Source organism: Salvelinus namaycush, chromosome 39 (assembly GCF_016432855.1).
Source record: "Salvelinus namaycush isolate Seneca chromosome 39, SaNama_1.0, whole genome shotgun sequence".
Taxonomy (NCBI): Eukaryota; Metazoa; Chordata; class Actinopteri; order Salmoniformes; family Salmonidae; genus Salvelinus; species Salvelinus namaycush.
This window is the reverse complement of record NC_052345.1, coordinates 12767448-12911626: the sequence shown is the minus strand read 5'-3', so window position 1 is coordinate 12911626 and position 144179 is coordinate 12767448. Positions and strand designations below refer to the sequence as shown.

General features: G+C 45.5%; 1 protein-coding gene across 6 annotated transcripts; it reads right to left on the bottom strand.

Moving 5' to 3' along the window:
• Positions 1 to 41414: 41414 nt before the first annotated feature.
• LOC120032600 (septin-9-like) lies at positions 41415 to 103079 on the bottom strand. Of its 6 annotated transcripts, none has more exons than XM_038978759.1 (11): positions 102976 to 103079; positions 86971 to 87624; positions 57525 to 57701; positions 54872 to 55000; positions 54686 to 54767; positions 54443 to 54580; positions 47781 to 47898; positions 45355 to 45450; positions 45021 to 45117; positions 43229 to 43280; positions 41415 to 43105 (listed from the first exon to the last, which is right to left on the bottom strand). In XM_038978759.1, exons 1-11 carry the CDS (start codon positions 102995 to 102997, stop codon positions 42928 to 42930), a joined length of 1743 nt encoding a protein of 580 aa, XP_038834687.1. In that variant the 5' UTR covers positions 102998 to 103079; the 3' UTR covers positions 41415 to 42927. The 6 variants fall into 6 exon arrangements, with proteins under 6 accessions (XP_038834687.1, XP_038834686.1, XP_038834690.1 ...); XM_038978758.1 differs by lacking the exon at positions 102976 to 103079 and adding an exon at positions 96363 to 96578; XM_038978762.1 differs by lacking the exons at positions 86971 to 87624; positions 102976 to 103079 and adding an exon at positions 78620 to 78921.
• Between the last annotated feature and the right edge of the window lie 41100 nt (positions 103080 to 144179).

Sequence of the window (144179 nt, the reverse complement as noted above, 5' to 3'; positions counted from 1 at the left end):
AAAAGCGATATCCTTGTGCCTGTGGGTTGGTCTTGCAGTTAAAGCAGTCTACGTCGCATGTAGCCTACAATCCCCTGCCTGTGTGGGATCAAATTCCTTCTGCAGTGGTACCCCTCTATCCGTCTCCCCCTCATTCAACCAATCACTGTCAGTAAAACACTTTTAAAAAAAGAGAACCATCCCCATACTTTACAATGAACCAAGCCCTTTAACCATTGTCTTGTCAGTGGACATCATGTATTGAATGGGAAGAAAACTAGGTATTAGACAGACTGGCACACCCACTCTCACATAGCCCTGTGAGATCCCCTTAGGATCACCATATAAATTGAACAGAGCCCTTGACATATATGACAACACCCACTTCTCTCCTCCTCCACAGCCCCCCCCCTCTCTCTCCTCCCCCCTCCCTCTGCCACAGCCCCCCCTCCCTCCCCATCCCTCGCTCCGCCACAATCATCCCCATCCCTCCCTCGCTCCGCCATAGCCCACCTCCTCCCATCCTCCACCTCCCTCCCTCCATCCCTCGCTCCGCCACAGCCCCCCCCCCCTCGCTCCGCCACAGCCCCCCCTTCTTTCCCTCCCTCTTCCCCCTCCCTCACTCCGCCATAGCCCCCCCTCCCTCGCTCCGCCACAGCCCCCCTCCCTCCCTCTGCCACAGCTCCCCCTCCCTTACTCCCTCCCTCCGCCACAGCTCCCCCTCCCTCCCTCCTCCCCCTCCCTCGCTCCGCCACAGCTCCCCTTCCCTCCCCCACCCCCTCCCTCGCTCCACCACAGCCCCCCCTCCCTCCCTCCTCCCCCTCCCTCGCTCCGCCACAGCTCCCCTTCCCTCCCCCACCCCCTCCCTTGCTCCACCACAGCCCCCCCTCCCTCCCTCCTCCCCCGACCACAGCCCCCCCTCCTTCCCTCCTCCCCCTCACTCCGCCACAGCCCCCCCTCCCTCCCTCGCTCTGCCACAGCTCCCCCTCCCTCCCTCCCCCACCCCCTCCCTCGCTCCGCCACAGCCCCCCCTCCCTCCCTTCTCCCCCGCTCCGGCACAGCCCCCCCCCTCCCCCACCCCCTCCCTCGCTCCGCCACAGCCCCCCCTCCCTCCCTCGCTCTGCCACAGGGCAGTAGAGTAATAGGATCCCTGGGTGAACTGACCCCCACATATCTAAAGGGCTGACACACACACACACAGTTACAAAGGAAATGGAATGGAGGCGAAGACGGAAGAGAGAAAAAAAAGAGGGACAGAGCGGAGGAGTGTGATGGGAGAAGAGAGGGAAAAAAACAAGCGGCCAGCCTTGTGTGAAAGACATAATTGAAAATGTCAAAAGATGTAAGGAATGACAGCAATGAACTGGCTGAGCACGGCGATGCAGTCTGTCAGAGCAGAGAGAGGCTGCAACCCCGAATGGATTTGTTCAATCTCTCTCTCACACACACACACACACACACACACACACACACACACACACACACACACACACACACACACACACACACACACACACACACACACACACACACACACACACACACACACACACACACACACACACACACACACACACACTTTGTCTATTTCCTCCCATTGTAATCTTGTGTCTCTATGCTACCTAACTCACAGTATTAACAGGCCTTATTGGCACATACTGTATATCTGCCCTCGTGATAATGGGTTTGTCGGTGTGTAAGCAGGTACATGTAGACACTAATACGTGCATGTAAGTATAACACAGAGGGGTCGTCTCAACAGGTGGTGAGGAGAGACACAGGGTCTGGTCCCACGTGAACCACATCTCCGGCCCTTGAAATAGACACAAGGCCTACTCCCCCTCTTCTTCTCTCCCTCCATCCATCGCTACTTCTTCAAAGATGTGACGCTCCACCCCGTGTGTGCATACATAACAGATCATTCATGTTAATGATATTCATTCGAGGAATAACCACGTGCGGCATCAGATCCTGAACATGTCTCACGGGTACAGGGCAGCTCTCTGAGAAACATTGAACTGGGAAACATTGAACTGAGAAACATTGAACTGTGGGTAGCCCAGAGGTGTTGGGCCAGTAATCGAGAGATCGCTGGTTCGAATCTCCGACCCGGCAATGTGGAACAATCTGCCATTGAGCAAGGCAGTTAACCCCCAACAACAACTGCTGCCTGGGTGCCGATGACGTGGACGTTGATTAAGGCAGCCTCCCACACCTCTCTGATTCAGAGTGGAAGAACCGCAGAATGAAGACCCATTTCAGTTGAATGCATTCAGTTGTGCAACTGACTAGGTATCCTCCTTTCCCATCCTTTAATGGAGACTCTTCTTCATATAAGCCCTTCTAAGTTCCATGTCGCACCACTCCTCTGCACACTCCATTGGCTTCCAGGCGAAGCGCGCATCATCTTCAAGACCATGGTGCTTGCCTACGGAGCAGCAAGGGGAACTGCCCCTCCCTACATTCAGGCTATGCTCAAACCCTACACCCCAAACCGAGCACTCCGTTCTGCCACATCTGGTATCTTGGCCCTCCCACCCCTATGGAAGGGCAGCTCCTGCTCAGCCCAGTCCAAGCTCTTCTCTGTCCTGGAACAAGCTTCCCACTAATGTCCTGAAAAGTTAAGTCCCTGCCCATCTTTGGAAAACTTCAGAAACCCTTCCTCTTTGAAGAGCATCTTAAATAACTCACGGTGCCCCGACACTCTCTTTCCCCACTAGTACTGACTTTTCTAATAAATACTTTGTTCAGGGAAAATGTACATGATACAATTGTGACGTGTTGCTGCCTCACCTAGCTATCTTAAGAGGAATGCACTAATTGTAATTTGCTCTGGGTAAGAGCGGCTGCTAAATGACTGAAATGTAGAAAACCTCAGGGGGAACTTGGAATCAAAACAAATGAAAACAGCATTATGATCAAAAAAATCTGCCAACTCCTTGGCAGATGTGTTTTATAGCTGGGGAAAGGTAACAAAAATTACTGTTGTCTGTTAATATTCTTCGCCACAATGCATATTTGAAGACAATTAGCTACCATTTTCCCTTGAGAGAGAGCGCTGAGCGAGCGGGAGAGCACTCTGAGAAGGAGAGAGAGAGAAGGAAAGATCATAATGTAGCGTCTCCTGGTTACAATGATCTCTCTATATGGAAATAGCAAAGGAGCAACATATAATTATAATTATTTTATTTCGATCTCAGTTCGTCTAATTTGGCAGAGCGATCAGTTGTCTCTGTCTTTATAATAGGCAATCAATTCCCTAACATGAACTTGTGGCATTTTTGTTCAGTCCATCAATGACGTGAACGACAGAAAGACCTAAAGCTTGTGCAATTTCCCAAAAATATATAACGTTTGTCCATCTGTTCAGAAACATGGTGTGTTGATACGTCTCTCTATGGACAAACTGCCTAAAGCTATTGAGTGTACAGTAAATCAAGCTATTGAGTGTACAGTAAATCAAGCTATTGAGTGTACAGTAAATCAAGCTATTGAGTGTACAGTAAATCAAGCTATTGAGTGTACAGTAAATCAAGCTATTGAGTGTACAATAAATCAAGCTATTGAGTGTACAGTAAATCAAGCTATTGAGTGTACAGTAAATCAAGCTATTGAGTGTACAGTAAATCAAGCTATTGAGTGTACAGTAAATCAAGCTATTGAGTGTACAGTAAATCAAGCTATTGAGCGATGCTCATCCACCACCAAAAGGTCAGATAACCCCAAGGCCTACAGGGGTTTTCACAGTGCACTTTATTAGCCTCGGACTATCTGTAAGTTAACTCGGGGTTAAAACTGGCCCCAGGGCTAGCTTAACCCTTCTCAGCCTAGCAGGTTAAGCAGAACAAATGACTATATCACAAGCTGAGCTATGCTACAGTAACCCTGCTCTGGACTAAACAGGGTCAGCGAAGTCCTGGGCTCAGGATCAAAACGAAGGTGTGAAATGTTCCTTAGACCTGGGCTATGAGAAAGCCTAAAATGGTCCAGTCACACGCCCTTATGTGAAAGCTGTGGTGAATCTCCTCATGCCTAACAGTAGTAGGAATGATCCAGTTGGTATACTGTCGGCCTATCAGCAACAACAATTCGATTCGGTAAAAAAGTGACATCAATGTTTCTTACCAAAAACCAAAGTGTAGCCTCCGGCCAGGAGGACAGACAAAGGAAAGAGAAAAGCCATGAACACACACAATACAAAGGCTGTTCCTCCTCACCGCCTGTAGGTATCAGTTCTATTTACATTGTACCCTCCCAGAAGAGAGAGGGAGAGAGAGGGATGAGAGGGAGAGGGTAGGTAGGCAGGAATGGCTGCAGGAAGCGCCAGGGAGGGAGTTTATTTGAGATTTGAATTACACAGCTAGAGCAGAGTCGCCAACCTTAATTACACCCTTAATGGCCATATTAACACCCCTCCAAATACACAGTGGCTGGATGGTTGATGGTGTGTGTGTGTGTGTGTGTGTGTGTGTGTGTGTGACAATGCATGCATGTGTGTATGTTTAAGGGTGGCAGGAGAGAGTGGCGAGATAGTTTGATAAGATACGTGTTGATTTTGATAAGACGTGTTTAAATAATGTACCCCCTTGATCAGACTTCAACATTCCTCGGGGCAAAAACTTCAGGACAATCAGATTTGTCAATGACAAGTCATTTTATGTAATTACTTGAGCTTCAATATGGACTACTGTATAGTTATTATCCAATATTCATTCATGCATATGAACAAATTCCTAAAACACAATAAAAAAGGTAAACCATTGAAGATGTTTGTGTCCATTCAGTGATCAATTTTTATTTTAATGACACGTGTGTGTGTGTGTGTGTGTCACGTGTGTACGTGTGTAGGTGCGAATTTGCATATGTGTTTGTGTGTATGTGTCACATGTGTGTGCATTCACATTGTGGGAAAGCTGAGCGTGAGAAAGAGTGCAGACACAGCAGACAATGCAGAGGCGAGGGACACCCCGGTAATGGGATAAGTGGTGGGTTGCAAACGTGTCAACTAGACTGTGACCACTGTGTTAAGTATGCAAATGAGACGCCAGCCAGAGCCCCGGCATGGGCCATCTAGTCTACCACTGTGACACTGTGTGTGTGAGTGTGAGAGAGAGAGACAGTGTGTGTGAGAGAGGGTGAGGGTGTGTGTGTGTGTGTGTGTCACAGTAAGGGTTAACATACAGTAGCATACTATACGGGAGAGAGAGGTTTGACCTTGATTGTCTGTGGTTGTGCCAGGAAAGGTCAAAGGTCAATTCCATTTCAATTCAGTTCAGTTAAGAGATTAATTGAAAATGTATCTTCAATGAGGTTATTTTCCATGTTTCAAATGAAATTTCAATTCACCTCCTGTATAGTGAAATTGAAATGGAATTGACCCCAACCTAACCCTGGTATCCAGTCAAAGATTATAATGGAAATACATTCAACCAACAATAACCTCGTTCCATAGAAATTGAGTTTTATGAATAACGTATGTCTGACTGTCTGGATACTGCTGCAGCTGTCCAGGTTCTCCTGACTTCACAAGGAGATGCACTATTCACTAGTGAGTATTGTACAGAAGCTCACCATCGCCACATCTCCATGCTATCCAAAACCAAACCGTTCCCACAGTGTATCGTAGCATTCAGTCACACGCTTGTGATATTTCACAGACAAACCCAGGATATTCAAATCTTACGCCTTTGAGGATTCTCCTCTGGAAGTACAATGCAGCTCCGATTGTAGGCTAAAATGGCTGAATAGGAGAGGCAATTCAAGGCTGATATTTTTTACGATGCCATCCACATACTCCCTCTTACATCCCTCCTAAATCACATGCAATCTTGGCAGTGGTTTGTGTTTTGTTCTGTGTTTGCATAATCAAAAACCTTGGCCCAATGACATCGTTGTGGCGGTTCTGCATTGTGTCGATATGTTGTGTTGTTGTGTGAAGCCTGGTATCACAGTGCAACATTACTCGGTGAGCCAATTTGCACACTGTCTTTTTGATCTGCCAACCTTACAGCAGGGGAGTTTGTTTGTCCCTTTGTCCATAAACAAAAAAGACAAAAAGGGGAAATTTATGGCGAGTGACTGAAAAAGAAAAGTCAAAAAGAAAGGAACGGCTTCCTGATGAAATGGCCACGACTCTTTTGAAGAAAAGTCAGGAGCCCTTAGGATTCAGAAGGAAAAACCTCCAACACATTTTTCTTTGTCCTTTCAGCCCTCTCCACCCCCTCCTCCATCCTTCCCCTCTCCTCCTCCTACTCCCCCTTTCTAATTTTCCCGAGGACGGAGGAGCCTGGCACATGACATTGATTTCCATCAGGCTTGGAAATAACCTCCGCCTGCCGTCCGCCTTTACCTTTTTGCGTTTTTGCATATTGCTGCAAGTTTTCCATCAGCGGGAGGCTGAGGCCGGGACTCATAAAGCAAATCGTCAGGATGACAAATGCGCTCAGGTGGGGCGGCGATGTGATGGCAGGGCTGGGGGGAGAAGGGGGCAAAGAGAGAAATAGAAACAGATGGGCATACCAAACAGGAGCAGGGGCGCCACTGCAGCTTTCTATTCTGTTATAAGCTGTGTGTGTGTGTCTGTGTGTGTGTGTGTGTGTGTGTGTGTGTGTGTGTGTGTGTGTGTGTGTGTGTGTGTGTGTGTGTGTGTGTGTGTGTGTGTGTGTGTGTGTGTGTGTGTGTGTGTGTGTGTGTGTGTGTGTGTGTGTGTGTGACTGATGGCCTTCCATCTGATTCCGGGGCCGAGAGGGAGTAATAATAAAACACTAGAGCTCACCAGAGCGAGAGAGAGACAGTGCGCGAAAGAGAGAGACAGCGTGCGAAAGAGAAAGACAGCGCGCGAAAGAGAGAGACAGCGCGCGAAAGAGAGAGACAGCGCGCGAAAGAGAGAGACAGCGCGCGAAAGAGAGAGACAGCGCGCGAGAGAGAGAAAGACAGCGCGAGAGAGACAGCGCGCGAGAGAGAGAAAGACAGCGCAAGAGACAGCGCACGCGAAAGAGAGAGAGAGACAGCGCGAGAGAGACAGACAGCGTGCGAGAGAGAGAGAGCGAGAGAGAAAGACAGCGCGCGCGCACGAGAGAGAGAAAGACACAGCGCACGAGAGAGAGAAAGACACAGCGCACGAGAGAGAGAAAGACACAGCGCACGAGAGAGAGAAAGACAGCGCACGAGAGAGAGAGAAAGACAGCGAGCGAGAGAGAGAGAGAGAAAGACAGCGTGCGCGCGAGAGAGAGAAAGACAGCGTGCCCGAGGGAGAGACAGCGCAAGATAAAGAGACAGCGTGCACGCGAGAGAGAGACAGCAAGAGAGTGAGACAACGCGTGAGAGAGAGACAGCACACGAGAGAGAGACGGACAGCGCACGAGAGAGACAGTGCACGAGAGAGAGACAGCGCGTGAGACAGAGACAGCGTGCGCGATAGCGAGAGAGACAGCACGCGAGAGAGAGACAGCAAGAGAGTGAGACAACGCGTGAGAGAGAGACAGCACACGAGAGAGAGATGGACAGCACAAGAGAAAGAGAGACAGCAAGCACCAGAGAGACAGGGCGTGCCCGAGAGAGACAGCGCAAGAGAGAGAGAGAGAGACAGCAAGCACCAGAGAGACAGGGCGTGCCCGAGAGAGACAGCGCAAGAGAGAGAGAGACAGCGCAAGAGAGAGAGACAGCACAAAAGAGAGTGTGAGAGAGAGGAGAAAGTGCAAAAGAGAGAGCGCTAGAGAGAGAGGAGAGAGAGAGAGAGGAGAGAGTGCGAGAGAGAGAGAGACATAGAGAGTGCGAGAGAGAGAGACAGCGAGAGAGATAGAGAGTGCGAGAGAGAGAGTGAGACAGACAGCGCGCGATAGAGAGAGACAGCGCATGAGAAAAAGACAGACAGCGCATGAGAGAAAGACAGACAGCGCATGAGAGAGAGACAGCGAGCACCAGAGAGACAGGGAGCGCGTGAGAGAGACAGCGCAAGAGCGAGAGAGACAGCGCAAGAGAGAGAGAGACAGCGCAAGAGAGAGAGAGACAGCGCAAGAGAGAGAGACAGCACAAAAGAGAGTGTGAGAGAGAGGAGAGAGTGCGAAAGATAGAGTGCGAGAGAGATAGAGAGTGCGAGAGAGATAGAGAGCTATAGAGAGAGAGAGAGAGCTAGAGAGAGAGAGAGCTATAGAGAGAGAGCGAGAGAGATAGAGAGTGCGAGAGAGATAGAGAGATAGAGAGTGCGAGAGAGAGAGAGAGCGAGAGAGAGAGAGAGAGAGAGAGAGAGAACAGGATTTGTGATGGGATTAAAACAAGGGAGCCTATACCGCTTCACGTCATCCCAACACTAACACATCACCACATCTCATGTTACACCTCACACGAGCGTCTCTTCAACTCTCTGGGGATTGAGTACACAATGTTCCTCCACTCTCTGGGGATTCAGTACACGATGTTCCTCGTCTGAGGGATAGCCTGCAGTAGCACTGGCTGTTGTTTTGTGTGTTTGTGGTGCCCAGGTCATCTGCAGTGACGAGTGACCTTTGAGTCTACTCTGGGGGTTGATTACATTCGTCTACTGTTGTTGGTCATGTCATACATTGGTCCAGCGTGGAGGGTGGGTTGTGGTGGCAGAAGGGTACGTGTGTGTGTGACAGGGACACAGAGTGTGGGGGGGGGGGGCATAATGGGGTCAGTGAGCCAGCGGAGTGTCAGCCAGGAGGGCTAGTGGTGGTTCACTCGAAACATCCTGAGAAATCCCTTGACTTCTTCACCTTGTATCAACACCCCAGTCAAAGTGCAGCCAGGGAGAAAATTAATTTCTTATTACCTGATTATATTATTGGGTTTGGCTTGGAGTGTCTGTTAAATATTCCACATCAGCGTTTCATCAGTGGCAGGGCAGGGCAGGCAGACCAGGGCGGCATGGGATAGGGCTGAGGCTGGGAGGGGAGGGCTGTAATCACCTGAGCCGTCCCCATGAATATAAAGACTGGCGTTGGCAATATGCTGGCAGAAAGTAATTTTCTACAGTGCTATTCCCTCTAGTCTACACTCGGCAGGCGCACGCACACACACACACACACACACACCCAAATCAATGCCCATTCTTTCACAATGGGTCCGGGGAGTTCCGCTCGAGCATCGAGGTGCACACACCCACACCCATACGGACACACACCCACACGGACACACACCCACACGGACACACACACAAACCCACATGAGCCGTGGCCTTTCTTTCAAATAAACTTGAGCTGACTGGATTCATCAAGCCAGCCCTTAGACCTCTTTTCGTTCTTCCATTTCCCCCACTCCTCTCCTACAAACAGCAAGGGTTAAAGACATGTGCCTCTGAGCGCCCCCCCCCCCCCCCCCCCCCACCAAGATTCTTGCCAACATTCCACAAACACACCACCCTCATGATGGAATTTAGAGGCCATTAGAGAGGAGAGAAAATGAAAAATGATATTTTGAAGACCGCCCCTGGCAGCAACAACCAAACAAAATAAATAAATATACACAGCACAAGAAAGATGGACATTTCTAGCGCTAAATCAAATCTTAGGTTATGTACCCATGACTCAAAATAGACTGATAAGAGCTTTAAGGGGGGTAGGGTAAACAAAATGTATCATTACCAAATTCATGAGGTCCAGAAATCCCAAACGTGGGTCTGCATCTTCCTACGGGGCAATATTATTATTTTTCTCTACCCGGGAACAAATCTGTGTGCTCAGTGACCAAGTCTCGGAAAAGGGCACATTTGCATAGTCCATAAGGAAGCGAAAATCTGATCATATAAATGTAAATAAGGTGAGCTTAACTTATATTTTCCTTGAAAAAACAGTGATAAGATGAGTGAGAGAGGGGTGTATGGAGTGGAGAGGGCTCAGAGCGGGCTGATGAATCAGAATATGCATTATTGTCAGAAATAAATTAGCTTCAGCCCCCCATGGTGAGGGTAAACAGGCAGGAGGGTGTAGTACTACCGACATACAGCAGGGGGCAGTGTAGAAACACTATCAGCTGAGCAATAGCCTATACACATTGGTACTGGAAAGCATGAGCACGGTCAATAAATGAAACCCTACCAAAACATAGGCTGTGAACTCTTAAAATGAATAACAACCTGTCCATTTCCCCCCCAAATAAACTACATTCACTGATTTTGCTCCAAAATAAATATTGCCGCAGCAATTTGCCTTAGGTTCACAAAAAGAATACAGAGTTGTACCGTGCCTTCCTGCACTACAGTATGTGATGTGAAAAACATCAACCTACTCAGAAAATGAAAGGACACAGCCTGAAGCACCGCTGCCCATCTTAGACGGCAAGAAACAAAAATACAATACGTGTGGATGCTAACCTAGTCCATCCGTATAACTGCCTATTTCATTGACATGACTTTCACGGCACCATTTCCTCTGGTTTTTGTCCTTGGTCTATGTGGCCACCCTTGGCTTGCACCTGCCCACCCCTTACCAACCCCCTACTCCCTTGTCTCTCTACTTTCATTGTTTGTGATTTATTATGCATCACCATCCCCCAATCCCGAATACATTCCACTGGAGCTGGCTGCATGCCAACAGTCCCACCCTCCTATTCTCACCCACCCCTATGGCCTTACAGTGTGCACACCCACCCATACATCGCCCACGCCCCCTTAGGGGACCCATACACCACCACCTTAGCCCTCAGGGACGGCAAAGAGGACAAACTGAGGAAGACAATACTCTATATATAGCTCTCCTTAACTTGGCTCAAGGACGGTGAAGAGAAAGTTACACATTTCACCTGCCAGTGTAACCAAACCTGAGACTTTGCAAAGCGTCTGTGACGTCACAGAACCACTGCATTCTAGCGTCCGTCTGTGTGATTTCACTCTCAGTTTGTCTTGCTATCGTCAACACATTACTACAGTGTTAGCTTCACCCTCCAATCAATGAGCCAGTGTGGTCCATTACCCCCCAAAGCAGGCCCTGGGCAGCTCTTCTGTTCCACTCTTTCAGCTCCCTGTTTCCATCTGAAAACAGCAAACACTCACAACATTCACTTAGCTAAACAACCCTCCACCTCCCTGGAGACGCAGCATGCCTCATCCGTGCTTCCTGTGTGTGTGGTGCCAAGTTTAATCAAATATGCAGCTGTCTTTTAATCAAAACTAGGGTAATTTGTATACCGGCAGGGCGGGGGCGGCAGCCCCTCCTCTCCGAGGGCCGTCTGAGGGCTGGCTATTAGCCAGGAGATGGAAACCAAGGGTGTGTCCTGACGTGGTTATGAATGCCGGTAATGAGGTGTGTGTGTGCATGTCGAAGGGTGATAACATGGCTGGAAACAAGCAAAATCAGAATTAAGCAAACGAACAGATGGACGATGGGGCATTAACATAGATTAACAACAAACAGGGGTACGGAACGCTCTTCCGTTCGCGGAGCGGGGCTCTCAAGGGTAAAGTGGGCAGAATAAGGGGGCGACTGGGTGTCTGGGGGGGGGGGGGGGGGGTCCCGCTGCCACCAGACGAACCGGGGGCCGAAAACCACCCAAAACACAGATTTTCAAGCGGCTTATTAACAAACGGCGAGGGACAGAAAAACAAAACATTCATGCATGCTTTAAATGCGATGCCATTAACAATCCCTCAATTAATTAGCGACAAATTACCTTGTGTTGATTATTTGCGTCGGGCGGGGGAGAGGAGCGGGCGGAGCTGGCGATCTTTTGTTTTGGTGGCGATCGTTTGTTTTGGCTCTAATGGGCTGTTTTCCACAGACGACGAGGATGGGGAGTAGTGACGACAGACTGACTAGACTGACTTCTCCTGTGCTGCGTGTCTGAGCCTCTGGAAGAGAGACTGAGGATGAGACTCACTGAGGAGGACGTGGTATAGTTAAACATGGGAGAAAAGAGAAGGAAATTTCCTCTGGTGCAATATTACCAATACAGACCGTGTGTCAGCCTATGAACTCTGCCTAGCAACGACATAGCGAGCAATCAGTACATGCAGAGTGATTGTAGAGGCACCAGACAGTCAGCACTGTGACTGTACGTACGCCACCTTCCCTCTCTACTACCCAAACAACGCTTCCTCTATACGACGACACGTCTGTGTATATACGATGGCGGGTTTCAGAAGCGAACCTTCTCGGTGCCAAATGACCATGGCACAATGCCACGTTAAAGCAATACGTTGTGAATACGGTATGGCTGGCAGTCTGGCACGCATTGATGCGGTATATGAGTCCCTATAGACCGAACCCGCTGTTATACTTGGCATGAGTACCAACGTTAACTCAGCACTGGTGGGAAAAGGTCTGGTTTGGTCAGTTCCCCTTCCTGAACGCCACCCTCAGCTCAACATTGGTGCTCAAGATGCCATCCCTCACTTTCCCATTGCATAGTTTCTCATGACAGACTGACTGTTGACATAAACGTTAACAAAATCAAGATTTAGTTCTGGGTCACCCAAGACTACCCATTGCATTTATGTTGTAACATAAGTATCAATTTCAATGCTTTATTTATGAGCAACAATACTGAATTATCCGACTAACTCCCATCCACTACAAAAGGCACAGATAGTCAACCACAGACCACACACCCTGTCAAAAAGTAACTGAAACCCTATTGAAACCCTGCCAAATGTGCATGTCGACGTCTGCTGCCCCCAGCCTCCAGCGTATGTACATTAGGCTGTGTGATTGTCTCATTAATGCAGACCACCCAGTGTTTCTCAGTGTACCACAGCATGTTGACTCCCCTGGTGCCGTGTAACAAACAACACTGGTACTGCAGCAACATGGGGGCATCGCCCTGACACACACAGCACCGTGCACACACACACAGCGCCGGAGAGAACTGTCTGGGAGAAAAGACTAGGGCTCCCTTGAGCGCTATATGCTCAATGGGGTTTCTCGCGCTGTCTGACAAGGGTCGCAGATACATGGTGGAAAAACAAACCAATCTACAGCTGTTTGATTACTAACTAACAAGAATGGCGCTACACTGCCCAGCCTCTCGCGAAGCACAAACACACACAAACACTCCATCGGGTCGCCGCGCCTTAAAAGTTTCACTGAATGGCAAATTAATTTAATTACACAGCGACACAAAAGCGGTGCTTTGGCAAATAAAAAGGTAGGGGAAGAGGGAGTGTGTGTGTTCGGGAACTGAGTGAACACTCTGTTGCTATGGATCTGAGGGCAGCACATGTCTCTCTCCCTCTCCGTCTCTAAGGGATACGCCGGTGGCACTGTGCTGGAAAGAGTGTGAGATAATGAGCTGCTCTTTACCTGGCAGTAGTAGACAGAGCAAAATCCAAAACGTACTAGCCAGAGGAAAGGGCGTGAGGGAGGGAGCGAGAGCGCCCACCCGGCTGGATGGTTCAGGGAAAAAGGTGAGAGAAAGAGCCAAGGCGGGCGCCATTTTGAGTGCTGCCGACCCCGACGTCTCGCCATTTTACAAGAGAAGAGAAGAGAGGGGGAATGAAAAGTCCCTGACCCACACACACTTCTAAACAAAAGCATTTGCATACCAACACAATACGCTTCGCTCTTCACTGCCAAGAGGACCCCGTTAATTAGCCAACAGACGACTTGCGTTGAGTACAGACCGTTTTCAAGGCGTCCTTTAACGATGGTTGTGGAGTGGTTGAGATAACTACTAAGTTATTCTGCGTTCATAACAAGTGGGGAACTAAATGTAGACTAGGAGAAACGAGTTGTGTGCGTTCACGTGCTTCGAACTCGTTGAGAATGCCGTTTGGCTAATGGCAAACAAGCTCCGTCAACTATAAACGAAAAGTACAGCTTTCGTGCTCGTAAACAATTTACAGTGTTTACATACACTATAAATAGATTGTCATTTATTTCATAAATAAATGTTTTGTTGTTCCATTTAACTGCTGAAAATGCTGTGATCAAGGTCATTTCCTTGGTAGGTGACGTCAGAGCTCAGCATGTGGGAAAAGTTGGAGCTCAGAGAGGAGACGAGTTCCCCACTAGTAATTACGAGTTGGAGGGGCATATGCTCATATCTGTGAATTTACGAGATGTTTTAAATACAGTATTAGGTACCAATCTGGTATATGTACAAATATATCTACAATATGGCAGGTGTCATTCATATATACAACATTTACACAGCCAGCACACCTTATTAACTTGAACACAGTTGTGTATAACCCATCACCCACCTCTTTTCCCTAGTAGTAGCATCTGCATCAATGTCAGCAGAGTAGATGATTAGGCTTATTCAGTTTTCAGGCAGGTCTTTCTAGCCTGGGAGGAGGCAGGGAAAGGCAGAGAGCGAGTGTGAGATAGACTGACCAGCTAGTTAAACATGCCAACATGGATTTAGGAACTGATGGTACTTGGCAGCTGAGAAAAGATGACAGGAGAGGTATGAATGAGTGTACCCAGCGTTGCGTGAACAAGGTGTGCCTCGTGAAGCTCCGGTTTGAAGCGTTGTAACCCCGCAGGACATGGCCTGTCGTGAGCTAGTTGCTATTTTCCCACTCTACAGTACCTGTCTGGCGTTGACAACTGAAGAGTTGTCAGAACTGCAATTGTATAGTCTGTGAAATGAATAAATCCGTTCTAGAAAACAAAAAGTAGCCTAGTGTCTTCTTCTGTTGTAGCCTTTAGCCAGACCTACACTTGTTTGCCTTGGAACATTTTGGAATAACATTGTAGCTTCTCTATTGTAGTTTATTATCCAACATTGTTTATTAGGCCTATGAAGACAGTTAAATACAATGACCACCTTCCAATACTAGAATGTTTCCATTAATTATATTCGCCAAAGATGTGACTGATGTTTACTTGCAACGGTACACCTACATCATCACCAAACTGAAAATATTTAGAAGTTGTTTACTTTTTCATTGCAATTTGGGAGGCATATTTTACCCCATCAGACCACTTCCAGTATCATATTGTTTGATTGTTTTCGAAATACCTTGAAATACCTCATTACGACTTTGAAAAAAATACTTCGTTATGACAATAAAACCCAAACTTCAATGGTAAAGCTTTGGCAAAAAGCCTTTGTGCTAGTTTTTCGAAATGAACACGTGAACTTGTTTCGCGGGGTTTCAGACGTGCCAAATTGCGTATGAGGAAAGGGGCTTTTGTGATTGGTTGAGTCAGGTCAATAATTGGCCATCAATACTGAATAAGTGTAAACAATAAAAGTCTTTATTTCTTTGAGATAGGTTAAGATGTATCTTTGATATGCTATCATACCATAAATTACACAGCAATAAACATTGTATTAACTTTTGTCATTTATGTTATGCGAGCTACATTGCTGAATGAATAGTACTCTCGGTTTTGACCTCTGTCTATGCGTTTTTAGCTGAGTGATGAATTGTGTTTGGCTGAAGGGCACATTTATTACTTTTTGGAATGAATGTTTAGTAGGGAAGATATAGGTCGACTACACCGGGAATGCAAAACTGTCAGGGGAACTAAATATTATTTCAAGCTGTGTATATAGGTAACATATTCAACCTACCTGTAGTCCTATTCTGTATCATGTCCAAAAAGACAGAATATACATCTAGATTCATACAATTCCCTATAAATAAAGGGGACAAAAAGTATGAGGGCAAGGAGATACTGCTAAATACAACCAAAGAGGGTCTACATTGGTTTTCTTTGCCTGGCTACCCAACCTCAAAGGCTACGCCGACGGACGTTAGTTTCTTCTCCGTAGCGAACGACAGAGCAGGAGAACGTCAGGAGAACAAGGGGTGTGTTTAGAAGCTGGTAGCCTATGAGCGTCATCTAACTCAAAAGGGTACATAAGAAACAGAAGAGAAAACACATAGGGAGAAAACAGGTGTGTTCCCTACACCCAAATCTAGCTAAAAACAACGCAATAATATTATAATAACAACAACACAACAGTAAATGTCACAAATATGACATTGGCATATTGGTATAGACGGGATCATTTGGCAAGAGGTCTTACTGCTCCACACTGCATTGCTGTTTTACTGTGCAGAGCACAGAGAACCTAAACCCTACCTCCCGATATCTAGACAACACTATACAGCACAACACAGATGTAGACCAGGTCATTTCGACCAGGTCTTTCTAGTTTAACTAAATGTTGATCTGCTATACTTAGATAGCTGGTCTGTACACATCTGTATGCTATAATACTGTGGCATCCCATCTCCCTAGGGGACATCTTGTACTGTTTACCCAACAGCTCTGACCTACAACTACCTACACTAGAACTTCCAGCTAACAGAAACTCTTTTGGCAGTTGATCATGTAAAAATGGTTATACACTTGATATTTGTATGTACAGTCCTTTATGTCACGTCAGCCAGTGATGATGGGGAGATGTCGGAGGAGGCTCAGTGTGAGTGGATGTGTGTGTGTGTGTGTGTGTGTGTGTGTGTGTGTGTGTGTGTGTGTGTGTGTGTGTGTGTGTGTGTGTGTGTGTGTGTGTGTGTGTCACGTGGTGTTTGCATGTTTGGGTGTGTGTGTGTGTGTGTCACATTAGTTGCCAGCCATTAAAGAGTTGGGTTGTTCCACAAAATGAGTCTCTTTTGCATCCCTTTGATATTTAAAGTTGAAATTGTGCACCAATTAAAAAAGCCTGTTTAAATGAATGAAATAAAATTAGATTTTTTATATGAATAAGACTTGACAAAGTGCCAAAATTCTGCATTTTGACATGTCTCTCTGTCCATCCTCTGTGATTTCTAGGAAGATTTTAACCCCAACATTTTTCAAGTTTTCACTATCGTTGTAAAGGCCTAGTTATTTTTTGTTGCTTTGACAAAGTCATTTCTAAAGAGTATTATTTATTTCATGTGATTCGTGATTCATTTTAAGGGAGAAAAATAATAATAAAGAAAACCCTGTTCCTCGTTTTGAGGTCAACCCTGTTACGTAAACTGAACTCTCATTTTAATGATGAAACTATTCATTTTTTTTAAATTCAATAGAAACATTGAACATGAAAAAACTGAGCAGGTCGAGCATAACACGTTAACCCTTTTAACCACATATAGACAGGCAAGAAATGTTCTAATAAAAAAATGTTGTGAAGCTTGCATTGAATTGCCCCTCCCTGTTGCACACAACCTTCCATTCCCCTGTTACAAAGGGATTTATGGCTGATTTCAGATTAAATAGTCAACCCTGTTATGGCTTTTAATAGGCACTTACTATAGTCATTTTTTATTTAACCATTTGAGATAGGGAATACATGCTTTTTAAATGAAGTTGAACATGTGCTCTTTATGACAGAATGTTAAAAATAGGTAAAATGAAACTCTTCACCAAGTCACACTACCCAAAAGGGTCTCATTTTGTGGAACAAGCCATATGTGCGTGTGTGTGTTTCTGGGGTGGTTAGACGTCTACATCTCATGGGTCAGAACTTGGTGCTGTGCTGCCACCCCGTTGGCCTGCTGTGGGTTGACCAGTGTGTTGGGTGGCTGGCCATTGGTGCTGTGCTGCCGCCCCGTTGGCCTGCTGTGGGTTGACCAGTGTGTTGGGTGGCTGGCCATTGGTGCTGTGCTGCCGCCCCGTTGGCCTGCTGTGGGTTGACCAGTGTGTTGGGGGGCTGGCCATTGGTGCTGTGCTGCCACCCCGTTGGCCTGCTGTGGGTTGACCAGTGTGTTGGGTGGCTGGCCATTGGTGCTGTGCTGCCGCCCCGTTGGCCTGCTGTGGGTTGACCAGTGTGTTGGGTGGCTGGCCATTGGTGCTGTGCTGCCGCCCCGTTGGCCTGCTGTGGGTTGACCAGTGTGTTGGGTGGCTGGCCATTGGTGCTGTGCTGCCGCCCCGTTGGCCTGCTGTGGGTTGACCAGTGTGTTGGGTGGCTGGCCATTGGTGCTGTGCTGCCGCCCCGTTGGCCTGCTGTGGGTTGACCAGTGTGTTGGGTGGCTGGCCATTGGGCTGGGCGTTGGTCTCGTTCAGCCTGCGGACGCGGTACACCTCGTAGTGGATGCTACTGGTGATGTCCTTGATGTTCTGCATGTGGGTCCTGACAGAGAGGAAACACAGATGAAGATTTAGTGAGAAATGTAACCCAGAGAAACATCAACCCACTGGGCACACTGGTTGAATTAACGATGTTTCAACGTCATTTGTCAACCTATTGTAACGTGGAATCTACGTGGATAATACCTTTGTATTTGCAAAAAGTCCGATTAATTTCAACCAGTGTTGTAAAAATTGAAATACAATTGCTTCACCTGACTAACAGGTTGTTGCATAAATATGTCAACATAGTCATCAAACTATGTATACGTTGAAATTAACGTTAAATTCCAGATAGAAAAGTAAAACGTATTTTTCATGCATTATTCAATATATTTTGGGTGGTTGAAATTATGTTGAATTTCATAATTTGATTTGAAAGTTGATTTGACCTTGTTTCAATGTTGATAGTAAAATGGTATGGTATGTTCGAATCAACATCATAGTTTCAAGGTCACGCCATCAACCTAAATAGAGGTGCAGCATATTGAAATAAAATGTGAAGCCACAGTTCAACGATTCCTGCCTGAACAGTGACTCCTACTGGTATATGAGGGGTAATGCACTTCAGTGAGAACGAGTCTACCATCCAGATGCCTGCCTCTATGTACCTTGCTTAAACTTTGGAAACAAGCTGTGTTGGTTTTAGCTGAGCTATCATGTCATAACATTTAGACATTGATCAGCTTCCATACTCATTTGCGTAGACTACCTAAATAACATTGAATAGTTGAAAGTAGCCTAACTAACTTTTCTTACACAAGTTGTACGTGAAAATACATTTGGAGTGAGATTGGGGTTATGTAGGCTATTGACATCTGATTTGCCCAAAGGTATACTATCATTCATCCATGGTTGATTGGAACTTTGGAAGTTATCATTAGCCCTATGAATAGGATGCCATATTCATTATCTTAAAACTAGAATCCGCCGTTGAAACCACAACAAAGCCGAAACCCCGCCTCTGTTCTGATTAAAAGCTGAGTGATGGGCCTCCAGAAATGTAATCATTTTTAAATTCATAGACCGAGCTATGGCTTGCAAGGACGGGCCATCCATTATATCAAAATTATAGTTTTAACCATGTTTTGAGGCTATACAGTGCTTGCTTAAATATACGTTGTATACAAATATTGGAGTAAAACCATTTTAGATTTAGGGTTCTGATGGGGTACAACAGTTGAACTAAGCTCATGAGGCATTTATAAGTTATATTCTCGAAGAATCAACATGGTATATACAATTTATTTATGAGTACAAAAAGGAATTAAGCAACTGCAGATTAACCCTTTAATATTACACTTTTACCTTTAGATAATACTTTCTGAATGCACATAAAATACTAACACCCCAACTTTTTCCTATGATTGAGGTGCAGACGTGCCCAGCAGCTCTCTTCCTCTCACTCACTCCCTCCCGTCATAATATTCTACAGACCGAAGTTGGCACAGTCAGTACAGACTTCAGACGAGTCCCGTGAAGCTAGTGGGGGTCGTGAAGCTAGTGGGGGTCATGAAGCAAAAAATGCCCAAACTCTTTGGACTCTGCAGACGTTTTAGTGAGAAAAATAGATTTTCGAGGATGTCTCCTGGTCTGACAAACACTGCTGTAACTCTGACACCTTCCAGCGCAGATACAGAAGGACGATTGAGAAGCAGACGTCTAGCTTGAATAGAAAGATTTGTATTGTTATGCTAATCAGATTGAATACCTAGGATAGGATAGGATAAAGTAATCCTTCTAACCCCCCCCCCCCCCCCTTAAAAGATTTAGATGCACTATTGTAAAGTGGCTGTTCCACTGGATATCATAAGGTGAATGCACCAATTTGTAAGTCGCTCTGGATAAGAGCGTCTGCTAAATGACTTAAATGTAAATGTAATTGAAGCACAGGCAGAGGAGACCTTGACAGTTCCAGAACAGGAACTAAGTACCAGAACACTAGAAAGCTATGTATGCTAAGCTCTGGTTGGTTGGTTCTTTGAACAGACCTAACAGGAATAGAGGTCCAGAATAATATAGTTGTTCTATACAAGTGTGGAGTGATGAAAGGAGCATTCACCAAGGGCCAAGAGGGGCCCTGAAGGGGCCAGGTGCAATCTGGGAAGGAAACAATCAGCCCTCCAGTGAACAGGTGCTTTGACATTCCTCTCATTCCCCTCCTCTCTCTTTTCAGACCTCCTCCTCCTGTTTGTTCATCATCCCCGCCCCCCTATTCCCCCCCCAGCAGTGAGTCAAGGACGCTCACTTGGTACGACCCCGAACTTGGCAGTAAGAATGCTCAGCGCAGTCCAAAAAAGTAAACACTGTGATAGTTTGTGTGTGCGTGAGTGCACGCATGCTCTCAACTACAGTATACTACACCCGTGTCTGTCATAGACATTCAAACCAATAGATGTTGATAGCGCTGACATCATCCATGTATTCCTATGGAAAACTCCCGATGGCGCATGAGGCCGGAAATATCCGATTTGAAGCGCGCCATGTTGCTGAATGGGACTGAACGGCACCAAAACAAAATTAGCTAAGGATCACGGTGAAAGTGACCGTAACTAGCAAAGGAACATGGTCGATGTAGTCGTTTTCATCCTGCCTGAGAGAGTCAACGTAATGTCGGCATGGGGGTGCAAGCCTCCTCGTAGACTGCCGGCCCGTCATTGGTCTGTGTCAGCACCTGGTCCTGTGTGGACAAATGTAGTAGTCAGAATGGATCACTACATAAAATATATATCTCGATTTGTAGCAAACTTTAAAACAATTCACAGTGAGGATTGAACTTGATCATAATAAACACATATTAGAGCCCAAAACGACGTTGACATTTTTTGGGGGGGGGGTCGTCCTGGCAGTTGTAATTTACAAAGGCTTTCTACGGCAAACCAGGGCTTTTGGCACCGCTAGGTTGCTATGCAGTAGCCAACCAGCAGAGCTCATGACATCACACTCCAGACCGGACACTGGAGGCCTGGTGTCTGTGCACAATTTCCCCCAATGTTCCCCGGATTCAGACGGTTTGGTAAATCGTCCTCGCGTCTATTACTCCTAAATCTGTTTAGTCAAAGACAGACCAGAGACACGTGAATGAGTTAGACGACAGATGTTGAAATCAGTTGGCTAGGATTTAAACATGTACTGGCAGGAGTAACATGCGCGATTGATCCGCTGTACTGTGCAGTCCAGTCAGGCAATGGCAAATCTGCTTCAACCCATTTGACATGATTAGTTTGACAGGGATAGTAATGGTTGTGTGTGTGTTGAATGTGTGTTGAATGACCTTCTATGGTTCCCCACTTTGTTTTTCTGCCCAGAAGCCTCTTTCCATTGACCTGGTACTCCTGGTCGCTCCCCACCACAGCAAATGGGATCATCTCCTGACGACAAACAACACATGGTTTATAATGAATCCATGCGTCGGTCGGTTGGTTGTGTGTGTGTGTGTGTGTGTGTGTGTGTGTGTGTGTGTGTGTGTGTGTGTGTGTGTGTGTGTGTGTGTGTGTGTGTGTGTGTGTGTGTGTGTGTGTGTGTGTGTGTGTGTGTGTATACACAACACTGTAAACTCACCTTGATTTTCTCACTGATCCATTCGGTCATCAGAATCCTCGTCAAACTCTTCCTGAGGGTAGACGTCGATCGCGTTGGCTCGCAGTCCTTCCCGGATCTGCACAAACATAAAACAGAAACACGTCACAATCTGACACCATGTTGCAGTGTTACACCAATGTACTGTAGAACAGCAGTCAGGGCAAAACAATGGCCGCTTCCACCTCATGTCATCTACCAAGTCATCCTGGTAGTCCTGGAGGTGGAGGAGTGTGTGTCCTGCCCAGTACATCACACACCAAAGCCTTTCACTCACCACCAGGGGAAAGCCCGGGGGAAGGGAAGCTGAGACTTGTATCACGTCAGAATCCACCGACAGTAAATAAGCCTACTCATTCTTCCAACTAAACTTTCACTAGCTAACTGCCAACAATAAAAACAGAGGGAGGCTTTGTGACATCATAAAAATTCTTCATGTAGATCTCCAGATACCCTGATTGTTTGGACCAGTGTAAGGTCACCCTTACTGAAACGATAAATATACAAGTATTTAATCTCAGAGAATATGAAATGATTGACTACATTTCGACCGTACTGTAGCTCACTCAGATTCCACCATAAATACTCTATCATGCTGTTAAGGCTGGTGATGACCTTAAACAACGTAATGTGGAGGTTAACAACCATTAAACAAATATAAAGCCAGACACAAAATGGCCGCCTTTTGTATAATGACAAACACAGACAGGCTTCTTCTGCCAGCGGTGATGGCCTTTAAATGAACGAACGTTCCGCTCACAGTTTACACTTGGCCGATGATCAAACAGATTTTCTACATTTCTCTGTTTATACTTTCTGAAAAGTTTAAACTTGTAACTTTTTAAACTTTCTCAGCCTTAGGCCTACATTATAGGATGAAATGTAAACTGACTACATTTTTTAAAAGCTACAACAGAGCATGCACCCACACACTGTTGGACACAGATGGCAAAACCATAATAAAAAGCTCTCTTTTTTAAGAAAAAAACGTCAAAAAAACGTTAAGATCACAATCCCAGGGTCGTACATTGCCCAGCCCATGCAGCCAACCAAAACAAGCTGGTTACAAGCCCCAGAGCTTCCACCTTGCTCGGCCTTGTTCTCATTGGCTGTTGTCGTGGGAACGGTAGCCAAGTCGCCCAATGTGTATCCTCCTTCAGAATTAATAAAGCTGTCGCAGGATGCCAGCGAGGGGAGACTAGCGTCCCTCTAGAGAGTGTGTGCGTGTACATGTGCATGTTCCTTTTCTTCTATGTGTGTGTGTGTGTGTGTGTGTGTGTGTGTGTGTGTGTGTGTGTGTGTGTGTGTGTGTGTGTGTGTGTGTGTGTGTGTGTGTGTGTGTGTGTATGTGTGTGTGTGTGTGTGTGTGTGTGTGTGCGTGCGTGTACATGTGCCTTTTCTTCTGTGTGTGTGTGTGTGTGTGTGTGTGTGTGTGTGTACATGTTCATTTTCTTCTCCCAGGCTGACCACTGGCCAACAGAAACAGAGGAAGAGAAGGGGGTGCAGAGGCCTCTTTAGACTGAGCTAAGCAGGTAGTTTAGGCCTGTGTATCCTGGTATGGTGTAGAGTAAAAGTGACAACAGGAAGAGAAAGCAGCATTTGAGAATTCCATTGAATTCCAAATAATATAAACTTCCATTTAAATCGGCAGAGGGCCTCTAGTCTCTATACCATAAGCATGACTCAGTCATCAACAGAAAGGGTTATGCTTTCTATCATGGAGGAGTAGCTACTAGACAGTCTACCACTAGACAGCCTCCACCAAGTAGCTAGTATACAGTCTACCACTAGACAGCCTCCACCACTAGACAGCCTCTACCATTAGACAGCCTCTACCACTAGACATCCTCCACCAAGTAGCTACTAGACAGCCTCTACCACTAGACAGCCTCCACCAAGTAGCTACTAGACAGCCTCCACCACTAGACAGCCTCTACAACTAGACAGCTTCTACCACTAGACATCCTCCACCAAGTAGCTACTAGACAGCCTCTACCACTAGACAGCCTCCACCAAGTAGCTACTAGACAGCCTCCACCACTAGACAGCCTCCACCACTAGACAGCCTCTACCACTAGACAGCCTCTACCACTAGACATCCTCCACCAAGTAGCTACTAGACAGCCTCCACCACTAGACAGCCTCTACCACTAGACAGCCTCTACCACTAGACAGCCTCTACCACTAGACATCCTCCACCAAGTAGCTACTAGACAGCCTCCACCACTAGACAGCCTCTACCACTAGACAGCCTCTACCACTAGACAGCCTCCACCACTAGACATCCTCTACCAAATAGCTACCAGACAGCCTCTACCGAGTGCTGCATAAACCTTACTCTAAACTCTGGAGGGGAACTCCTCATCTGAGGTCCTGTGTGGTCTCTCCATCTCCTGTACCCATTAGCTTATTGCTAATAAGAGACTAGCCTGCTACAGTAAACTGGCATCTGTGCAGACATCAGCTGCCTCGGAGGTTTACAGAAAGCTGCAATACTGTAAATAAATCCCTTCTTAAAATGCTCCTTTCTGTCTAAAAACATCCGTTAAGTTTTCCAGGGTTTCATACCGCTACTCCCCAGACTGGGCAGAGTACAGTAGTTTATCCAGATGGCTGCTGTTTGTAATGCCTGGCATGGCTTCATACCGGCCTGTGTGTGATCTTACCCTCTCGTTACCCTGTGTGTGTGTGTGTGTGTGTGTGTGTGTGTGTGTGTGTGTGTGTGTGTGTGTGTGTGTGTGTGTGTGTGTGTGTGTGTGTGTGTGTGTGTGTGTGTGTGTGTGTGTGTGTGTATGTGTGTGTGTGTGGCGTGGTGGTGTGATCTTACCCTCTCGTTACCCTGTTTGTGTGTGTGTGTGATCTTACCCTCTCGTTACCCTGTGTGTGTGTGTGTGATCTTACCCTCTCGTTACCCTGTGTGTGTGTGTGTGTGTGTGTGTGTGTGTGTGTGTGTGTGTGTGTGTGTGTGTGTGTGTGTGTGTGTGTGTGTGTGTGTGTGTGTGTGTGTACGGCGTGGTGTGATCTTACCCTCTCGTTACCCTGTTTTTACCCTGCTGTAAAGGCCCAGGTCAGGTTGTTGTAGTGCAAAAGGGACTAGTTTAAAAGCAAATCTACAGATCAACGTCATAGGTTTTTTGTGTACACACACGTGCATGTATACACATCACACACACACACACACACATGCGTGCACACAACTTACCGTCTGTTTGAAGAAGTCCCTCTCCTCCAGGGTGAGTGTCTCCCTTAGCGATGACAGGGACTATGTTGACCACTTTACTCAGACGACTCATAAACTCCACATCCAGGGGCCTCAGACTGGAGAGAGACAACATGGAGGGAGAGAGAGAGAGGGGAGGGGGGAGAAGGAGAGAGAAAGATGTTAATAAGATAACTTCCAGAGAAAATTAGATATTTTCTGATTGGTAGGTTATATTGTAATGCAGCACGGTGGTATAATTGAAAACATGTCCAAAACGTTTATTCAACCACAAAGGACATTTCTTTTGAGACGTATGATAGAGCAGTTGTGGGGCAATGAATGTCACATCCACTGAAGACTTTTCAGTCATGGATGTTATGAGACAGATATACCACTAGGGGGCAACGATGGTCCATTGTCTATTATTTTCTGATCGATGACAATGTGATTGTGCAGCAGTGTGCCAGTAAAATCCTAATTCTTAAATTTAAAAGACGAATCACAACCTCTTTAAAAGGTTAAACACAAAATGCACAAAATGGTTAAGAACTAAAACTGATATAAGCCTGGAAACAGATAATGGTCCTCAAGATTTTCGTCATGGATGGCAGTTTTAGGAGGTGAAATGTGGGGATAATGCAACTGAATACATATCTATATCGAGCATCATGTGATGAGAGTGTCATCCTGAATGTGTAATCCTAAAGGTGGGATGCGATTGGTTAATGACCTATAAATGTTAATCTCTATGTATAAAATGGGTCGTACCAGAGAGCCAACTCTGGAAATGTGATGTGTATGAAGACTATAGTGTTCCACACAATAGGTCTAAAATTAAGGGATAAAAGCTACATCAAAAACGGTAGTGGAGATATTCATATTCATAGTTTTAATGTTGAATAAATTAATGTGAAAATGTTTATTTCAGAATCTGAACATACTCCATGTTAGAGCACACTATAAGTTGTATAAATGACTCCAAGATGCCTGTATCATGTACTGTTCACAGATCATTGGTCTCACAGGAGGCATGTATAGGTCTAAACATGGCCTAAAATGGCCACTTTCATCATGTGATTTGAATGTAAAAAGCATTTCAAACACCCATTTGGGATGCAACCATAGTCATGTGTATTTATCTCAAACCGCTCCAGCTAGTAAAAGGAAACCTTGAAGCAAATTGCTGACACTAAACCAAGGCCTAATCAATTCAGGTTGCAGTCAAGAAGCTTGACACTCAAAACACAAAGCTACAACCATTGGGCTATAAAAAAAATGTCTCTGCTATTATTTGGTGATACGGGATATCAGTATTACTGAATATTCAGCGTAGTGTCTACCATCAAATGTTTTTTTTCTGCTGTGATTTCTGTATTATGGACATAATGGCACTAAAGCATGGAGCTGTCCTAGACACATGGGTTCATTCCCAAATGGCATCCTATTCCCTATGCCTTGCAAAAGTATTCATCACCCTTGGCGTTTTTCCTATTTTGTTGAATTACAACCTGGAATTAAAATGGATTTTTGGGGGGTTTGTAACATTGTGATTAACACAACATGCCTACCACTTTGAAAACGCAAAATATTTTTTTATTGTGAAACAAACAAATAAGACAACAAAACTGAACTTGAGCATGCATAACTATTCACCCTCCCAAAGTCAATACTTTGTAGAGCCACCTTTTGCAGCAATCACAGCTGCAAGTCTCTTGGGAAATGTCTCTATAAGCTTGGCACATCTAACCACTGGGATTTTTGCCCATTCTTCAAGGCAAAACTGCTCCAGCTCCTTCAAGTTGGATGGGTTCCGCTGGTTTACAGCAATCTTTAAGTCATACCACAGATTCTCAATTGGATTGAGTTCTGGGCTTTGACTAGGCCATTCCAAGACATTTAAATGTTTCCCCTTAAACCACTCGAGTGTTGTTTAGCAGTATGCTTAGGGTCATTGTCCTGCTGGAAGGTGAACCTTCGTCCTGTTATCAAATCTCTGGAAGACTGAAACAGGTTTCCCTCAAGAATATTCCTGTATTTACCGCCATCCATAATTCCCTCAATTCTGACCAGTTTCCCAGTCCCTGTCAATGGAAAAACACCATGCTTCACATGCTTCACTGTGGGGATGGTATTCTCGGGGTGATGACAGATGTTGGGATGGCGCCAGACATAGCGTTTTCCTTGATGGTCAAAAACTACTTTTAACCAGAGACATAGGGGCCCTGCTCAAAAGCAGTGCACTACAGGGAAAAGGGTGACATTTGGAATGCACATATGGCTTTGGCATCGTGTCTATGTAATTGATTACAGGCCCTTGTTTCAAACCTCAACCGACTGCTGGTAATCCATTTGTGAAAGCAATGAATAATGAGGGAAGAAAAAGGGAGAAAAAAAAATGGGGAGTATTTGGGTTTTGGGGAGACATTTTTAAATAGTTCCAGAGCTTCTCAAGTCTAGATCATGAACCAGGTTCCACCCACAGTAAGATGTATATTGCTTATAGAACACCAGAACACCAGAATTCAGAGTTATACCCTCATATTGCCCTAAAGAGCAGCATTGGCTACTCAACACATTATTTTAGTGTCTCTCCCCTCATCGCCTGTCATGCCATCTGTTTTTGCTGAGTGACTAAGTGTGTGTGTTGTGTTGTTTCTATTCATGTGTGTGCCTGCCTCAACGCCAGGAAGGCCCAACCACCACTCACCCCAGTCCACAGTGCACCAAAATATGTGGCTTCCGGCTCAACCTCTACAGCCATCTGAAGACCCACAAATACTAGACCCTACGGGCACGTGTGAGACTAACCAGGGTGCACACAAAGACACTTTCTTCCCTGTTAAATGAATCTAACAAACTGCAGACGTGATTAATGGGAACATTTGCTAAATCACTAGCAGAGCGGAGTGTGTGTCTATGCAAACGTTATGAAAAATTAACAAATAGCCACCACCCGGGTGTTTAATCTGATTATATTTGCTGCTAGTTGCTCACTAAATTAACTGTGATGATTCACATGCATGCTGATGTTTTAAGGTTTAATTATCCATTCCTGAAATCACAAGAAACAGCACATTTTAAACATTTAAATGGTTGTGACCCCATTCCTAGTCATTGTTAGGCACCTCACACAGTATTCCCACCTGAACATATACAAACGTATTCTAAATGTATTGTCATATACATTGTCTCAGTCTCCCCGTCACTCCCTGCCTAATGGTTTCTAGACTGGGTACTATAGTCTACAAAAGTATCTGCAGTCAAAGGAGTCTTTGTGAAACTTGATTCCTAAAGCGATACCTCAGTGTCTCTGTGGACAGAATGAGTTCCACATGTGGTCGAAAGAGAGAGGAAGGGGGAGAGGATAGTGTAGGAGTGAAGAGGGAGGGGAGGAGAAGGAGAGAGGGTAGGAGAGGAGAGGGAGGGGGGCAGTTTAAAGGAAGTGGTGAGGAGCATCTAATTTGTAAACATTTGTACGGTATTAAAGTTATAACTTTTTTCAGTTCCACAGGAAATTAAGTTATTCTCTTTCTTGTGATGCAAGTGTCGAGACGATGCGTTAAAACAGTATGTTTGACATGTCATTACGAAGTTATAGCGTTAACGTGAAAAACTACAGGCACAAGCAAGAGTATGAAAGAGTCGCAGTAGTAAAATTGAAGCAATCAATCCATCAAGATTTAAGTGACAATTGGATTTTGCACCCCTCAAACACAGGAAATAAATGGCTGAAACATACAGATCCTCAGGTGGGCGGGGAATGTGCATTAAGTATAAGATTTATGCCATATTTCATTGTAGCCTACAGTATGTATATCTGTATAAACATTTGAGAATACTGTTCAAAATTACCTGATCTGTGACTTGGAGGTGGGGAGAGGGTAATCGTGGCAAGGGTGCCCTCTACCCAACTCTATGGTCACGTGAGTACGGAGGGCACTCGTGGCAGGTGTGCCCTCTATATCACTCAGGAATTTATACGGGCAGCCATTGAGGGTGCCTCCTTTTCAATCCGGGTGTTTTGCCCAGAGAGAGTTGAGCAGTTGAACATGCCAAACAACTCCTTCACAAGAAACATAATGTTCTTTGCATAACCTAAGACATCTCAGTGGGATTCACCAGAATCTAAGTAGCTCGAAGGACCAATCATACACATCTGTCGGAGACAGACAGGTCAAGTGGTGAATGAGGGAGCCCCTCCCTTCATACTAAAGAGCAACTCGCCTGCCCTCTGATCATTCTTGAGCGTGCCGAACTTCCTCACACTCGGGCGAGTAGGGGAATGTGGCGAGATGTCTCTCATAATATCAGACAACCGGGGTTACGCAAGTAACCCTAATTTCTCTTTAAATTATTTGTTTTGACATCTGGGCTTCGGCCAACTCCCATATCACACATGCTCTCTGGAGCCAGGGAGTCTCCATTCCCTTTGATGGGAATTCCCTCTGGACAATACATCTGCTCCTATGTTCAGTATGCCCGGAACATGAGTCGGGCATAGGGACAGTAGGTGTGACCTGCGCCACAGAATAATCCTAATGGATAGTCTAAGCGCTGGGAGTGAGTGCCACCCAGGCGCATAATGTACTCCACTACAGTCGTGTTGTCCGTTCTAATCAAAACATGCTAATTCTGTAGGGAGGGTAAAAAATGTTTCAGTGAAAGAAGCACCATCAGCAATTCAAGGTCATTTATGTGAGTAATGCGGATTACTGGGGTCCATACTCTGTTTATTACGTTTCCCTTGTGAACTGCACCCAAGTCCGTGAGTGACGCATATGTCGTCACCACTTTCCTCGTTGCCACTACCCCTAGGGGAGAGCCAGAAAACGAAGATCAAGGGGATCTTCCAGTGACTGGGAGCCAAGAGACATGAGGATGTCACCTCTATCTGGCGATTGACAGAACAGGCAAAACCCTCCGTAGGCCGAGTGGTACTACTGAGATGGTGGACGTCATCAAACCCAGCACTCGTCTCGAACACGTCTCGAACATGACCGAGCGCCCCTGTGTAATAGGGAGAGGCACTGTAGGAACGAGGCGATGCAGTCTTCCGAGTGTTGCCCGATAAGAGAGAGTACCCAGCATTATGCCAAGGTATTCTATTTTCTGTGTTGGCACCAAACGGTTCTTTTTCTGATTGATCTTGAACCCTAGCTCGGAGAGTTGGGTTAAGCTTACTGTATACTTCTCAGTCGAAACAGTTCGCACATATGACAATTTGACGTTTTTGTTCGTTTTGGTGTTTGGCATGTTCGAGCACACAACCATTTCTCTTGAGGCAAGCTGAAGTTCGGTAGCCGAAGTCTACGCCCCTACGTTGGTGATTGGTCAACAGTAGGGATTCTTCAATGAAGTGCTTGTCATTCAACGACAGACGACTAGTTTTCATGCAAATTTTGTCACTTGCACCAACCATCTTAAAACCTCCTCTGCAAAAACTTCAAAATGAATGATATTTCTTGACTTATCTTTGATTAATTATAACTATTTTGAGGAAGTGTTGCTGTATGTTGTTTTGTACGGCGTCTCAAGAGGGACTAACAGTAATATTGCTTTTTTTTAAATTTTCTTAAATCGAATGTCTATCTAAACTCAGCAAAAAAAGAAACGTCCTCTCACTGTCAACTGCGTTTATTTTCAGCAAACTTAACATATGTAAAAATGTGTATGAACATAACAAGACTCAACAACTGAGGCATAAACTGAACAAGTTCCACAGACATGTGACTAACAGAAATGGAATAATGTGTCCCTGAACAAAGGGGGGGGGTCAAAATCAAAAGTAACACTCAGTATCTGGTGTGGCCACCAGCTGCATTAAGTACTGCAGTGCATCTCCTCCGCATGGACTGCACCAGATTTGCCAGTTCTTGCTGTGAGATGTTACCCCACTCTTCCACCAAGGCACCTGCAAGTTCCTGGACATTTCTGGGGAGAATGGCCCGAGCCCTCACCCTCTGATCCAACAGGTCCCAGATGTTCTCAATCGGATTGAGATCCGGGCTCTTCGCTGGCCATGGCAGAACACTGACATTCCTGTCTTGCAGGAATCACGCACAGAACGAGCAGTATGGCTGGTGGCATTGTCATGCTGGAGGGTCATGTCAGGATGAGCCTGCAGGAAGGGTACCACATGAGGGAGCAGAATGTCTTCCCTGTAATGCACAGCGTTGAGATTGCCTGCAATGACAACAAGCTCACTCCAATGATGCTGTGACACACTGCCCCAGACCATGACGGACCCTCCACCTCCAAATCGATCCCGCTCCAGAGTACAGGCCTCGGTGTAACGTTCATTCCTTCGACGATAAACGCGAATCCGACCATCACCCCTGGTGAGACAAAACTGTGACTCGTCAGTGTAGAGCACTTTTTGCCAGTCCTGTCTGGTCCAGCGACGGTGGGTTTGTGCCCATAGGCGACGTTGTTGCCGGTGATGTCTGGTGAGGACCTGCCTTACAACAGGCCTACAAGCCCTCAGTCCAGCCTCTCTCAGCCTATTGCGGACAGTCTGAACACTGATGGAGAGATTATGCGATCCTGGTGTAACTCGGGCAGTTGTTGTTGCTATCCTGTACCTGTCCCGCAGGTGTGATGTTCGGATGTATCGATCCTGTGCAGGTGTTGTTACATGTTGTCTGCCAGCTGTCCATCCTGTCTCCCTGTAGCACTGTCTTAGGCGTCTCATAGTACGGACATTGCAATTTATTGCCCTGGCCACATCTGCAGTCCTCATGCCTCTTGGCAGCATGCCTAAGGCATGTTCACGCAGATGAGCAGGGACCCTGGGCAGGGATCCTGAGTCAGTAGAAAGGCTTCTTGTGTCCTAGGTTTTCATAACTGTGACCTTAATTGCCTACCGTCTGTAAGCTGTTAGTGTCTTAACGACCGTTCCACAGGTGTATGTTCATTAATTGTTCATTAAACAAGCATGAGAAACAGTGTTTAAACCCTTTACAATGAAGATCTGTGAAGTTCTTTGGATTTTTACGAATTATCTTTGGAAGACAGGGTCCTGAAAAAGGGACGAGTTTATTTAAGGGAGTGTGCGAGGCACAAATCGAATCTCCTTTTACAGTTTTTTTCAATTGTTTAAGCACAATTTTGAAAACAGGGCCCGGTTTGTCAAAACACTACACACAATTAGCACAACCCTACACCAAAGTAGCCCAACACGTCAGATCATTTGCAAAATGGAACACTTTTGTCAAAACTATACACGACTTCATAAAAAGAATATTTTGTTACCATACGAAACACACACATTTCATATGACTTCAATCTTTTTGAACCAGTTACACACTGCTGTTGCTAACCTAAAACACTTTTAGCAAGTCTAATTGTCAGTGATTAGAGTAGTGTAAATGAAGTACACAGAGAAAGTGCAACTATACAAACACTACACAAGACCAACGCTGCAGACTGAGGAAAATATCATTTATTTCTCTCCATATACCCAAATCAGTCAACATGTCAACATGGAGAATCACAACAAAACATGTCCCAGTTTTCATGCTACTACAGTAGTGTGCATAACACTGTTAGCTCAGCAAACAGACAAACGTAAAATACTGTATCCAGTACAGGTTACAATTACAGTAAATAACAAAAAAACGGACAATATTGTACAGAAAATACTACAGTAAACATACTATACATTATCTCTTCGCCTAGTTGGATCTGGCCAGAGAATTTCATCAACATCACAAGCAACATTGTCATTAGCCAGACAACGCGGGAAGAACCGTCTTGAATGTCGAATCCATCCTTGCACAGCTGCGGCGTCGACTTGGTCACAGGCGTCCTCCATGGCCTGAATGAGGGGTACCTGAGCCTGGGGCTGGAGATCGTAAACCTTCCACCGCCATGCAGAGAAAAACTCTTCGATAGGGTTTAGAAACGGAGAGTATGGTGGAAGGTATAGTACTGTCAACTGTGGATGGTGTTGAAACCAGTTCTGGACCAAAGCAGAGCGGTGGAATGACACATTGTCCCAGATGACCGTGTATTGCATCTGGTGCATTTCATTTCCTGCTGTGACGATGTGGTGCAATCGGTCCAAAAATGTGAGAATATGAGGTGTGTTGTAAGGGCCCATTTTGGCATGACGGAGGACAACCCCATGCTGTGAAATGGCAGCGCAAAGGGTGATGTTACCCCCGTTCCCGACCCTCAATCCTATGTAGAGAATAATACATGTAACTTACTGGACAATGTCACAGGAAGGGGTATCACAAGTGCTGATATGGTGCATACAATAAGCGGCTGATTACTGTAACTGTAGACAGATCTTCTTTTACCTGTTTTCCTGTCGAAAAGTCCTTATGACAGATGCCACTGTATATCTGCTAAGATTTGGCTGAACTCTCAGTCCAGCCTCCCTCAGCGTCAATCCGTGGTTCACAACATGGTCCACTAGTGTTGCACAAATGTCATTTGATAAGTTTGGTCCTCTTCTTCTTTGTGCACGTTCTCCTCCTGCCTCAGGTCTTCCTCGACCTCTGGCTCGGGCTCTGCCTCTTCCTCTATCTCCTTCTCCTCCTCTGTGTACTCCTCCTATCACCCTCACTCTTCTTCTGACTCCTTCCATTTTGGTTGAACCTACCTGCTGCATTTTTATAGTGCTTAAACCTGATTGGTGTGTCTACAATTTAGCAATCATGTGTTTGTGCAACTGATGGCTGTGTTTAACAGATTGGCTCATAGGTGTGGTAATTTGACAGTCAGTGCTTTGGAATTGCAAGGAAGTGACATCATGATATACTTCTGTGTCTGATGTATACAAGTGTGTTTAGTTTTTTGCAAATCACTGTGTGTAATGTTTTGCAAATAGTGTGAAGCTGACAATGTGCTTAGAGTTGTGCAAATCTAGCCTTGTGTTTTGCTCCTTGAGTGTAAGGTTTTGCTAATTGTGGGAAAAGTTAAATTTTAGTGTGTAAGGAATCGTAAAAAACTGTAATTGTATTTTCAACCTGTGTCTGTCTTGATACAGCAGAGGCTTTTTTAGTGAGAAAAAAACAAGTGAATGCATCTAAATGGGTGGCTGCACAAAGGGAAGGGTTTTAGGAACACAGATGTGCCCCTCCCCCCATAGTGGGGTGAACTGTTGGTTGTCCCTCTCTGCCGTGTACCCCTAGGTTGGGCACCCATTCCCCTCGGGGAATCAAATGAGCGGGACCTCGATGTGGCTGCAGGGAAGGAACAATTTCCTCACTGTCAGCCCCTGTTAGGGGATCCGAACTGTGGGGTCGAAGACCGCTGTGTCGCTGGGGGCTTCTCGTAGAAAGCTCTGGTGCCAGCAAATTTCCCTCTCTCTGGCACGAAGCCTTGGCTTCTGGAGGGGGTTGGCCGGGTAACCACGATTCCCAGATCTACAGAAGTTAAATGCTTCGCCTGCTTCCTTTGGAAGTTTGCACTTCTGCCGAATGATGGCGACAGGTGGTACAAACAGTCCTTTCATCTCGACAGCGTTAAGGAAATGTGCTTTCTCCTTATCTGTTAGCCACAGTGCTCTCTTCCTTACCAATGCAAGGCTCATGGCACAACCACAGGCTTGAATGGCACCCCTGGAGGCTCGGAGGTTGAGGTTTGTGACGACACATCTCTTCCCAAAGGTTTGGGTTAAGCTTGCCAATCGATTGGAGATTATGCATCTCCAGCATCAAATTGGCCTGGTAAGCCAGTAGTAGGGACGTAATGTTCAACGCCCGTAAATAATGTGCAGCAGACACTTACACATTTTGCTAGATAGATGGGGAGAAGCTGTTCGTCTTAACAGGGAGAGAAGTGTCCATCTTTGATGAGGTACTGGGGTTGAAGTGGTTGGCCAGTGACCGCTCAACCGCTCAACCGCTTGTCCTTGACATTCATTTTGGCAAAAAGTCTGGTTTGGACATTGACAGTCAAAGGTTTTCAAAATTGCGTTTGGCTTCAGCCATGCAGGCTGAGAGGAGTTGTTTTCCTGGGACGGTGCTAGAGGAGAGTTTACTCCTGTCATACCAGTCCCTCTCTGATGCCACCCCCCATGGGTTCAGACCACTCAATATGCTGCCCGTTTGCTGACATCATTGAGCGAATATCTCATCCGCCATCGATGCCCAGCTAAGCTAGCAGGTTCTATGGCTCCAAAAAACATCTAAAAAAGTGAAACGTAACTAGCGTTCACCACTTGGGCTAGTAGCCTAGCTAGTTAAGACAGTGCTGGCCGGAAAAGCTAATCCTTTTACAATGTCAACGTAGCTAGCGTTTGCCATGAGGGTTAGTAGCCTAGCTAGTTAGCGCTAGCTTCCTTTGGCTAACTTTGTGCTATGTTGGTCTTGCAACGTACAAAAGCGTGGCTCTCGACCGATAAGCAGTGATGCTAGGATGGTCGGTCTAGTCAATGCCGATGAAGGGTCGAACTAAACGAGAGAGCAAACTAGTAATTCTACCCTTCCAAGTAGAAAAGCTAGCCGTAGGATAGCTAGCCTTGCAGCGAGCTAGCCAGGTTAGCTAAGCCTTGCAGCTAAGCTAGCCATGTCTCCGCAGTTAGCCGTGTGATGCTAGCTACAAAAGGAGAAAGGAATAAAGGCACTGAAGCTAATTCTTACCCAAAAATGTCACTCAACACAAAAGACATGAGCTGATAAGGTTACACGCCACCGAGTGCAGGGTTAATGGCACATGTGAACAGTGCCGAAAAAGTATCAAGTCGCGCTGAGGAGAGCCAAGTAGAACTCTTCTGTGAGGAAGAGAGGTGAGAATGAGAAGAGGGCAGGTGAGTTGCTCTTTGGTATGAGGGGGAAGGGCTCCCTCATTCGCCACTTGACCGGTCTGATTAGTCCTTCAAGCTACTCATGTAGATTAAGTCTAAACAAATAATTGAAAGTGAACCAGTGTGCGTCTTTGACATTTAAGTACCTGCCCTTTTATCATGTAGAAGAGGATAAGAAGAGAACTCCCTCACCATTGTTGTTCATAGGCCAAAGAGCTACAGTATATTTTCCTCTCATCCAACAAATGTAAACAGAGTTTTCATGGAGTTAAACTGGAATTTTCAAAACATTGGCATTGAGTAGAACAGGTGCTTTAGTCAGATGACATGAAAATAGAGCTATTTGGCCATGCACAACAGTGGTGGGTTTGGCATCGAAATGAGAATGCATGAGCAGAAATTAATCCCATACCTACTTTAAAATATAGTGGTGAATTTTATTGAACCTGTATTTTATCAGGGAGTCATACTGAGACCAAGGCTTCTTTTACAGATGAGCCCTGAATTACATAAATAACAGAAAATAAACATCAATATAAATACAAAATGCAAGAAGGAAACCAGGTCATAAAAAACAAACACATGATTCAGTAATACTGTCCGCAATCAGCTTCCTGACTTGCCCTAGAGGCACCACAACATCACATTTAAGAACATGTTGAAGATTGTTCCAGAAATAAGGTGCAAGAAAACTAAAAGCTGATTTACCTAACTCAGTAGAGAGCAAAGGAATTTCCAGAGTCATCCATCCCTGAGACTGGGTGTTGTAACTCGTATGTCTAAAGTTTAGTAATGATGTTAGGTACAGTGGGACTTTTTGTAAAAGGCTTTATAAATGAAAACATCGCAATGCATCAACCTACATGTTTGGGCCATTATGCTTCCACTGGTCCTGGGGCCCTTGTTAAGGTCAACAGCATAGTGAACTTTACCCAGTACCGGGACATTTTAACCAAAAAGCTGGTTGCCTCTGCCAGGAGGCTGAAACTTGGCCACAACTGGCTCGTCCTGCTTGACTATGACCCCAAGCACACATCAAAATCCACAAAGAAATGGTTAATTGGCCACACATCAACATTTTGAAATGGCCATCTCAGTCTCTGGACTTGAAACCTATTGAAAACCTGTGGTTTGAATAAAGAGGGCAGTCCATTGGCACAGACGAAGGATATCAAGGATCTGTAAGGAGGAATGGTATAAGATCACTCCCAATGTGTTCTCCAACTCATAAAATGTTTTAGAAAAAAGCTCAGTGCCATTATTTATCGCAAGGTAAGGTATTGACAAGGTATTGAAAACAGGGGTGCCAATCACTTTGATCCCTACGTTTTTGAAGAAAAAAATGTATTACTTGTTAAACAAAATTTCTTTCTCTGAGCCATTGTACTAGTATAAAACAATATCATTTCCACATTATTTGAACATACAATATAGCTCAGTATTAGAATTATTTATTTTATAACGTAAATGTTTGCTCGTCTTTATCAAGGGTGTCAGTATTTTTGGGCACCACCGTATGTGTGTGTTACCGTGACTGATGGACTTGATCTCGATGGTCTTGGGGATCCTCTCCTCGGGGGTGATCACCAAACCCAGGGGTTAGTTAGCTATAGTTTTGGACGGACGGACGGACGGACACGCACGCACGCACGCACGCACGCACGCACGCACGCACGCACGCACGCACGCACGCACGCACGCACGCACGCACGCACGCACGCACGCACACACACACACACACACACACACACACACACACACACACACACACACACACACACACACACACACACACACACACACAATCTTCCTAGTTCAGACATGACGGCAATGAGAGAAAGTAATACTTTTTGACCTTGCCCAGATAGGTCTTCATTGACCTGGTGGCATGAGATGCCACCCTTATTTTAAACAACATTCCCCAATCACTGTTTGTAATGGTTTAGGATCTCCTCAGAACCACTATGACATCTAGTATGTATACAAAACACACTCCCGCAGGGCTCCTATACAAGCACACTATATGTGTGTGTGTGCGTGCATGTGTGCACATTCTCTCTTCTCTACCAGCATCACCACACAAACATAAATACATGGCTAACGGTACCGGTGCATCAAGTCTGACACCAACAGGCTCCTAAACAGCTACTACCCCAAGCTATAGCTAACAGAATAAATTGGCCCTTGTATTTAATTTCTTTTTTCACTGACTCTACACACTCACACTCCATCACACACAACATGCACACACATTTATACCAACTCCACACACCTGACATTAAAACTTGAACCTTAAAACACAGTGATATCTAAGCTGGGAAGAAAGACTCAAGGTCTTTCAACACGCTCTTTGTAGCTTCAATCACTTCTCAGTGTGTTCTCATCCTCCAAGACCCATCTGCTGGCTCAGGCTCTGCTCTGCACACTCTTGGGTTGCATCCTACCTGGCAGGTCGCTCCTACCAGGTGACGTGGAGAGGATCTGTGGCTGCACCACACGTGCTCACTACCGGTGTCCCCCAGGGCTCAGTTCTAGACCCTCTCCTCTAAACACCAAATCACTCAGCTCCATCATATCCTCACAGTTGCACCTATCAACTTTTCTCCTTCGCACCCCTTCTGACACACAGGTGGCGACATGCATCTCTGAGTGCCTGGCAGACATCTCAGCTTGGAAGTTGGTCCACCACCTCAAGCTCAACAAGAAGGAGCTTCTCTTCCTCCGGCGGGGAAGGCCTGCCCGCTCCAAGACTTCTCCATCACAGTTGACGCCATGGGGTTTCCCTCCCAGACTTCAAAGAACCTTGGCGTGACCATGGACAACAATCTGTCATTCCCTGCAAACATCAAAGCAGGGACTCGTTCCTGCAGGTTCATGCTCTACAACATCCATAGAGTACGATCTTACCTCACACAGGAAGCGGCGCAGGTCCTAATCCAGGCACTTGTCATTTTCTATCTGGACTACTGAAACTCTGTTGGCTGGGCTCTCCGCTTGTGCCATAAAACCCCTGCAACTTAACGCCAGAACGCCGTAGCCCACCTTGTGTTCAACCTTCCCAAGTTCTCCATTGTCACCCTGCTCCTCCACACACTCCACTGGTTTCCAGTCGAAGCTTGCATCCACTGGTAATTGCCTACGGAACAGCAAGGGGAACTGCCCCTCCCTACTTTCAGGCTATGCTCAAACCCTACACCCCAAACGGAGGACTCCGTTCTGCCACCTCTGGTCTCTTGGCCCTCCCACCTCTAGAGGGCACCTCCCGCTCAGCCCAGTCCAAGATCTTCTCTGTCCTGGCACCCCAATGGTGTAACAAGCTTCAACCTAACATCAGGAAAGCAGAGTCCCTGCCCATCTTCCGAAAACGTTTGAAACCCTACTTCTTCAAATTGGATATGTCACGTGCTCTGAATACAACAGTGTAGACTTTACCGTGAAATGCTTACTTATGACCCCCTTCTCAACGACGCAGAGTTAAAAAGAAAAATTAACTAAATACAAAATTAAATAGTAACAACAAAATAGCAATAACAAATAGCTACTCAGATGTATAGCCGATCCCTAGCCGTTCCCTAGCCGTTCCCTAGCCGTTCCCTAGTCGTTCCCTAGCCGTTCCATAGCCGTTCCCTAGCCGTTCCCTAGTCGTTCCCTAGCCGTTCCCTAGTCGTTCCCTAGCCGTTCCCTATCCATTCCCTAGCCGTTCCCTAGCCGTTCCCTAGCCTGGGGCTCTCCACTGGGACACACTTAACTCATACTACAACCAGGTAGCCCCAACTGGGGGATTTTATTTGGCCTCCCAAGTTTGTTATTGGACATAAGACTAAAAACACCAGCAAATCAGCTCCAAGTGATTTTAATTCAGGAAATGTGTTACGAAGTATTCCCACGCATAATAAAATAGATATATGCAATCGTATACAAATGTAAGCAAGGTTTGAAATGATGTTTTAGTCAAATATTATATCCGTTTGGGCTTTTTGGAGTCAATTTGCAGTCTACAAATGATTTGTAATAATGTTCCAGCCCCCTGACCATCCACTCAAAAAAAGTATAATTGGCCCGCGGCTGAATCCAGTTGATGATCCTGGTCATACACATACGCAGGCGCCCACACACCCACACAAGAAGTGCATGCAACATTTTAAAAAGGCGATGTTCTAAGAGCCCTTATCATGTGTGTGTGAAGGGCACAGATTTGGTGGTGGCTTTTAATTGGCCCTTTTGAGCTGTTGATGTTCTCTTAACGAGAGTCTGCTAGAGCTTGTTACAGTATGGGCATCATTACTCCACCATATCTCTGCCTGACAGCTTTCTTTCATCTACTGAAGGATGCACGCCACAATGTGTAGTGTGTACCAATCTCAGGAGCACTCGGGGTAAGGGTTCCATGCTAGTACTCAAAGAACAAACTGGAGTGTGTGTGTGTGTCTACGTGCATATTAAATGCCACTCACCCACAACCATGTCTAACAAGAGTCCAACTGTAGCCACAGGACTAAACACTCATACTCCAACACAAAACATTGAATGAAATGACTCAGACCCCCCCCCCCCCCCCTTTAACCTGTTAAAATGGAAGATTCCAGATCCCCGAGGGATCAAACAGAGCCAACAACCTGCAGAGAACAGTAAATCACACAGAGCAGCTTACAAAACACATCCGCTCCCTAGCGTCGCATAAATCTGAAGATATATATTCAACTCGTCACGCCTTACAATAGCCATTCATTTTGTTTGGATTCAGACTGTTCTTCCCCAGAAGAACATTTGGTGAACAATGATGGGAAGCTGTAAAGTGGAGTGTGTGTATGTGTAACTGACTACAATGTGTGTTGTGAGTGTGCGTGCACACACCTGACTCTGTGTGTGGCACTAGGAGGTGGAGCAAGGTCCCCTACTGCAGGGGTTCTCAAACCTCTCCTCGGGGACCCCCAGACGTTTCACCATTTTGTTGTAGCCCTGAACTAACTCACCGGACTCACCTACAAGTCAAGGGCTTGATGAACAGTCAACAAGTTGAATCAGGAGTTCTAGCTTTGGAATAGTTCAAATACATGGAACGGCTGGGGGTCCCCGGGGAGAGGTTTGAGAACCCCTGCCCTACTGTGCAGGCAGCCTCGCTGAAAACTGAGAGACAGGATACAAATAGGCACTAATGATGATATTAAAGTTCAATCTATAGCCCCGGATACCACGACAGCGCCAGTCAGCTCCCCCTGTGCCATCTGCTGGGTTATGTGACATCTGTGTTCTCCAAGAACACACTTCACACATGCACACAATACTGTATTCCCAGCCCTGAACATTCAACTGTCTATGGCAACATTTCCCAAACTCGGTCCTGGGGACTCCAAGGGGTACACGTTTTGGTTTATGCCCCAGCACAACACAGCTGATTAAAATAATCAAAGTTTGACGACGAATTCATTATTTGAATCAGCTGTGTAGTGCTAGGGCAAAAAAACAAAAAGTTCACCCATATGGGGTCCCAAGGACCAAGTTTCGGAAACGCTGGTCTATGGGCCCTTGGCCATGAGCTTGTAGACATGGAAAACATTGGCATTTAAAAGATCCAATCACCTGATTAAAACGGACCCGTGAAAATATGACTACAACACATTCTAAACTTAGCTCACGCTAATGACCCTAATTTGATGTAAAAAACTAACTCCAATACACATTGTGTTTACCTCAATTCACCCACAGATTGTTAAAAATAACTTGTAGCTTGGTCTTCCCCATTATGACTTTGCAAAGACACTTTGTTACGACACTAAAACCCAAACTTTGATGGCAAACTACATAAAGGGGTACCCTTCTTTTTCGCACGGTTTCAGACTTGCCAAATTGCACTTGCGCAAAGGGGCTTTTGTGATTGGTTAAGAGAGGAGTCACCTCCACAGGTGAAATTAATTGGCAATCAAGACAATTGTAAACAATAAAAATATCAATCTTTATTTCTTTGACAGCATATCAAAGATAAACCATACTCTCATCATACTATAACAAATTACACAATAACTATACAGCAATAAACATTGTATTTACTTTTGTCATTTATGTTATGCGAGCTACATTGCTGAATGAAGAGTACTCTCGGTTTTGACCTCTGTCTATGAGTTTTTAGCTGAGTGATGAATAGTAGGGAAGATAAGGGAGTTATAGATTGACGACACCCGGAATGCAAAACTGTCAGGGGAACTAAATATTATTTCAAGCTGTGTATATAGGTAACGTTTTCAACCTACCTGTAGTCCTATTCTGTATCATGTCCAAAAAGACAGAATATAAATCTAGATTCATACAATTCCCTATAAATAAAGGGGAGACAATGCATGATGGCAAGGAGATACAACCAAAGAGGATCTCTGTAGATTGTCCATCCTCTCTGATACAACTACTCTCTGAGAACAACGGGAGTGTGTAGGCCGACTGGGAGTAAGCTATATGAATATCAAACTCAATTAAAAAGTGAATACATAACAAGCTTAAATACCTATTTATAAATCAATTCTATATATTTGCTTCTCTTTAAAACAGAAAGGACATTTATTTGGTTTAGAGAAAGGTCTGAGAGAGCATAGGGATGGATGTCTGTTCCCTGCATCCCCGCCATCCAGACAATAAACAATAGAATAATGTTATAACACAACAGTAAATGTAAAATGCACTTGATGCATTAACATGATACGTTTAACAACATATGACATCGGCATATTGGTATAGACAGGATGGTTTGGCAAGAGGTCTTAAACATATGAAAACACATTGGAAAAAGACAAAGGGATTTCAAAGCTGCTCCACACTGCATTGCTGCTTTTCGGGGCAGTGCAGATGTGTCCAAAAATATACAAAGAACCTAAACCCTACCTCCTAATATCTCCAATATCTAGACAACACTATACAGCACAACCCAAACGTAGACCAGGCCATTTCGGCCAGTTATTTCTAGTTTAGCTAATTGATCTGCTACACTTAGATAGCTGGTCTGTACACTTCTGTATGTTAGAATGCTGTGGCATCCCATCTCCCTAGGGGACATCTTGTACTGTTTATCCAACAGCTCTGACCTACAACTACCTACACTAGAACTTCCAGCTAACAGAAAGTCTGTTTTGGCAGTTGATCATGTAAAAATGGTTATACACTTGATATTGGAATCCTCTTTGGAGTGTGTACAGTCCGTATCAGCCAGTTAGGATGGGTGGGTGTGTGTGTGTGTGTGTCAAATGTGTGTCACGTGGTGTGTTTGCATGTGGTGTGTCACAGTTGCCAGCCACTAAATATATATATGTGTGTGTGTGTGTGTGTGTGTGTGTGTGTGTGTGCGTGCGTGCGTGCGTGCGTGCGTGCGTGCGTGCGTGCGTGCGTGCGTGCGTGCGTGCGTGCGTATGTATGTATGTATGTATGTATGTGTGTGTGTGTGTGTGCAGATGGTCAGACGTCTACATCTCATGGGTCAGAACTTGGTGCTGTGCTGCCACCCCGTTGGCCTGCTGTGGGTTGACCAGTGTGTTGGGTGGCTGGCCATTGGGCTGGGCGTTGGTCTCGTTCAGCCTGCGGACGCGGTACACCTCGTAGTGGATGCTACTGGTGATGTCCTTGATGTTCTGCATGTGGGTCCTGACAGAGAGGAAACAAAGATGAAGATTTAGTGAGAAATGTAACCCAGAGAAACATCAAGCGTCATCAAAAACACTGGTCAAACACAGTATCACCATCACTTAAAACCCAGTTAATATTCACCTGATGAGAAGGTCTCGCAGGTAGGCAAACTCACAGTGCGCAATATTCTCAACTGCAAAAAGAGAGTAAAGAAAATGAAATGGCATTCAATGGGATAAACAGCAAGTGTTTTCTGTTTACAGTTACTCAAATAATATTCAATACAATAGCCACGTAGCATATATTTTGTGTATCAGGGTGTGCGTAACAAGTTAAATGCCATGTGCTATTCTACACTCTGCCACAAGATGGGAGTGTTGTGCCAAAGACCGGTCAAGGAAGCCCATTTCACGTTACATCTGCAGCAATTATCTTAAATCAAGATTACACTTTCCACTAGAAGTAATTTAATACATCTCAGCACCCCTTGGCAAGTCAGACAGTTTAACAAACTCTCTATGTTTGAATGATCGGTTATGTCAAGCCCACAAAATGAAAAAGGAGCGCTATTTATGTGAAATCGCAGCACAGGAAATTAAATTCCATTTCATCCCTCTTAGGGAGGGGCGGGGGAGAGGAGGGGGGAGAAGAGGGTGCTGCTGTGTAACCACCACAGTCTGTGGGTGGGGTGTACTGATTAACGTGGTTGTGGGTCTCCCTTAATTTAAAACCAGGCTGGTTTTAAATGTTTCTCTGGGTAACACTTTCCTCCACCCATTGCAAACAGGGGATTAACACCAGAACACACAGAGACAGACACGTTGGATATGTAGCTGTATTGGCACCAGCCCTCTCTGACTTATGGAACGAGAAGGAGGGGGAGGAAGAACGGTCGATAATGAGAAAGAGAGAATGAGATTGGGGCAGTGGTAGAGGAAAAAGAGAACGTAAGAGACGACAGAAAGAAAGAGGAGAGAGGGAGAAAAAGTGAGAATGAGTAAGAGAATCAGCGAGAGAGAGAAAGAAAGAAAGGAGGAGAGAGGAGGAGAACGAGGAGAAAGAGGAGGAGAACGAGGAGAAAGAGGAGGAGAACGAGATCCTGGCTATGAGAATCCTGGGCCCACAGGCCTCCCTCCTCTTGTGGCCTAATTTATGATATCGGTGCAGACGTGCCCAGCAGCTTCCTCTCCGATTGCTCCCTCCCTCTTCATCCTTTCCTCCCTTACTCCCTCCTTCCCTCCCTCCCTCCTTCCTTCCGCCTGAGCACACTGACTGCCTGGTTGGGTTAGAGTCATTGTTCCCTCAGCCAGAGGACAACCACATTACTCACTCTTATCACACCCGTGCTCCTAAACACACCTTTGTCTTAGAGTTCAATTACAGTCCATGGGTGTTTAAAGAAGACCTTGACAGTTCCAGAACAGGAACTAAGTACCAGAACACTAGAAAGCTATGGATGCTAAGCTCTGGTTGGTTGGTTCTTTGAACAGACCTAACAGGAATAGAGGTCCAGAATAATATAGTTGTTCTATACAAGTGTGGAGTGATGAAAGGAGCATTCACCAAGGGCCAAGAGGGGCCCTGGAGGGGCCAGGTGCAATCTGGGAAGGAAACAGTCGGTCCGCCAGTGAAAAAAGGAGCTGTGACTCTCTCTCTCTCTCCTTTTCCCCCACTGTGTTATGGATAAAGATGGCTCAGTAAATCCTCCTTGGGTCTGTGACTCAGAAATGTCTTTAGTCACAGACCAGAGAAACGTGGATATGAGACACTCGCTCATAGTCACAAAAGACTCAATCATTTGGCTGGGATTTAAACATGTACTGGCAGCAGTAACATACGTATTCATGGTTTCTCCACTGTGCAACCCATTTGACATGATTAGTTTGACAGGGATAGTAATGGTTGTGTGTGTGTTGAATGTGTGTTGAATGACCTTCTATGGTTCCCCACTTTGTTTTTCTGCCCAGAAGCCTCTTTCCATTGACCTGGTACTCCTGGTCGCTCCCCACCACAGCAAATGGGATCATTTCCTGATGACACACACACACACACACACACACACACACACACACACACACACACACACACACACACACACACACACACACACACACACACACACACACACACACACACACACACACACACACACACACACACACACACACACACACACACATTAAGACCAACAATGCTTTGTAATGAATCCATGCGCCAGTGGGGTGTGTGTGTGTGATTCTGCATGCGTTTACACACTGTAAACCCACCCTGATCTTATCATTGATCATCCTGTCATCAGAATCCTCGTCAAACTCTTCCTGAGGGTAGACATCGATCCCGTTGGCTCGCAGTCCTTCCCTGATCTGCACAAACATAAAACACGTCACAATCTGACACCATGTTGCAGTGTTACACCAATGTACTGTAGAACAGCAGTCGGGGCAAAACAATGGCCGCTTCCACCTCATGTCATCTACCAAGTCATCCTGGTAGTCCTGGAGGTGGAGGAGTGTGTGTCCTGCCCAGTACATCACACACCAAAGCCTTTCACTCACCACCAGGGGAAAGCCCGGGGGAAGGGAAGCTGAGACTTGTATCACGTCAGAATCCACCGACAGTAAATAAGCCTACTCATTCTTCCAACTCAACTTTCACTAGCTAACTGCCAACAATAAAAATATAAATTATTCATGCAGATAGCCAGATTGTTAGACCAGTATCAGGTCAAAGTGACTGAAAATATAACAGAATAGGAAATGACTGACCTCAATTCTAGAGTAGCTCACTCCGAGTCCACCGTAAACACTGCTAAGGCTGGTGTTGACGTTAAATTATCTTTAATGTTCCTTAACATGGAGAGTTAATGTGGAGGTTAACCACTATTACACAAATATACAGCCAGACACTCAGGTTTACAAAATGGCCGCCTTTCTTCTATGTCTTTATAATGACTGGAACACAGACAAGAGATAGAGTGAGAATGACAGGCTTCTCCTGCCAGTGGTGATGGCCATTAAATGAATGACCGTTCCGCTCACAATTACTACTTTGACAGTTTCCACTTGGTCGACGATGAACGGAAAGTTTAAACGTGTAACTTTCTCAGTCTTAGGCCTATATTATAAGCCTACAACAGTCAAGGGAACGTGACCAGAACACGCGCTCGCACGCCCGCAACGAACTGTGGACACAGAGGGTAAAACAATAAAACAGCTCTCTGGTTCCCTTTGCATGTCAACTGCTGCAGTGAACAGAGAACAAGGAAGAAACGTCAAAAAAACGTTAAGATCACAATCCCAGGGTTGTACATTGCCCAGTCCATGCAGCCAACCAAAACAAGCTGGTTACAAGCCCCAGAGCTTCCATCTCGCCTGCTCTTGTTCTCATTGGCCATTGTCGGGGAAAACGGTAGCCAAGTCGCCCAGCGTGTTTCCTCCTCCAGAATTAATAAAGTTCTGTCTCTGGATGCCAGAGAGGGGGAGACTAGCGTCCCTCGAGTGTGTGTGCGTGCGCGCGCATGTTCTTTTCTTCTGCCAGGCTGACCACCAAACACACACTGGAACAGAGGGGGGTGCAGAGGCCTGGTATGGTGCAACTTTCAAGAGACAGCAGGAAGAGAAAGCAGCAACAGAGAATTCCATTGAATTCTAAATCAGCAGAGATGGCCTCTATACCATAGACATGAGTCATCAACAGAAAGGGCTGCGCTTTCTTTCATGGAGGAGTGGCTACTGACGGACCTCCACTAGACAGCCTCTGCCGAGCAGCTACCAGACAGCCTCTGCCGAGCAGCTACCAGACAACCTCTGCCGAGCAGCTACCAGACAGCCTCTGCCGAGCAGCTACCAGACAGCCTCTGCCGAGCAGCTACCAGACAGCCTCTGCCGAGCAGCTACCAGACAGCCTCTACTGAGCAGCTACCAGACAGCCTCTACCGAGCAGCTACCAGACAGCCTCTACCGAGCAGCTACCAGACAGCCTCTACCGAGCAGCCTCTACCGAGCAGCTACCAGACAGCCTCTACCGAGCAGCTACCAGACAGCCTCTACCGAGCAGCTACCAGACAGCCTCTACCGAGCAGCTACCAGACATCCTCTACCGAGCAGCCTCTACCGAGTAGCTACCAGACAGCCTCTACCGAGCAGCTACCAGACAGCCTCTACCGAGCAGCTACTAGACATCCTCTCTCCTTACTCTAAACTCTGGAGGGGAACTCCTCATCTGAGGTCCTGTGTGGTCTCTCCATCTCCTGTACCCATTAGCTTATTGCTAATAAGAGACTAGCCTGCTACAGTAAACTGGCATCTGTGCAGACGTCAGCTGCCTCGGAGGTTTACAGAAAGCTGCAATAATGTAAATAAATCACTTCTTAAAATGCTCCTTTCTGGCTAAAAACATCCGTTAAGTTTTCCAGGGTTTCATACCGCTACTCCCCAGACTGGGCAGAGTACAGTAGTTTATCCAGATGGCTGCTGTTTGTAATGCCTGGCATGGCTTCATACCGGCCTGTGTGTGATCTTACCCTCTCGTTACCCTGTTTTTACCCTGCTGTAAAGGCCCAGGTCAGGTTGTTGTAGTGCAAAAGGGACTAGTTTAAAAGCAAATCTACAGATCAACGTCATAGGCTTTTTGTGTACACACACGTGCATGTATACACATCACACACACACACACATGCGTGCACACAACTTACCGTCTGCTTGAAGAAGTCCCTCTCCTCCAGGGTGAGTGTGTCTGCCTTAGCGATGACAGGGACTATGTTGACCACTTTACTCAGACGACTCATAAACTCCACATCCAGGGGCCTCAGACTGGAGAGAGACAACATGGAGGGAGAGAGAGAGAGGGGAGGGGGGAGAAGGAGAGAGAAAGATGTTAATAAGATAACTTCCAGAGAAAAGGAGATATTTTCTGATTGAATCAAATGTTATTTGCCACGTGTAGAATACAACAGGTGTAGACCTTACAGTGAAATGCTTACTTACAAGCCCTTAACCAACAATGCTTTAAGAAGTTAAGAAGAAAAATGTGTTAAGTAAAAAATAGATAAGTACAGAATTTGAAAATAATTAAACAGCAGCAGTAAAATAACAATAGCGAGGCTATATACAAGGGGTACCAGTACAGTGTCAATGTGCGGGGGCACCGGTTAGTCGAGGTAATTGAGGTAGTATGTATATGTAGGTAGAGTTAAAGTGACCATGCATTGATAATAAACAGAGAGTAGCAGCAGCGTAAAAGAGGGGTCTGGGTAACCCTTTAATTAGCTGTTCAGGAGTCTTATGGCTTGGGGGTAGAAGCTGTTAAGAAGCGTTTTGGACCGGTACCTCTTGCCGTGCGGTAGCAGAGAGAATAGTCTATGACTAGGGTGGCTGGCGTCTTTGATAATTTGTAGGGCCTTCCTCTGACACCGCCTGGTATAGATGTCCTGGATGGCGGGAAGCTTGTCCCCACGCACTACCCTCTGTAGTGCCTTGCGTTCCGAGGCCGAGCGGTTGCCATACCAGGCAGCGATGCAACCAGTCAGGATGCTCTTGATGGTGCAGCTGTAGAATCTTTTGAGAATCTGAGGACACATGCCAAATCTTTTCAGTCTCCTGAGGGGGAATAGGCTTTGTCATGCCCTCTTCACAACTGTCTTGGTGTGTTTGGACCATGATAGTTTGTTTGTGATGTGGACACCAAGGAACTTGAAGTTCTCAACCTGCAGCCCCGTCGATGAGAATGGGGGCGTGCTCGGTCCTCCTTTTCTTGTAGTCCACAATCATCTCCTTTGTCTTGATCACGTTGAGGGAGAGGTTGTTGTCCTGGCACCACACGTCCAGGTCTCTGACCTCCTCCCTATAGGCTGTCTCATCGTTTTTGGTGATCAGGCCTACCACTGTTGTGTCATCGGCAAACTTGATGATGGTGTTGGAGTCGTGGCTGGCCATGCAGTCATGAGTGAACAGGGAGTACAGGAGGGAACTGAGCACGCACCCATGAGGGGCACCCGTGTTGAGGATCAGCATGGCGGATTACCTACCCTTACCACCTGGGGGCAGCCTGTCAGGAGGTCCAGGATCCAGTTGCAGATGGAGGTGTTTAGTCCCAGGATCCTTAGTTTAGTGATGAGCTTTGAGGGTACTATGGTGTTGAACGCTGAGCTGTAGCCAATGAATAGCATTCTCACATAGGTGTTCCTTTTGTCCAGGTGTGAAAGAGCAGTGTGGAGTGCAATAGAGAGTACATCATCTGTGGATCTGTTGGGGCAGTATGCAAATTGGGGTGTGGGTCTAGGGTTTCTTGGATAATGGCATTGATGTGAGCCATGACCAGCCTTTCAAAGCACTTCATGGCTACAGACGTGAGTGCTACGGGTCGGTAGTCATTTAGGCAGGATACCTTAGTGTTCTTGGGCACAGAGACTATGGCGGTCTGCTTGAAACATGTTGGTATTACAGACTCTGTCAGGGACAGGTTGAAAATGTCAGTAAAGACACTTGCCAGTTGGTCAGCGCATGCTCGGCGTACACGTCCTGGTAATCCGTCTGGCCCTGCGGCCTTGTGAATGTTGACCTGTTTAAAGGTCTTACTCACATCGGCTACAGAGAGTGTGATCACTGATGCTCTCATGTTACTTGCCTCGAAGCGAGCATAGAAGTAATTTAGCTCGTCTGGTAGGCTCGTGTCACTGGGCAGCTTGCGGCTGTGCTTCCCTTTGTAGTCTGTAATCGTTTGCAAGCCCTGCAACATCCGACGAGCGCCGGAGCCGGGGTAGTACGATTCAACCTTAGTCCTGTATTGATGCTTTGCCTGTTTGATGGTTCGTTGTAGGGCATAGCAGGATCTCTTATAAGCTTCCGGGTTACAGTCCTGATCCTTGAAAGCGGCAGCTCTACCCTTTAGCGCAGTGCAGATGTTGCCTGTAATCCATGGCTTCTGGTTGGGGTATGTACGTACAGTCACTGTGGGAACAATGTCATCAATGCACTTATTGACTGATGTGGTGTACTCCTCAATGACATCAGAAGAATCCCGGAGAATATTCCAGTCTGTGCTAGCAAAACAGTCCTGTAGCTTAGCTTGGTAGGTTATATTGTAATGCAGCACTGTGGTATAATTGAAAACATGTCCAAAACGTTTATTCAATCACAAAGGACATTTCTTTTGAGACGTATGATAAAGCAGTTGTGAGGCAATGAATGTCACATACGCTGAAGACTTTTCAGTCATGGATGTTATGAGACAGATATACCACTAGGGGGCAACGATGGTCCATTGTCTATTATTTTCTGATCGATGACAATGTGATTGTGCAGCAGTGTGCCAGTATAATCCTAATTCTTAAATTTAGAAGACGAATCACAACCTCTTTCCAAGGTTAAACACAAAATGGTTAAGAACTAAAACTGATATAAGCCTGCAAACAGATAATGGTCCTCTCAAGATTTGTCATGGATGGCAGTTTTAGGAGGCGTTGGATAATGCAATTGAATACATATCTATATTGAGCATCATGTGATGAGAGATATTGTCCTCAATTGACCACTCACACAAAGCTTGTACATCCTACTCCCAAATTGTCAAGTCTTAGAGCTTCTCTACTCTTCTGTCCTCCTATAAACCTTCTCCCTTCCCCATCTCATCTCTTTCTATCCCGTACACACTCTCCTATCTGTTCTCTATCAGAGGAGAATGTTCAGGCTATAGCTAGCCTGGCAGGGCCTCTGGTTGTTCCGTGTGTCTAGATTCTGAAATGCACATTTTCACATTCATTTATTCAACATTGAAAATATGAATATCTAAAAACAGCCCTTTTTGATGTTGTTCATTTGAAGACGTATCGTTGGGAACAATACTCTCTGGAGAGACATGCACACTGAACGGTGCAGGAACAGAACACAACACATGTCAATATACGTCATACTACCTTCCAAGGGTGTCCGAGAGAGACCCACGTGACACGGTAAGAGAGAGAGCGAGGAGCGACAGAGACAGACAGAGACAGACAGTCAACACCACTTCATGGTAAAGGGAAAGAAAAAGAAAAAGGGAGAGTATGAGAGAGATCCCCCCCATAGGTCAATGATCCCCTGCTGCAGCTCTCCTTGGCTCCGCCTATAATTTGATCTCCTGTCCCCTCAGGAATCGTGACCTCCGCTTTGTGGACTGTAAGTCAGACACACACGTGTTTCATGTGCATCAGTGGTATGTAGGCCTACGGTACACTGTACACAGGTCTGTAAATACATACGGTAGATGTTCGACTATGAAAATGTTCACACGCTCCGGAACAAATAGATGAGACCGAGGTTCAAATTGACGCACAGCACATGTGAATCACATATCGGTCAACACACACGCACCTACCACAGATATACATGCACATGTGCATCACATATCGGTCAACACACACACACCACAGATAGACATGCACATGTGCATCACATATCGGTCAACACACACACATACCACAGATAGACATGCACATGCACAATGTGCACACACAATGTAGCTAAACTCCAGTTCTTCACTTAAAAGGGAAATTATTAATAAAAATGTCAACACACAAAATGCACTCCTACACACTAAACATATGTACTGTACATATTTATGCACACAGAGAGACGCCATATGCTCAAATCCTCCACTTCAAAAAGGGAAACAGTCAACTTGGTAGCTGTGTCTGCAGAGGGAGGGCTGAGCTGTCACTGCTAACCCTCCGAAAGCTGTTCTGTGGTCAAAATGGAAGCAACCATGTAGAGGAAGGGGGGTGACCGCACCGTAGACTCCTCTCTTCCCTCCTCTTTCTCTGATGTCTTTAAAACCACCTCACGGGTCAAGAGACTCCAAGTGCAACATTGCCTGGCGTAACCGTGGGTTACCCTGGTAGTTCTCAAGGGTAGCATCCTTCGTGAGGTAACACGAGGACAGCCTAGAGGGAAGGAGTGCGGTCAACCATTCAGTCAACGGCTGCTATGCACTTCCATTGGCTACAGGTGCGACCAAAATGGCATCTTATTCCCTATATAGAGCACTACTTTTGGCCATAGCCCACAGAGCGTAGGGTGCCATTTGGGACGCATCCTACGTCGATGGAAAACCGGTCGAGCTACTAAAAGAGACCTTGAAGCAAATTGCTGACACTTAAAGTACTCCTACTAACCCAAGGCCTAATACCTCCAAATTGAAGTTTGACAATAAAAAGAGCCACAACCATTGGGCTATAAAACTTGATGTCTCTGCTATTATTTGGTGATATGGGATGCCAGTATTGCTGAATATTCAGCGTAGTGTCCATTACGGACATAATGGCACCAAAGCATGGAGCTGTGCTAGACACATGGGCTCATTCCCAGATGGCATCCTATTCCCTATGTAGTTCCCTACTTTTGACCAGAGACATAGGGGCCCTGGTTAATAGTAGTGGACTAAATAGGTAACAGGGGGTCATTTGTTACGCAGCCATGGCCTTGGCATGGTGTGTTAGTAATTGGTTCCAGGCCCTTGTTGCAGACCTCAACCATAGAGGAGAAGTCATCTGTGAGAGCAATGAAGAGGAGAGAAGAACAGGAGTTGGGAGAATAGTTCCAGAACCTTTGAGTCTAGACCCTGAGCCAGGTTCAACCCAAAGGGCCAGGTTCAACCCACAGAGCCAGGTTCAACCCAAAGGGCCAGGTTCAACCCAAAGGGCCAGGTTCAACCCACAGGGCCAGGTTCAACCCACAGAGCCAGGTTCAACCCAGGTTCAACCCACAGAGCCAGGTTCAACCCACAGGGCCAGGTTCAACCCACAGGGCCAGGTTCAACCCACAGGGCCAGGTTCAACCCACAGAGCCAGGTTCAACCCAGGTTCAACCCACAGGGCCAGGTTCAACCCACAGAGCCAGGTTCAACCCACAGAGCCAGGTTCAACCCAGGTTCAACCCACAGAGCCAGGTTCAACCCACAGGGCCAGGTTCAACCCACAGGGCCAGGTTCAACCCACAGAGCCAGGTTCAACCCACAGTCAGATCTATAGTGCTGTAAGAACACCAGGGTTACATCCTTAGATTGTCCTGTAGAGGCGCATTGGCTACTCAACACATTATTAGTGTCTCTTCCCCCAGCTCCTGTCATCCCATCTGCTTTTGCTGACAGTGTGTGTGTGTGTGTGTGTGTGTGTGTGTGTGTGTGTGTGTGTGTGTGTGTGTGTGTGTGTGTGTGTGTTTAATGCATCCCTATGCCTGTTGCTTGTGTTCTCTAGCCCAGTGCCAGGTTGTAGCCCCACAGTGAGTGGTGGGGAGTGGAGGGGTAGGACTCCTCTTTATGCTCCTGCTCTGAAGTCTCCTGGTGGCAGTAAAGAAGATCCTACTTACTGCTCCCCCCGTTTCCAGGCCTGATTAAGAGGTCCCTAGAGGGGACAGGTGCTTGGAAGTTTCCAAGAGAGCCTGTTTCGGGGGGAGGGGGGGGGATTAGGGGGCACTCGAGGTCAAGGGGGTGAGAGAGGGAGGGGATTGGCAGGGGAAGAGAGGCATTTTAGCTTTTGGGACGAGAGAGAGAACGAGGGAAAAAGCCTTGGCTCGTGCTTTGCGAAAGAGTGTCTGGACAATGCACTGACTGTAGAGCTGCCACATAGGCACACACACACACACACACACACACACACACACACACACACACACACACACACACACACACACACACACACACACACACACACACACACACACACACACACACACACACACACACACACAAAATGCAGCTGTGGTGTCATAAGGAGGAGGTGAGGGAGTGTGTCAAACAGTGGGATACACACACTCAATACACTCCAGAGAATAACTAGTGGACAAACAGCCACCACCTGGGTGTTTAAAACTATTCTGTTAGTAATGCATACACGTCTAAAAGACTGCAGGACCTTGACAGAATCTTTACATGCGCTGAGACGATTTCCCCGCCGATTAGAATAAAATGCTTTTAACTTTGCATGAATGTCTAGGATTTTGATGTTTATATTTCAGTTAGTTAATATGAAGTAATTCTCTAAAATTTGCCACGGTCGCGGTTCCTGGTCAAATATACAAACGTATCCTAAACGCTTTGTCGTACATACATGGTCTTAGTCTCCCTGGCACTCATTGTTTGCTTTCACAGTCTATACGATTGGGTACTATAGCATCTGAGTCTTTGTGAAACCTGATTCCCAAAGCGATACCTCTGAGTCTCGGTGGACAAGATGACGTCTACAAGTGGTCGAAAGAAAAGGGGGGCAGTCTAGAGGAAGTGGTGAAGTCCCAGACAAGCAGAGTGTGTGTGTGTGTGTTTGTGTGTGTGTGTGTGTGAGAGAGAGAGAGCGAGAGAGAGTGTGTGTGAGTGTCCATAACTCACCAGTGTCCAGTAGGTGGTATGAAGTACATGCAGCAGTGAACCCGTGAGTCTGGGATCCTCTTCTTCCTGTTGATGTTGATCTCCTCCTGCAGGTACTGCTCATACTGGTCATTGATGAACTTCATGATTGGCTGCCAGCTGTTGGGGGGGGGGAGGGGGCACATGGGAAATGGAGTTCACAGACAGGCGACGACCCAGTCATTCACTCTGTGGTAGGGATAACAAAAAAAAACTACAACTCACCAGTTCTCGTTGTTGATGTGGTCCCCAAAGCCGGGAGTGTCGATTACCGTTAGTTTCATCCTCACGCCCTTCTCTTCAATGTCTAGACAGAGAGACACAGGAGAAATCCATGACATGTATTACATTGTTAAATGTGTACTGATTACCACAGATCCGTATGTATGTGTGTGTGTGTGTGTGTGTTACCGTGACTGATGGACTTGATCTCGATGGTCTTGGGGATCCTCTCCTCGGGGGTGGACACCACAGACTTCCTGCTGACCTTAGACTTGAACAGGGTGTTCATCAGGGTCGACTTCCCCAGACCACTCTGACCTGTTAGAGACCAACACAGGGGGTGAACTATAGGTCTGGACACACAAAAACAGAGGGGCTTCTCAACCATGAGGCTATTCTCACCTGTTGTGAATGTACAATAGCTTTCCTGACTCTGAACAGAGACCCTACACACAAGTTGTGAAAGACGAGAGACATTCCAGCCTGCTGTAGGGTCATTGCAGCCTGCTGTAGGGTCATTCCAGCCTGCTGTAGGGTCATTCCAACCTGCTGTGGGGTCATTCCAACCTGCTGTGGGGTCATTCCAGCCTGCTGTGGGGTCATTCCAACCTGCTGTGGGGTCATTCCAGCCTGCTGTGGGGTCATTCCAGCCTGCTGTAGGGTCATTCTAGCCTGCTGTAGGGTCATTCTAGCCTGCTGTAGGGCCATTCTAGCCTGCTGTAGGGTCATTCTAGCCTGCTGTAGGGTCATTCCAGCCTGCTGTAGGGTCATTCTAGCCTGCTGTAGGGTCATTCCAGCCTGCTGTAGGGCCACACACTCCTCACCAAGACCCAGAAGAGGACTGGCCACCCCTCAGAGCCTGGTTCCTCTAGGTTTCTTCCTAGATTCCTGCCTTTCTAGGGAGTTTTCCCTAGCCACCGTGCTTCTACATCTGCATTGCTTGCTGTTTTAGCCTGGGTTTCTGTATAAGCACTTTGTGACAACTGCTGATGTAAAAAGGGCTTTATAAATACATTTGATTGATTCCCCATAGGCATCCATTAGCAGCAGGCATCGGCAGCCCAGCCGTGCCAGCTTAATTAACCTTTATGCATCGGGGACACTGCTGCGGTCTAAGGGGCTTTAGGGCTGGGATTAGGGTAATTCATCTCACAGAGAGGCCTTACGAGTCTGATTTACATATCCACTGACCTTTCACACAATGCCTTTAGAGAGGGACAGAGAGTACTGCTGCTGTGTCAAACTCTGTCTTGTCCCCCCCCCAGCTGTGTAGCGCTAGGGCAAAAACATTAAATTGTGTACCCAGAGGGGGCCCCAGGACAGAGTTTGCGAGAGACGGTCATAGAGGATAGCCAAAACGGCCACTTCAAAACCAACCAATCAGAGTAAGGCATTTCTACAGTAGTTAAACAACTTCACATCAAGTTTGACCCTGGATACTGTAGGTCATTGGATCAACTATATCCCTGTTTTTAACAACCTTATCAAATGTCTTCTTTATCTTAAACCATCAGGGCTTGATGGACAGGTCCTATAACACCACCCTCTATTCTAACCTGGCATTTATCATGCGAGTCACGTCTCACACACCAATAGCCACTATAACATGTATGCGCACTATTGCACAACATACCCTTTGCTCATGAACTATCCCATCCACTACAGGTGGGCCTTTCTCCCACGTTACCACTCCACCTCAAGTGGGCACACGTTTCTGACGTCTCTGAGAGCGCTGCCTAAATGCTGCACTTTGCCGAAAACAACTATGAGGATTGTGATGCATATCAGTGACGGCGTGCCCACAAGAGAAAGTAGTACTTTTTGACCTTGCCCAGATGGGTCTTTGTTGACTTGGTACCTTGAGATGCCACCTTTATTTTAAACAAAAACATTCCAATGGTTTAGGATCTCCTCGGAACCACTATGACATCTAGTATGTATACAAAACACACTCCCACAGGGCTCCTATACAAACATACTATGTGTGTGTGTGTGTGTGTGTGTGTGTGTGTCCGCGCGCTCTACTCTATCACCATCCCCTCCGACAGCCACGCAAACACAGAGACATCTAAGCTGGAAGAGAGACTCGAGGTCCTTCAACATGCTCTTTGTAGCTTTAATCACTTCTCACCGTGGTAAAGTACAGGTAACTGCCAAAATAAAGGAAACACCAACATAAAGTGTCTTTAATAGGGTGATGGGCCACCATGAGTCAGAAAACCTTCCATCCACCTTGGCATAGATTCTACAAGTGTCTGGAACTCTATTGGAGGGATGCGACACCATTCTTCTGCATGAAATTCCATCATTTGGTGTTTTGTTGGTGGAAAACGCTGTCTCAGGCGCCACTGTTCAATTCGGTTGAGATCTGGTGACTGAGACACGCGCGAGCTGTGGTGAGCTGAGGGCAGAGTGGAGTGTGCTAGAGCTTGTCACCATTAATGGGCATCATTACTCCACCATCTCTCTGCCTGACAGCTTTCTTTTATACTGAAGGATGCATGCCACTATGTGTAGTGTGCACCAATCTCAGGAGCACTCGGGATAAGGGTTCCCCAATGGGGTTTCACACTAGTTAGTCCTGGAAGAACAAGCACTCACTCCAGGCTCATTTCCCAATGACAGTTTGACTTTGAAAACATTTAAATGCAGTGTTTAGAAAAGAAAGTCTCTCTCTCTGGGGATGGGTGGACGTAACAGATGTGATGGTGAGGACGTGCGCGTGTGTGTGTGTGTTCACGTGTGTTTAAAACCATTCCCTCACATCCATGATCTCAAAAGGGTGTGTGTTGCACGCGTGTGTGTTTTCCATTGCGTGTGTTCACTGTTCAACACCACTCACCGACGATCATGATGTTGAGCTCAAAGCCCTGTTTCATGGCCTTCCTCCTCATCTGCTCCAGGATGGCATCGATGCCCACGTAGCTGAAGTCACCAGCGCCATGTGACGCTCCCTTGGTAGGGGGTTGCGGGTGTGGCGGGGCGGACATGTTGCTGTGGCTCGGCTTGACCTCTGACCCTGATGATGTGAGAGAGAGAGAGAGATATCAGTGGTCAGCATGGAACATTTTATTTAGGAGAGTTCCATGCTGACAAACATTACGATAAATATTTTCCATCTCACTCGTCACTGTAGCTGCTGATCAATGAGTAGATATCACGACAGTTCACTGAATTCCAGCTGGCTATATCAAACTGTACTGAACTCAAACTACACCGGACAAACGTAACTTATCAAACTGATTCTACACAACGGTAGTGGCATGTTTGGTGAACAATATATGCTATGGGTATCACGTTTAACACCTCCATCTCACACAATAATTCAGACTCTTAACAAGAGTCCAACTGTAGCCACAGGACAAGACACTCATACACCAACACAAAACATTGCATGAAATGACTCAGAACCCCCCCCCCCCCCGTCCTCCCCCCACCCAACCGTCTTAAAATAGACAAACACGGATCCCTGAGGAATTAAACTGCGTGAGGCAGCCAACAACCTATAGACTGTAGCCCAATAAATTACACACGGAACAGCGGACAAAAACACATCCGCTCCCCTACGTCACATAAATCTGAAGACGTACATGCGTGTGTTATGGTGAACAATGGCGGCAAGCTGCAGCTGTAAAGTGGACGTAGTACTCACAATATTTCAAACTACAAAAAAAAAAAGAAGGTACACAGACTCGTGTTGTAGAATAGTAGCAGTTACAAGTTACCACTCACCTGAGTGAGTGACTGGGAGGCAGGTAGATGAAAAGTACAGTCTACGGTGAAGTAGACCTAAAACAGCCCAAAGTCGTTGAAGAGAAGGTATGACTGACTGTCTATCGTAGCAAGGCTAACTGCCTGTCAGTGTCTGGACGAGCCTACTGAACAGACAACAAGCTACTTTCAACTGTTGCATGTACACACACACACACACACACACACACACACACACACACACACACACACACACACACACACACACACACACACACACACACACACACACACACACACACACACACACACACACACACACACACACACACACACACACACACACGTTAGCCCCGGCGTGGTGGGAGGAGACAGTTGGGTGTTCTTCCCTTTTGACAGCGTGCTGTGGTATCATCTACTGCTCGAGGTCTACAGACACTCCAAACCACAGACAGAGACATATCACAGCCACCAAAATTGCTGTGAATGAATTCAAACATGCGATCAGAAGGTCCACAGACAAACTTCAAGACGAATGTCCAAACTGTAAACACGGACCACTATGAACGTGCTCCAGATAAGGGGAACTGTGGCTGTCGTTTCCAGTGCTTTACATTCTACTTTGTGCCCATACAGTACACTCACAGTAGGAGAGAAAGTAGAACTCCCTTTTGAGTTTGACAACGTCAGCTCCAGCTGTCTGTGACAGGTCATTGTAACCACCTCGCCCTGCTCCTTGTAGCTGTGTGCCTGTCGACCTGATGAATATGGATGAGCATCAACAGCCATGTCTGTCTTTACAGCGGAAACTTCACCGCAGTCTCTGGGTTTCCTGTTCATCACACTAGCATCCACATCCTCTCTCTTTAGCACGCTGGGTCTGACGATTCAACTGTTGCGTTTTGTTCCACCTTGCACACAGGAAGTCATTGTCACACTGCACCTTATTTCCTGCCCATGTCTGAGAACGACAATTGTGAGTATGCCCATAAAACCTGCTGCCTCAGATCTGACACTAAATGCAATGCCACGTATTGAAACTTCCCCAATGGCTTTCTACACAATATGTAACCATTTTGTGGAACCATTACAGTAGGAGCGTTCTTTTATTTGGACTAGGAAGTACTAGACTTTCCACATGGAAGCCCTGGGAAAAGTGCTGCTAATAAACTTTTAATAAACAGTGCAACCAACTGGTCTATCGGAGCTAGAATCTCAGTGCCAAACGGGACCCTCGCCCAGTAACTACCACACACGCATACATCACCTACACACACTTCCCACCCACACACCCTTCCAAACCCACACCCCAGAATGTAGGACTCCCAGTGGAATATCTGAACGCCTGGGAATCTCTGAACTGAACGCCCTTTTCTTCTCCACTAATAGTCAGAGTGAGACAACACAATAGAAGAGAATGAGTAGGTGGGGCCGGTTGGGTTGGACCACACCTTCACTAGCCGGTATCTGTGTGGAGCTACAGTCTCGACCTTCGGTTTCCCAGACCCTGTGATGATTGATGGAGGCTAAGACACCACAGAGCAGCTTGGCTGAAAGGTCCGGAGAACACGAATTTCATAGAAGAAAAAGACGTGCCTCTTTACCGTCATCAATCAACACACATCACCGTCAGAGTATTGGGTTTTGTTTTTATATTCCCTCAACCGGCAAAGCACTCAACTTCTTTATGCGCCTTCATTAAGCTCACATTAAACATTTGATCAAATGGGGAAATGTGAACCCTTTGGTCGGATGAAACCGCATTGGCCCCTACTGTATGTAGGAGCAGATGTGCGGTGCTGCTATCCCTGTATCCCTGTAGTGGGAATAAGATGTAGAAGTACACACAGAGTGCTCATTTGATGTTAAAGGGGGAGGGAAAGCATGACACAATGGCATGTACAGTGCATTTGTTGATGTTGTGGCGCCTGCCTGCCTGCCATTGCTGGTTTGCCTCTGAAGCTAAACAGGGTTGGTCCTGGTCGGGACCTGGATGGGAGACCAGATGCTGCTGGAAGTGGTGTTGGAGGGCCAGTAGGAGGTTCTCTTTCCTCTGGTTCCCTAAAATTATAATATCCCAATACCCCAGGGCAGTGATTGGGGACATTGCCCTGTGTAGGGTGCTGTCTTAAATAAAAATAAAATTCTTCGGATGGAACGTTAAATAGGTGTCCTGACTCTCTGTGGTCACTAAAGATCCCATGGTACCCCTAAGAGTAGGGGTGTTAACCCCGGTGTCCTGGCTAAACTCCCAATCTGGCCCTCATACCATCATGGCCACCTAATCATCCCTAGCTTCCAATTGGCTCATTCATCCCCCCTCCTCTCCCCTGTAACTATTCCTCAGGTCATTGCCATAAATTAGATGTTTACAGTCAACGTATCTGGTAAAATAAGGGTTAACTAAAATAAATAAAAAAAGAGTAAGGAAGTGCAGGAAGCAGCCGCTCTAAGAAAGAGACAGGATACAAACCGGCACTGATGGCATATTAAGGGTCTATGAGCAGTCCCACCCCTGGGTACCACAATGCCAGCTCCCCCTGTGCCATCTGGTGGGTAATTTCTATGTTCACACACACACACACACACACACACACACACACACACACACACACACACACACACACACACACACACACACACACACACACACACTTTAAGACCAACAATGCTTTGTAATGAATCCATGCGCCAGTGGGGGGGGGGGGGTGTGTGTGTGTGTGTGTGTGTGTGTGTGTGTGTGTGTGTGTGTGTGTGTGTGTAAGGAGACAAAAGGGTGCTGATGGCAGTAACTTTACTCAGGCCTGAGAATCTGCTGTCGGAATTCTTTGTTCCTGTTTGACTGGCACAACAGACGAGAACGAGCAGTTTCACTCTCAGTGACAGTGACCACTGATCAAATCTAATTGTATTGGGTCAAATACACATGTTATTGGGGGTGTAGCGAAATGCTTGTGTTTCTAGCGCCAACAGTGCAGTGTTGGGGGCCTCCCGGGTGGCGCAGTGTTCTAGGGCACTGCATCGCAGTGCTAACTGCGCCACCAGAGTCTCTGGGTTCGCGCCCAGGCTCTGTCGCAGCCGGCCGCGACCGGGAGGTCCGTGGGGCGACGCACAATTGGGCTAGCGTCGTCCGGGTTAGGGTGGGTTTGGCCGGTAGGGATATCCTTGTCTCATCGCGCTCCAGCGACTCCTGTGGCGGGCCGGGCGCAGTGCGTGCTAACCAAGGGGGCCAGGTGCACGGTGTTTCCTCCGACACATTGGTGCGGCTGGCTTCCGGGTTGGAGGCGCGCTGTGTTAAAGAAGCAGTGCGGCTTGGTTGGGTTGTGCTTCGGAGGACGCATGGCTTTCGACCTTCGTCTCTCCCGAGCCCGTACGGGAGTTGTAGCGATGAGACAAGATAGTAATTACTAGCGATTGGATACCACGAAAATTGGGGAGAAAAGGGGATAAAATTTAAAAAAAAAACAGTGCAGTGTTATCTAACAAGTAATATCTAACAATTTCACAACACACACACATCAAAAGTAAGGGAATGGAATTAATGTCCACTTCTCGTCTCTAGCCTAGTCTGGCCATAGGCCTAGCCAGAAACATTTCACCTTCCAAGGACCCTTCCTCATCATTTATGAGCTACAAGAAAAACAACATTGGCGTTTGAGGATCCAGGCTTTTATAGAACGCCTTGCCTTCCTTTTATGAGTCAGAATAGCGTCCAGGCGTAAACACTGTTCTACAGAGCACTGGTAGCCTTTGTAGCCTGCTGGGTCTCTAGCTGAATCACCTGATTAAAACTGACCAGTGAAAATATGACTGCAACACATTCTAAACTTAGCTCACGCTAATGACCCTAATTTGATGTGAAGCCCCCTTCAATACACGTTGCATCCAAACTGAAGACGAAGGGCCCCTAAGCCCAACAAAGCAGCTGTTGCTTATTCAAAGGAAAATGAGATATTGGACCTGTAAAAACACGTGCCAAGCTGACCCCAGAATGAACCCTCAAACACAATATCAAAGTATTTGTTCCACTTGTTAACACTTCAAACTGACTACAAAACACAGTGTTTACCAGAACTCTGAAAACAGACAACTGTTACGACTGGGGTTGGGAAAAGGCTAACTGACATTTTTGACTTGAGTGTGACAAGAGATTGAAGGATTAAGGGAAAGCATGTGGTGCTTTTCTGACTGGACATAGCTGAGTTTAAAGGTTCAGTCCAGTCTCATTTTCCTTGCATGGATGAATGAATAAAATGGATGAGACCCCAACAGCTGCTGTTTCCAGACTCCACATCTAGATTTGCTCCATTGGGAACCACCTCTGACTCATCTAAACACTGGTTCGTTACACTCATCCTAGTGTAACAGGGTTATATTGGTGATTCCCCTTGCCACTTTATTGTTAAGCCAATGTGTTTTTGGTTTTAGTTTTGTCTTGCCTTCACCTACTCAACATGGCATCTTATTGGCTGGTTTGCGTAGCTTGCTTACGAGGGAGGATGTTTCATTAGAATCGTCCCAGTGAACAAGCACCAAACCAGCGGTAAGTTGTTGGTTGCAAAGCACTGTACATCAAAAGTGATTTTTATACTCCCAAGTGATGATTTAAATGTACAATTTATATCAATTTGTCTGTAAATGTTATTCGAACATCACACGTAAGATGCAGCGTTTTTTGGTGAATATTTGTTGTGCATTTTGTTGTAGAGAATTCCAGCTAATACTAGCTAGCAACTTACTGTGTCTGGTGGGGATGGGGGGGGTTCGTATATTTTGTACAGTGCGTGAGTGCAGAGTTGGATGGTGAGCCGTGCATTGCATGACATGCAATTTTGTGCTGTTTCTATCAGGTACATTGTTAAAGATATTATATTGTAATTGTATTATTTTGGTAACTACATGCCCAGTGAACAAGCACCAAACCAGCGTGCGTGAGTGCAGAGTTGGATGGTGAGCCGTGCATTGCATGATGTGCAATTTTGTGCTGTTCCTGTCAGAATAAAGCTCCATGACTGATGCTACAAGTTGGAGTTCAATTATGCTACACGGTATCATAGGGGACTGCGTTGGTGGTGGTTATGGTATGGGATAGCACCAGTGCCACATCTAACCTCTACTGTCATGTATAATGAATGTGAATATGTAATATAAAATCAGTGTTCTCTAGTAAAGATTGAGCACGAGCTACATCTTTCAACCCCATGCGTGAGGTTTCAGGCTCGGTGGTAGATTGACGGTTTCCTGTTTGTCAGTAGAGACACAACGGAAGAGGCCTAGATGAGACATGTATCAACTCATATGCCACCCTGAAGACTATAAAAGTCAACATGTAAAAAAAAAAAAAAAAATAGCACTTCTGATTCATTTCAAATGACAACTACACTGACAGTTTCAAGATCTTTAACAGGGAATTTGGGGGATTTATGTTAATCATGCCAGCTGACAGCGGTGTTGCACTAGTACTACTATAGCGTATCAAACCACAAACCATCTTAAAGAGCACAGCCACCACATTCCCCTCAAGGGTTGGGGTCAATTCCGATTCAGTCAGTAAACTGAAATTCAAATTCTCCTCGTTGAAAAGCAATCCCCTTAACCTACATGCACCCTGTGCCCACCCGGTGCGCCTGGCCAGCCAACACGGCGTTCCCAAAGGATCTCTCTCTTCTCCTCCTCCTCCGATACAATCCGCCCAGTCTGCACCGGAGGATCCCTTACTGATTTACATGCAGCCATAACCAAATATTGTTCTGCTTTCATTCTGACATTCATAATATCAGACACATACTGACCCAAATACAATATTCAAGGAGTGTAATTCATATTATGAATTTCATTCAAACATGTTTGTAGAGTTATGAGACAATAGGTTGGTTGTTTGCGGAGAGATGTGTTTTCGGTTTCTTTTGGGTTCGATATATTAAATAAAACAGTTTGGCGGAACCTTATTCAAAACGTGTTAACTCCGGAACCTTTCCAATTTAAACCACAACCTCTTTGGTTGCCTTTCTGTTGTGTTTTTTTCTTCTCTGTTCTTTGAGGCAAATCCAACCTTTGATGATACCAGAACTCCGGATACCACAGAGAAGGGAAACATGGATGAGCGAGTCCATGACAATGATTAATCTCATGCACAACGTGTAACTTGGCCTGAGGTTGGGCCACGCTGTTTGAATTGTGTGGTCAATGATTGAGCTGGTCCATCCGGGACTGGTCTGGTCCTCGTCTCTTCACAAGACAACGGGTCATAAAGAATGACAACTCCAGCACCAGTCATGCAATCCACTTTGAAGGTCTCTGGACTTCTGAGGAGATCACACCCGTTAAGCTGCTTCCTCATAATTGGTGCAACACACATTGTGACAGATCCTATTTGCAAGGCTCAGATAAGAGACAGTCTATGCCTTCTCTTCAACCCTTTAGCACATGGATGCCAAGGATGTCATGCCTCTCCATTTGGGCTTTGGGAGGAAGCCGAGGCATCATCCGCTTCTTGGTCACACACCGTTACTGATCCGCTTAACAACACGGTCTGCTCCTTTAAAGTCCCAGTTCCTAGGGGGTGACCTTGTGTCCCAGTAGCCTGGTCCCAGATCTGTTTGTTCCGTCTTGCCAACTCCATTTGTGTCAATTGTCACACCAGGACTTGGAGTTGGCAAGACAGCACAAACAGATCTGGGATCAGGCTAGTTGTGTCTCTCTAACTTATCTCTTCAGTAGGTCATATGATTGAGTGTAGTCTGGCCCAGGAGTGTGAAGGTGAACGGAAAGGCTCTGGAGCAACGAACCGCCCTTGCTGTCTCTGCCTGGCCGGTTCCCCTCTCTCCACTGGGATACTCTGCCTCTAACCCTATTACAGGGGCTGAGTCACTGGCTTACTGGTGCTCTTTCATGCCGTCCCTAGGAGGGGTGCGTCACTTGAGTGGGTTGAGTTACTGACGTGATCTTCCTGTCTGGGTTGGCGCCCCCCCTTGGTTTGTGCTGTGGTGGAGAACTTTGTGGGCTATACTCGGCCTTGTCTCAAGATTGTAAGTTGGTGGTTGAAGATATCCCTCTAGTGGTGCGGGGGCTGTGCTTTGGCAAAGTGGGTGGGGTTATATCCTTCCTGTTTGGCCCTGTCCGGGGGTATCATCGGATGGGGCCACAGTGTCTCCTGACCCCTCCTGTCTCAGCCTCCAGTATTTATGCTGCAGTAGTTTATGTGTCGGGGGGCTAGGGTCAGTTGGTTATATCTGAAGTACTTCTCCTGTCTTATCCAGTGTCCTGTGTGAATTTAAGTATTCTCTCTCTAATTCTCTCCTTCTCTCTTTCTTTCTGAACATTTTGAACATCTTGGCCATGTTCTGTTATAATCTCCACCCGGCACAGCCAGAAGAGGACTGGCCACCCCTCATAGCCTGGTTCCTCTCTAGGTTTCTTCCTAGGTTTTGGCCTTTCTTTGGAGTTTTTCCTATCCGCCTTGCTTCTACACCTGCATTGCTTGCTGTTTGGGGTTTTAGGCTGGGTTTCTGTACAGCACTTCGAGATATTAGCTGATGTACGAAGGGCTATATAAAATAAACTTGATTTGATTTGCTAGGGTCTCAGCCCTGTACCAACCAAATGGTCACTCTCTCTCCCCCCACCCTCCATCTCTCTCGCTCACGCCCTCCCTCTTTTACAGGAGATGAAGCTATCGTTAAGTTTTATTCCTTCTGCTCTCTTGAGCAGATATCTGGATGGTAGGATTACATGGGGCAGTGTGGGAGAGGGCTGACAGACAGGCACGGCAGGATGGCACCAGATCCTACTATTGGACATAGAGCAATAGTGACTACTGCAATAGGAGCAACTCATCCTTTGTATAGCTTACTGTACAAGACATGCATGCAAGAGGCATTCTAGAATACATAGAGTACAGTATTGTAAAGTAATTTACAAAAGTTCAATCAGGAAGGCTGGTCTGAAAGCTGGTTTAACTTCAAGCAGCATACCATAATTCCCTCGGTTTCCCATTATTTGGGCATATTGGGAATGAATACAAATGTATCATCATCAGCATAGCGTTTTGTTCTGCTCTTCCTATTAGCCATGTGTGGAATATCATTCACCTGCTTACCTTATAACCTATAAGTGTGGCACAATAATGCTCATTCCACATGCTTGCAAATTTAACCTACAGGCTCACTCTTGGACAATTTAACCTACGGGACCACTCTTGGACAATTTAACCTACGGGCTCAATCTTGGACAATTATCACTTTCCTCTCTCTCAACCAAGGGGTGTAAATCTTGAGATGTATTTATGTCAACTTACCAATGTTCTCTCAGTTCCTGTTTTTCAGCATCAGTTTGACAACCATCCACCTCCCCACCACCACCCCGCTATAATAACCTTCAGGCCCGTCATTGGAACTCCTTTCTGGGTTCCAGCGGCACAGCAAAGGGCTACCTGTCATCGGCATCTGGCTCGGAGACGAGGCCATACCCCAAACTATTTAATAAGATTCCACCTCTGCTGTTGTATCAGTTAGACCTGTACTTGATTGAACTCGGGTATCAAGAAACGTTCCGATTGTAAGGTAGGAGATGATCTGGTCACTACTCCTGTTTGGTTAAACCCATGCTGTGTACTGGAAAAGTCCTCACGCAGAAAAAGAGTGGAGAGCAATGCTGGAGACCCTGTTTCCCAAGAGGACCAAGTCAAGTACTGGGTTTCAAGTTCCACATTGTATTAGTGGTATGTACAGGATAAACATGGGATACACCGTCCAACGAAAGGCTTACTTGCAGGTTCCGCCGACAACGCCACAATAACAACTAATACAATATATGAATAAAGTAAATGGCTCAGTAGAATAGAAGAAACATTTTAGCAGTAAGTATAATACAGGAAGGGTGAACTGTGTGATTGACATAAATAGGTAATGTTTCGGTTGGTAAAGAACTTGGGGGTCAATGGAAGGCTGGAACAGTCCGTTGAGGTGAGGCTAGGTACAGTAGGGGGACATGCGTAACTGTTCTGTAGTGTACATCCAAGAGGATATCCCACTCACTCAATCTCCCATCCGTCCTTTGAACCAAAGGGAACCAGCTGATTAAGAAGGTCAACGTGCCGCTTTACAGCAATAACACCATAGCTTGCGATACAGTGGGCTTGAAGAATAGAACGGTGGACAGTACACACTCACACACACAGAAGCACTCCCCCTGCCTCCTCACACACGCTTCAGATGAAGGTGGGTGAAGAATGCTACTGGCTCACTTCATCTTTCACTACTGCCGTTGCTCGTCAAGCCCCCTGAGAATGTGACCTTTGGCCCTGCGAGGCAGATGGTGTTAAAAGACAGCTTTCCACATGGGAACTTCTGGAACACAAAGATAATGACCTGCCCCCTTTGCCCACCACAGAGACAGCGGCAGAGAGAGAGAGTGAGGGATGGAGGGAGAGAACATGAGAGGCAAGGCAGGCCCATGCTGTAAATACAGTGACAGAGTGAGAAATATGGAGAGAAGGAAACACAGTTGAGGATAATATAAGGGAGGAGAGAGGCCCATGCTACAAAGACAAGGTGAAAGACGGCGAGCAAGAGAGAGAGCAAGATGGAATATATAAGAGAGGAGAGAAAGGCCCAGCATAAGTGCATCCATTATTGTGTTGTTGAGTGCCATGACGGACACCGTGTGCGAACCAGCTGCTTTAAGTCATATACCTACCACAACACTATAAAACCCTCCAGGCCTCTGAGAACAAGGGAAGAGAGACTGAAAGGAACTCAGCCACAGAGTCATTCAGAGCAGCATTATAGGGAACTGGGGGAACTGGTGTATGGCAGTCACACAACCACCAAGTATAAAGAGGGAAGTTGTGTGGTTTAAAAAAAATATTGTATACTCACTGAAAACTGTTACTCTTCCTTATGAGAGGAAAATGTAATTACGTTCAGAGTGGAGGAATGAGACGATAACGTGCCCTGAGACGAGGCCTGAGAAGACACGGTGGGGAACATCGTTCCAAGATATTTGTTTCATTTCGTGCCTGCGTGTGCTGCAATTAGCTACACATTCAAATGTTTCCAATTAGTTTTATTAGCCAGTTACCCCTTTATATTTCCACACATTTTGTTATTGGAAGATATGCAATTATGATCTCTCCCATGGCCAAGAACAACCACAGAAGTCAAATTACATTTTCCTTTACGCATTAATAAGGGGCTTAAATAGACTTTAAAAATAAAAAGGGTTTACAGATGTCTGGACATTAATCAAATTGTTTGCTCGTATCTCCTAAATCGTGTGTTCAACAGGGCCAGAAACATTGGTCTAATTTCCCTGTTAACGACGTGAACATGCTCCACTACGTAAGAGTAATCACACAACAGGGTTCAAACAGACTGTTGGCTGTACCCTTCAGACAGCACAAACAGAGGAGGCCAGCAAAGAGGACATTAAAGAGGACATACGGGAATCAAAGAATGCCATCCTGTTACACCAGAGGTAGACCTAATACTCTCCAAATCTGATCTAGAAACAGCACTGACAAATGAACGACGGCTGCAATGACTGGCTAATCCCGACAGATGTTAGTTTAACGCCAGGCAAAGGTGACACGTAACCCAGAAGCTATTCCTCTAAAAATCATTCGGATTGATACTGTGAATGGAGTCAATAGATTGCAAGTATGCGTTGTTGACGAACACCACGCCAAGGAGGACCATGCGTACCCCGTCACCCAGTACTGTTCAAAACGATCATGACGGACGTCCTATCACGTCGTCGTCATGACTCTGTGTAGCTGTCATACGGCCGGGGGGCCCATAGCCTGCTGTGCACATGCTGCCACAGGCCCCTCGCCGTCTTGCCGGCACACCAACAACGGTCGCCTATAACAGGAAATGACACGTTTGCTGTTCCTCCCTGCTCACGTCCTCCCTCCCCCCTCTCATATACACTAACAGTACTGTTAACCTCCCAGTGGGGTCTGGTAGATAGACTCCTCTGTCATTGGATGAGAAAAGGAAAGGCTGTTTAAGAACACGATTCATTATGGTGTTTATGGCATAACAGGCCACAGATCCACCTCTTAAGAGCTCTCTACCTCCAGGATAGTCACCTGAACAGGGTCGGTCTGTGGTGAGAAAACCTTTTAAAAAATAGAGTGAAATGGGACAGATTTTTGCTTTCCCGAAGTGTTTTGCTACAGTGTGTGACCCACGTTCAGTCCTGCCACCTTGCCTGTGAGCTGAATAGTAACTAAAGCATGAAACAAAATGGTGGACGCAGTAGCGAACAGTTATACTGTAATCACAATGCAACTCCTCCCTTGTGGGCTAATGTAGCTAATTAACGGTTGGTTTATTGTGTTGATGGTTAATAACTGTAGCGGCTAAGTAGCCGCTAGCCCAGAAGCTGTAAACACGTTAGTTTAATATACTTTAATATAAACGTCAGTGTCTCCTACTCTAAAACGGTGGTGAAATAATGAATGATGGACTAAACACCTGTAACAGGGTTGGTTATGTTTCCTCTTGACACCGCAGAAATATGTATTCTTATTGGTTGGTTGAATTTACATATCAATAAGATGTTATGACATTGGTCAGGGGGAGATCGTGAACGTAAATTCTTCCCGGTAGTGGCACGCAAGCGGTAGGTCACTTTCTGAAATACTATATTTTAAATGTTATATTTACAATGTGTACGAGTTCATTATGTACATATCCTGATGTGTATATACACCGAGTTCACAAAAAAATAAAAAACCCATGCTCTTTCCAATCCATAGACTGACCAGGTGAATCCAGGTGAAAGCTATGATCCCTTATTGATGTCCACATCAAATCAGCGTAGATGAAGCCTACGAAGGATTTTGATTCATGGATTGTGTGTGTGCCATTCAGAGGGTGAACGGGCAAGACAAAAATAACGTAAGTGCCTTTGTACAAGGTTTGGTAGCACTGGTTTGTGTCAAGAACTGCAACGCTGCTGGGTTTCTCACACTCAACAGTTTCCCGTGTGTATCAAGAATGGTCCACCACCCAAAGGACATCCAGCCAACTTGACAACTGTGGGAAGCATTGGAGTCAACATTGGCCATGTTGGGCCTGCATCCCTGACACCTTGTAGAGGCCAAGACCCGATGAATTGAGGCTGTTCTGAGGGCAAAAGGGGTGCATCTCAATAGTAGGAAGGCGTTCCTAATGTGTGGTATACTCAGTGCATACGTGTACTTTACCTGTTAGATATTGTCCGGAAGTCTGGGATGTGCTTTCGTATGTTATTGCTGTAAGAGTGAGTTAGCTCGCTCGAGATTAGCCCCTGCTAATTCACAGTAATTTCCATGCTAACAGCGGAATCAGGAATCTACAGCCATCAACACACTGTTGTCCTACACATCTAATGTGCTTCCTTGTGTCCATCGTCAGAATAAATAACAATCGACTGGGATCGTTGGCTGGACAGTCCTTTCCTTAAAAACACAACGCAAGAGAGCCAGAAGTCCGGTCACATCTGTTACACTGGTGCTGAGATCACTTTTCTTGTCTCCGCTGCATAGCTGTTGTACACACACACACACACACACAAATGTTGACTGCAGGTAAGCTAACAGTATCACTCCTTGGTCATATAGGGATACAGTGTGGCGGACACCCCAAGGCAAGGACATCTAGAACATCTGACGTGTACTATGGTGTGACGACTGGCGCAGAAAGCGACACCGCTGCTTCTTGTTCTACTGTCTTCAACGATCGTTGTCTATTGGTGGATTGTGTACAATACAACCTGTCTAACGCTGGGTAAAATGGAGGTCATGTGGCCAAGAACTGGAACTAGAAGCAAAATGGCTGATATTTCAACAGCAGAAACAGGGAACGGAACGTGGTCAGTCACATAAGATGGGGCACAAACGTGGTTCTTCCTTTCTTGAGAGGCAAGTGAAGCGGAGGGGCTGGGTTGTAAGGAATGGGCCGCCCTTCCATTGAAGAAAGTCTCATGCAGAAAATGTGGCCTGACGCTTCAACTCACCTTGAACTTGCTACAGCAATCCACCAGAGAGCAGATGCATGGGGTTGCCAAAATTAAATCATACTTACTAATCCAATGCAATTGATCAAAGCTAAACTAGAACAATCCCGACACAGGGAGCAATTAGGACTAACATGGTTGGTCAATAAATACTCCCCACCCATTTAAGCAGATTGATTATTCAAGCTGAATGGGGCCGAGCACAAAGGAAAGAGGAAAGGGGGAGTAAAGAGAGGGGGATGAGTAACAGACAGAGAGAGAGAGGGGGGGGGGGGGGGGGTAACCTAAAAGAGGGGCAGCAGTAACCCCCCCCCCCCCCCCAACTCTCCCAGAGAGCACAATGGAACAAGAGAAAGACAGATAGACAAAAAAAGTCTGGTCTGAATTTTATTATGACACCGTTCCAATCCCTGACAAATACAGCTGTCACACACTACACGGTTCAGCTCCAAAACCCCATCCAGACAGGACACACACACACACACACACACACACACACACACACACACACACACACACACACACACACACACACACACTGAACAACCCCGCCATCCCTCTCTTTCCTTTCTATCAGTCCTCCAGCCTCTCTACAAAAGGAAATCACAAACACACAAATCAGAGAAACAAGAAGCCGTAGCATGTTATGAATGAACAGAAAACCAGAGACACTCACCCTAGCCCCTCTCTCTTTCTCTCTCTCTCTCTCTCTTCCTCCTCTCTTTCCTCTCAACCACCCTGATCTCTGCTCCAGCTGGGCAGGCTCTGCTGCTGCTCCCAGGCCACGCCCCCATAGCCTGGACACATGGCCAACCACTCTACACCCAAGCAGGCCAGCCAGGCAGCCAGCAGCAGGCATGCCACACCCCTCATTCAGGGAGAGTTGAATGGGGAGCATTGTGAATGTGCTGGACACAGGCACAGTGTGTGTGTGTGTGTGTGTGTGTGTGTGTGTGTGTGTGTGTGCAGGGGGGGGGCAGTTGGACATGGGAGGAAAGGAGTGTGTTTTAAGAGTGCATATGTTAAAGAAATGGAGAGAAAAGGGTGTATGTGTTTGACAGGAAAAGTGAGTGTGTGTAAGAGGTGTAAACGGAAAGATTAAAGAACATTTGTGACAGTTTGCACGTGCTTAAAAAAGGAAAAAAATGTTTGTAACAAATGTGTATTCAGTGAAAGAGAGTATGTGTGTTGATGTCCATCTGTCCCTTCCCTCCCAATGCTCAACGCAGTGTGTCTCTCCCTGTATGTGTGTGTCTGAGTGTGTATATATGTGTGTATGCACACTGTGTGTGTACTGTGAGGAGGACACTGGGTCATCTCTCCTCCTGGCTCTTTCTCCTCCTGGGTTAAAATGAGTCTCCATCTATCACATTAATGCTTGCCTTATACATCCCCATGACTAAAGGAATATGTCCCGGTTAACGAATGAATACCATCCCATAGAGTCATCAGACTCCGCATGAAACATTCTATTGGAAACAGCTCCGTCGACTGTAATTCAAAACATTAAGAGTACAATGTGTGATTTCCTTTTTGGTCTCATACGTTCACTTGTTGCATGCAATAACTGCGGAGCTTGGTCTTCATCATGTCTACATACACTGAAATACATTAGTGGTATTTTCTTTGGGTTTCCTAGCTACAATCACTTGTTACGTGGGCCTATCCATGCAACGTCTGTGAAATTGTGTCTATCATAAATATGTATTCACACTATGAAAATCACAATCCTTTCAATGCCGAAACCAGCTTCCTTCTTATCCGATTACTGGAATTAAGAGATCATTTGTTTTATCACAAGCGGGTGGAAAGAGAAACATCTCTGTACTGCACTTATCTAACAAGCTTTTCCCCCACATTTGAAAGCTGATGCGAGGCCCAAGAGACATTTTCTCATATTCAGCACAAACGCTTCCTTCCTGTCATGGTTTCGGTGGATTGTGTATGTATTGGACCACATGGTTTGTGCACCTGGCCCTATAGGCATCCGGTCTCAGTGAGAGATAGATATGAGAGAGCAGGTCGTCTTCTCCTGAACTAATACAGATCATCACCTGCAGGCTCTTCGGTTGAGGCTCTATTAGGAATACATCAGTAGTGTGTCTGTTTATTCTTCCCCCCAAAAAATGACTCATATTGCAGCTAGGCAAGCTGCATGTGGTTTCTGATTCAATGTAGGGCAGGTGATGTAGTATGCCCTGCATGGTCCATGATTTGTTCATCTGCAGCATAAAAACACTGCAACACAAACGTCTGTTTGTTGCTCTCCCTCGTCTTGTGAGAACCCAGAGATCAACTGGGACTGAATCAATGACCGACATACATTTAGCTGGTCCTGTGGAATAGCAGCTAGTTCGGAATGATCACCCTGTCACGATGAGCGAATTCTAAATTGGAACTCAAGGTTTGCTCAATGACTGAGTCTATTTCAGTGCTCCAACTCGTCGCAAAAGAACTAAGTCGCCGGCCCATAGAAATAGAAGTCCTAGAACAGGCATCCTCCAATTATTACTGTACGCTCATGACCATAGCAACTGATCCGAGTCCAGCCCTTCAGCCCTTCAACTAATAGACCTCGGAATACTGTTTTGGCAAAGAGAAGTCTGTGGGTGAGAGATCACATTCAGACTTCCTTCCTTATCTTGATTGCATGCCACGATAATGAGATGAGACCCTGGAGCCACTTCCTTGTTTTGCAGTTGCAAACAAACACCAGAATTATTGTGCCAGAACCTTATTAAATGACCCAGCTCTTAGGCAGCTGTTGCTCTGTTGGCTGAACGTCTCGCCAGAGCTTTGTTTGTCATTCTGTTTGTTTTGTCATTTACCCCACTTCTGGAGGCCATCTTGAGGCCATATTCGTATAATCACATCAAACTGTGTGGGCCAAACAGGCAACTGGAGACCCATGCAGGCACAACCCCAGAGGGGAGCTCTCTGATTGGACTAGAGGTCAGATCTGATTAGAGGAGGCCCACACAATGATTAGAACACATGGAGCTGATTAACCAAGTCACCTCAATGACTCAGCAGAGAGAGTGACTCACAGACATTCAGCCTCCCACCCAGAGAGATGGAAGAAGTTATGAAGAAGGGATAAAGAAGGACAGAGGAGGAGGGAGAGAACATCTGGCCAAGCTTATCTGGGAAGGAGAGAAACAAGCGACTTCCTGTTGAGCTGTAGCCGAGGCTGCTCTGCTCCCCTGTGGTGCAGATGGAGACAGCATGTGAGGATGCATGCAACTATATGAAAACATGTTGCCTGGGAGCATCTCTCTAGTCCAAAGTGGCTTCCTCTCCTTGTCTCCTTCTCTTCGTCCACACTCATCTGAGGGAACCGGATAAGTGATAGCGAATTCCCACTAGGATTAGATCAGTTCTGCCCAATAACACTATTGAGATGAACCCATAATCTCATGGCACACATGGGAGACATGGTATAGACAGAAAAAGGCCAGTTTAGAGTTAGACAGACTTCTGACTGTGTGACCAGACCAGGGTAAACTCTGACCTTAGTCACATGGTCAGGAAAACCCCTAGCCCTACTTGCTCTTCGCTCTCCACCCTGAAGACATGCACGTTCATGCAGTCCATTTCTAATCCTCCATATACACACTGTACTACTCCCTCGGGGACTGTGCTGCACTCCAGCAACGCTACACGATTCCTCCTGACTCATCTCAGACCTCAGCTTGTATGTTGCTCTTCAAGGTTACAATAAACCTGGCCTTGTTTGCTTTCATCTGCACTTTTCTGCACTCGAGGTACACACACGCACACACACACACACTCTCTCTCTTTTGAAAGACCCGTGCGCCTGTTGTTTGAACAGCGGCCGCAAAGTAGATAAACTGTCGGAATTTGTGGTCAGAGGTTTGTTTTAGCCAAGGCGTTTATCTAGTGGATTGTTTCCTCTCAGTTTTACAGTGGCACTTCCCAGCTGTGTTACATAACAGAGCCAAATAACTCCCAGATATATAATATATATACATACATACAGTTGAAGGTTACATACATGTTAGCCAAATACATTTAAACTCAGTTTTTCACAATTCCTGTCATTTAATCCTAGTAAATATTCCCTGTCTTAGGTCAGTTAGGATCACCACTTTATTTTAAGAAGGTGAAATGTCAGAATAACAGGAGAGTGATTATTATTATTTCAGCTTTTATTTCTTTCATCACATTCCCAGTGGGTCAGAAGTTCACATACACTCAATTAGTATTCGGAAGCATGGCCTTTAAATTGTTTAACTTGGGTCAAACGTTTTGGGTAGCCTTCCACAAGCTTCCCACAATAAGTTGGGTGAATTTTGGCCCATTCCTCCTGACAGAGCTGGTGTAACTGAGTCAGGTTTGTAGGCCTCCTTGCTCGCACATGCTTTTTCAGTTCTGCCCACACATTTTCTATAGGATTGAGGTCAGGGCTTTGTGATGGCCACTCCAACACCTTGACTTTGTTGTCCTTAAGACATTTTGCCACAACTTTGGAAGTATGCTTGGGGTTATTGTCCATTTGGAAGACCCATTTGCGACCAAGCTTTAACTTCCTGACTGATGTCTTGAGATGTTGCTTCAACATATCCACATAATTTTCCTGCCTCATGATGCCATCTATTTTGTGAAATGCATCAGTCCCTCCTGCAGCAAAGCACCCCCACAACATGATGCTTCCACCCCTGTGCTTCACGGTTGGGATGGTGTTCTTCGGCTTGCAAGCCTCCCTCTTTCCTCCAAACATAACGATGGTCATTATGGCCAAACAGTTCTATTTTTGTTTCATCAGACCAGAGGACATTTCTCCAAAAATGTACGATCTTTGTCCCCATGGGCAGTTGCAAACCGTAGTCTGGCTTTTTTTTAATGGTGGTTCTGGAGCAGTGGCCTCTTCCTTGCTGAGCAGCCTTTCAGGTTATGTCGATATAGGACTCTTTTTACTGTGGATATAGATACTTTTGTACCCGTTTCCTCCAGCATCTTCACAAGATCCTTTGCTGTTGTTCTGGGATTGATTTTCACTTTTCGCACCAAAGTACGTTCATCTCTAGGAGACAGAACGCATCTCCTTCCTGAGCGGTATGACGGCTGTGTGGTCCCATGGTGTTTATACTTGCGTACTATTGTTTGTACAGTTGAATGTGGTACCTTCAGGCATTTGGAAATTTCTCCCAAGGATGAACCAGAATTGTGGAGGTCTACAATTCTTTTTCTGAGGTTTTGGCTGATTTCTTTTGATTTTCCCATGATGTCAAGCAAAGAGGCACTGAGTTTGAAGGTAGGCCTTGAAATACATCCATAAGTTCACCTCTAATTGACTCAAATGATGTCAATTAGCCTATCAGAAGCTACTAAAGCCATGACATAATTTTCTGGAATTTTCCAAGCTGTTTAAAGGCACAGTCAACTTAGTGTATGTCAACTTCTGACCCACTGGAATTGTGATACAGTGAATTATAAGTGAAATAATCTGTCTGTAAACAATTGTTGGAAAAATGAATTGTGTCATGCACAAAGTAGATGTCCTAACCGACTTGCCAAAACTATAGTTGAGTTTTAATGACTCCAACATAAGTGTATGTAAACTTCCGACTTCAACTGTACATACAGTAGATAGAGAGAGCGTGCTAGAGAGCGCTAGGGTGAGGGAGAGAGAGCTAGAGGGGGAGAGAGAGCTAGAGGGGGAGAGAGAGCTAGAGGGGGGGAGAGAGCTAGAGGGTTAGAGAGAGCTAGAGGGTTAGAGAGAGCTAGAGGGTTAGAGAGAGCTAGAGGGTTAGAGAGAGCTAGAGGGTTAGAGAGAGCTAGAGGGTTAGAGAGAGCTAGAGGGTTAGAGAGAGCTAGAGGGTTAGAGAGAGCTAGAGGGGGAGAGAGAGCTAGAGGGTTAGAGAGAGCTAGAGGGTTAGAGAGAGCTAGAGGGGGAGAGAGAGCTAGAGGGGGAGAGAGAGCTAGAGGGGGAGAGAGAGCTAGAGGGGGAGAGAGAGCTAGAGGGGGAGAGTGCGCTAGAGGGGGAGTGAGCTAGTGGGGGAGAGAGAGCTAGAGGGGGAGAGAGAGCTAGAGGGGGAGTGCTAGAGAGGGAAAGCTAGAGAAGGAGCGAGAGCGAGCGAGCGCTAGAGAAAGAGCGAGCTAGCTAGAGAGAGCGAGAGAGAACGCTAGAGCGAGAGAGAGCGCGAGAGCGAGCTAGAGCGAGAGAGCGCAAGAGCGAGCTAGAGAGCGAGCTAGAGAGCGAGCTAGAGCGCGAGAGAGAGAGCGCGAGAGAGTGAGCTAGAGCAAGAGAGAATGAGAGCGAGCTAGAGCAAGAGCGAGCGCAAGAGCGAGCTAGAGAGCAAGCTAGAGCGAGAGAGAGCGAGCTAGAGCGCTAGAGCAAGCTAGAGCGCTAGAGCAAGCTAGAGCGAGAGAGCGCTAGAGCGAGAGAGCTAGAGAGAACGTGAGAGCTAGAGATAACGAGAGAGAACGAGAGAGCTAGAGCGAGAGCTAGAACTAGAGAGAGAGCCAGAGAGAGAGCTAGAGAGAGAGCTAGAGCTAGAGCTAGAGAGAGAGCTAGAGAGAGAGCCAGAGAGAGAGCTAGAGAGAGCTAGAGAGAGCTAGAGAGAGAGCTAGAGAGAGAGCTAGAGAGAGAGCTAGAGCGAGAGAGAGAGAGCTAGAGAGAGAAAGAGGCTAGCATGCACAAGGATTCCATCAAACCCACATTAGAAGCATGCAGACTCAGACATAACACATACTGTGTATATGCAAACTATTCAACTCCACTTTCGAATCAAGGAAATTCTTAGTGATACATAAATCAACTGTGGACATAGAGCCTTAATGCAACATACAAGAGTAGCACGAAACAGCACAGATGATAAAACAAAACTTCAGGGAGAGAGAAATCAATGCAGATCCTATGCGGCCTTACCTCATCTAAACTGAGGTTTTAGGGGGAGAAGAGGAACTTTTTAAAAAGCATCTTGGGATGTCCCTGATTGCCTTTCCATTTCCTCAGCGTCTAAAGTAGAGTTAAACATCATGTAGCCCTGATTGGCCTTAATAGAAACCAGTTGTCTCAGTCACACCAGTTATGTCTCAACAGCCCTCCCCCTTCCTTCAAGTTTGCATCTTAAATGACACCCTATTCCCTACATAGTGCACTACTTTTGACCAGAACCCTATGGACCCTGGTCAAAAGTAGTGCACTATATAGGGGATATGGTGCCATTTGTGAAGCAACCCATCAGCCATACTCACAGAGGACCTCCATCTCAGGGTTAATGTGCATCTCTGCACCACATGCAGCCATGTCTTCCAATCGCAGTCCCAGTCGAAGCACCACAGAACAAACTATTCCGACGTGGAAGTAAAAAATCCCAAATAAAATTCCCAACTGCTTCCCAAACCTAAACTCTTCACGGTGACAGCTGGGAGTGCCTGGGAGCGATTGGGATCTAATGTACAGTTTCTGTAACGCTCCCTCTTCCCGATGTTCCCAGCTCGGCGTTCCTTACCCGGAGCCTCAAGACTGAACAATAAAACAGAGCTCCACCGATCGGATTGCGCTTCCGGGGGAATCCCTGCCCCTAATTCCAGCTGGAATTCTAGGGGGAGCCGGATGACTCAGCTTGGAATGGAGGAGAAGAAAGAGAGGAAGACGGGACTCTGATTACATACTTTCTCTCTGTGCGGTCGTTCCAGAAAACTTCCCAGAGTTATGATGATAATTATCCATAATAGAAACTTTGTGCTGAACTGTGCTGAACTGGGAGAGACAGAGAGAGAAAGCTTGTCAGTGTTACAGTAAATGAACGCCAAAAGATCTAGTCATAACATAAGTAGTCAACGTTTTTTCCCAAATATAGCTTTACTGTAAGTTGGATGATTTAAATGGTGTATCCTGTTCCTAAAGGATTTGTCAGAACAGTCTAGAAAGGGAGAATAGGACTAAATGTAGACATGTGTACTACTGTACTCAAAACAGCCTCTACTTTGTCTGCAATTCAATGACTTTACTTAGCTAACCAACACCGCATACTGTCAGAGGCAGTACCGTTGCCCTTTCCCCTACATCTTCAGCTACTCCTGCTTGTTCCGTCTTCTGAATAATGAATAATCAAAACCAAAAATATATTTAATTCATCATTATGTATTTTCCCATGAAATTTGAATAATAATATACAAATATTTTGTATTTTATATTAATTAACCTTTTTATTCATTCATGTCTCATCACTGAGTACAAAGCGCCAACGCTCCGCACATCGTGAAGGTGAAAGTTCACGCAGAGTTCCTCCGAGCCGAGCTACTTTAGCTAATTTGACAAAGCTAGCTACTTCCACAGGATAATGACTCCCAATGTAGCGGTGTTAGCTGTGTTTAGGCATTAGAGGACTAGCCGTTCACCATGGAGGTGAGAAGCCAGTCAGGCAAGCAAGCAGTGTGTGCGCACGTGCGTGCTAACCCAGTGTTGTTTGATCTAGGGCTGTTCAGAGGGGATTAGGGTTTAAGTCTAGTCATAATATTACCCCTGTCAAACACACCTCCAGGCACTGTGCCGTGCGTCAATGGGTGCGATGATGACTCCATTATGAAGAGTGGTCTCATTCACCTCAATGTAAAGCGAGCATCAGCTAGGAAGCAGTTGCCGCAGCTATAATCAGCATGGGGCACCAGCCTGTGCAACTGGACACCATTTTGTGTCAAAGGCCCTACAGTACTTGCAGTACTTGTCCTGAGGAAATTGATTGAATGACAGATCAAATCACGTAAACCTGGGAGGGGCCTATACGACCAAATCGATGAGATCTGTCAGTGAGACATTTAATTAACATGGAATCATGTCTTTATAAAAAAATATATGTTTGAAGATGAATAAACAATTGATCATAAAAAGTAACCGTCTTCCTCTTCTATTGAACATCTAAGGGTCAATAACTCCCTGCAGTACTGTGTCTCTACCCCCCCCCCCCCCCCCCCCCAATTGACTAGTGGCTGATAGAAATAGAATCACAGAACATTGACGCCCGTTCTAGTAATTCTATTTCTATGGTGACTGATTACTATTATTTAGGTACCTCAGGGAGAGGTCCAGCAGGGAGAGGGGGTGTACTGACCCCACACATACCCTGCCCTGCCTCCCATCTGCCCGCTGCCCAGCCTAGCAGATGGCACAACAGTGGTACGTATGGCCATCTGTCCAGTGCCCCCCTCACAATTCGTGTGCACGCACTAACTCACTCAATCTTTGGCCACACAGCAACAACTGTTGGTTGCGAGGCACTGCCCTCGACAAAGACATATACATGACGTCAATATCTGGGAACCTCGTATTGTTATGGTGAAAGAGAGAGTTTAATTACAGTAAAACACCATTATCATTCCAAACATGGCCCTTATCAGCCAGAGATGAGGAAAACCTCCTTAGCAGAAGGTGTTGAGAGCTGAGGCACTGACAAAGTGGACCTTCTCTTTGTTAACCAGCTGTACAGTTGGCAAAACTGAGAAATACTGAGCTCATCCTGGTCAGCCCGTAGCAGCTGGGTGCAGTCTATAAGCAGGACCAGACAGGACCAGACTGACACCTCTTCAAGATAAACCAGAATAAACCAGATAAAAGACTGTGGTAGAGTCAGGGGAGGGTCCAGACACTGATAGTGATGATAGTTGTTGGCTGGTGGTCAAGTGGTCAGGAAAAAGTCCTGGCACTACCTATTTTGTACGGTCGTGACTAGTGTCAGGCCAGCTTGACCAGCATTCAGAGAACTCACTAAGGAAGACAAGGGTGGGGACTGGGAGATAGCAGCTCAGGGAGACTGGAAATAGGAGGAAGGGGGAACTGGGGTTGCTTTAGTGGAGTGTGTGCGTGTGTGTGCTGCATGGGAACCTTGTTTAACCCCTGACTTCCACCAGGCGGAGCAGAGTACACAGAAGCTTCCGGAAACCCTGTCCGGTTTCCACTTCACTCAGCTCAGCTCTCCCTCAGTGGAAGCACTCAATACACACAGACAGACACAGGCTTTCCACTGACCCAGTCAGAGTCCACAGCCTCCAAAACACTTTAAATCACATCAGGGATAAATCCCACATAACACAACCAGACACATTCATTCAGTTTTAGTGAGATATAGAACAATGTGTGAGTGAGAGAAGAGAAAGGGGGGAGAGAAATGAAAGAGAGTGGATAAGAGAACAAGAGATGTACTTCGAAATGCACCTTTAAGTACTGTCTATATGCCCTCAGCAACACCCTGTATAAGATGCAATCAGTACCTGCAAGCCAGGTCCCATAGCCATCTCCCCTAAGCCAAACCCTACACTCCACCTGTCATACTGCACCTCCTGCTGGCCACTCTGAGCTCTGCACCCACAGACATGAATATGAGCTAACACCGCTAGCTCTCAGGGGAGCTGAAAGTGAGTGGCCAACACTGTAGTCTAATGACCTCACTCTGTAGTTTTCCTAGCCCGCTAACGCTAACCCTGAGAGGTTTGGAACCTGTAAACAGTTTAAGATGAGCCATGATGATATGCTCTCGCAGACGGCCTCCTCTACTCAATTCAAGGGCTTTATTGGCATGGGAAACGCATGTTAACGTTGCCAAAGCAAGTGAAGTAGATAATAAACAAAAGTGAAATAAACAAAAATGAACAGTAAACATTACACTCACAAAAGTTCCAAAAGAATAAAGACATTTCCACTCTCTCTCTCTCATAATGACACAGCGGGTCATGCTGAGTGCAATTAAACTGGGAGACGCCTGACCACTGTCTGAGGTGGTGTGTGTGTGCGTACATGCATGTGTGTGTGAGTGTGTCATAGTCCTCCCTTGCCATCAAGTCCCTGCTTGTTAGCTGTGTAAAAGCTAAATGTACACCAGCCCAAACCCTGTAGCGCTCCCCTCTCCCCTAAGGTGTTGCCCCATTCCTAGTCCTGTCCACAAACTGAAAACAAATGTGACTCCAGAGTAGACATGTGTTAAGAACACCCAATAAGCATCATCTCCAGGTCACTATCTGCCTGGTTAAAATGAGTGGGGCCTCCTTTCTCTCCTCGTACCATAGTGACTTGGTGAATGACTTCATGAATGCCCTGCGAGCGAGAGAGAGAGGCATCTCTTGCTATGATGGATACCAGGGGCGTATTCATTACGCCGATTCTGTTGCAACATTTCTTTAAAAAAACGGAAGCAAACAAGGGACCTCCCTGAATTTGTCCAATAGAATCTCTAGTTTTGCTCTGTTTGCTTCCGTTTGGTTCTGAAACGGTAAACGGTTTCCGTAATGAATACACCACGGGGCCTGCTGTCAAGAGCTGCTTTATCACAACGACTTTACCTGAGATACCAATCGGAGTGCTTCAACTAAGACTAAGAAGCTGGAGTTTAAATCACATAGCGCTGGAGGTCATTCTAGTTCCACATATGTGGCACAGCATGGAATGACATGGGGAAGGGGAAACTGAATACAGTACTTTAGAATTCTAGGGGATTAGTACAAAGATTCTTACTTTGGGAATGTTTACACTCGATTTCACAGTACAGGCCCAGTGTGTGTGTGTGTGTTGTCAGACTAACTAGCGCGACGTTAGCCAGATAGGAATGGCGGCCCCCCTATTCCCTAACCTTTCCTCCTGTGGGGTCCACTGCTAATCATGTTAATCAGCCTGGGATCTCCCTACCCTTCTGGCTCTCTGTGTGTGGAGGAATTCTCTGTAGAAAGGGGATAGTGGGGCCCTCATCTGGTGTGACGCTGCAGAAGGTCACATGGTGGTACACAGGGGGTAGGGGACCGGGACAGACAACACACAGGCAGCCCACCAGAGGAGAATGAAGGGGCATGGAGGAGAACAGTGAGAGGAGTGTGTCACGGAACAAACGGACTCCTTCGTCACAACTTTGTTGATCAACCAAACATGTCAGTTCAGGGCCAATGAGACACTGAGGATTTATACAAACAAATTCAATGCTGGGTTAGAGGGCTTGAAGTGTCAGAACTGATGGCATAACCAACCACCCTCCAGGACAGAGTGGTCGAATTGAATCTCAATGGGAATTCCTCTCTGTATTGTTACAGTGTAATATAACGGATATAGTATAATGGACCTCTGATTGTAGGGAGGTCAAAAGGCGGCAGGTAGCCTAGTGGTTAGAGCGTTGGGCTAGTAACTGAAAGGTTGCTAGATCGAATCCCCGAGCTGTCAAAGGTAAAAAATCTGGCGTTCTGACCCCTCAACAAGGCAGTTAACCCACTGTTCCTAGGCCGTCATTGTAAATAAGAATTTGTTCTTAACTGACTTGCCTAGTTAAATAAATGTTATATAATTTTTTTTAAAAGGGCAGTTAACCGAGACAAATCATAACCCTGTCAATCTACAGTAAAGTTCAATGTAGACGGGTGAATGGGAGCAACAGTGGACGGATTCAATTAAAGAGTCTTCCAATTTCTTCTACAGTACATATAAAAACAGGTTATTTTGCGTTCACAAACATCAGTTACCTGTTGATATTTAGAGCCATCTACAGAGATCAGAGACTGACATTTTGATCCTAGAAACGAACTGAAAATGCATCCAGATGTACTCTATTGTGGTGAGATCACACAACTGGCTGGAAGGGCCACTGACTCTGATCACATGACCCAGGCCGAGAGAGGAAGAGCGGCGAGGTCGCGGCGAGGTCAGGACGAGGGGAAACAATCGCCCTGACGGACAGCACACGGAAGGAAGGAAGCCCGAGAAACCAGAGTGTGTGTCTCTGATGTCATTACCCGTTTGAAAAACTGAATGGACAGGAAAACGGCTTATCACTCACAAAAACACAGCTGACGGTAACTTGAAAAACTACACACAAGGCACGGAGTCAACAATCTGTACGCCAATGTAAAGAGTTTCATATCCACCATTATCTAGGTAATATCTTGTCATGAAAGAGGATCAATATCCCTTTTAAGTCACTTGTGAAACCATCACATCTATCACTCATAGTCACCTATTGAAATGAATTAGGGCCTACTTGTGTGTTATGTTGGAGCCAATTTCTCCTACTTGACACAAAATCTGATGGAAACAACCCACTACCAGTCCACTACAGTGCTGTGTTGTTCACGTTTCTGCTCCACTGACGCCATCTCCCCACACTGACAGACGGAGCAGGGGTCAGAGTCACTCAGTCAGTCAGGGTGGGCCCCGGCCTCAGGCCCTCCAGGCAGGTCACCCTTCATTGAGAGCCCTAATAAGGCCCTCTCCCTCTGGGTAAATAACTAGCCCAGACCTCCATGGCCTGAGTAGGAACCAGACTACAAGACTCCCAGCTCCAGAGCAGAAAAAATAAACACTCACTCACTCTCTCTATCGTCCCATCAAATCTGAGCTCTTAATATTGGAATATAGCCTACAAACTCGTACCGAATGATAAAGTATGGTCATTTATACCAATACTGTTCCAATCTACGAACACCTAATGCTAAAATGGTCTGTGTCAACAGGGAAAAAAAGCCTACAGAATTATAGCTAATTAAAGGCCAAGTAAGTCAGGAAATACTTGGCAATGTCACTAATAGCGACACTGGAACATACTGGTTTATTAAATCCTGAAAGCCATGATTCATTTGATAACTGCGGAGTTCGAGTTTGAGGATGCGAACGAGCAAAAGGCTAAGTAGAATGCTTTTCTGCATGTGGCTATGTCCAAAATGGCACCCTATTCCCTATGGCACTAGCTTTGACTAGAGCCATAGCTCCAATATATAGGGAATAGGGTACCATTTGGGATGCAGCATGTGTGCCTTTGTCCATCTGATAAACAAACCAATGCGTCTAGCAGCTGTAGTTTCCCTGCAGCTGGCCCCATGCTGTGGGCTCCCTCAGTCTCAGGTCTAAAACGTTGTCTAAACGTTATTTATACATTCTCTAAAACGCTCTCTAAAGATGGCGTGAATGCCGTCTAAAGACTGTGTAAATGCTGACACATTAGGTCATATTTGGCTCTGGGTTTTATCCCTCAGTTTACAGGAATCTAACTTGGCTCGTGTCGGACGCCCCTTCTGGGGGCCGAGACACGCTCAATCTGCAGAGGGAGGAAAGAAGAGGAGTGTTTGTGCGTGTGTTGTAAGAAAGAGATAGGAGGAAAGAGAGGGAGAGACAAAGAAAGGGAAAAGCAAAGGAAAGTGAGTGAGTGGAACCCAAATGTGTCAGATGCTGCCGACTGCTAAAACACACTGGTTTGCTTTAGGACAGGGATGAAGAGAACCATTTATACATTCGTCCTTTGCATATGTAGGAGAATAAAATGAAATATTGTTGTTATCTCACAGTCTACCAAGAGTGCATGAATTGAAGAACAAATTGTCTGAATAGTTTTTGTACATTCAGCGATAGGGGACTGAGTTGAGAGGGAATTGAAGAACCAAGCAGCTGAACATTCATTGATGGGGGGCTGAGACGCTGGGCTCCAGACAGAGCAGAGGGGGACAGGAGGGACAGGCCGTACTGACAGACAGGCCCAGGCTGGGCTCTAATCAAACAGACCTCTCCTCTTACAGGCCCACTCCGGGGACCCAGAGCTCTCCACTGTATGTGATTGCATCTTCCAGTCCCTCTGTGAGGTAGTAGAGGAGGGCAACTGGAGGGGGATGATGTGTTATGGAAAATGTTCTGTACCGCCACCACTGGAGGTTTGAAAACTAAAAGTCTATCCAAAATGTGGATACCTACACTACTGTGTACTGTGGAGGTATGTGCATATTGCCAATAGTCTTAAAACAGAAAGCTGACATGAATGCAGGACCATGGTACACGGTTTCTATATATACCTAGCCTCACTGGTCCCAGATCATGTTTGGCATGACAGAAAAAAAACTATTTGAGTTGGCTATATAGCACGAACAGATCTGAGACCAGTCTACGATGCACTTTGCTTACTCATACCACTTTTACAGTGGCATCTCTCCACCAAGGCAGGCTGTATCAGACTGGAGGCACAGCCTCAGCATTGGAGGCTACTCCTAGAAACAGGCCCCAGATCAGTGGAGTGAGCCCACTACTGCCTCCACGCCTCATTGGGCTTCTCTGCTTTCTCACAGCAAAGCTTCTGCTCAGCAGCCTGTGTAATGCCACAGGGAACTCCAGCCCAGATCAAACACACACACACACACACACACACACACACACACACACACACACACACACACACACACACACACACACACACACACACACACACACACACACACACACACACACACACACACACACACACACACACACACACACACACACACACACACACACACACACACACCACACACACGATCCTATGATCGGTGGTTAGCAGCACACACAGCAGGCCCAAAGCCTCAAAACACTGCTTTACTCTCCCTTGTTTATACATGTATATACTGGTCACCTCCATAGAAACTTCACAGTGACACAAATAAAAGACAATGGAAAGTTGGGGCCTTCCTACAAACCCAAGCATCTCTTTGGCTGTTTGTGTTCTCCACTACTTGAAGCCCCTCACTCTGTTAGAGTGACTACATCCAGGATCACACGAGGAACCTAAGGAGTTAGAGGGTTCAGGAGAAGAAACCTAGGGTCAGAGGTTACTCACTGTCAGGGTTGGGGGACTTGGTGCGGTTGGGCGAGGAGCAGCGGATGGTGGTGACGATGGTGTTGTGGTGGGGGTTGGGGTGGTGCGGGTGGTGGACCGGTGCATGATGACCATGGTTCTCGTGGTTGTTCTTTCCATTCCCCGTTGTCTCGGGTGCTTTGGTGACGCTGATCCCTGGTGTGGTCCTAGCGGCCGGGCCATCCCCCAGATTGGGGGGCTCGAACCTCCGGGCATGGCTGGGGGGCTCGGGGGTCCGGGCCCCTCCGCGAATCACCGCATCCTGGGGTGTTTTAGCGAAGGTCACCTCCCGTTTGTGGCCCATCTCAGGGGTCTTGGAGTGGCCTAGGACCTCGGGTCGTTTCGTGCCGAATCGGAGGGAACCAGGGCTGGTTGGATCCACCTGCTTGGAGGAAATGTCGATGGAGAGCTCCGTGCGTCCCCGGGATATGGGTTCAGGAGGCTTGGAGCCGCCCCCTCCCATGATGGTCTTGGAGATGGAGCCGTTGTTGTTATTGCTGGCGCCCAGTTCACGGTAGTAGATGCTGGTGGGGGACATGACGGGGCGGTGGTTGGTGTTGTTGGGCGCCCGGCGGGAGCCTGGCGAGGAGTTGGCCGAGGTGTCCACATCCTCCACCTCAAACGACCTCTTTAGAGCTGCATGGAGAGTGAGATGAGACAGACACACTCAGTCAATGAGTCATGACTTGACCATTTCTGACATTGCTGATAATCAGAGTGCACTTAGGGCCGGTTTCCTAAACAAACATTGCGGCTAGTCCTGGACCAAACAAATACGACAGCAAATATATGAACAGTGTATTCTAATTCCAGAGGAGCAACATGAACTGTTCTGACGTCCCCGTGGCATCATAGCTGCTTGAGGTTAGTGGGTAGAGAGAAGCTGGAAAAGCAATCTCGGCGACATCACAAAGGAAAATGGCAGCGACAAGCAATTAAGCCAAGCTCAACTCATTTCAATAACTCTTTATTAGTGGTGCCAATCTGTCACTACATACGACTGCATATTGGCACTGTACACGTGTATATGGTGCCAGTTGTATGACACAGTATGTTATAAAATGTGATCCAATTTATACACCCACTTGCACAGCCTCAAATGGCCTTATATAAATGAAAGTCATATATCTGCCTTGTATTCTCTACATGCATTCTTTAATATTGTATGAGATATGGATGAGTTATGGATGAGTAGTAGTGGTAGTAACTGATGCATAGCCTATATACAATGCATTAATACCAAATGAACAAAAGGAGACACGCCTCCCCCAGGTTACTGGTGGCTTTGTGAGAAAATCCCAGAAATAAGTTTCAACCAAAACACGAGGCTAGTTTGGCCTTGTAGGCATTGCCTCTTAGAAGTCAACCTGAATCCCACGGGGAAGATGCTAAGCTAGTCACTGTGGTTACGAGCTGCTTATGACATCACAGGCACACACATCCATGTCCTCTCCGTACCACTCAACACAACTCCAAGCTGATGATCAGTTATGGCCTAAAGAGAGTGTGTGTGTCTGTCTGTCTACACGCGTGTATGTATGTGTGTATGTATGTACACCCACAGAGGGGGTACTCAGCCCCTATCCCATTGCCCTCTCCATAAACCCAGTCCGAGCAGTGAAGGGACTCAGAGAGCTGGAGACAATCACACCAAAGCCTTTCCTCAATAGATCAGTTATGGGCCTAATCTAATTTTACTGCTATAAACCTCTTCATTTTATGACAGCGATACTCTTTCTCCCCCTAAGACAAATCCTCTTCTTGCCAAACTATAATTTAGCGTGCTGGAGGAAATGTCTTGCTCTTCTCTGACTGTCCAATGGCATTTTTCCAGTTCAAGAACCTTTTTATGGCCTCATAAGTGTCCATGATGTCTATATGCTGTTGTATGATTGGTGTTGCTAGCACCCCTTCCCTCTGTAGCTCTCTATTTAAACACTCACTCCTGCTATGGTTACCGTACATCTTTCCATTTTATTTTACTGATCTGCCTTTCCTTGTTCTTGCATTCCCTGTGCATTGAAAAGCTAGCTTACCAACGTTAGCATAGCAGCATTAGCAAACTGCTAAACCTCCTAACTGCATTTGAAGGGTCTCATGTGTACATACTGTAGGTGTTAAATGCTCTTAACGACCCCCAAAACACCTTCTGAAAGGTTGTTAACTAAACATTTATTTCCAACGACGACTAACTGTTATTCTCTCATGCTTCCTCCATTACGCTCTCATGATTTGGGGAATATTGGCGTTAAATTCCGGAGTCTACGAGGCATTATAAAAACATTTAAGTCCTCCATTTTAAGGATGGGTGTTGCTTTGGCTGTTACTAAAAACACGTCCCATCTCCCATATCTTTAATTAGAATGGGAGACCCAATCCCATATGCCACTTATATAAAACAGAAGACGGTTATAAGTTATTTCCACTTTGCCACTCTACTCCATCCCCCATAACCCCCCTTTCCTCCCTAGTGTATTTTATGATTGTGCTGAATGATTCCAAGTATCCGGCTACTTTCAACTCGGTCCAGGACTAGGACTTGACTGCCAAATCAGTCTGCTGCTTAGTGCTTAGCAAACAGTGAGCTGGGAGACCATTAGTCTATTCAGTGATCTGAAACGTTCCGAACGTTGCAGACAGAAATTGAATGAACAGAGCTGACACGATTCCCTACTCTCTCTTATCTTCTCTACAACATACATTTCTACCTGAGTGTTCTGTATCGTTACATGCTCTTGAACATGGCAGGGTTGCAATGCATAGAGAGACAGTCAGTATAAGCCTAACAACTGATAGGACGTGAGTGTTACTATCAGAGAGAAACTGTACAATGTATGATTAAATGCTCAATGCTTAAAAACAGTCGGCTGGGTGTAAGACCACGGTTTCATAGAGACGGTCAGACACGCATAACACTGATAGGACTTAAGTGTTATCATAACATCCAAGATGGCTGCATATGATTTAATATGACCTAAAAATGCAACTTTCTCAACAGACACCATGTGCCTGAGAATGACTTGGAAAGAGAGAGACATTACGGGAATTACTATAGCAAATAGGAACGCTCCTCGACTCAGTTCTACCATGCGGTTTTCCATGGTTTTCTATACATTCAGGTCACTCTTTCCAACATCATTCCGCTAGAAAACAGAGAAGAAGGATCACGTATTTCCGAGGAAGCATCCAAGGATATCCCTGTCATGGATTTCACACGTGCTGGATTGACCTGGGATCACGGAGCGCCAGTATCCCGACGTGAGCGAAGGCCAGGCGGACGACACCGTCTCATCCCCCAAGTGAAATGGCATTCCCAGACAATGAGCTGGAAATACAGAACTGTGGAATCTCCTTAAGAAACAGAGCCTACTTCTCTCTCTCCCTGTGTAGCCTACCTCTTAGTGTTCAGTGTCTCACAGTCTCTTGTGAGGTGATGACCATAACAATAGCCATAGGGCCAGGCATTTTTCCTGACCAAGAACAAATCTGGGCCCTAGTCCAGGCCTATAACTGGGCCAACAGAGTTTTTCCTGGCCAGATGTTGTGGTCAGAAAAACTCCTGGTCCTAGCATAGCACAACACACTAAGATGGAGGCTCTCTCCCACCTGGCCTAAATAGTAGGGTCGGGTAGATACCAGCATCGCAAAAAACATTCCATAGCAAAAATGAAAACACGAAGCAAACTCAACTCCTTGGTCCTTTAAAAACCAGCTATGTAAAAATATTGTGCTGTAGCTGTCACGACTTCTGCCGAAGTTGGTCCCTCTCCTTGTTCGGGCGGCGTTCGGCAGTGGCTTTCTAGTCGCCACCGATCCATGTTTCATTTTCGTTTGGTTTTGTCTTCATCATACACACCTGATGTCTATTCCATTAATTATGTTCTTTATTTAACCCTCTGGCTTCCCTCTCTGTTTTGTGCGTTGTTGTTTGTCATGTGGGTTCGTGTTCTTGTGCTTTGGATTATTTGTGTTTTCCTTGTTGGAACATTATCTTTATTTTTGAGTAAACTTTCGGACTATACTCATATCTGTGTCCTGCGCCTGACTCTGCATTTTTACCATTCACCAACACCCTCACAGTAGCTTGGAAAAGAAATGCATGTGACTCTGGATGACAACATAATGATGTTTGTTTTCCAACATTAGAACTGTTTTCCTAAAGAAGTTAAATCCGCTCTGTGTTTTGTTTCCCTGCCACGACACTAACGAGTATCGCACTACTGGTATCGCCCTGGGCCTACGAAATAGATTTAAATAGAGGAGAAATCCCCTGCTAGGCCCAGGTGCTAGCCTTGACTTCCTGTCCCTGTGTGCATTACTGGCGTTAGCTCATCTCCTCAAGGACACACAGATAGAGTAATGGACAATAGATACTGTACAGCTCTGATGCAGCTAGAAAGAGATAGGCTTGTGATACGTTTTTATCTAATGGTTTGAGTTAACACAGTCAATGTGCATTTCACTGCTAGTGTACACCTGTTATTTACGAAGCATGTGACGAATACAATTCGATTTTTATGCAGGATATGGAGCGGAGAAATGTAGTTATGCTCCAACCAAAACGAGCCATCAGAACCACAACGTATTGTTTCCTGTTTACAGTCTCACGGTAGATATAGAAAGAGACCGACTTCCTGGTTGTGTTGGTTCTGACTGAGGTCAAAAAGATCAAAGTCATCGCCGCATCCTGTTGTGGGGTTTAGTGAGGTTAGAGAAAAGATTGAACACTGAGGAAAGAGAGGGCGAGAGGGAGACCATAGACGTATACTAAAACTGACTAAAAAGGTCAAGACATGAGGTTGTGTTCTCTAGGGTCCACTGTTGCACTACAGCTCATCAACATCAGCACGCTATCCTACTAAACAAGGCCAACGGACGTCATGGTGGCCTTCATGTTAGAGTCCCAGGCCTTGATCAATACTCCTTCTCTGAGACACTTTGTGAGTATGGGCCCTGAGCTCCATGGCATGTCGTCTGAGTCCTGATGTGACCGGCTGGATCAGCTTCCTCAAAGAAAGGGGTCTAGACGGGGGCCAGACGGCCTTCAGACCGGCCTCTTAGAACTAAAGAGTGAAGGGAGCTCTCCTGGGGACCGCAACTCTGAGGCCCAAATGCTAGAGTTTCATCAGTGTGTGTGTGTCTAGCCTAATTTATGTCTATTGGGCCGGATGTGCAAGTGTGTGTTTTGAGGGTTCTTTAGGGCAGAAAAGGCCAACTGTACTGTAGCAAATATATAGTATTACACACTATCTATGGGATACTAGAGAAGATATTGCCAAATAATATTGCTGACCTTTCTCTGCTCATATAACACCATGGTATTAAGTCTGTAGTCAATGGTTGTCTCACTGAACAATCTCTTACATTCCAGACTCACTCACTTCCTGATCAGTATCACATGACGGTGGAACTATGAGGACGCTGACAGTTACTGTAATACTGCCAGATTAGGGTCTATGAAAACATAAGAGGCATGATGATATAATGCTAGCATTTAAAAACTGTGCCGTTTCAGACATATACTACTGTACACACAATGCCAAGCCCACTGGCAAAACAGTGATTATGACTTGAATTAAATGTCTTTTCAAGTTTTTGACAACACTTTATCTTGATACACTAACACAAACTATAATGGTGAAGTTTAACGCGGTGGTACTACATGCTTACGCACGCTTACGCACATAGCGGTTCTGCCAGTGTCAACAGAAGCGGGCTACAACATCACGCAGCGGAATTATAATACTATAGAAATCTTTCAAAACCAAGTCTGACAAGGCAAGGCCATCGAATGACCGATAAAGTTACACAAATCCTCCCCCTATTATATTTCACTTGATCAGTCCAAAGCTTTAGCCACCGCTAATGTTAGTGTGTCAAATATACACTTCCTCGTGTCTTCTCTGGACACTGTTGGGTTTATGCTGACACACGGTGTGACAAAGAGAAAGAGAGACAAAGAGAGAGAAAGAAAGATAGAGGAACTCAAAGTGAATGCAGCTGTTGGTAGTTCAGTAGTACTTGGCTCTATACCTTTCAGTCTGAACCCCTGGGTGCTTGGCAGGTAAGGCCTTTCAGTCTGAACCCCTGGGTGCTTGGCAGGTAAGGCCTTTCAGTCTGAACCCCTGGGTACTTGGCAGGTAAGGCCTTTCAGTCTGAACCCCTGGGTGCTTGGCAGGTAAGGCCTTTCAGTCTGAACCCCTGGGTACTTGGCAGGTAAGGCCTTTCAGTCTGAACCCCTTGGTACTTGGCAGGTAAGGCCTTTCAGTCTGAACCCCTTGGTACTTGGCAGGTAAGGCCGTTCAGTCTGAACCCCTGGGTGCTTGGCAGGTAAGGCCTTTCAGTCTGAACCCCTTGGTACTTGGCAGGTAAGGCCTTTCAGTCTGAACCCCTTGGTACTTGGCAGGTAAGGCCGTTCAGTCTGAACCCCTGGGTGCTTGGCAGGTAAGGCCTTTCAGTCTGAACCCCTTGGTACTTGGCAGGTAAGGCCTAGTTCATTCCTTTGAACAAGCAACCGCCACAGGTTAACGACTAGAAAGCCTTCTGTATTGCAGGCTACTGCCATTCTGATTTACATCACTTGTTGACCACTGGAGCCATTTCCAATGTTAGAAGTAGCAAGAGCGGATGGATTCCAGACAACACCTGCAGCTATTTCAAACTCCACCATAGCAAACAGACCCTGAGAGGACTATTCACTATTTAGTTGATTCTCTATTGAGTTGATTCAATTAATCAGAGAGCAATAATAGACCAAGGCGTATGACTTGATGGTGATCTCAGATGCAGTCAAAAATAAGAAATTAAAATCCATACCAAAGCACTAACATAAACCACACAATCTAAAAACACACACTGTCCACAAACAAGAAGCCTCTTGAAAATCCCCACACTTCTAGTTTGAGCTGAGAGACAGACATAACACGGACCAGACTGGATTTAGTTTGAGCTGAGAGACAGACATAACACGGACCAGACTGGATTTGCAAGTAAATGGCAGAGTAGTCCGACGTCAGCCGTGTTTCAGCAGCAGTGTGTGACCAATAGCGACGTTTCTACACAACCCCAGATCAGATACCAGGGAGAATCAGATACAAGCAGAATTCACAACTGCCTGAGAGAACAGGCTGAGTGACAGGGTGGCTGACATCATCCTGTTACCATGGCACTGATATGGTATTTTTCATCCATTTGATCATATAGTACTGCTAATGGAAAGTTAACAGCACACTGTACCTACAAATTTGAGCAACACAATCTGCATAGTAATATCAAATCAAATATATTTATATAGCCCTTCTTACATCAGCTGATATCTCAAAGTGCTGTACAGAAACCCGGCCTAAAACCCCAAACAGCAAGCAATGCAGTTTAAAATCATTTGTTAAAAAGGAACTGTTGGACCTGACAAGCACTAATGAACTGAGTTTACAAAGAAAGTGGTGCACAAGCCCCCAAAGATGGTCATAAAAGTGCACGGAGACTCTACCAAATATACATAAACACATGCCACTTTAAAAGACAGCCCAGGCAATAGAACACATGTTTACTTTACCTATTTTTGGCAGGGTGACACACACACACACACACACACACACACACACACACACACACACTCACACTCACACCACTCACACTCACTCTCGGTGGAATTTCCTCTCCCTGCCCAAACAGCGGCACGCTCCCTCAGAACACATAATCCCTCACTAAAAAAAACTACCTGGACATAAACCTACAGCTGTGGGAGATAGAGTCTGGTCTGTCCAATATGGAGAGATCACCACAATCCTTTCTGTCAAAGAACAAGGTCTTCATGCCCCGACTGATATTGTTTTGAGCTTCACTGACTCAAAACTACTTTCTGAAGCAGGACCACACATCCAGACGTGTAATTCTAAGGGAGTGAATGCACATAGACCGATCTGACCAAGAGAGCGAGAACCCAAAGCTCATCAAGTGTTGGACTGTGTCCATATGACCCTAAAGAAATGAAATGAACAATACTGACATGTTTAACTGTGTTCAGTCACACATTCAGATTCTCAGATCTGACGGAGTAAACACACTTTCAGTTCAAAGTGTGTAGGTTTTGGTTTTACTGTCCTTGTGGGGATAAAAATAAGAAACCCGCACACTGCTCTCGATAGTATCACTGCTCTTTAATAAGCTTTACGTATCGGCCTCCAGAGCCCTCACAGGGATAGTAAAACAAGGAAAATTCAGACAAATGGATGCGTTTTGTCAAGCCCACAAAGGATAAGGCTTTTTTTTCTTCAGCGGTTAGGTTTAAGCTTACAATTAGGGTTAGAGTTAGGGTTAGGTTTAGTTTTCGGATTAAGGTTAGATTAAGGATTAGGGGTTAGGGCAGAGTTTCCCAAACTCGGTCCTTGGGACCCCAAGGGGTGCATGTTTTGTTTTTTGCCCTAGCACTACACAGCTGATTCAAATAATCAACTAATCATCAAGCTTTGATCATTTTAATGAGCTGTTTAGTGAGGCCAAAAACCAAAACGTGCACCCCTTGGGGTCCGAGAGACTGAGTTTGGGAAACGGAATGGGAATCAATCGTTTGGGATCAATTGTTTGTTCCCCACAAGGATAGCAAAATAAACGTGTGTGTGTGTGTGGGCATCTGTCAGACCTTTCATAGCCGGAGGGAAGGACACACTCGGACCGGAGGAGGAAGAGGAAAGGAGGAAGAGGACAACAAAGGAAATCAATGCTAGCTTCACAGGACAGCTAGGAAAACAAAGGAGAGAGACAGAGGATACACTGAGGAGTTGTGAATGAATGGGGGTTTGATGCAGTGGCCAGATGTGAGGCTTTACTATGAGTCCCTTTAATGCTTTCAGCTGGAAGGTTTCCTGTGGTGGAGTAGCACTGTCAATATTGGGGTACTCTACTGACATAACTAGGATATTATTTTTTATTTACCTTTATTTAACAAGGCAAGTCAGTTAATTAAGATCAAATTCTTATTTACAATGACGGCCTAGGAACAGTGGGTTAACTGCCTCGTTCAGGGAAAGAACGACAGATTTTTACCTTGTCAGCTCGGGGATTCGATCTAGCATCCTTTCGGTTACTGGCCCAATGCTCTAACCTGCCGCCCCATATAAATCAATAACAGACTCGCATTAAGAGACAGGGGGGAACACATGCCCAATGCGCGTGCAAACACACAAACAAACTCGAGAAACAAAAACAGAGCGAGAGAGACCCGTGCTGTTAAATGAAGAAGGCTAGTGACTCAATTGTAAATTCGATCTAGAAATAGTATTTTTGACATCAGTTATATTCAGTCGTTAGTCACCACTGGCTGTCGATAGGAACATCTGTGACAAATAAAAGAGGGTAATCAAAACAAGACAAACCTTCAAAGTCAGAGATAATTCCGTCTAAGTGAGCAGTAACCTTGGAGTCAGACATCTTGCTGGTTTGATATCCAAGTAAACAGAATTCACAAATCCCTTCCCAATCAAGGTAACGTTCCAGAGTCCCTCTATGGATTCTAAACAAATCCCAAATTAGGAGCCAGTGTAAAAAACCAGAGTGCTGAGTAGTAGATCTGATCCAAGCCCACAGCTTTCTTAAAGGAGCAACTTATTTTTCTCTGCTTCCTCCTATGCCTGGCACTACATCGCAGCGTTCAGTCTTCAGAGAGTGAAAGGCAAGCCCTCCTCTCCTCCCCTCAGAGAGAAACTCCCTTTTTTTTGTGCATCTCCCTGCCTGTCTCCCTCTCAATGAGTGTGTGTGTGTGCGTGCATGACTGTGTCTGTGTGTCAAGTCTGATTCCATAACATTCTACAACTTGTAAAAAGACATGCGCCAACAGGGGAATTGTCACACAGCCACTTAATCAACTTCCTAGCCTCGTGTAATCAACCAGAAAGCTCCCCTTCCCTCGGCCAACCAGTCAAAAAGTCAGGCCCTCAAGAATGGCCTTCATAAACCTCAAGCCACTCAGTCCCACTCCACTCGAGCTAACATGAACTGACCACCTCAGAAAGTACCTCAGTAGTTATAGATAAACATGGAATTCTGCCTCACTACCACTAATTAAAGAACACTCACTTCTCTGGTACTTTCCTGACACAAAGTCTGACTGCATCTGCAATGGCACCCTTTTTCCAAAAAAATGTATGTATATTTTAATTTCACCTTTATATAACTAGGCAAGTCAGTTAAGAACAAAATCTCATTTACAATGACATCCTACCCCGGCCAAACCTGGACGACGCTGTGACAATTGTGCGTTTCCCTATGGGACTCCCAATCACGGCCGGATGTGATGCAGCCTGGACTATACTATATAGTGCACTACCTTTGACCAGGGCTCATATAAAGCACCTTTTTGACCAGGGCTCATATAGTGCACTACCTTTTTGACCAGGGCTCATATAGTGCACTACTTTTTTGACCAGGGCTCATATAGTGCACTACCTTTTTGACCAGGGCTCATATAGTGCACTACCTTTTTGACCAGGGCTCATATAGTGCACTACTTTTTTGACCAGAGCTCATATAGTGCACTACTTTTTTGACCAGAGCTCATATAGTGCACTACCTTTTTGACCAGGGCTCATATAGTGCACTACCTTTTTGACCAGGGCTCATATAGTGCACTACCTTTTTGACCAGGGCTCATATAGTGCACTACTTTTTTGACCAGGGCTCATATAGTGCACTACCTTTTTGACCAGGGCTCATATAGTGCACTACCTTTTTGACCAGGGCTCATATAGTGCACTACTTTTTTGACCAGGGCTCATATAGTGCACTACTTTTTTGACCAGAGCCCTATATAGGGAATAGGGTTCCATTTCAGACTCATCCTTAGACTCACTACCTCTCTAATTAAAGAACACTCACTTCTCTGGAAGAGGGCCCACCTGGTGGCTGGCATCGCCTCACCCCAACACCTTCAGGTCAGCAGCGGTCCTGCTGTGTTTTATTGTGTGTTCTGGCTCCTCTGTATGGCGAGTGTCTAGGGACCAGGGCCAGAGGCTGCCAGGTAGAGTGTGTGTGTGTGTCCAAGGACTATGGAGTGTGTGGGTTTATGATATATACCAGTTATAGGACTGGAATACTTCTGCTAGACTGCTACCATGTTTTTGACCACTTGTGCTGTGTTGGAAAGGTTACAGTCTTCTACGGATTGTGTAGGGTGCCTCAGTGCTGAGAGCAACCATGGGTTGAGTCAGCCTCATAAGTACTCACATACCCACATTCTGTGTGTCACACATCCAGTAAAACCTTACAGCTGTGTATAGGCGTGTGGTGTGTGTGCCTGCGTGCATGTGTGTTACATCCTCACTAACCCATGCCTGTGCATTCATGTACGTATCTTCGGTCAAATGTAGCAGTGTGTGGCCCCCTGGTACTCAGACCCAGTGGCAGTACTGTAAACCATATGCCACACAGCCCGAGTCCTCAATTAAACCTAAAACACACCGTGTGAAATACACACCTCCCCAGCCAGCATATATTTATCTAAACACGCACGCAAACACACACGCGCAGATGATGGCTCCCTCCCAGGCATCGAGAGACAGATTTTCAAAACAACATCTGGAGCGCGTGTGTGTTTCAGTACCCCTGAAATAGCCCAGTAAACAGTGTTTGAAGGCTCAGGGCTAAACTGTAGAAAAATCCCCACCAAAACAATACAGCCTGGTCCTGGATCATGGCAGAGAGAGAGAGAGAGAGGAGACAGGAGAGTTGTGGTGTAGATGCATGTTGTTTGTGTAAAAGGGTGCCGGTTTGGGTCAGTACAATGTACTTATAGGATAGGCTGGTCTAGGACTCTTCACATATTGACTCTTAACGTCATCTCTCTCCAGTATGATGCGGGTTAGCTTTGTCACTTCCTGTGTAGGCCTCCTTAATACTTCCCTGGTTGTACCTGCAGACTTGGTTGTCAGGCCAATTTCAGACGAATAGGAACACACAACCACAGACGTTTATCATGAGGAAGTGACAAACCAGTCGCCCCACATCAATTCCATTTATGAGTGTGTGTGTGCGTGATTAGACAGTTCCTATAAAATGACACCTTTTAAAACGGCATTGTCCTGACCTTTCAGTCCAGACAGCGTGGCAACAGTGCACTGATGACTGCTGATGGAATTAACAGAGCTAAATAAACTTGGCTTCAATAAAGTCTTGAGTAGCGAAACTACGCAATTAAACGGGATAATAACATAGAGAGACAGAGAGAGAGAGAGAGAGAGAGAATGAGCGCGTGAGAGAGCTGTCCAATTAGAACTTGTAAACACGCCAGGCCTCCTAGCCTGACTGGATAATTTCACACTTTGCCCATCAGGCATAAAAAAAACACACTCTGTGCGATGAAGTGTGCCTTTTTACACGTCATGTTATGCTGCGTTTAGACGAGGGACGCAAAAAACATCATACCAGTCGTCATCAAATCAAATTTGATTTGTCACAGGCGCCGAATAAAACTGGTGTAGACTTTACTGCGAAATGCTTGCTTACAAGCCCTTCCCAACAATGCAGGGTTAACAAAAAAATACAAAAAATAGTAACACAAGAGGAATAAAATTCACAAGAATGTAGCTATATAGAGGGAGTACCAGTACAATGTGCAGTAGTACTAGGTATTTGAGGTAGATATGTACATGAAGGCAGGGTAAAGTGACTAGGCATCAGGATAGATAATAATGAGGTAGATATGTACATGAAGGCAGGGTAAAGTGACTAGGCATCAGGATAGATAATAATGAGGTAGATATGTACATGAAGGCAGGGTAAAGTGACTAGGCATCAGGATAGATAATAATGAGGTAGATATGTACATGAAGGCAGGGTAAAGTGACTAGGCATCAGGATAGATAATAATGAGGTAGATATGTACATGAAGGCAGGGTAAAGTGACTAGGCATCGGGATAGATAATAATAAGACAAAAATAAAGAACAGAACATAGCGAGACATGGCAGACGGCAAAATGTTAAATATTCGAACTCTGGCGGCAAGTCCCATCTACCGTGGCGGCTGACGGCATTCACCGCCAACCTCAACGGCGTTTACTGTCGTGCTCTCATTGAAAACAATGACATCTGGTTTGCCATCTATCTCGTACCATCTAAAAGTACCATTATTGTAGCATTCCCTACACGTTACGTTAGCATTTTCCACACCTTCAATGAATGTTCCACTGGTGCAAGGCCCAGTCAGACCCGTAGATCATACAAGGGTCACACGAGAGCTGGCCCTTGCCGTGATACACCTTCAAGACTACTAGTATCCATTGACGAATATATCATGACTAACCTAACCCCAGATTTGACCCCTGTTCCGTCATTTCCATATAATAGCCTAGTACCAGCCAAACTCCCAACACCAAAAGGTGGGGCTTCCATAGAGCCTGCCCGCCCAGTTTCCTACTTTCCTGTTCTCAATGTCCAGGGCCATGTTCTTTGGGCCCGGTCTTATCCTAGTGGAGAAATAATAATACTAGCAGACAATAAAAAGGTAGGGTGCAGAGAGGTGGGGAGGTAGATGTGTCGACAGCTGACTCATGGAGGAAATCCTGTACACTGCTTTTATGGAACACAAAGAGCCTTGCAACTTCCTCTACAGGGGTTAGCCATTGGGTAGTGTGCATGTGTGTGAGTGGAGTCTTGCATGTGTTTGTTGTGCTGTGTCTTAAGGGTACTACATTGGCTATCGTTGGCATTCACTGCACTGTTTACATTGTGCAAAACCCAAACTAATGCAAAGGAATATTCACACACAGCAGCCGAAGGATGAGTAAGCTGACATGTGACACACTGAACAGACCTTGTGTTGATCCAGAGTATGTAAGAACCAGTGTTCAGAGAAAAGCCCCATCGCCACCTCCCTCCCTCCGCATTGACCTCAACTGGTCTATCAACTCACTCCTCAGCCACCAATAGCCTGCCATGGCTGTGATGAGAGCGTCACTCAACAGGATATCCTGTACTGATCATCTCTACTTAAAATGTCACAATACAGACATGGAAATGGCATTTCTGATTTCCACTATTAAACATCGATTTTCATTTGACCACTGAAGCAGCAGCCAGCCACAATGAGGGAGTCAGCTATCTGCCAGTATAGCACAATGTGCTGCCAATACTTAGAGATGATCAATAAGACATCACATTGAACATATTATCTTAAATCCAGCACAGCCGAGGGTAGAGAGGCTACACCACGGCCGTAACTCTGAGGTCTGACGCTACGGTTTATAGCAGTGAAACACTACAGAGCCAAAACGGAGAGTGGAGACAGAGGCTCAAAACACAGGTCCAAAATGTCCCGCTAAGACTTAATACTATAGCTCATATCGCTCTCAAAACAAGTTACGTGTTTTTTGGGGGGGGGGGGGTTGGTTGTCATAGCAACATATCTCAAAACAACCCTATAAAATAAAATAAAGAGGAAGTTGCTCAACCCAGGGCTTCCTGGGTGAAAGGCGACTGCTGCCACCAAACGCTCGAGCTGTGGAAAAACCTCACACTTCTCCTCACCCCCACCAACGTCCGACTTTGCTATATTCTTCCAAATCACACAAGAAAGAAATCCCTGTCTGCAAAATATGAATCATCCACATGGAACTTTTCACAGAACTCAGTGAAATGGTGGTGCACTCCACTGACTGCATGCAGAGACAGACGGCTAAGGGAAAACTCACATAGCAACACTGCCTCCCTGTGGTCTAATCTAGAACTATACAGAGTCTGCACAGCAGATCAGATGCACTGAGCTGAAGCAGAGCCATCTCATTAGCAGCTGAATGAAGGCTAATTTTCAGAGTGACGCTCAGTTTGATGTCCGACGCTAATCTCCACAAGCCTGTTGGATTAGCTTTATCGTTTTAATCCAGACTGAGCCCATATGGGCCAGTTTAGAAGCCCCTCTACACTCAAAACGTACCAAAAAATGGAATATCCAATGAAAGACCTAATAAGGCAGATCTATGGATCAGAGATAGCTTCAGTCGTAGCACTGTGTGTAAACAGAGAGAGTGACATGAACAGGGGAAGTGGAGGAATATCAACCCTGAAGCTGAGAGCAACAGCGGGGAGGACACAGCATGACAAGACACGCATTCTGACAGGACACAGTGTGTGGGACGTGCTAGGCTTTACCGAAGAGACGCTGGCGGAGGCCACAACCGAAAAAAATGCATATTAGCGACGACATGAGACATGAGCTCATGCCTCATCCCATAACTAAAAATAGAGACTTTCCCATCAATCATAGTTAATCCAGATGACTGAAATCAAGCATAAACTCCCTCGTATGCATGGCTATGACATTATTCAGAGTGAATCATGTCTATAGTCTAGCTCCCACATCAGGGTCAACTGTAGTGAATCATTATTCCATCATATCCAATGCAATCCTACTGCAATGCCTCAGTCACAAGTTGCATATTTGGTTTGTGGCTTTTCCACATTTCTTTCCATAGTAGTGTCCAGGATACCTTGTAGTCATGGGGCTTAAGACACTTCTTCACATGATGCCCACTCCCCTCTCACGCACACACTCATGCAGACAAGCACACTCAGTAAAGGCAGCCGTACAGTATCTCACAGCTGACAGTGTCAGAAAGAGAGACAAAGACAACCACCAGCTGTAGAGTAAACTATTACAAGTCAAACCTTAAAAATGGAGAGAATTCAACAACAACAAAAAATCCAAAGTGAAAAGGCTGAAATCATCATTAGAGCCGATGATCATAGTCTTGTGGAATTCACTAGCAAGATTAATTAGTTAGTCCTAAACCCTTTCAAACAGTAGTGAGGCAAGCGGACTAGACAGACAGAGTGCCCCAGCGTCTACTGTATTGCCCGACTAAGCAAACAGAACCCCGAATGACTCGTGGCTTCCTCTACACAGGCGAGGCAGCAAAGTTACCAAGTGAGTTAGAAAATAGTAAATTAAGCAGACTCCAAACTATGCAGAAGAAAAAGTTTGAGAGCCCAGAACTTACCGGCTATTCTGTCTCGCTCCATTACTTGCTCCCAGCCTCAGCCACATGTAATGTCTGTCTTTTTTCTCTCCCTCCCTTTTTTTGCTGGAGACTTCCCCTTTTTCTGTCTGACTTAGTCACCTCTCTCCCCCTCCCTCCCTCTGTAATGCTAATGTCTTCAATCTGCCGTGATAATGCAGTGTTAGAACTGATCAGATGGAAGTTCTCGCTCTTTTAATTAGTTTTTCTCTAGGGTCCTGGAACTCAAGCATCCCGCTACCTCCATTCAACAGCCCCCAATCACACTCTCACACACACTTACTCGGATGCTGTATGTGTAGGGACCTTCGACACCAAGACGCCAACGGTACAAGGTAGACGGACAAAGAACACTCTGAAAACATTACACTCAACTGAGTGAGTTATAGAGGAACTTTAACATTTCCTGACCAGAGACTGTGTATTCTATCCTCCCAGAGTATCTCCAGTTCTATTGACTGGGGTTTAAATCAGGAAAAACAAACACTGGAGCCACTTAACAGACCTGGAGCATTCCATAGTGCCCACCCCTAACCCCACTCCCTTTCCAACCGCTCCCCTGACGCCAGGAGAGCAGGACGCACTCTGACCTCTGACCCTCCACCTTGCTCTCCGGAGAGGCCAAGGGTCACTTAGCGAGCCGCCGTCTGGGCGAGAAAACGGCCAAACAAACACACCCGTGTGTGTGTGTGAGAGTGTGAGTGAAAGGGCGGCCCAAGTTACAAGCACTTCCCTTCCCTTTCCATTTGTTCTCAAAGGGACATCCGATCCCTCCCTAGATACCGCAGAGTTAGTGGCTTTAGCTAGCCAGAGTTAGCGACTTAGCTATCTAGATAGCTTTAGCGTAAACATGATTGGAGACAAACCCTTTGGCTCTTTCAGGTGAATGTGACCTGTCCTGGGCTGTTTTAGTTTAGTCTACAGGAACCGCGGCTGGGTGAGGACAGTGATATGCCACAGTTGCGATAGGGCAAGTTGTTTCTCTTGGCTCGCCCCGATGACAAACGCCCGGCTTTATCGGAGGTGAGGTGTTGATACAAGAGACGGGGCTGGGGATGGTGCACGTGTCGACAGGGATTTCTTGTACGTTGTCAAAAACTTCAACCGGAGCCAAACTTTAGTCTCTCTGCCAAAGAGTGTGATCAGAAGTGAGTTCACAAACACAAACAACCTTCTCTAGGTTTTCCCTCTTTGTAAGATCCTCTTTTTAAAAATGCTGCATCAACTGTATGAGGGACCCAAGGAAGTTGGAACCAGTCATTAATGGGTGCAACATGGCCAATAGATCACGGAGTTGTGGCACACACACACACACACACACACACACACACACTGGATCCTAGTGGGAATGAGACCGGCATGGATGAGCAGTGGGGTTATCTGTATCTACATAACGGGGTTCTGTTAAAAAGGGCTATCTAGGGTCCCTCTTCTGACCTAAACCAGCTCTGTGGAGTTGTATGTCTCTCCCCCTCTGCTGCACCTCCTTCCTCTGGCTCTCCTCACTCCCCCACTGCTCATGTCATATGGCCATATGTCTGTGTGGGGGAGTAGAGGGACTGGATGGAGGGATAGGGGTGTGTGTGGATTTTGTAGGTGTGTGTCTATGTTGGTGTGCACGCACACACACATACACACACACACACACACACACACACGTGTACTGTGTGGTTACTAAAGGTCACACAAAGAAACCGATCAGATCTACACTCTGGATAAATTCTCACTTTTTTGATGCTGAATTAAAGAGGAACTCAGCCATAAGGAAGAAGCCAACTTCCATCCACACGGTGTTTGTCAATGTTACCCAAGTCTGTCAAAAATAGAGGCCCGGTTTTAAGGCCCTTGTCTGATTCCACCAAAACCTGCACTGAGCGCGTGTGTGTTTAGCATGTGTATGTGGGTGTGTGTGTGTGTGTGGGAGTGGGGGGGGGGGTCTCATGCTGCTTAGTACTCAGACATTTAAAGCAGAGCTAATCAGGGTCAAGACTAGCAACATAAAAAAAGATCCCCTTTCTGTTAAAGCTGTTGCGCAATAAAGTTAGTAGAATGCAATGAATGCTTATGACATGTTTTAATTAAGGAGAACTCTTTAGGGCAGCCAAATGGCAGCACTAACCCGGTCTACCCTGGACCTAGTCAGTGCTCAGCTGGTCAGGCGAGATCGAGTCAGACCCTTGGCCGGAGCCCAAAAGCATTGTGGTCTCTCACACAGACTCATGCAAGCAGGCACGCATGAGGCCACACGCACAAACACAAGTGACAATCTGTGACTTCCTATTTGTGACACTCAGACAACTAACAAAACAGCAGTATTTTTTGGTGACACACTTTTTCATTTATGATATGTGTACGGTATTAAAACAGTGGTGCTGCGGTAAGACAGCTCTGATTCAATGTTGGTTTACTATAAGCCTCAACAGGACTGTACTGTACTGGCTCCATGATGAGACCTATTTGAGGAGAGGGAGACCAGCTCCAGCGTCCATCTGTAGAGATAGGAGAGAGAGAGTCCAGCGTCCATCTGTAGAGATAGGAGAGAGAGAGACCAGCTCCAGCGTCCATCTGTAGAGATAGGAGAGAGAGAGAGACCAGCTCCAGCGTCCATCTGTAGAGATAGGAGAGAGAGAGAGACCAGCTCCAGCGTCCATCTGTAGAGATAGGAGAGAGAGAGAGACCAGCTCCAGCGTCCATCTGTAGAGATAGGAGAGAGAGAGAGACCAGCTCCAGCGTCCATCTGTAGAGATAGGAGAGAGAGAGAGACCAGCTCCAGCGTCCATCTGTAGAGATAGGAGAGAGAGAGAGACCAGCTCCAGCGTCCATCTGTAGAGATAGGAGAGAGAAAAAAAATAAAAAATAAAATATACAATTTTTAGTTGTATCAGTGGAGGCTGCTGAGGTGAGGACGGCTCATAATAATGGCTGGAACAGAGTGAACAGAATGGCATATGGAAACCAGCCATTACCACTAGGCCGTCCTCCCCAATTAAGGTGCCACTAACCTCCTGTGATAGACATACCCTATATGTTTTATTAAAATCCACTCTATAAAAACCTTAACCTTTTATTAAAATCCACTTTATAAAAACCTTAGGGGAAAAAAAACTTTACCTGTCCCGACCATCCAGCTCTCGCTGGCTTTCGCAGATTCTGCTGTTACTCTCCTGAAGTTGCCGGTAATAGGCTACACGAGGAGTCGGCCAATTTATTTTACAATTTCTACTGATCTGTGTACCAGTTGTGTTTTTCGTACGCACATTTATGTGGAACAATTATTTTATTTATAATAATGTCTTCGTATCTCAAAATCATTGTCATGTGGTTAATAAATATTCTATCCAATTCTAAATGAAAAATGATATAAACCTAAAAAGTAACTTTATTGCCATGTAAAAATAGCCTATAAAGCAAACAACTAAAAACATTGCCGCCTGCAGTGGCTACACATGGCCTGCCTGCAACGCACTTGAAACATTGTATCAGCTATTAACTTGGGTCTGGCCTGAAGCTCCTTGTAACATTGTATAAAACATTCTGTGCCATCAGCTGTAGGCTATTTGCGCAAGGGATACGTAGTAATCAGGTAGGCCCATTTTATGATGTTTGACATTTTCCCTTTCACACCGAGTGGTTATCAAAAGGGAAAGAGCTGGAAAGATGTTTCAAATACATTGAGGAATTATTGTTAGTCTGAATGGATGTAAAAACATACTTTGCTTCCTCGCTAATTGAGGTGAAGAAAACATTACTTTGAGAAGCCTATAGGCCGGCCTACTTCTCTGTGTAATCAGGTGCGCGTCCTTACTCAACATTGTCTTTTGTTTGGAGTGCTCCTGTAAATGACTAAATTGATAGAACTCGTAAATGGAATGAAATAAACCAAAATGTGTTTCTTACAAGTGTAGTATAGGTTATCCGCTCTGCAAACAACGTGTCCACTCCGACAATGAGAACGGGTAAACGACTGGGATAATAATATATTGAACGCATTAACAGACATTACCGTAACCAAATAAACGTTGTAGATTAGAAATGATAGGAATTAACAGTCAAATGTATTTCTGGTGAGCTACTGTATGCAACGGGGAATTGATAGACACTAACAATGAAACTCAAACAATTCACACAATGAAGTTATGAAACAATGAATGTGCACAAATCGTCAGGAGAGAGATCATTCTGGAGAGAGAAGTGCATTGTGCAGCCACACGCCCCTTCTTCTTGGACTGTGCCATCCCCACGGCCTCAGCAATGGATTAGTTCACCGAGATTGGCGTGTGCCAGAAATATTTTTTTGATATTTACTACTGCTTGACAAAAAAAATATTGACCAGTCTAATAATTGGGGTCAATCATACACCGCATACACTAGAGGTCGAACGATTTGGATTTTAACTCCGATACCGATTATTGGAGGACCAAAAAAAGCCGATACCAATTAAAATCGGCCGATTTTTATATACATATACGTACATACGTGTCTGTGTAATAATGACAATTACAACAATACTGAATGAACAATGAACACTTATTTTAACTTAAATATAATACATAATAAAATCTATTTAGTCTCAAATAAATAATGAAACATGCTCAATTTGGTTTAAAGAATGCAAAAACAGTGTTGGAGAAGAAAGTAAAGGTGCAATATGTGCCATGTAAAAAAGCTAACGTTTAAGTTCCTTGCTCAGAACAATTGAAAGCTGGTGGTTCAATATTCCCAGTTCTTCAATATTCCCAGTTAAGTTTTAGGTTGTAGTTATTATAGGAATTAGGACGCGTCGACTATTTCTCTCTATATCATTTGTATTTCATATACCTTTGACTATTGGATGTTCTAATAGGCACTCTCAGGAGTTGATAGGCTTGAAGTCATAAACAGCGCTGTGCATCAAGCTTTGCTAAGAGCATCATGCTTTTCTAAGAGCTGTTGGCAAACGCAGTAAAGTTTGAATGAATGCTTACGAGCATGCTGCTGCCTACCACCGCTCATTCAGACTGCTCTATCAAATCATATACTTAGTTATAATAAACACAGAAATACGAGCCTTTGGTCATTAATATGGTCAAATCCGGAAACTATCATTTCGAAAACAAAACATTTATTCTTTCAGTGAAATACGGAACCGCTTCGTATTTTATTGAGCGGGTGGCAACCCCAATGTCATGCCCTGACCTTAGTTCTTTTTTTATGTCTCTATTTTGGTTTGGTCAGGGCGTGAGTTGGGGTGGGCATTCTATGTTTTGTTCTATGTTTTGTATTTCTAGGTCTTTGGCCTGGTGTGGTTCTCAGAGGCAGCTGTTTATCGTTGTCTCTGATTGAGAACCATACTTAGGTAGCCTCATTCCCACCTGTGCTTGGTGGGTAGTTGTTTTCTGTTTTGTGTATTGCACCTTGCAGAACTGTTCATTTGTCGCTTTGTTGTTTTTGTTCAAGTGTTCGTATTTATTAAAAGTATTATGAATACTTACCACGCTGCACCTTGGTCCTCTCCTTCCAACAGCCGTTACAGAACTACCCACCACCAACGGACCAAGCAGCGTGGAAAAAAGGACGGGAAGGGATCCTACACATGGGAGGAGATCCTGGCTGGAAGGGATCGCCTCCCATGGGAACAGGTGGAGGCAACCAGGAGAGCGGAGGCAGCAGGCGAAGGGAACCAGCGGTACGAGGGAACACAGCTGGCAAGGAAGCCCGAGATGCAGCCCCCAATTTTTTTGGGGGGGAGGCACACGGGGAGTGTGGCGGAGTCAGGTTGGAGACCTGAGCCCACTCCGTTCTTACCGGGGCGAGTATGTGACTGGTCAGGCCCAATGCTATGGGATGATGCGCACTGTGTCTCGGCCGAGAATCCACAGGGCGGTGTGCTCGGTGCCAGCGTCCCGCATTTGCCGGGTGGAAGCTGGCATCCAGCCAGAACGGGCGGGGCCAGATCTGCACTCGAGACCGCCAGTGCGCCTCCACGACCCAGTATATCCGGTGCCTCGGCCAAGGACAAGGCCTCCTGTATGTCTCCCCAGCCTGGTGAGTCCTGTGCCTGCGCCGAGAATTAACCCTCATATGTCTCCCCAGCCTGGTGAGTCCTGTGCCTTCTCCCAGAGCCAGGTCTCCTGTGTGTCTCCACTCCAGCGATGATCCATGGCAAGAAGCCTCCAGCGACGCGATCCATGGCACGAATGGGGTACTGTCACTCCCTGACCTTAGTTCCTTTTTTATGTCTCTATTTTGGTTTGGTCAGGGCGTGAGTTGGGGTGGGTATTCTGTTTTGTTCTATGTTTTGTATTTCTAGGTGTTTGTCCTGGTGTGGTTCTCAGAGGCAGCTGTTTATCGTTGTCTCTGATTGAGAACCATACTTAGGTACCCTCATTCCCACCTGTGCTTGGTGGGTAGTTGTTTTCTGTAATGCACCTTGCAGAACTGTTCGTTTTTTGATCAAGTGTTCGTATTTATTAAAAGTATTATGAATACTTACCATGCTGCACCTTGGTCCTCTCCTTCCAACAGCCGTTACACCTAAGTTGTCACGATCGTCTTGCTGAGAGAGTGGACCAAGGCGCAGCGTGTGCAAAATACATTCTCTTTTATTTTAGAGAAAGGAAAAAACACTCAACGAACACTTTAACAAACTGAAACAAAACAACAAACGATCGTGAAGCTATAGACGTAAGTGCACACACAAGCTACAAACGTACAACATAGACAATTACCCACATTAACCTAGTGCCTATGGCTGTCTTAAATATGGCTCCCAATCAGAGACAATTAATGACATCTGTCTCTGATTGAGAACCATTCAGGCAACCATAGACACAGCTAGACACCTACACTAAACACAAACCCATCTACTCTACTTAACCCCCTAAACCATACAACCACCCTAGACAATACAAAAACACATACCTTCCCCATGTCACACCCTGACCTAACTAAAATAATAAAGGAAACAAAGAATACTAAGGCCAGGGCGTGACATAAGTCTAAATATTGCTGTTACATTGCACAACCTTCAATGTTATGTCATAATTATGGCAAATTCTGGAAAATTAGTTTGCAACGAGCCAGGTGGCCGAAACTGTTGCATATACCCTGACTCTGCATGCAATGAACGCAAGAGAAGTGACACAATTTCCCTAGTTAATATTGCCTGCTAACATTAATTTATTTGAACTAAATATGCAAGTTTAAAAAAAGATATACTTCTGTCTATTGATTTTTAGAAAGGCATTGATGTTTATAGTTAGGTACATTCGTGCAACGATTGTGCTTTTTCGCAAATGTGCTTTTGTTAAATCATCCCTCATTTGGCGAAGTAGGCTGTGATTCGATGATAATCAATGCGGTGCCTGTTAATTTATATGAATCGCAGGACAAGCTAGTTAAACTAGTAATATCATCAACCATGTGTAGTTAACTAGTGATTATGTGAAGATTGTTTTTTATAAGATAAGTTTAATGCTAGCTAGCAACTTACTTTGGCTCCTTGCTGCACTCGCGTAACAGGTGGTTAGCCTGCCACGCAGTTTCTTTGTGGAATGCAATGTAATCGGTGTCCAAAAACGACGATTACCGATTGTTATGAAAACTTGAAATCGGCCCTGCCGATTAATCGGTTGACCTCTAGCATACACACACGTACATGCGTGTGCACACACACATTCATGTGCATACACACACACACAAATGGGCATGCACACACATACAAACACACTCACATGCAGACACACACACACGCAGACACACACACACGCAGACACACACACACACAGACACACAGCCTGCGGAGGAAGGCTGTTATTCAGAGCAGATTCCTCTCGCATGACCGTACATCCTGTAAACACACGTTGTGCAGTAGGGCAGATGGGCATAGAACGCGGACAGCCATGTACACAGAAGCACCCATGCAAGACCAAACACACAAGCCCAAAAAAGCTGGAGGCTACTGACGTTGCATGGTGAGCCTAAGGGTTCACATTAAATGGAAGCCGTCACTTTAGTACATGACCTATGGCCAAATGCCTGACCCCAACATGTTGCATTTAGTTACATAAGAGTCAAGGACTGGACCAGCACACAGCGGACCACTAGTAAAGACATGCCTATGGGGCGGTAATGCACTATGAAGGAGAAAGAACAGTCAGAAGGAGATAAAAGATGAGTGGCAAGAGAAAAGCGAGATATAAGAGAGGAGGAGGTAGTGAAAGGACTGAATGTAAATGGACAGGAAGAAGAAAGGAGTTAAGGTAAAAGGGAGGAGAGATCAGGAGATTCCCTCTGCAGGAGCATGTCTTCTGCACATCTGGGGAAGGGCCTCGGGGGGCCGATGATATACACACAGGCATAATCACACACACACACACAATTTTAGACCGCCTTCCTAAACATACAGTCAGAGCTGATGATGCAGAATAAAGGGGGAGCGAGGGAGAGAGAGAAAATAAAACAGACTGTGCCCGATTCGTCACTGCAGCCACAATCTATGACCTCATCTCAGCGCTACGGAGCGCAGCTCCCTTATTCTCTGTCAGACACAGACAGGCCTGTCCTTCTCATGTGTCTACTGCCCTGCTCCTACAACCAGACCCGCTGGCCTGGGGATCATTCAGGAATCGATAAGCTCTACATTTTAATTTCTATCTGCAATGTTCTAAAAAGTGTCTCCATCTTAAATAAAAACCCTGCAACGACACATACAGCAGCTGCTAATCTAGAGCCACACACACACACACACACACACACACACACACACACACACACACACACACACACACACACACACACACACACACACACACACACACACACACACACACACACACACACACACACACACACACAGCCTGATTGAGGGACCTTGATTTGATCCAATCACCCGATTCTCTCTGCTTCCAATGGCAGCCACATGCTCATCCCCAATCCCCATATTCCCCACTGATGGTGTCCAAATGCTGGGGGAGAGGGGATGCGTGAGTGGGGCTCACTGGGGCTATGGGGGAATCTAAGGACTCTCTCACACGTGCACTAATTCCCACTCGCTAGATTGGCATTTCCTGCCACGGGGCAGATAGAAGGCAATTGACCCGGTGTAAAGACGCGGCCTGAGATGATGTGGAGTCAGTGTGGTTGAGTTAATGAACGAGGCCTGCGTTCAATAAGACAGTGATTAGACTTTGATTAGATTAGATTTGACGGTTCTGTTTGCTAGCAATTTCTCATGGTTTTCATTGGTTAAAGATTCTTCCCAGTTCATAACCAAATAGAGAATGAATTTCATGGCCAATATATAGCTGAATAAGCAATGTCCCAAAGGCTGAGTAATTACTCTTGGAATGGCTGCTCACAGGACAAAACAGATACAAACTAGTATCTACAATCTAACCCACTCCACTCCACAGGACAATTTCTCAACTCTAAGTCTGTCCTTCCCAGCGTGGCTGTGGTAGTACTGGGACATCTGCTGGATATTTCCTCACCATAAGTTAGTAATTAGAGCCTGGAGGAAGCTGGCAGCAGACAGAACAGAATATATCCTCACAGTGTCGGGTCCAGGCCCAGGAGTCTCCGGCTCTACATTGCCCAGACCTAGCCTGAGTCTCTGATCCGTTTGTGTTCCAACTTGTTTGGTGTGACACTCATAGCAAGGGAGCTGGCAAGACAGCACAAACAGATCTTGGACTCAGGCTATAAAATGCCCAGGTCCGAACCACACTTAGCATTTTGAATGGCTGATAGAGTTGATAGAACTGACAGACGGAGTTAAATACTGACACATGTTGACATTGAGAAAACAAATCACCAACAGTGGCTTGGATGCCTTATCAATTCACTAAGTACTGCCTAACACACAGCAGGGTACGGAGTGCATGGTGAAACAAGACTGAGGGCTAGGTAGTCAACAATAATGTGTGTTTTGGGATTCCACCCACCCACACACCTCTGTCCTGTCTCTGTGAATTAGACTAAACGGAGTCATGGTGAGGGAGTGAGTGAGTGAGCGAGTGAGAGAATGAGAGGGAGAAATGGAGAGGCAGAGAGAGAGAGAGAAAGAGTTCCTGTGGTTCCTTGTGGCTTGTGCCCCTGTAATCAGCATGGCAGGCTCCTGATGTCTAAATCTGCTGCACTGACCCAGACAGTCTCCACACACACACACACACACACACACACACACACACACACACACACACACACACACACACACACACACACACACACACACACACACACACACACACACACACACACGAGCGCTGTGGTAGTGTCTGTGCATGTGGAGTTTGGTCACAGAGCACTCCCAGATAAATACAAGACCTAAATATGCCCTACGTGGCTTCTACTGGGACATTATGCAACTATTAATTGACATGGCCATCCACATTACCTACCATCGTACTTAAAAATCGACTCTTTTTAAAAACACATGCCATTACTCAGTCAATTACTGTTTTTAATGCATCTGCGGAAATGCAGTAAACAGTTTTGGAGAAAAATCTGTTTTCTTGATTAGATGACTGACCCAGTTTATATTACCCCCTAATATGACTGTCCACATTATGTTTACAAGCTAATCTGCCTGGCAATAATGACTAGCTCATTAGTTATGCTTTGTTAATGACAGCTGCTCTCAACAGAAGGTGTGTGTTTTATATAAGGTATATAACTAAATAATGATTAACACTAGAGGACTGCCCATCACCCTTTCCTGCACAACGAGGCTAATCATAGAGGCATCTGGACCTGGGGAGACAGGAGACAAATTAGCCATAATAAGTAATGGGCTACTTCCTATGGGGGGCTTAAGATTAGGCTAATGAAAGCTTAAAGCTTCTCCAGCAGGAAATGGTAATAGAACCATTTGTACGGATACGCAAATTCACAGAACACCAAGTTCTGGGAGTTCTGGTGTGATACTCATCAACGAGAGAGCTTAATAGGTCACTTAGCAGACACTTTATTCTAAAGAGACAGAATAGTCAACATTAACAATGACACAGGATGAACATTAAAAACAATGGCCCACGAGGGAAATCTAATCCACGACCCGTGTGTTGCCAGCACCATGCTGAACTCAGTGAACCATTGGATGCACTATCCACAGTGAGTTGGGTTTGGTCCAGTACAGAGTGTCTCAGACTCAGGGAACGAGCTGGCTTCACTGTAAGGCAGCATTGTTAAGAAGACATAAAGAGCAGTATTGACTCCTCATCTGCTGCTTGGTCACTACGGGACCTGGATCTGACATTGTGCTACTGAGTAGGAGGATGGCTGACACACTGGAGCCTAATGACAAAAACTAGATACAAAGTTCCTTATTACATGCAGGGTTGCTCAACTCGTCCACCCACACGGAGGGTTGATAAACAGCATCCCTTTACTACGGTGTTGCTCAATTCTGGTCCAGGGACACTCACACAGTATGCAGGCATTTGTTCCAGCCCAGCACTAATCTGATTCAGCACTTACACACCTGATGCAACTGGTCAATGGCTCGTTGATTAATTGATTCAAGAGTTAGTATTTGGCTGGAACAAAAGCCTGCACTCCCTGCGTGGGGGTACCCTGGACAAGAGTTGAGAGACTCTGCCTACTTTCAACTGTCTGTGCCCAGGAACCAGAGATGCCTAGCGGTCCCAGTTGACCCTGATGCACCATCTGCCGGGGGGGGGGGGGGGGGGGGCAAACCTAGGCCAACAGCCTCCTTAAGCCAAATTCTGTACACAGCACTGAGATAATTTTGTCACTTCCTCATATCAATGACATCACCGGGAGTGCTGCCCCCTTAGGGACGACTGCGCCACACACAAACAAAACACTGTTACAGATTAGTAACTCATACACACTAACAATACATTTATTTCTGGTCTCTCTTTCCTGTTAGTACTAACTTAGCTGAAGACTAGGATGTAAAACGCTGTAGGTCAGGATAACGATTTTCGTGATGACAAATCATGCAGATGGGGACGTTACGCTTCACCAAACCATTATTTGCTATTAAGTCTTTGAAAGGCGTGCTGCTAATGCACATTAGAGACCTGACACCCACTTCATTATGGAGGCCAGTATTAAAAAATAGCAAGTGCAACAAGTTCATAACACCCCCTTAAGCAACTCCTTAGCACAAAAGGTCCATTCAGTGTGCGGACAAATCCTGAGAGGAGTCAGTGTACAGTGCAGCTGACTGGGTTCACTCATGTGTACAGAGAGAGAGAGAATGGGGAGTGCATTTACTCAGCTGAGCCCCCACCACACTTTCATTTGGAGATTGTTACTGGAAAATAGGTAACAACATGGGTACATCCAGCCCATTAGTTCTCAATGTGTATCCCAGACAGACGGACAGACAGATGAAGATTCCCTGTAATAATATCTACAGTTGACGTAGGAAGTTTACATACACTTAGGTTGGAGTCATTAAAACTCGTTTTTAAACCACTCCACACATTTCTTGTTAACAAACTATAGTTTTGGCAAGTCGGTTAGGACATCTACTTTGTGCATGACACAAGTAATTTTTCCAACAATTGTTTACAGACAGATTATTTAACTTATGATTCACTGTATCACAATTCCAGTGGGTTAGACGTTTACATACACTAAGGTGACTGTGCCTTTTAAACAGCTTGGAAAATTCCAGAAAATTATGTCATGGCTTTAGAAGCTTCTGATAGGCTAATTGACATAATTTCAGTCAATTGGAGGTGTACCTGTGGATATATTTCGAGGCCTACCTTCAAACTCAGTGCCTCTTTGCTTGGCATCATGGGAAAATCAAAAGAAATCATCCAAGACCTCAGAAAAAGAATTGTAGACCTCCACAAGTCTGGTTCATCCTTGGGAGCAATTTCCAAACACCTGAAGGTACCACGTTCATCTGTAAAAACAATAGTACGCAAGTATAAACACTATGGGAACCACGCAGCCATCATACTGCTCAGGAAGGAGACGTGTTCTGTCTCCTAGAGATGAACGTACTTTGGTGCGAAAAGTGCAAATCAATCCCAGAACAACAGCAAAGGACCTTGTGAAGATGCTGGAGGAAACAGGTAAAAAGTATCTATATCCACAGTAAAACGAGTCCTATATCGACATAACCTGAAAGGCCGCTCAGCAAGGAAGAAGCCACTGCTCCAAAACCACCATTAAAAAAGCCAGACTACGGTTTGCAACTGCACAAGGGGACAAAGATCGTACATTTTGGAGAAATGTCCTCTGGTCTGATGAAACAAAAATAGAACTGTTTGGCCATAATGACCATTGTTATGTTTGGAGGAAAAAGGGGGAGGGTTGCAAGCCAAAGAACACCATCCCAACCGTGAAGCACGGGGGTGGCAGCATCATGTTGTGGGGGTGCTTTGCTGCAGGAGGGACTGGTGCACTTCACAAAATAGATGGCATCGTGAGGATGGAAAATGATGTGGATATATTGAAGGAACATCACAAGACATCAGTCAGGAAGTTAAAGCTTGGTCGCAAATGGGTCTTCCAAATGGACAATGACCCCAAGCATACTTCCAAAGTTGTGGCAAAATGGCTTAAGGACAACAAAGTCAAGGTATTGGAGTGGCCATCACAAAGCCCTGCCCTCAATCCTATAGAAAATTTGTGGGCAGAACTGAAAAAGCGTGCGCGAGCAAGGAGGCCTACAAACCTGACTCAGTTACACCAGCTATGTCAGGAGGAATGGGCCAAAATTCACCCAACTTATTGTGGGAAGCTTGTGGAAGGCTACCCAAAACGTGTGACCCAAGTTAAACAATTTAAAGGCAATGCTACCAAATACTAATTGAGTGTATGTAAACTTCTGACCTACTGGGAATGTGATGAAATAAATAAATCCTTCTCGCTACTATTATTCTGACATTTCACATTCTTTAAATAAAGTGATTGTAACTGACCTAAGACAGGGAATTTATACTATGATTAAATGTCAGGAATTGTGAAAAACTGAGTTTAAATGTATTTGGCTAAGGTGTATGTAAACTTCCGACTTCAACTGTATGTCCACTGTGTCACGCCTTGGCCATAGAGAGATTTGTATTCTCTATTTTGGTTAGGCCAGGGTGTGACTAGGGTGGGCATTCTAGTTTCTTTATTTCTATGTTGGTGTGGTTCCCAATCAGAGGCAGCTGTCTATCGTTGTCTCTGATTGGGGATCATATATAAGTTGTCCTTTTTCGTTTGGGTTTTGTGGGTAGTTGTTTTCTGTTTAGTGTCTGCACCTGACAGGACTGTTTTTGGTTTCCCCTCTGTTATTTTGTGTGAGTGTTTTGAATAATAAATGTATCATGAACACTTACCACGCTGCGTTTTGGTCCATGCATTCCCGACAAGAGCCGTGACACACTGGTTGTTAGTAACACACTGGTTGTTAGTAATGGAAGACTGAGGAGGAGAGTAGATGAGGGAGAAGGACCCCCTGCTGTTACATAGCGATGCAAAATAGATCAGAGCTAACCACAGGGATGGGAAATAGACCAGCGCTAACTACAGGGACGGGAAATAGACCAGAGCTAACCACAGCAATGCGAAATAGACCAGAGCTAACCACAGCAACGCGAAATAGACCAGAGCTAACCACAGCAACGCAAAATAGACCACTGCAAACCTGAGGCAGGTGCTTTTTTTTTATAGCCTTTTTGGTGCAGGTGCTTTTTCACATTTCTCCCCATTTCTCTCAACATCTCCACTTGTGACAACTACACAAGCCCAGAATTGCCGCTAGAACAGAGCATCATCATAACTCATGAAGAATCAGCTCAGAAATACAGGCAACCGAGCCGTTGGCGGTTAATCAGGACGCATCCATGCAATGCTTGAACTAAGCAGAGAAGCCCCTGGGTGAGTTTCCCTTCAGAGTGGGCCTCTGTTTCGCCTCATCCTCACAAACAGAGCCCTGGTATCAGTATAAGCAGATCTGAAGGGTTTGGATAGGCTGGAGCAGTGTAGTGGGGGACCTTCCACCATATTGCTAACAACTTACAGATTTAACATTGAAAGGATAGGCCCAAGGAGAAGGGTTAGGGAGTGTTTTGGGACGGGCTGTCTGGTTTGTCTCAACACCACCACTAAGAGAGGGCTGGTATCAGTATCAGAGCTCTCCCAGGTCTCTGGGATGATAAACAGAGATAGGAGCCGACATACAGTAATAATCACTGATAACACTCCATAAACTGCTGAGGATAATGCTATGTAGGAAAAGGTCCTGCTTTAAAGGCCATTCTCCTTCCCTCTGAAAGGTCACACACTGACTTAATGATGCTTAGCCTGGTCCCTGATCCATTTGTGGTGTATTGCCAACCGTGATCTGAGCATGAATCCCAACACATGAAAAAACACTGTGGCATCAGCATGTGTTCTTTTCCGATTCTCTGATCCACTTGATCCCAGGAGCCCGACCTGTGGTCCTGAACGTTGGGAACAAGTGGGAAGCACAGATGGAGTCTGAGAAGAGCCACTGAGCAGAGGTATGCTGTGACACACACACACACACACACCACTATGTGTATTAATAGAGCACAGCCATAGAGAGGGCCAGCACATCACAGCCACAGAGAGCAGGAAGGAGACGGACAGAGGGATGATGCATAATGAGACAGAGGCCTTAATGGCTAGAGAAGTCCAGGGGGTATCCTCTAGGTAGAGTACACTCAGTCTGCATACCCACATTGATCAGAGGGAGAGAAGAAAATGAAAAAAAGACAGCGAGAAAGATCAAATAAATAAAAGGAAAGAGTCTGATAATAAAAAGGAGAGAAAAGGAGTAGAGGCGACTGACCTGTACTGCTCCCTGCGTTTAAGTGTAGGCTCTTTGATTTGTCTAATGACAAGTCATGCAAGTAATGAAAATACAGGGAAATCCAGGTATATGGTACACATGCAGACATGTAGGGAAAAACACTAGCCCATAGATCATTAAACTAAAATATATTCAGAAATATATATAAAAGGAGGTTCAAATTAAAATAATTAAAATACAAAGGAACGAACTAAGAGCTGAAAATAAACAGTAGACAGACATGCACTCAAATATCACATCATCTACAACAAGCCTTCAAGATATTTTGGAAATAAAGCAACTTGGAATTGCGGGGTGGGCGCACAATAGTGTATTCCACAATAATAACACATTTCCCAACATACCTGAATTCGCAGGACTTTTCTTCATGTTCTGGTCGTTTGGGAGACAATTTAGTCAACGTTATCTCCAAAAAATGTATTGAGTATTCGTCCAAGTATTCTTGTAGTAGATCCTGCTAGTCCTTTCACTGTTCTCACTGTTGCCGCGGCTCATGCGTAACCGTTCGCCGTATCCCAATTCAAACCACTGAGGAGCCTACTCTAATTTATCGTAGCCTAGCCTGTATTATTTATTGTCGCTGGATGTTTCACCAAGCCTGATGTGCACTTCGTGGGATGCTCCAAGTTTCAGACCACACGAGCTTGCATACGGAATGAAGCGTGCATCAGTGGCACGAATGGATGTTGATGTGCCTTTTACGCACGTCCCACTTATGACCATGCTGTTATTTTAGGGTTCCGCTTTCCATGCATGACGTCATCCGTGCGTAAGCATCCAGTCAATCCATGTGAATCCATGTGAGAGAGGTCGCAGAGACGACGTCATGGGTTGTTACCCTACGGAATACATTTGTTTGAGCTCATTGGCGTCCCCAAAATGTCGCTCTACTGACCATTACATGGAAGATTGATTAGGTTCTATTCGTAAATTAGAAAACATCCATTGCATTTTATTGTGGTGTAAAATGTTACAAACACCCTATTTAAAACTATAAATATTAATGGCTCAGATGTTTCTATTACTGAACAAAAATAAATGCAACATGCAACAATTTCACAGTTTACTGTTACAGTTAATTTAAGGAAATCAGTCAATTGAAATAATTATATTATGCCCTAATCTATAGATTTCACATGACTGGGCAGGGGCGCAGCCAAGAGCGGGCATGGGAGGACATAGGCCCACCAAATTGGGAGCCAGGCCCAGCCAATCAGAATGGGTTTTACCCCACCAAAGGGCTTAATTACAGACAGAAATATTCCTCTGTTTCATCAGCTGTCCTGGTGGCTGGTCTCAGATGATTCCATAGATGATCTGGAGATCCCGGGCTGACGTGGTTACACGTGGTCTGTGGTTGTGATGCTGGTTGGACTTACTGCCAAATTCTCTAAAATGACATTGGAGGTGGGTTATGGTAGAGACATGAACATTCAATTCTCTGGCAACTGCTCTGGTGGACATTCTTGCAGTCAGCAAGCCAATTGCACGCTCCCTCAAAACGTGAGACATCTGTGGCATTGTTGTGTTTTTTCAACAACATTGGGGCAAAGGAGAAATGTTTACTAACAGGGATGTAAACAAATTTGTACACAACATTTTAGATAAATAATATTTTTGTGCATATGGAACAATTCTGGGATATTTTATTTCAGCTCATGAAACATGGAACCAACACTTTACATGTTGCGTTGATATTTTCGTTCAGTGTAGTTGTGGTAATAATGAAACTAATTCAGACCTAAAAATGTTAGCCTTTGTCCAGCTGAAATATCTTTCCCCCCAAATGCAATGTCTCATAATATCTTTAGGGCACTGACAAAAACTTTAGCTCAAAACTTTTTCGAATTTCTCATCGGGGTGGCAGGTAGCCTAGTGGTTAGAGAGTTGGACTTGTAACCGAAAGGTTGCAAGATTGAATCCCTGAGCTGACAAGGTAAAACTCAGTTGTTCTGCCCCTGAACAAGGCCATTAACCCACTAGGCTGTCATTGAAAATAAGAATTTGTTCTTAACTGACTTGCCGAGTTAAATAAAAGAGAAATAGAAAATAAATCACATGGGAAAGATGAGAATTCAACATGGATGAGGTTAGTCATTTAAACTTTTATACTCATAGCTTAAGTTTCATATTTAACTTGAAATAGGCAGGTTAGCTCCTATTGTCTGGGCCTTAACTAATCCACACTAGCTCTCGGGAACTCAAGGAGGCTTATAGTCTTTTGGGTTGTAAACTGAAGGTATGGATCACAACTGACTCTATGTGAATGAACTACAATCCCAACGCTCTGTTTTAACGTTTAGAAACGTTCATAATCCTAGTTTGCAATATGGTTTTGGAAACCTTTGTAACTTAACTTTTATACCAGTGAGTAAGAATCTCTCAAATACAAAATATACTCTTACTGTAAGCAGTTTAGAAAGTTGCACCCAGCTGTAACAGCCTTCAGCCATGGAATGGCACATCCTCTCACCGTGCACTCACATTTCCATTGGACCATTCCATTTCACATTTCCGGTCAGGTCAGACGCAGGTGTTACTCAAAACACAGCTGGGTGCAACTTTGCTATACTGTGTCATGTATACAGTAAGTGTATCTTTTGTGTTTGAAAAATGTTGTCATTCATATTAAAGTTAAGTTACAAATGTTTCTAAACCTGTTTTGCGTGCGAGGCGTATTTGCGATTAGACAGAGCATTTGGGCAGCGTTTTAGAGTCGGGGCATTTCCCTGACAAGGCTAAAGTGGACGTCCAATGACCCAATGTACTGCAATTGATTTGGAGTCATGATAAGCGCAAAATCCACACAAGCTTAATACATTATTTAGGCTCCTCTTGTGAAGCCTAAATGAAACTTACCTTGATGAAATACAGTACGTATTCATTTAAAATGGTTAGTTCCAACGCTGACCTTTTAAAACAACAACATTTTGATCCAGGCTGCCTATACTTGGTCTGCAGAGGAGGCTGGTGAGAGGAGCTATAGGAGGACGGGCTCATTTTAATGGCTGGAATGGAATTTATGGAACGGAGTCAAACGTGGTTTCCATATGTTTGTGTTTGATACCCTTCCATTTATTCAATTCAAGCCATTACAATGAGCCCACCCTCCTATAGCTCATCCCACCAGCCTCCTCTGGTAGTCAGTTTTTGCTATGGATGATGTTGACCTAACTGCCGCCTCAATGCGCAAAAAATAAAAGCCAATCAGAATTGATTAGGCTGCTGATTGTAAACATAAAATAGCTGCCGATTGTTTAAAACGAAAGGCTGTGACAAAATACCCACTGGGCACAGATGTCTATTCAACGTTGGTTCAACTTAATTTAATTGAAAGGACGTGGAAACAACGTTGATTCAACCAGTGTGTACCCAGTGGGTAGGCTTCTGTTGGCCTACTAATGGCCATTTTAGTTCACAAGCTGTGACTACATTTATAGAAGTCTGCTGTAAAAATGTATTCAAATTATTTTTGACGTTTTTCTCACAGCAAATGTGAGAACCAAATGAGCCCATTGAATGCATAGACATGTATGTGTTCCTGAGCTTAGACGTTTCGACACCTGACAGATCTTACAACACCCGGATAGGTTTTTTAAGTATCAGCTAACCATATGTTGTAGCAAGATGTCAGTTGATGACAGTCGATGACGTGGCATGCAACCATTGGTTAATGCAAGCAACGTCTGAGCAGAATGTGACCATTGGGCTTGCTCGACATTGCAGGCGATTGCCGAATAACTGATCTACAAATCACCTTTCATCATAAATAACAACTCGTGAATATTTGTAGATCAGTCAGTCACCATTTACCCACAATGCATCATGGATTTGATGCTCTCGAACATGGCCAATGGCATCTCCTCATACCCTTATATAGGTCTACATTATCATGGTTTTGCTGCCCTCTAGTGAGGAGACATTTAACTACTACAGTTTCTGGTACTGTCAGCAAAATGACTGTCTTTTCTGGTTTACAAGGGAGAGGCCACAGCAGAGCATCTATCACTGTTTTCATAGTATTGCCTGGTGTAATTAACAAAGTAAAGTTCAGCTAATTAAATGTACACATTGGTTAATTGATATGGGAATGGTTTAGGTGCTAAGGTAGAAAGGCTGTCCTTTTCTCTCAGCTCAGGGTTAAACACCATTTTACAACGTGCTCCAAAGCAGTTTGTTGTGTCCGATATGTACAGGCAGTTGATTTAGGCTGTCCTGGTAGACTCTCTTTAGTCCCTGTAAAGGGGAGAGTTAGGCTCTGTTCAGAGCTGATGAAGGGGTAATCCCTAATATGCTGTTTAGCGTAGACGGGTTGGTTGTTTAGCAACAACTGACTCCAGCGCAACTAGGGGGGCAAAACAGACGGGGTTGGCTTACATCAGGGTTTCCCAAGCTCGGGCCTGCCCTAGCACTACACAGCTGATTCAAATAATCAAAGCTTGATGATGAGTTAGTTATTTGAATCAGCAGTGTAGTGTTAGGGCAAAACACTAAATTTGGGGGGGAAACCCAGGATCGAGTTTTGGAAACCCTGGACTAGATCATGTTAAACTCATTCCACGGAAGGCTGAGTGTCTGTGGGTTTCGCTCCTCTCTTTGACTTGATGAATTAAGGTCACTAATTAGTGAAAAACTTCCCTCACCTGGTTGTCTAGGTCTATACTGAACGTTTTTTTTAAAACCTGCAGACACTAGGCCCTCCATGGAATGAGTTAGGCATAGTCTTAGCTGAAGTAGGAACCCTATTGAGGGGTTGAACTTTAGACTCGCTGTCATTTTTTGTGAGTTCTTGTATACTGATTGCTACTGCTACGGACAACGGTTTTTCAAGACAAGCCATGTATCCTGAAATTCTTAATCTGCAATAAACTCAAGTATTGCTTTTCTGCAACCACGGGTCCTCCTCATTCCTACCTATCACGTCCCTTGGCTACTCTACAACCTGTCATTTTATAGCACTCCCTGCTATGCTCTATTTCCTATCTCTTTTTTAATAGGGCCAACCACAAGCTCTCCAAAACATCTTAGGTGTTAGTTTCACTCAGCTGCATGTGTTTTCAGGGTTGAGAGAGAGAGACTAGCTGTAGGTTAATATGTAGATTTGATGCCTTTTTAACTATGTATAGATACATCATGTATTCATAAATACTGTATGTTCAGCTGAATGGGAAATATTTTTTTGTATAGATCATTCTTCTTCCATACCTTGAAAGTGGAAAGGAAATTGGAGCTGAAATTCCGAGTGTTTCTGCCCTATCCTACCTGTCCTCTTACTGGATGGAACACCAGCTCCCAGTACCACCTCCTACCTTACCTAGTGCATTCTAAATAGCAAACCTGCCTTTTAAGTTTCTCACCTCCTTATTTACATATAGGTTGAAGTTAATGGGTATCTTCAATCTACATGAACAAAAGGGTACATGACAAGGCAACAGAATGAACAGGAAGACGTAAAGTCTCACAAACGTCAGGGACGCTTCACCACACTTTCACACATGATAGAAACATACTTTATGACTGTATTAACACATACGTCAGGGGAAGGCAAATAGATTCAGCTGCAAGGCAATTTTTGTCAGAGCGATTGGCAGTGGGGCCGGGAAATAATTGTAATAATTTGTACATTGCTAAATGTAGGCCACAGTTTAATCTTGATTTCACCAAAGATGTTTAAAAGCTTGAGTGATGCAGCTCAACTTGAATGCATATATATATATACAGTTGAAGTCGGAAGTTTACATACACTTAGGTTGGAGTCATTAAAACTTGTTTTTCAACCACTCCACAAATTTCTTGTTAACAAACTACAGTTTTGGCAAGTCTGGTAAGACATCTACTTTGTGCATGACACAAGTAATTTTTCCAACAATTGTTTACAGACAGATTATTTCACTTATTTCACTGTATCACAATTCCAGTGGGTCAGAAGTTTACGTACACCTAAGTTGTCTGTGCCTTTAAACAGCTTGGAAAATTCCAGAAAATGATGTCATGGATTTAGAAGCTTCTGATAGGCTAATTGACATAATTTGAGTCAATTGGAGGTGTACCTGTGGATATATTTCAAGGCCTACCTTCAAAGTCAGTGCCTCTTTGCTTGACATCATGGGAAAATCAAAAGAAATCGGCCAAGACCGCAGAAAAATAATTGTAGACCTCCACAGTCTGGTTAATCCTCGGGAGCAATTTCCAAACGCCTGAAGGTACCACGTTCATCTGTACAAACAATAATACACAAGTATAAACACCATGGGACCACACAGTCGTCATACTGCTCAGGAAGGAGACGTGTTCTGTCTCCTAGAGATGAACGTACTTTGGTGCGAAAAGTGCAAATCAATCCCAGAACAACAGCAAAGGACCTTGTGAAGATGCTGGAGGAAACAGGTACAAAAGTACCTATATCCACAGTAAAACGAGTCCTATATCGACATAAGCTGAAAGGCCGCTGAGCAAGGAAGATGCCACTGCTCCAAAACCACCATAAAAAAGCCAGACTACGGTTTGCAACTGCACATGGGGAGAAAGATTGTACATTTTGGAGAAATATCGCCTGGTCTGATGAAACAAAAATAGAACTGTTTGGCCATAATGACCATTGTTATGTTTGGAGAAAAAAGGGGGATGCTTGCAAGCCGAAGAACACCATCCCAACCGTGAAGCACGGAGTGGTGGCAGCATCGTGTTGTGGGGGTGCTGTGCTGCAGGAGGGACTGGTGCACTTCACAAAATAGATGGCATCATGAGGTAGGAAAATTATGTGGATATATTGAAGGAACATCTCAAGACATCAGTCAGGAAGTTAAAGCTTGGTCGCAAATGGGTCTTCCAAATGGACAATGACCCCAAACATACTTCCAAAGTTGTGGCAAAATGGCTTAAGGACAACAAAGTCAACGTATTGGAGTGGCCATCACAAAGCCCTGACCTTCAATCCCATAGAACATTTGTGGGCAGAACTGAAAAAGCATGTGCGAGCAAGGAGGCCTACAAACCTGATTCCGTTACACCAGCTCTGTCAGGAGGAATGGGCCAAAATTCACCCAACTTATTGTGGGAAGCTTGTGGAAGGCTACCCGAAATGTTTGACCCAAGTTAAACAATTTAAAGGCAATGCTACCAAAAACTAATTGAGTGTATGTAAACTTCTAACCCACTGGGAATGTGATGAAAGAAAAGCTGAAATAAATCTTTCTCTTTACTATTATTCTGACATTTCACATTCTTAAAATGAAGTGGTGATCGTAACTGACCTAAGACAGGGTATATTTATTAGGATTAAATGTCAGGAATTGTGAAAAACTGAGTTTAAATGTATTTGGCTAAGGTGTATGTAAACTTCCGACTTCAACTCAAATCAAATCAAATTTTATTTGTCACATACACATGGTTAGCAGATGTTAATGCGAGTGTAGCGAAATGCTTGTGCTTCTAGTTCCGACAATGCAGTAATAACCAACGAGTAATCTAAACTAACAATTCCACAACTACTACCTTATACACACAAGTGTAAAGGGATAAAGAATATGTACATAAAGATATATGAATGAGTGATGGTACAGAACGGCATAGGCAAGATGCAGTAGATGGTATAGAGTACAGTCTATACATATGAGATGAGTAATGTAGGGTATGTAAACATAAAGTGGCATAGTTTAAAGTGGCTAGTGATACATGTAATACATAAAGATGGCAAGATGCAGTAGATGATATAGAGTACAGTATATACATATACATATGAGATGGGTATGTAAACATTATATTAAGTGGCATTGTTTAAAGTGGCTAGTGATACATTTTTACATAATTTCCATCAATTCCCATTATTAAAGTGGCTGGAGTTGAGTCAGTTATGTTGGCAGCGGCCACTAAATGTTAGTGGTGGCTGTTTAACAGTCTGATGGCCTTGAGATAGAAGCTGTTTTTCAGTATCTCGGTCCCTGCTTTGATGCACCTGTACTGACCTCGCCTTCTGGATGATAGCGGGGTGAACAGGCAGTGGCTCGGGTGGTTGTTGTCCTTGATGATCTTTATGGCCTTCCTGTGACATTGGGTGGTGTAGGTGTCCTGGAGGGCAGGTAGTTTGCCCCCGGTGATGCGTTGTGCAGACCTCACTACCCTCTGGAGAGCCTTACGGTTGTGGGCGGAGCAGTTGCCGTACCAGGCGGTGATACAGCCCGACAGGATGCTCTCGATTGTGCATCTGTAGACGTTTGTGAGTGCTTTTGGTGACAAGCCGAATTTCTTCAGCCTCCTGAGGTTGAAGAGGCGCTGCTGCGCCTTCTTCACAACGCTGTCTGTGTGGGTGGACCAATTCAGTTTGTCCGTGATGTGTACACCGAGGAACTTAAAACTTTCCACCTTCTCCACTACTGTCCCGTCGATGTGGATAGGGGGGTGCTCCCTCTGCTGTTTCCTGAAGTCCACAATCATCTCCTTTGTTTCGTTGACGTTGAGTGTGAGGTTATTTTCCTGACACCACACTCCGAGGGCCCTCACCTCCTCCCTGTAGGCCGTCTCGTCGTTGTTGGTAATCAAGCCTACCACTGTAGTGTCGTCCTCAAACTTGATGATTGAGTTGGAGGCGTGCATGGCCACGCAGTCGTGGGTGAACAGGGAGTACAGGAGAGGGCTCAGAACACACCCTTGTGGGGCCCCAGTGTTGAGGATCAGCGGGGTGGAGATGTTGTTACCTACCCTCACCACCTGGGGGCGGCCCGTCAGGAAGTCCAGGACCCAGTTGCACAGGGCGGTGTCGAGACCCAGGGTCTCGAGCTTGATGACGAGTTTGGAGGGTACTATGGTGTTAAATGCTGAGCTGTAGTCGATGAACAGCATTCTCACATAGGTATTCCTCTTGTCCAGATGGGTTAGGGCAGTGTGCAGTGTGGTTGCGATTGCGTCGTCTGTGGACGTATTGGGTCGATAAGCAAATTGGAGTGGGTCTCGGGTGTCAGGTAGGGTGGAGGTGATATGGTCCTTGACTAGTCTCTCAAAGCACTTCATGATGACGGAAGTGAGTGCTACGGGGCAGTAGTCGTTTAGCTCAGTTACCTTAGCTTTCCTGGGAACAAGAACAATGGTGGCCCTCTTGAAGCATGTGGGAACAGCAGACTGGGATAAGGATAGATTGAATATGTCCTTAAACACACCAGCCAGCTGGTCTGCGCATGCTCTGAGGACGCGGCTGGGAATGCTGCCTGGGCCTGCAGCCTTGCGAGGGTTAACACGTTTAAATGTTTTACTCACCTCGGCTGCAGTGAAGGAGAGCCCGCAGGTTTTGGTAGCGGGCCGTGTCAGTGGCACTGTATTGTCCTCAAAGCGAGCAAAAAAGTTATTTAGTCTGTCTGGGAGCAAGACATCCTGGTCCGCGACGGGGCTGATTTTCTTTTTGTAATCCGTGATTGACTGTAGACCCTGCCACATACCTCTTGTGTCTGAGCTGTTGAATTGCGACTCTACTTTGTCTCTATACTAGCACTTAGCTTGTTTGATTGCCTTGCGGAGGGAATAGCTACACTGTTTGTATTCGGTCATGTTTCCGGTCACCTTGCCCTGGTTAAAAGCAGTGGTTCATGCTTTCAGTTTCACGCGAATGCTGCCATCAATCCACGGTTTCTGGTTTGGGAATGTTTTAATCGTTGCTGTGGGTACGACATCGTCAATGCACTTTCTAATGAACTCGCTCACTGAATCAGCGTATTCGTCAATGTTGTTGTTGGACGCAATGCGGAACATATCCCAATCCACGTGATTGGTCGGACCAGCGTTGAACAGACCTGAGCGCGGGAGCTTGCTGTTTTAGTTTCTGTTTGTAGGCTGGAAGCAACAAAATGGAGCCGTGGTCAGCTTTACCGAAAGGAGGGCGGGGGAGGGCCTTATATGCGTCGCGGAAGTTAGTATAACAATGATCCAAGGTTTTAACAGCCCTGGTAGCACAATCGATATGCTGATAGAATTTAGGGAGTTTTGTTTTCAGATTAGCCTTGTTAAAATCCCCAGCTACGATGAATGCAGCCTCAGGGTGTGTGGTTTCCAGTTTACATAAAGTCAGATAAAGTTCGTTCAGGGCCATCGATGTGTCTGCTTGGGGGGGAATATATACGGCTGTGATTATAATCGAAGAGAATTCCCTTGGTAGATAATGCGGTCGACATTTGATTGTGAGGAATTCTAAATCAGGTGAACAGAATGACTTGAGTTCCTGTATGTTGTTATGATCACACCATGTCTCCTTAATCATAAGGCATACACCCCCGCCCCTCTTCTTACCAGAAAGATGTTTGTTTCTGTCGGCGCGATGCGTGAAGAAACCAGCTGGCTGCACCGACTCCGTTAGCGTCTCTCGAGTGAGCCATGTTTCCGTGAAGCAAAGAACGTTACAATCTCTGATGTCTCTCTGGAATGTTACCCTTGCTCGGATTTCATCAACCTTGTTGTCAAGAGACTGGACATTGGCGAGTAGTATGCTAGGGTGTGGAGCACGATGTGCCCGTCTCCGAAGCCTGACCAGAAGACCGCTTCGTTTGCCCCTTTTACGGTGTCGTTGTTTAGGGTCGCAGGCTGGTATCAGATCCATTGTACTGGGTGGAAGGCAAAACACAGGATCCGCTTCGGGAGAGTCATATTCCTGGTTGTAACGATGGTGAGTTGACGTTGCTCTTATATTCAGTAGTTCCCCCCGACTGTATGTAATGAAACCTAAGATTACCTGGGGTACCAATGTAAGAAATAACACATAAAAAAACAAAATACTGCATAGTTTCCTAGGAACGCGAAGCGAGGCGGCCATCTCTGTCGGTGCCGGAATTTTGCACACTGTGTGTGTTTGTGTGTGTGTATATATATATATATATATATTTTTCCACATTTTTTAAAATTACATCCTTATTATAAAATGGATTTAAAAAAGAATCCTCAGCAATCTACACATAATGCCCCATAATGACATAGCAAAACAAGGATTTTTGCAAATGTATTAAAAATAAAAAAACAGAAATACCATATTTACATAAGTATTCAGACCCTTTGCTATGAGACTCAAAATTGAGCTCAGGCGCATCCTGTTTCCATGGATCATTCTTGAGATGTTTCTACAACTTGATTGGAGTCCACCTGTCTATCTAAGGTCCCATCGTCGACGTTGCACGTCAGAGCAAAAACCAAGCCATGAGGTTGAAGGAATTGTCCGTAGAGCTTTGAAGCAGGATTGTGTCGAGGCACAGATCTGGGGAAGGGTACCAAAAAATGTCAGCAGCATTGAAGGTCCCCAAGAACACAGTGGCCTCCATCATTCTTAAATGGAAGAAGTTTGAAACCACCAAGACTTTTCCTAGAGCTGGCCGCCCGGCCAAACTGAGCTATCGGGGGAGAAGGGCCTTGGTCAGGGAGGTGACCAAGAACCCGATGGTCACTCTGACCGAGCTTTAGAGTTCCTCTGTGGAGATGGGAGAACCTCCCAGAAGGACAACCATCTCTGCAGCATACCACCCATCAAGCCTTTATGGTAGAGTGCCAGACAGAAACCACTCAGTTAAAGGCACGACAGCCCGTTTGGAGTTTGCCAAAAAGGCACCTAAAGACTCTCAGATCCTGAGAAACAAGATTCTTTGGTCTGCTGAAACCAAGATGAAACTCTTTGGCCTGAATGCCAAGTGTAACGTCTGGAGGAAACCTGGCACAATCCCTACGGTGAAGCAAGGTGGTGGCAGCATCATGCTGCGGGGATGTTTTTCAGCGGCAGGGACTGGGAGACTAGTCAGGATCGAGGCAATGATGAAAAGAGCAAAGTACACAGAGATCCTTGATGAAAACTTGTTCCAGAGTGCTCAGGACCTTAGAATGGGGCGAAGGTACACCTAACAACAGGACAACAACACTAAGCACACAGCCAAGACAACGCAGGAGTGGCTTCGTGACAAGTCCCTCAATATCCTTGAGCGGCCCAGCCAGAGCCCAGACTTGAACCTGAACGAACATCTCTGGAGAGACCAGAAAATAGCTGTGCAGCAACGCTCCCCATCCAACCTGACAGAGCTTGAGAGGATCTGCAGAGAAGAATGGGAGAAACTCCCCAAATACAGGAGCCCGACCTCACTAATGCTCTTGTGGCTAAATGGAAGCAAGTCCTCGCAGCAATTTCCCAACATCTAGTGGAAATTCTCCCCAGAAGAGTGGAGGCTGTTATACCAGCAAAAGGGGGACCAACTCCATATTAATGCCCATGATTTTGGAATGAGATGTTCGACGAGCAGGTGTCCACATACTTTAGGTCATGTGGTCTATCACCCTGATCCTGCTGCCATCTACTGCAGACAAAGCAGAGAGGACTTGGTTGACCTCACTTAACAATGTCCATGGTAAATGACTTAAATGTAATGTCTATTGTTCTTGTTCTTCTTGTTGGCGTTCATTACGACTATTCCTCTGGTAAAAAGCAAATCCCAGTGAGATGGTGATGCCTAGGACGGTGCAACCTTGCATGATGGTGAAGGGATTATCATGTGATAACTCCCTCCTAGTTATCACATGATAATCCCTTCACCATCATGCAAGGTTGCACCGTCCTCCCCAGGTTCTAGGGCCTTATTGCTTTTATAAAACTGTCGCCAAACATGTTCATTTAAATATTAATGACATTGTTTCACCAACAATATTGCATTCGTAAGTTGTGATCCAAGCGGGCTGGTCGTTAGTTCTTTCTCATGTTTTGACCCAGTCGTTAATTCTAATCACTCTATTCATTCTATTCATTGCTATGCTAAACAAATCTTTGGTATGTAGCTACCTGGCAGAAAATCAATGATAATGAGAGATGAGAGAACGTCAATAAATCGTTATTTAAGAAATATCCAATAGGTCTACATAGGCAACAACTACTATGGTTTGCGAGTCCGAGCTAACTAAGCTAGTTGGTGATGTTAACAGGGACGTTTCTGATCTCCTGAGGCTGCCCAAACATGAACCCTCTCCCCCTCTGATGTTCCTCTCGATATGGTCTTTGTGGTTCTTGGTTTGCTTGTTGTACATCGTTATAGCATACTTCATATTGTCTACATTTTTTTATGCAGATTGAGTCGTGCTTTAAATCTCTGTTTCCCTCATTGCCTCTCCTCCCAAAGTGGAGTTGGCTATTGAACCACACATTTTTGACGAGCTCCGCAAGTGTGTCTAGGTCTACTGCACTGGAATTGTTGATCTTCTCATAGTCCTGCTGACTGATGGCTGCATGATGTTGTATTTTGTCCTTCCCCTGTCGCCGCATCTGCTTGACTTTGTGGATGTCGTGAACTCCGAGTCTTTCATTAGGAAAGGCTTAGAGGAGGGTCATTGATGTAACGGTTCAACCCGGCACGGAGACCCGTGAAGCTGCTCAGCCTGTACACTTCACCCTTAGCATTCCTCACACTCCCATAAAACTCCTGAAGGATAGCATTTAACCCTTCCTTTGTTGTTGTCTCATACTTGTTAGTTGTTATTTGGGCATTGTCGCCTCCTCCCTTGTCCTGTTCCCACCACTCTGTAAAATCCATGTCTCCCCAAAGATTAAAATGTATGTTGATATATATATACACAGTGCTGTGAAAAAGATTTTGACCCCTTCCTGATTTCTTATTTTTTTGCACATTTGTCACACTTAAATGTTTCAGATCATGACTTCAGTGTTCTTTTTTTACTTTTTCACATAGGGCCATGAAGGTTTAGATAGCTTTTTTCCCTTTAATAACTAAAATCATCACTTAACTGCATTTTGTCTTTACTTGGGTTATCTTTGTGTAATATTGAAATTTGTTTGATGATCTGAAACATTTAAATGTGACAAATGTGCAAAAAAATAAGGAATCAGGAAGGGGGCTAATACTTTTTCACAGCACTGTAAATGTATAATATTTTTGTAGGCTAGTAGCCACACTTCGCTGGTTAATTAATTAATTGAATTCTGAGTGTTTACGGTTCCCATCCGGACAAAATGAATGCATATGTGAGGATGCTGTTCATTGACTGCATAATGGCCTTCAATACCATAGCGCCCTCTAAGCTCACCACAAAGCTCACGGCCCTGGGTCTGAACTGGGTCCTCAACTTCCTGACAAGCCGCACCCAGATGGTGAAGGTAGGCAGCATTACCTCCTCGACACTGATTCTCAACACGGGTGCCCCACAAGGTTGCGTCCTCAGTCCCTTCCTGTCTTCTCTGTATACCCACGACTGTGTGGCCTCACACAGTTCCAACTCCATCATCAAGTTTGCTGACAACACAACAGTAGTAGGCCTGATTATCAACAACGACGAGATGGCCTACAGGGAGGAGGTAGGGACTCTGACGGCATGATGCATGCATCTTCTGGTGACACCATAGGTTACCAACGAGGAGGTGAACACTGAGTTAAGAAATAAGAGCCATCTGAAAAGGTATATTATTATGATAGTCTTTGAATGCAATTTCAAGCAACCCTGCAGCTTATGTGTATCATTTTGGACATTGTCAAGTTGTCTATGTAGAAATTACTTTGACATGTTTTGTAAAACTGCTACTAGGTTCCGATAGTTATATACGGTATGTCTGTCTGTTTGCAGAAGGATTCCACAGAGAATGCATACCTCAACCAGCTGGGCACCATTCACCAAGGAGTAATGTGCCTGGAGATGAAATCTGAGCAACTCTCTCAGCGAAGATAACTGAGCAACGACTATTTTCTTTGGATGTCTGTGGTATGTTTTGTGAAACAGATACAATAAAGATTGTCGTTATTCCTACTCTTACAGTGCTCTCGTCTGTCTGTTTTCAGAACACTGAGTGAGCAGAAATCCGTGGTAACTCAAGAATTTATGTTAGCGGGGGTCTCAGGTCTGATGTTCTATATTTAAGGCAACTCAACCCATCTCTATTGAATATCATACAGCAGACATGCTTTTGAAATGGTTGACTACTGTGTCAAAACAGTTATTTAGGCAATGTACAGTCGTGGCCAAAAGTTTTGAGAATGACACAAATATTAATTTTCACAAAGTCTGCTGCCTCAGTTTGTATGATGGCAATTTGCATATACTCCAGAGTGATCAGATGAATTGAAATTAATTTCAAAGTCCCTCTTTGCCATGCAAATGTACTGAATCCCCTAAAAACATTTCCACTGCATTTCAGCCCTGCCACAAAAGGACCAGCTGACATCATGTCAGTGATTTACTCGTTAACACAGGTGTGAGTGTTGATGAGGACAAAGCTGGAGATCATTCTGTCATGCTGATTGAGTTCGAATAACAGACTGGAAGCTTCAAAAGAAGGGTGGTGCTTGGAATCATTGTTCTTCCTCTGTCAATCATGGTTACCTGCAAGGAAACACGTGCCGTGATCATTGGCCAAAAAGGCCTTCACAGGCAAGGATATTGCTGCCAGTAAGATTGCACCTAAATCAACCATTTATCGGATCATCAAGAACTTCAAGGAGAGCGGTTCAATTGTTGTGAAGAAGGCTTCAGGGCGCCCAAGAAAGTCCAGCAAGCGCCAGGACCGTCTCCTAAAGTTGATTCAGCTGTGGGATCGGGGCACCACCAGTACAGAGCTTGCTCAGGAATGGCAGCAGGCAGATGTGAGTGCATCTGCATGCACAGTGAGGCGAAGACTTTTGGAGGATGGCCTGGTGTTAAGAAGGGCAGCAAAGAAGCCAATTCTCTCCAGGAAAAACATCAGGGACAGACTGATATTCTGCAAAAGGTACAGGGATTGGACTGCTGAGGACTGGGGTAAAGTCATTTTCTCGGATGAATCCTCTTTCCGATTGATTGGGGCATCTGGAAAAAAGCTTGTCCGGAGAAGACAAGGTGAGCGCTACCATCAGTCCTGTGTCATGCCAACAGTAAAGCATCCTGAGACCATTCATGTGTGGGGTTGCTTCTCAGCCAAGGGAGTGGGCTCACTCACAATTTTGCCTAAGAATAAAGAATGGTACCAACACATCCTCCGAGAGCAACTTCTCCCAACCATCCAGGAACAGTTTGGTGACAAACAATGCCTTTTCCAGCATGATGGAGCACCTTGCCATAAGGCAAAAGTGATAACTAAGTGGCTCAGGAAAAAAAACATTGATATTTTGGGTCCATGGCCAGGAAACTCCCCAGACCTTAATCCCTTTGAGAACTTGTGGTCAATCCACAAGAGGCGGGTGTACAAACAAAAACACACAAATTCTGACAAACTCCAAGCATTGATTATGCAAGAATGGGCTGCCATCAGTCAGGATGTGGCCCAGAAGTTAATTGACAGCATGCCAGGGCGGAATGCAGAGGTCTTGAAAAAGAAGGGTGTAACACTCGTTGTTGGAATGAGAAGAAGAGGAGGACCAATGCGCAGCGTGGTAAGTGTCCATAATGATATATTTAATAAATCAAACAGAACACTGAACGAAATAACAAAAGTACAAACAACTAACCCGAAACAGTCCCGTATGGTGAAAACACTAACACAGGATCCACCACCCACAAAACACAAAGGAAAACAGGTTACCTAAATATGGCTCTCAATCAGAGACAACGACTGACACCTGCCTCTGATTGAGAACCATACTAGGCCAAACACATAGAAAAAGACAACCTAGACATACAACATAGAATGCCCACCCACATCACACCCTGACCAAACAAAACATAGAAACATACAAAGCAATCTATGGTCAGGGCGTGACAGTACCCCCCTCCCAAAGGTGCGGACTCTGGCCGCAAAAACCTGAACCTATAGGGGAGGGTCTGGGTGGGCATCTGTCCGAGGTGGCGGCTCTGGCGCGGGGGACCCCACTCCACCATAGTCTTAGCCCGCTTAAGTGGCGTCTTTGGAGCGGAGACCCTCGCCGCCGACCTTGGACTGGGGACCCTAATAAAGGGCGCCTCTGGACTGAGGGGCGCCTCCGGACTGAGGGGCAGCTCCGGACAGGAGGGAGACTCTGGCAGATCCGGACTGGAGGGAGACTCTGGCAGATCCGGACTGGAGGGAGACTCTGGCAGATCCGGACTGGAGGGAGACTCTGGCAGATCCGGACTGGAGGGAGACTGGCAGATCCGGACTGACGGGCTGCTCAGGCGGCTCCTGACTGACGGGCGGCTCAGGCGGCTCAGGCGGCTCAGGACAGACGGGCGGCTCAGGCGGCTCAGGACAGACGGGCGGCTCAGGCTGCTCAGGACAGACGGGCGGCTCAGGCTGCTCAGGACAGACAGGCGGCTCAGGCGGCTCAGGACAGACGGGCGGTTCAGGCGGCTCAGGATAGACGGGCGGCTCAGGCGGCTCAGAATAGACGGGCTGCTCAGGACAGACGGGCGGCTCAGGCGGCTCATGACAGACGGGCGGCTCAGGCGGCTCAGGACAGAAGGGCGGTTCAGGCGGCTCAGGATAGACGGGCGGCTCAGGCGGCTCAGAACAGACGGGCGGCTCAGGACAGGAGGGCGGCTCAGGCGGCTTAGGACAGAAGGGCGGCTCTGACAGCGCTGGACAGACGGGAGCACCTGGAGGAAGGAAACGGAGAGACAGCCTGGTGCGTGGGGCTGCCACGCACCAGAGCCGCCTGAGCTGCCCGTCAAACAAAACATAGAAACATACAAAGCAATCTATGGTCAGGGCGTGACAAAGGGTCAACACTGCAAATATTGACTCTTTGCATCAACTTCATGTAATTGTCAATAAAAGCCTTTGACACTTATGAAATGCTTGTAATTATACTTCAGTATTCCATAGTAACATCTGACAAAAAATATCTAAAGACACTGAAGCAGCAAAACCTTTGGCCACGACTGTACAGTAAGTACATCAACATTACAAATTGTTGCAATACTCAACTATATTTCATTATTTATGGAGGACAGAGCTGGAAGCAAATAGCCAAAGAAGAAAAAGAACTGCATTAGGACTTCTTCAGCCGCCTCTGGAGGATCATAACGTGTTCCTCTGGATCTCCACAGGAATACTATTAGAACTATAAAACATTTTTAAATCAGAAGGCCTTGAGCACTTAGGCCTTGAGCATTCTGATTAAGAATGAGATTTACACAAAGACAAAGTTGTAGTGAGTGAGAATACGGATACAGCCTGCGCTCCATATTCGTATGCAATGCAGGGTATGCTCTCTGTGGTTGATCGTTGAGTTATTCACTCACTGTGGTTGGTTTCTGAAAATGATGGCGTGTAAAAGAGAAGCATTTATGTTCCCCTTCGGTGTTGGGTATAGTTTCTCATGTGTCTGCTGCCACCACATCAGAAGCCACTGTCACCAGCAGCACACGGAGGTCTGTGTGATATTAATAGAGTACTTGACTTATGGTTATGAATTTGGATATGATTGTAGAATACAGTATGTTGAAAAAACAACTCCATGATGCTGCTCATGTATATTGACATATAAATTGGACATTTATTAGAAAATATTAAAATACATTTAAACGTTACTCTTGGCGTTAGGCTCCGCTCCTTCGGGGTAGCTCACTGTCAGAGCATGCATAATGATGACATAATAATAATAAACAGTGAACAAGGTATGCTATACTGATCTCCCTGACTGAAACAAAAGCAGTGCCCAAACAGGTGGAGTTTGAGGTGGGTGGTCGGAAAGCAGACATGCAGGGCGAGTACTGCATGTTACAGCATAGCATGTCACCAAGAACACCAGTGCAGAGCTTGCACGCAGCAGCCATCATGGAATGAGTGTGTATTACCTGGTTGACTAAACAGACTGCCATATTACGGTAGAGTGAATCTAATTGGTTCAAGATCAGCTGATACAAATACTCTGGTTTCCTGTCTGAACTTGTCTTTGATTTATTTAGATAGAAGCTTTCCAAATATACAATATACTGTGAGCAATATAGCTGAACATCACCAATGCGTACCACATACAAATACAACATAAACATGAATACACAAGTTGAATATCACATGACTATCAATTATGTTCCAATATTTTGATTAAAAGGCAAATGGTAAGAATATTTTTCTACCTTTAAAAAGAAACAATACCCATTTACATCTATTTAAAGTGGTTGTTAGGAAGTTGAAACTTAAGTAAAAAACTGACTCATAGTGTAAGACAAATACTACATCACTTGGTAAAAATTAATTATTTGATAAGGGAATTATATGCTTAAAGGTAATGATTAAAATATTCCACCCTGAAACCATATAATTGTGTGAAATTTATTAGAATCATAAAACTATAATCTGATGGTGTGTGTAGTTTTAGTCAGAATTAGAACAAGGACCTTTTGCTCCTTTTTAGTACGTAAGCAGGGTGCAAGTGTGAAACAAATGATAAGAGGAGCTATCGACAGACAAGTTGTACTACTGTGTTCCTTACAGGACATTCTGTCCCCACCCGTGGAGTTGAGAAACTGTTTGGCTTGCAGAAGATTATGAAACATGTTGCAGAATAAAGAAACAATGTATCTGTGTAGTGGAAAAACACTGACTGTCTGAGCAAGGCGTAGCTTAAGGTTGGAACTTGTTTGTGTGTGTGTGTTATAAAGACTGTGTTTGCATTCTTGACTTTAGAGCGCTCTTGTGAATAAACTGTACTAACCTTTTGCATAAGCTGAATCTTTGCCTAATTATTATTAAACCCAGGGTTTTACAAACCTCGGGGATTAGTCAAAGTTTATTGATTGTTAGTTATTATCATTGTGATTGAAAATTCTCATGACATTATTGTTTTTCCAACCACAAGACACACTCATTACTCCGTAACAGCATGAACAATGTACTCAGACCATTATGGTTTTAACCTTCTAGCTATCTCAACTAAAACCATAGAATAATCAAATGTAATGTTGAGGAAACACAGACCGCGTCACTTTTTGTTTTTAGAAGGAACAACGTGTTGGAAATTCCAAATAGTTTGCATAGTCAACTTACACACATAACACACAACACACACTCCAACAGACATGCCACCAGGGGTCTTTTCACAGTCCCCATGTCCAGAAAAGGGAAGCATACAGTATTATACAGAGCCATGAGTGCATGGAACTCCCTTCTTATATAGTGCAAGTGAACAGCAAACCTGGTTTAAGAAAACAAATACAGCAACACCTCACAGCACAATGCCTCTCCCCCATGTGACCTACTTGTTGTGTTTATGTACTGACATGTATGTGTAACTGATAGATGCACACACACACTACATGTTAATGTTTTTAAATGTATGTAAATCGTAAAGTCTTTTGTCTGTAATGTCGGACCCCAGCAAAAGTAGCTGGCGCCATTGCCGTCGGCTAATGGGGATCCTAATAAATCAAATCAAATAGGATTGTGGGGATCCAATTTCAATATTGAAACAATTTAGTAAATTTCGAGAGAGACCTCAACGTTTGTACAACCCCCCATTATGCAAACCAAACATAGGCTATAAGCAAGGGGAAATAATGTCTAGATGCTTTTTACAGTGGCGATCCAGCTAATGAATTGGCTGGCTGGGCTGATGAGACAATGGATGCGCAGGGATTTCTCAGATGGAACAGAAAACAAGATGCCCATTTTTGTGTCATGGGTCTACCCGTGCTCACCTGGTTCTCTGTATGGCTCACCTGGTTCTCTGTATGGCTTAGAGCGCGTGTCTAAACCATTTTTTTCACCTTTATTTAACCAGGTAGGCCAGTTGAAAACAAGTTCTTACTTACAACTGCGACCTGGCCAAGATAAAGCAAAGCAGTGTGACAAAAAAAGACAACACAGAGTTACACGTGGGATAAACAAAAGTACAGTCAATAACACAATAGAAAAATCTGTATACAGTGTGTGCAAGTGGAGTAAGGAGGTAAAGCAATAAATAGGCCAATAGTAGCGAAGTAATTACAATTTAGCAAATTAACACTGGAGTGATAGATGTGCAGATGATAATGTGCAAGTAGAAATACTGGTGTGCAAAAGAGCAAAATAAAAAACAATATAGGGATGAGGTAAATAGTTGAATGGGCTATTTACAGCAGCAATCGGTAAGCTGCTCAGATAGCTGATGCTTAAAGTTAGTGAGGGAGGTATAAGTCTCCAACTTCAGTGATTTTTGCAATTTGTTCCAGTCATTGGCACCAGAGAACTGGAAAGGCAGCCAAAGGAGGTGTTGATATACCTGCTGGAGCGCGTGCTACTGGTGGGTGTTGTTATGGTGACCAGTGATCTGAGATAAGGTGGAGCTTTACCTAGCAGAGACTTATAGATGACCTGGAGTCAGTGGGTCTGGCGACGAATGTGTAGCGAGGGCCAGCCGACGAGAGCATACAGGTCAGAGTGGTGGGTGGTATATGGAGCTTTAGTGACAAAACGGAGGGCACTGTGATAGACTGCATCCAGTTTGAGTGTTGGAGGCTATTTTGTAAATGACATCGCCAAAGTCGAGGATCGGTAGGATAGTCAGTTTTATGAGGGTATGTTTGGCAGCATGAGTGAAGGAGGCTTTGTTGCGAAATAGGAAGCCAATTCTAGATTTAATTTTGGATTGGAGATGCTTAATATGAGTCTGGAAGGAGAGTTTACAGTCTAGCAAGACACCTACGTATTTGTAGTTGTCCACATACTCTAAGACAGAACCGTCCAGAGTAGTGATGCCAGTCGGGCGGGCGAGTGCGGGCAGCGATCGGTTGAAGAGCATGCATTTAGTTTTACTAGCGTTTAAGAGCAGTTGGAGGTCACGGAAGGAGTGTTGTATTGCATTGAAGCTCGTTTGGAGGTTAGTTAATACAGTGTCCAAAGAAGGGTCAGGTGTATACAGAATGGTGTCGTCTACGTAGAGGTGGATCAAGGAATCACCAGCAGCAAGAGCGACATCATTGATGTATACAGAGAAAAGAGTCGGCCCGAGAATTGAACCCTGTGGTACCCCCATAGAGACTGCCAGAGGTCCGGACAACAGGCCCTCCGATTTGACACACTGAACTCTATCTGAGAAGTAGTTGGGGAACCAGCCGAGGCAGTCATTTGAGAAACCAAGGCTGTTGAGTCTGCCGATAAGAATACGATGATTGACAAAGTCAAAAGTCTTGGCCAGGTCGATGAATACGGCTGCACAGTACTATCTTTTATCGATGGCGGTTATGATATCGTTTAGGACCTTAAGTGTGGCTGAGGTGCACCCGTGACCACCTCGGAAACCGGATTGCACAGCGGAGAAGGTACGGTGGGATTCGAAATGGTCAGTGATCTGTTTGTTAACTTGGCTTTCGAAGACTTTAGAAAGGCAGGGCAGGATGGATATACTGTAGGTCTGTAGCAGTTTGGGTCTAGAGTGTCACCACCTTTGAAGAGGGGGATGACTGCGGCAGCTTTCCAATCTTTAGGAATCTCGGACGATACGAAAGAGAGGTTCAACAGACTAGTAATAGGGGTTGCAACAATGGGGGCGGATAATTTTAGAAAGAGAGGGTCCAGATTGTCTAGCCCAGCTGACTTATATGGGTCCAGGTTTTGCAGCTACTTGAGAACATCTGCTATCTGGATTTGGGTGAAGGAGAAGCTGGGGAGGCCTGGGCAAGTAGCTGCGGGGGGAGCGGAGCTGTTGGCCGGGGTTGGGGTAGCCAGGAGGAAAGCATGGCCAGCCGTAGAGAAATGCTTCTTGAAATTCTCGATTATCGTGGTTTTATTGGTGGTGACAGTGTTTCCTAGCCTCAGTGCAGTGGGCAGCTGGGAGGAGGGGCTCTTATTCTCCATGGACGTTACAGTGTCCCAGAACTTTTTGGAGTTAGAGCTACAGGATGCAGATTTCTGTTTGAAAAAGCTAGCCTTTGCTTTCCTAACTGACTGTGTGTACTGGTTCCTGACTTCCCTGAAAAGTAGCATATCGCGGGGACTATTCAATGCTAGTGCAGTACGCCACAGGATGTTTTTGTGCTGGTTGAGGGCAGTCAGGTCTGGAGTGAACCAAGGGCTATATCTGTTCTTAGTTCTACATTTTTTGAAAGGAGCATGCTTATTTAAGATGGTGAGGAAATTACTTTTAAGGAACAACCAGGCATCCTCTACTGACGGGATGAGGTAAATATCCTTCGAGGATACCCGTGCCAGGTCGATTAGAAAGGCCTGCTCGCAGAAGTGTTTTGGGGAGCGTTTGACAGTGATGAGGGGTGGTCGATTGACCGCGGACCCATAACGGATGCAGGCAATGAGGCAGTGATCGCTTAGATCCTGGTTGTAAACAGCAAAGGTGTATTTTGAGTGCAAGTTGGTCAGGATAAGATCTATGAGGGTGCCCATGTTTACAGATTTAGGGTTGTACTTGGTGTGTTCCTTGATAATTTGTGTGAGATTGAGGGCATCTAGCTTAGATTGTAGGACGGCCGGGGTGTTAAGCATATCCCAGTTTAGATCACCTAACAGAACGAACTCTGAAGATAGATGGGGGCAATCAATTCACATATGGTGTCCAGGGCACAGCTGGGAGCTGAGGGGGGTCTATAACAGGCGGCAACAGTGAGAGACTTATTTCTGGAGAGATACATTTTTAAAATTAGAAGCTTGAACCTTTTGGGCATAGACCTGGAAAGTATGACAGAACTTTGCAGGCTATCTCTGCAAGTCCTCCCCCTTTGGCAGCTCTATCTTGACAGAAAATGTTGCAGTTGGGGATGGAAATCTCAGACTTTTTGGTGGCCTTCCTAAGCCAGGATTCAGACACGGCAAGGACATCAGGGTCGGCGGAGTGTGCTAAAGCAGTGAGTAAAACAAACTTAGGGAGGAGGCTTCTGATGTTAACATGCATGAAACCAAGGCTTTTACGGTTACAGAAGTCAACAAATGAGAGCGCCTGGAGACACACAGGGCCTGGGTTAACCTCTACATCACCCGAGAAACAGAGGAGGAGTAGGATGAGGGTACGGCTAAAGGCTATCAAAACTGGTCGTCTAGCGTGTTCTGGACAGAGAATAAAAGGAGCAGATTTCTTGGCGTGGTAGAATAGATTCAGGGCATAATGTACAGATAGGGGTATGGTAGGGTGCGTGTACAGTGGAGGTAAAACCTAGGCATTGAGTGACGATAAGAGAGGTTGCATCTCTGGAGGCACTAGTTATGCTAGGTGAGGTTACCGCATGTGTGGGAGGTGGGACAAAAGAGGTATCTGAGGCATTTTGAGTTGAGCTAGGGGCTCCACAGTAAAATAAAACTGATAACTACCCTAAACAACAGTATACAAGGCATATTGACATTAGAGAGAGACATAAAGCGAGGCATAAAGCAATCACACGTGTTGATTTGGAGAGCTAGCTAAGACAACAACGGTTAAGACAACAATAGCTAATCAGCTAAGACAACAACAACAGGTAAAATGGTGATGAATTCAACCGTCCAACAAAGGCCGGTTGAAGGCACATCGGACGGAATTACGTCGGCAGACCAGTCATGATGGATTGGCTCCGTGTCGACAAAGGGTCCAGGCCAATTGGCAAAAGAGGTATTGTAGCTGGAGTAATTTCGTTTGCTAGCCGGGAGATGCGCCTGGCTCAAGGTAAACTGATGCTAGCTTCGGGACAAGGGCATTAGCCACTATAGCCACTCAGTAGCAGCTAGCTAGCTGCGATTATCCGATGCAAAGGTCCAGAGCTTACGGAAGGAATCCTGTGATGTACTGAAGAAAAGCAGTCCGATATGCTCAGCGTTGATATCGTGCTGTGCAGACTGTCAAGTATTATCCAGGCTAAAAGCAGCTAGTGTCTGAGCTAAAGGTAAAGGCCGCTAGCAGTGGCTAACAATGACTAAATAGCTAGTAGCTAATTAGCTTGTTAGCATATGATGGCTAGCTTCTGATGGAGGTTCTAGCTACAGTTGAAGTTGGAAGTTTACATACACCTTAGCCAAATACATTTAAACTCAGTTTTTCACAATTCCTAACATCTAATCCTAGTAAAAATTCCCTGTCTTAGGTTAGTTAGGATCCCCACTTTATTTTAAGAAGGTGAAATGTCAGAATAATAGTAGAGAGAATGATTTATTTCAGGTTTAATTTCTTTCATCACATTCCCAGTGGGTCAGACGTTTACATACACTCAATTAGTATTTGGTAGCATTGCCATTAAATTGTTTAACTTGGGTCAAATGTTTCGGGTAGCTTTCCACAAGCTTCCCACAATAAGTTGGGTGAATTTTGGCCCATTCCTCCTGACAGAGCTGTGTAACTGAGTCAGGTTTGTAGGCCTCCTTGCTCGCACACGCTTTTTCAGTTCTGCCCACACATTTTCTATAGGATTGAGGTCAGGGCTTTGTGTTGGCCACTCCAATACGTTGACTTTGTTGTCCTTAAGTCATTTTGCCACAACGTTGGAAGTATCCTTGGAGTCATTGTCCATTTGGAAGACCCATTTGCGACCAAGCTTTAACTTCCTGACTGATGTCTTGAGATGTTGCTTCAATATATCCACATAATTTTCCTACCTCAT

Coding starts and splice junctions, on each gene's coding strand:
- LOC120032600 (XM_038978758.1), bottom strand. CDS start 96,417: ATGTCTGACTCCAAGGTTACTGCTCACTTAGACGGAATTATCTCTGAC. Junction 54,581..54,685: donor CACATCAACAACGAGAACTG/GTGAGTTGTAGT, acceptor CCCCCCCAACAG/CTGGCAGCCAATCATGAAGT. Junction 45,451..47,780: donor GGGACTTCTTCAAGCAGACG/GTAAGTTGTGTG, acceptor ATGTTTGTGCAG/ATCAGGGAAGGACTGCGAGC.